At 46.5% G+C, this 144179-nt stretch overlaps 1 protein-coding gene across 1 annotated transcript; it reads right to left on the bottom strand.

Moving 5' to 3' along the window:
- Positions 1-24860: 24860 nt before the first annotated feature.
- LOC119402284 (uncharacterized) lies at positions 24861-132571 on the bottom strand. Its single transcript, XM_037669434.1, has 11 exons — positions 132492-132571; positions 116026-116209; positions 102331-102532; positions 94830-94933; positions 91362-91564; positions 86847-87015; positions 85923-86060; positions 78216-78344; positions 74268-74412; positions 69940-70194; positions 24861-25214 (listed from the first exon to the last, which is right to left on the bottom strand). The coding sequence occupies exons 2-11, from the start codon at positions 116152-116154 to the stop codon at positions 25072-25074; spliced, it is 1617 nt and encodes a 538-aa protein (XP_037525362.1). The 5' UTR covers positions 116155-116209; positions 132492-132571; the 3' UTR covers positions 24861-25071.
- Between the last annotated feature and the right edge of the window lie 11608 nt (positions 132572-144179).

Genomic DNA, 144179 nt, shown 5'->3' with positions numbered 1-144179 from the left:
CATCTGCTGACGGCCCGGAAAGTTAGCTGGAGAAGTACTACCGCGTAGCCATTTTTAACGAATGGACCGATGAAGACAAGTGAAGACAGGTCTACTCCGCCTTGGAGGACTCTGCCCGAACTTAGTTCGAGAAACCAGAGCGAAGCCTCACGACGTGGGACATTTTTCGCACATCATTCTTTGCCACATTCACGAGCGTCGTTCTCAAGGAGAGGGCCGAAGTGCTGCTGGAAACCCGTATGCAGCATCCAAACGACAACGTGGTGCTGTACGCGGAACATATGAGCAGACTGTTCCGACACGCTGACCCAGCCATGCCCGAGGACAAGAAAGTCCGCTTCCTTATGCGAGGGATAAATAAAGAGCTCTTCGCTGGGCTTATGCGGAACCCACCCTCGACAGTCCAAAAATTCATCTCAGAAGCGACGACGATTGAGAAGACGCTGGAAATGCGCAACCGCTAGTATAATCGCCAATCGATTCAAAACAGCCCAGCTGTTCATGCCGTCGGCTCCGACGACCTGCGCGAAAAGATCCGAGCGCTCGTGCGCGATGAACTACGCAAGCTGTTACCCTCATCTTCGGAAACAGCGCGAGCACACGGGACAAGAAAGACAGACAGGACTTTGCGCAACAAGCTCAAGTTGACACCCTCCTAATGTTACCCTCACCACAGCCTGAGGTTGCGTCGATCGCTGACATCGTCCGAGAGGAAATCCAGCAGTTTCTGAGCACCATTGAGTCAGCACAGCCGCAGCTGCAAGCAGTGACTTATGCTGCTGCATCCCGACGCAACGCCCCCCCTCCTCACCCAAGTTAAGACGCCGCGCCGCCCCAGCAGTTCCGCCGCCAGGCACCACCGCCGCCGCCACCGGCGTCATACCGCCCGCCAGCCGGCCAACGATACACGCCGAGGAAGACCGACGTTTGGCGCGCCCCCGACCACCGCACACTCTGCTACCATTGCGGAGAAGCTGGCCACAATTACCGCCGCTGCCAGTACCGACAGATGGCACTGCGTGGGTTCGCCATCGACGCGCCGCGTCCACAGCGAGGGGAAAGACCACGTGACATCGCCGACTACCTTGCGGGAACGCAATGGACGCCCCGACACTTTCCCGTTCGCCGTTTCCAAGCCGCTACATCTCTCCCCAACGCCGATCATACACTGGCCCAACTCCAAGCCGGTCACTTAGCCCGTATACGGAAAACTAAGGGCAGCAACCGATGGAGGTGCAGTCGCTGTACGACGAAATACTGAAGATCCTGCGCCGTCGACGACGACGCCGCGACGAAGTCCCGAGCCCCCGCCGCACGCCGAACGACGTCCTGAACACGAAACTTTGCGACCGGAAGAAGACCTGACTACGCAACGCGGAAGCAGCGGTGCCAACCGACGTAGCCGTCACCCGACGCCGCGACGTAACCGCAACGCAAGACGGCGGACTAGCGACCTCGACGTACTATTCGACGGACACAACGTTACCGCTCTCGTCGACACTGGGGCCGACTATGCCGTCGTCAGTGGGTCATTCGCCGCGAAGTTGAAGGAAGTTAAGAATGCTTAGGAAGGACCTGAAACCCGCACCGATGTAGGTCATTTGATAACGCCGGCTGGAGTCTGCACAGAAAGAATCAACATCAGTGACCAAACTCACCCTTCGAGCTTTCTTATCCTGCAGCAATGTTCCAGGAACGTGATACTTGGGATGGACTTCCTAAGTGAACACGGTGCCGTAATAAGCCTGAGATCAGACTCCATAACGCTATCCTCAGAAGAAGCACCGCCACCCCCCACGACGCCAAGAAACCACGCCTTAAGTGTGCTCGACGAGCAGGTCACCATACCCCCTCTCTCGAGCGTCACAACTTCCGTCTGCACCGAAAGATCCACCGACTTGGAAGACGCCATCGAGGGTAACCATCACTTGTTGGTAAATCAAGACGTTTGCGTCGCAAGGGGTATAGCCGAGCTTCGTGGAGGAAAAACAAACGTCATGCTCACGAATTTTGTCTACGAATAAAAGCACGTGAACAAGGGTACGACAGTCGCCTTCAATGAAGAAATTGTGGAAGCCAGCAATGCCTTCACCCTCACAGATTTAACCGAAGCTTCCGCAAAAGCGCCAGGGCCGGAACCTGCTTTTGACGTCAACCGAAGTCTTCCCCAGCGCAAGACAGAACAGATCAAATCCCTGCTCCAACGATACAAGGACTGCTTCTCATCGTCGTCAAGAATTGGACAAAGCCCGGTGGCGAAACACTGAATTACATCGGAGGAAAGTGCGAGGCCCCTTCGTCAGAGCCCCTACAGAGTTTCGACTCGAGAGCGCGACGCGATAAAGAAACAACTCGACGAGATGCTACGCGACAACATCATCAAGCCGTCCAAGAGTCGTGGGTGTCACCCGTGGTGTTAGTGAAGAAGAAAGACGGGACACTGCGCTTCTGCGTTGATTATCGGCGCCTGAATAAAATCACGAAGAAGGACGTTTACCCCCTCCCACGGATAGACGACATCCTGGATCGACTTCACAACGTTACGTACTTTTCGTCGATGGACCTAAACACCGGCTATTGGAAGATGTAAGTAGACGAAAGAGACCGAGGAAAGACCGCTTTTATAACATTCGACGGCCTTTTTGAGTTCAAGGTCATGCCTTGCGGTCTTTGCTCGGCACCTGCGACGTTCCAGCGCGTAAATGACATCGTGCAGGCCGGATTGAAGTGGCAGACGTGCCTTGTGTGTTTGGATGACGTCGTCGTGCTTTCCTCGACCTTCGACGAGCATCTCCTGTGGCTTGAGGCAGTACTTCAGGCAATCAAAGCCTCTGGACTGACCCTGAAGCAGGAAAAGTGCCAATTCGCGTACGACGAGCTCTTGTTTCTGGGTCATCTGATCAGCAAGTCTAGAGTGTGCCCAGAGCCGCGGAAAACAGCTGCCATCGCCGACTTCGCGCCACCCACTGACAAGAAGGCCCTGCGCGGATTTCTTGGCTTATGCGCCTATTACAGACGCTTCGTCAAAAACTTTTCACGGAATGGCCGAACCACTGACGCTTCTCACGAACACTAACGCGGAATTCGGGTGGGAAACGGCGCAAGTCCAAGCATTTCAAGAACTTAAACGACAGCTGCAGACACCACTCATACTTGCGCATTTCGACGATTGCGCCGATACGGAAATACACACCGACGCAAGCAGCGTAGGACTCGGTGCCGTCCTTGTACAAAAGACTGACGGGCTTGAAAGGGTTATCAGTTATGCTAGCCGATCACTAACGAAGGCAAAAGCCTACTATTACACAACACAAAAGGAATGTCTTGCCAACATCTGGGCTAGGTCAAAGTTTCGCCCCTACCTCTGTGACATGCCCTTCAGGGGCGTAGCCAGAAATTTTTTTCGGGGGGGGTTCAACCATACTTTATGTATGTTCGTGCGTGCGTTTGTATGTGTGCGTGCCTATATACGCAAGCAAAACTGAAAAATTTCGGGGGGGGGGGGTTGAACCCCCCAACCCCCCCCCCCTTGGCTACGCCCCTGATGCCCTTCAAAGTTGTCAGTGACCATAATGCCTTATGTTGGCTAGCTAACTTGAAGGACCCTTCAGGTCGTCTTGCACGATGAAACAAGTCAACGAGATGCTATGCGACAACATCATCCAGCCGTCCAAGAGTCGTGGGCGTTACCCGTGGTGTTAGCGAAGAAGAAAGACGGGACACTGCGCTTCTGCGTTGATTAACGGCGCCTGAACAAAATCACGAAGAAGGACGTGTACCCCCTCCCACTGATAGACGACATCCTGGATCGACTTCACAACGTGACGTATTTTTCGTCGATGGACCTCACGCCCGGCTATTGGCAGATGGAAGTAGACGAAAGAGACCGGGCAAAGACCGCTTTTATAATACCCGACGGCCTCTTTGAGTTCAGGGTCGTGCCTTGCGCTCTGACGCCGACTGCCTGTCTCGTGCCCCCGTCGACACGCCGCCGCAAGACGATGACGATGACTGCTTCCTCGGAACTATAAGTGCCGACGACTTCGCCGAAAGGCAACGAGCCGATGCGCAACTGGGGGGCCTTATGGAGTAGCTCGAGGGCAAGACCTGCGTAGTTCCGAAGGTATTCAAGCGAGGACTGCCGTCTTTTTCTTACGGAACGGCGTTCTCCTGAAAAAGAACTTCTCGCCCCTTGGAATCGTCTACCTTCTTGTCGTGCCCTCATCATTGCGACCAGAAGTCCTCCAGGCCCTACACGACGATCCGACGGCTGGACACCTCGGTGTTTCTCGCACGCTCACCAGAATACAGCAAAAATACTACTGGCCACACCTTGCTGCCGACGTCGCACACTACGTTAAGACTTGCCGAGATTTCCAGCGACGGAAGACACCGCCGACTAGGCCAGCGGGACTTCTGCAGCCAATCCAACCACCTCACCGGCCATTCCGGGATGGACCTACTAGGGCCGTTCCCGACGTCGACTTCCGGCAACAAATGGATCGTCGTGGAAACTGTCTACCTCACCCGGTACGCATGACAAAGGTCCTGCCCAATGGGAATGGCGCCGAGGTAGCCAAGTTCTTCGTGGAGAACCTCGTCTTGCGTCATGGCGCGCCAGAGTTCCTCATCACAGACAGAGGTACCGCCTTTACTGCGGACCTAAGTCAGCCGATCTTCAAATAACGCGAGACGAGCCACCGCCGCACCACCGCCTACCACCCGCAGACCAATGGCCTCACCGACCGTCTAAATAAGACCATCGCCGACATGCTGACCATGTACGTCGACGTTGAGCACAAGACATGGGACGCCGTTCTTCCGTACGTGACGTTCGCTTCCAACACGGCCGTCCAAGAAACGACGCAGATGACGCCGTACAAGTTGGTCTACGGAAGGGGCCCGGCGACGACGCTCGACGCCATGCTACCTAACGTCACCGATGAAGAAAATCTCGACGCCGCCGATTACTTGCAACGTGCCGAAGAAGCTCGACAGCTCGCACTCCTGCGCATCAAGACCAAGCAGCACACCGACAGCCGTCGCTACAATCTTTGACGAAGCTTCGTGGAGTACCAGCCCGGCGACCGTGTCTGAGTCTGGACGCCAATACGACGGCGTGGACTGAGCCAGAAGCTTCTTCGGCGATACTTCGGACCGTACAGGGCACTTCGACGTCTCGGTGCACTCGACTACGAGGTTGTCCCCGACGGCATCACTAGCTCTCAGAGGCGCCGGGCTCGGCCCGAGGTCGTGCTTGTGGTGCGTCTTAAACCGTACTATGCTCGCTAACGCAGCTGAGAAATCTAAAGTTTGCTTGCTTTATTAGTTTTCTTCAGTATTGCATGAATCCATGTTATGTTTTTAAGCATCGCGACGATGCTTTTTCAGAGGGGGGCATTGCCACGTTCGTTTCTTATTATCTCTTTTGCTGTATTTGGTTTTCGCCCACAAAGACTGTCAGCAACTCTCAGCGCAAGCCGCGCCTCATTTTTCTAGATGCTTCGCGACTGTTGTAGATCGTTTCGTTATGATTGCACGCAGGCCGCGAACAGCCTACATTATTCTAGAGCTTGCACAACCACCAGTGATGAGACTGGAATATTCGACGTCACATGTATAAATGCCGACGAACTTCACCATTTGTAGTTGATCGATGGTCGACGCTCTGTTCGCCGCTATCACTGCATACCGTGTGTATTGCTGTAAATTACCTATCCGTTTCTCGGCCACAAGTTCGGCCAAATAAAGAGTTTCATCTTGAACACCTCGCTTGCAGTCTTCGTCGACGTCACGATCACGTGACAATAAACACAAGCCCATGAGCCTCTTAGAAACAACACAATAAATCACCATGCTGACGGTATGTAATAAGTAAGAGGTTATAAAAAAATTTGGTTCCTCCTGCGGTCGTCCTTTTCATCTTCCGCCGTCTTGCTTTAACCCGTGCAGGGTGCTCATGAATGCGATCACAATAAAATTGCTACCCATTCTGGTGCAGCGTTAATGCGAGTACCCTAAAATTTTCATGTGATTTCTGAGTAATGTTCAATTTTAGAGCAATTTTCCTTCGTCTGCTTTTTGTAAGAGGCCAAGGCCGAACAGGTAAAACACTCTCAGACATAAGACGACTCGAATGCGAAAGCCATTTTGCTTTTAAATGTGAAGCATTTCTTAGCGAACCTTTGGCACTTTGAGCCTTTCTATCTACGTATCTATCTGTCTATCTACCTAGCCGCCTACGTCTGGGTGTTCTTCTCATGATCGCCTCCTTAGCTTGGTGTCGACTAAAATTGGCATGGGAGGGTAAGAATATTTGACGAATATGACTGTCGGGTGATGACATGAATAACATGAAAATCTGCTCGCGTACGTCGTCATACACTTTCCACCACACACGTGTGGTACATACCCGTTTACCACGGGCCGCGGTGTACGGGTATGCGCCACAGGTGATTGACAGTTTATATCTACCCAGGAACGGCGAGAACAGACATTGTTAACTTAAATGCGACAGCCTTAAGAAAGACTGACATCGGCAGCGTTGACCCGACGAATGGAAAGAATGAAATTATTATCCCAGCAGGAATCGAACCCAAGCATTCTGCGTGGCAATCAGGTATTCTACCACAGAGCTACGCCAGGTTTACAAACTGGTTTGGAAAAACAGCCTATGCAGGCGTAATGTCGGTGCAACGTCAACTGTGGTTGTGGTGCTAGCTAACTGATTTTGCAAGAAAGCAATAAACACTATACAGGCGTCATATCAGATTATTGTTGGTGGTTCCAGTGTTGGCCCCGCTTTTATTGCAGTCTAATAAACATTGCATTTGTATTCCTATGATAAAGCAAGCTATATTGAAGCATTGCTAGACCCCGGAGGACTACATTAACGAAAGTTACGTATGATATTCACATCAGCGCACCATAAAGTGCACTTAGTCCGCCAGAACGACGCAGTGTCCTCTTCAATTCTTATGAGGCTGGGCGATGGCCTCATGCTAACCGAGGATGATGCCAGATTGACAACCGCTTTGTGGACTAGGCTACGTAGGCCACATACGCCCAGGTAGTCTACGAATAAGACAAGCGCCATCCACTGATGCTGTTCTACGTAGCACTATCCAGGCCTTCCAGCCTCGATGGCCTATATCGACAGAAAATTTGTCGATGAAATGACCGAGGTATCTACGATTCCAACAGCTGTACTATACCTCATACTTTACTACACATGGACCACTCGTCACCGCGATCACGACCGGATCCTATAGCAAGCCATGGCCAGCTGCTGGTGCTCACTGACCACGGTGATGTTGACCTTGTTCAAGAACTGTCAAGAACCTCTTCCACACATGCACTCGGGTTCGTGAAACGTGCGTGCGCTCTCCATCACAAGGGACAACTATAAGAACTACATATCAATTTACTGCTTACGGTGTTGCTGATACGCACCTTACTGTTGGCAGCGTTACCCAACTGTAAATAACTGGTTATATAACACATATGCGGCTCTTCAACATATATGTGTACGTATAAAATTTACACAAATCTTTAGTGTCATTTTCTAACGTTTCGCTCAGTAAACAAAATTACGCCACAGTCCTTCGCGCCGCATGCTTCGCATAACATCGAACCCATATCACATAGGATCTGCCGAATTTTTTTCTTCTCAGTCGACGCAACCTGGTTTTCTACTGCCTTCGTGACCACAGGCATTGTAAACATTCTGCTTCTCACTTGGGATTGCCCTGCCTCCATGATCGAACCATCTTTGACCAAGTGACAATGCCGCCTAATGAATACAGCCACTGGGAAATACTCCACGTCTGTTGGCAAGGGTAGGTTGCTATAGTCGATAAATTAAACCACGAATGCGAACTAAATCATTTCTTAATAATGCGGATTTTAATAGCATAACTTATAACATAAATTAGAAACAGGAAACAAAATTGAACCCCTTTTAAATACAAGGCCGAACGTGTTATTAAGATGGTTGCGTTTTGTGATTTCTGCTGATGTGACTCATGTCTTCACTAACTGAACCATCTTTATTTGTAGAAATATTACCTAGACCGAACTTACCAATCTGTTTTGCAAGTCGTAGTCAAACGTCTTGACGTGATCTATCACAATTACATTACTTCGAGTAAGTTGTAGAAATTAATGATAAAGAATCGCAAGTATTTGAGAGGTGCGTGTCGGCGGGACAGCTATAATAAAATACGTCTCGAGGAGAAAGAAATACTTGTTGTTATAAATGTGATTTGGAATTTGTAGTTACGCCCTTTAGGCGCTTTGTTGCTTACCAGTTAATATGTCTCATTACCATTTCGAATTATAGACATGCATGCGAGTTTTCTGTATCAGGGATGTAATGAGCCATATTTGGACTACCAGCATCAAAGAGAATATGTGAGTAATGACTAATGCTTACGTTTATTTAATGGTATGGTTGTTATGTCGTAATAATTTGTGTTCGAGTGCGTCAAAAACCGTTGTAAGGCGTTACAACACAATCAGATTGTACTCGTACTGTTGGAGATATAATATGATGTGCAGCTTCGGCATTAGCTCATAGCGTTAATGAGTATTCTTGTAAATCACACTTCAAACGAAATTACTCGTATTAATTCCTTGCGAGAGTTCAATAGCATCGAATGAAGTGCTATTTCGTGAACATGAAATGCGCAAAAGGATTACAAGCAGTAAGGGAGCAACCTTCCCCAATTTCTCGAAGGTTTATTTTAGAAACACCTGAATTCAATATGACGGACTTGATCACCGGCTTCTTTATTGTCATAATAGCATACGACTGTGTACATTGTGTGAAACTACGACAAAAGAGAGATATACACACTCGCTGAGTATTTTAACGCTTGGGCATTCCTTTTTTGTATCGTGCCGTTCTTTCACCCGGTGTGCGCTGTCATATCCTGTAACAATCAGCCGTCTAGCCCACCAATACCTTTTAAGTGATTTCTTGATTGTCTCTTGCAGAGTTAGGAATATTTTGTATGGGAAGAAAAATCTCGTAGCAAGTCACTTCACACAAAGTTGAAGTGCATGGTCTTATATATGTATATAGCTTCATCTCTTCCAACAATCATGTATGGTTGTCGTATGTACTTTTGTGGTTTATTTGATAAACGTTTCTGTATAGTTTTTCTAAAATTTACGCGCTTCTCAGAGGCACAGAGCTTTTCATATAAATGCATTAAGTAGAATGACATATTTTTTGTGTTCTAGTTACCCAAATCAGTTTTAAATGTTGTTCTTATGCGAGTTATCAGGCTTCGTATCGCGTACTAAAACCAGAGAATAAATAATATGAGTAATGACTCGTCATTTCAATTAGGACTGCAATATTTCGGTTATCTAATGTTGGCATTGCCAACCAACGTTAAAGAGGGATGCGTTTCGTATTTTCAAGTGGTTCAGAAACGATGTATACCGAGGGGCACTTCATTATCGCAAAATTATTACACACGCGTGGCATGTGTGGACAATAGTCTCCGGTTAACGTAATTGAACAGTTAATGTGATTACTTCGTGCCTATTTGGGAACAACGTTTAGTGCATCAACGACACACACTGAACTGTCACATATTTAGAAACACCAATCTCTAGCTCTGTGGTTCGTGAATAACGAGTACATCACGCTGTTTATAGGAAGCATATTACAATAGTTTTGACAGGCAGAAGAACAAGATGTTAACTGAAGCGAAAGGAGTACAGGTCGGTCTGGAAGCGGGTTTCTAGCCTGCTACGCCTCATGGGGGTAAGGGAAAGAGGGAGAGAACAGAGAGGTACGATGACAGGTGACGATGGTATAGTACAATGAGTCACTGTAGGCACACTGTCCTGCGCGGAGACGCGTACTGCACGCGAAATACTACGCGCGTTGGGCGTGATGTACAGTGTTCACGCAATTGTCGTTTGGATGTCTCCTGCTTCAAAATTTTTGCGATAGCTCACAGAAAGAACTTCAAACTTCATGTTCCCTGCTAGCAGCAGCAGCTGTTGGGCACGTGTACGTGTAGGAATGCAGGAAAGATGGCTATGCGATAGAATAACACTCGACATTTCGGAAGTTGACAGAGCACGTACCTCCAAATCTACAAAAAGCAAACAAAGTCAGCAGCAGAAAACAAGTTTTGCGGGTACGACAATGTATACGAGGATACGTTGGGAAATAGTCAATGTTAAGTAAAGATAAGATGTGAATAAGTCAAGCAGAACTATTCTGCGCAAAGGTGCTGAAGCGTACTTACCGCACAAAGTGTTTTCAATCGTCGACGATCTGCGCACAAGTTCTGACTGTGCTCTGCAAATAGCTTTTGTGCGGATTCGCAGCTGCCTGCTTTCAGACAGATCCTTTTTTTGTAGAGTAAATAAGAGAGAGTGAGCGTAAGCTGAGCGCACGTACGTTTTGATTACTCGCTCACAGCCGCGGAGGGTTTTTATTGCCATACTGCATTTCGTGTCAGTCACCAGCTCTCCAAGGGGACCTGGAACGAAGACTGCTAAGGTTTACACCTTATAATATTCATTATCAGATAATCAAGGGGCAATGATTATCGGTTTCCGCTTGGGTGTTACCCACTGCGCTTCTTTGTTCATTTGCAACTGTACCAGCTTGATAAAGAGTGAAACGATACTGCGGCTGTAGCTCGTGCTTATCACCATCATAACACTTTGCTCGATTTGCGTATGGCATATGGTAGTTAAACATTTGGATTAATATTCGATTTCCGCTGGCTGTCAAGTAGAAACTGTTGTTGCAGTTGTGCCACGTGACACAAATAGTGGCTAAGCGGTAATTGCGCTGAGAGAAATATTGAGCAAAATATCACGCCATAAATTAATTGAACAAGCAAACGTCCTATACATTTAACACAATTACCTCCTGTGATGCCGTTGTAATGAGCTTGGTGCATATGGACGGCTCTGGTGCGCATATGTCCAATGATAAGCTACCTAAGGAGCGGTGCATTATTAGTGTATACTAAAGCACTATCTATAGGTAAACTTAGTGCTTCGTTACAGACGCCTATAGTAGTCTAATGAGTTGGACAGGGCAGCACTAATCTTAGTGGTCATCATTGTTGTTGAGTATCTGACAAGTACAGCAGCCTAAAGGTAAACATGAAACTTTCTATTGAACGCAGTTATGCTCAACAAGACATAACACTTACAACACAGCCACAGCTGTGCGCCCTCGGCTGCTAACAATAAAGGCGTTGGTTCGATCCCTGCAGCGGCGGTCCTATTTTGCTGGAGCCTAAACGCAGGAGGACGTCGGGTGCACCTTAAAGAAGCCTAGGTTGTTTAGATTGCCAGATTACCTCCTTTACTGCGGGCCTGAAAACCATGTCGCCGTATAAAGCAGGAATAGTGTGCTATGTGTTTGTTTGCGTCTATCTCTGTTGCGCGCTGTTTCCATCGAAATAACACATACCAACTGGCCCTTCTAGATACCCTCGTGCAATATTTATTGACTGTGGTGCACATATTTGGAAGACGCCGAACTATAAATGTTCGGGGAATCGCTTCGACCTTCTTACATGCGTCATCGTAGATTGCACCGTAATCTGTACTACGCACGTAAATTCTGGAATATTCATAGCCGTCTTTGTCGACGCACCGCAGTAAGGGGACAGGAGAATGTTCACGTTGTCGGTTATAGACAGGCGGGAAGAGCTTCGCTCCTCCGCCTCGGTAAGGGCGGCCACCCCGGCTATAGCGGAGCAAATCGTGATAGCACTGGTCTTGTCTGACCCAAAGCGTTCGTACATTTACACCGACTCGAGGGCGACAATCAGAGCTCTCGAATCGGGCAACCTCGCTCGAAAAGCTGCCTCCATTCTTGAGAAAAGGGCTTGTCCCGGCTCTCATTTCATCACTTGGTTCCCCGTACCCATGGGGAAGAACGTTCTCAAAAAGTTCCCAAACCTCAACGAGCTGGCCCACGATCGTGCGCGAGAACTCACGCGCCGCGACGGTCTGGAAGCTCCCGAGAGGCAGGAAGGGACTAAGCAGAACGATCCACTTCTGGCATTTAATTAAGTCACTAAATTAGCAACATGGCAGGAGTCTATCCTCTTCCTCACCCGAAGCTCAGCAGAGCTCAGTCAGCTACTCTGATAATGTCGCAGACGGGCTCTTTCCCGTCGCGGGGCATCCTCAGTAAGATGTACTCGGACGTTGACCCTCGTTGCCCCGAATGCAGTTAAACCTTTTGTTCCATGGCTCACATGCTCTGGCGATGTCCCGTGTTGCCTAAAACCTTCTCTCCAGCGAAGCAGAATGGGAGGAAACCATGAGAAGCACGACACTCCGAAAGCAAACCCAGGCTATCCAGGGGGCCCAGGAAAGGGCGTAGCGTCACGGCGTTCTGCACACGTGGCAGCGGCCAGCGGTTACAACGACTTCCCTTAGGGGGTCAGTAACTCCTCAACCCAATAAAGCTCGTTGTCTGTCTGTCTGTCTGTCTGTCTGTCTGTCTGTCTGTCTGTCTGTCTGTCTGTCTGTCTGTCTGTCTGTCTGTCTGTCTGTCTGTCTGTCTGTCTGTCTGTCTGTCGGTGTTGCGTCGGCGAACTGATAACATTCTGAGAACTAATAATGTGATTAGGGAACTGATAACATTCGAGCGCTCCCACAACATGAAGGGGCAGCTTGCGCCAAGTGACACCACGTTTAACCATTCCAACCGTTGAAATCTGCCGGGGCGGTCGCACTTCGATGGAGGCGAAATGCTAGAGGTCCGTGTACATATATTTGGCTACACGTTAAAGAGCACCAGATGGTCAGTCAAAATTTCCGGAGCGCCACTATGGGGTTGCGGATAATCATACCGTGGTTTTAGGGCGTAAATGGCCAACAATTATTGGTATTAACATCTGGAATTCGTTCACCTGGAACAAGAAGAAACAAGTACGCGTGCCAATATCATTGTGAGCTTTTTCCCTGAAATACTACGCAAATATTTTCTATTTCTTTTGTTATGGACAATCATCGAAAACGGAGGTAATTAGCCAGTCACGCACGTTTCTACGTTTTGTGAAGCGAAAGAAGTAGAATGGAAACTCTCTGTGGTAGAAGGTTCAGGTGGTGCATATAGGAATTATTTAAATTCAATAGTTTAATACACAACTGAGAGCACTAGCTATCACTAGAAGTGATCAGCCATGACTAACCAATATTACCCATTTTTTAGTCACTAAAAGCCCGCAAAATTGTGTGCCAACGGACAATAAAGTCATCATTTAGAATTATTAGTCAGGACAAGCCAATCAGCCCGCGATTACACTACCACTAGTGTTAATATTAGTGATATGGTGGCTAGTGTTACCCAAATCAAGCCTCCATAATCCTTTCATGGGCAATATTATATTCATTATTCGTCACTAGCCGGCATTAGCCTAGCATTTATCAACGCTAACCAATATTACGGATGATTTAGACAATGAATTCTAACATTACCCATGATTCAGCTAACAATAACAATTGTCAGCTAACAATGATTGCTTGTGTTTGCAGCGTCTACGTCGAAGCACAATGTCAATAGGACTCCCTGCTTTCTTATAGGTTTGCACTATCACCGTTCTATACAAAGTATGTCTATGCGATTGAGACATCAGATTGTTGCAATTCGTTCTCACCATGATGGTCCGCACTAGTAAATGATCACCGGCTTCCTTGATACTACCACCGATGACCATGCAAATACTTGCAAATTTTCTTTTTGACATACGCTTACACGTATAACAGTCTCGCAAAAATCGCGTCACACGTTTATCGGAGTTATGATCGCGTCATGGCGCATATTCTGAGAAATTTGCAATCTGTCCGAATACATAAAGGCGCTTGCTGATTGGTCATTACCTTCACAGACAGCATTCTCTGAGAAAGAAATAGTAAGCGCCGCAGAGCTTCCGACGTGTCGCTGACCTCCCTTCGTAGCTTGCCGTGAGCACAGTGAAATGTATGGAGGATAAGGGGGATTCACTATTTTAGCACTGTTAATAATGACTTAAGAGGAAATGTGGTGAATCGACAGGCACATTCAAAGTGGACATGGGAACGGCCGGCCATATGCAGGTTGCTGGTGGAGATAAAAAAATCACAGCATATCCACGTGGTGAATGATGATGAGTGGGGCGAAGCGAACTCGCGCTGCAGCACGGCGATGGCATTGGCGCGAGCGTGGTCCTTCATGATGGAAGGTATTGTGACTAGATTGTTTGAGAACCACAATCTGTTGCACACACCGCAACTATGGCCGAAACTGTTATCAAGGAAGTCCCGCTGGAAGCGCGCGTCGGCGCCTTCGGGCAGAGCCCGCCTGATGCGTTTTGCAGCCACTTCACGTGCTCGCACAGCCTCGGGCTCTGCCTGCCGGTACGCGCGCTTTCTCGCCGCTTCACGGTCCTTCACATTTTGAAGATCCAATTCGCGCCGCAGCCGTGCAGCTTCGGCCTGGCGGGCTCGAACGGCGGGGTCTTCGCGCCGCAGCCGTGCAGCTTGTCGAGCAGCTTCGGCCTCGCGGGCTCTAACGGCGGGGTCTTCGCGCCGCAGCCGTGCAGCTTGTCGAGCAGCTTCGGCCTCGCGGGCTCGAACGGCGAGGTCTTCTCGCCGCAGCCCTGCAGCTTGTCGAGCAGCTTCGGCCTCGCGGGCTCGAACGGCGGGGTCTTCTCGCCGAAGCCGTGCAGCTTGTCGAGCAGCTTCGGCTTCGCGGGCTCGAATGGCGGAATCTGCTTCGCGGCGTCGACGTGCAGCTTCGGCGTCACGGGCTCTCACCTCAGGATTCTGTCTGCGAATGCGCGCTGCCGCCGCCTTCCGTGCCCTCCATTCTGCAGCCTTGTCTTCCATCTGGCAACTCCGAGCCAAAGAGAAAGCGTGCCAAGAGGAAGCCTCATGGCGCGTTACTTCTGAAATGTTGTCTGCGGGTGTCGTTGAAAACACGAGACGTAGTAAAGAAGAAAGAACGGCACACAGGCGAACACGCAAAACGAGAGTGTTACTCATCAACGTCGTCTTCTTCTTCTACTGTATACCAGAACGCGCGCAGTAAAGAAGAAAGAATGCCACACAGGCGAACACGCACGAGAGTCTCACTCGTCAACGTCGTCTTCTTCTACTTCATACCAGAATGCGCGCTTCCCAAGAGCTAGAGGTGGCTACTACAACGCTACAAACAAACGGAGGATGGACAGACCCACGGCATAAGGAGCTTCGCCCCTAAAAGCTTTGATGTTTTTTGGTAGCGGGCAAAGCACAACGCTAAAGTGGTTTCCCAGAATGTGTATCGTATATTCTCAAGAGGTTGATACGAAAAAGTGAGGTTATGTACGGGCAATGCCTCAATATTATGAGTGTATTGACGAGACAGACCTAGAATCGATAGTTGATCGCAGCGCAAGTCGGGTAACAACCAGTAAATAACATTGCTCAGGTGCACTTAGAAACTTGAAAGTTGTATCTATTAGGGGAAAGCTATTGAATGCTAAGGTGAAGCACTTTTCTACCAGTATCAATAATTCAGCTGCATCAGACCAGCTTGAATATTAAGAAAAAAACAGTTTTTTATTTGCATGTGGTAGATAAGTTACGGAGCAAAGTGAATTGATTTATTTGCTGCATATTGATGTGACTACGTGCAATTGTGTACGATGTTTCGTGCCCTCCAGCAATACAACACATAGTAACAGGCATCCATTCAGAGCTATATATTGAAAGTCGCAATAAAACAAATACTGCTTCCTGTAAAAGAAATGAACCCGCAAAAAAAAATGCCACCCGTTAAACTGTTTCATATGTTATATTGGTGCAGGTGCTTCTCAAATAGAGACGCCTGTGATATGGCTTTCCCTAATGCTGCTGTTGTGATCTTTCGTATGAAGTCAACGTACGCGTTTTTATCGCGCAAAGGGCATACTATTCTGTTTGCTCGGCAGAATACAGTCGAGTTGGCGTGGAAAAGTAGAGTGAAATGTACTCCTATGTGCGTGCGTTGCTTTGTAAATATGAAGTGAAAGGAATACATTAAAAATTGCAGCGTCCGTTATGCATTCGCATAAGACGACTCTAAGGAGAAAACAATGTTTTCCGTATCAATCTATTGACCCTCCCCAACCCCACTCCGAAAGCTTCCTGCACCTAACGCGGTTTCACTCTGCCTCGAAGATAGCAGGCATTGCAAGCTTTCTGCACGTAGCCGGTCTTGCACTGCCTCCATCATAGGCTCACCTTTGAGCAAGTGACAGTGACATGTGATGGCGCCATCAAGAGAGGTCACGTTATATGACGTCGTGAAGACGTCACAAATTTCGGCTATCTATAGCGTCATATGACATCACATCGCTGACGTCATCACGCAATGACTTTTCTATCACTCTTGTCGACGCCGACGCTGCTTCTGCATCCCGCCGACGCAGCGGGATGCAGACGCCGGTGGTCAATTTTCTCGTTTGATGAGAGATGTAAGGCTCTGGCCCTTAATGAAATTCAAGGGTGTCAACAAAGCATAGTTCGTCTTGCTGCTTTTTTATTATGAAGGTAAAAGGCGAATAAAAGTTGGGTAGGCGGCAGATATGTTGCTGAGGTGATTTTTTGAGTAGAGGGTGGGAGGAGGTACAGATACTAGGATGACACAGCAGAAGCAGTACGAGGTGAAAGAAAGTGGAGGAGGTTGAAGAGGGTCAGTTCAGCTTGCGTTACATGCTTTATAATCAGCCCACCCGTAGCAACTGCCTTATTTATTCGAGATGGTGTTTATCACGTGAGGATCGCGTCGGTGAACACTCGCGTTCAAAAAGTTAATATTTTATATGCTTAGTTCGATGTGTGACACGGTGTTGAGGTTTTTAACTGCAGATTTCCTGCACTGTTCGAGGTCAACAACTTCAGCTTTCGCTTTTACAAAAGTATAGAACATTGCTATCGGTGTTATTGTTTCGCCTTTATGGGGAAACACTGCAATCCTAGTACTAAGCATCTCCTAGTTAGCCGCATTTTCATGGCATCATTTACTCAGCGCAAAATTCGCAGCAGAAATTATGGTGGTTAGTCTTAGTCCGTGAAGAGAAATGAAGCTCACTCAGACTCACTGAAGAAATGTATTTTTTGGTTATCGGTTGCTCGGACTCAGACCAGCCAGAAGTTTCCTCAAATTGGTTCACTTAGGCCTAGACTCACCTAAACATTCCTTAATCGGCGAACGCCAACTCATACATACGAGATGTTTTCTGAACCGGCCTGCGTATGACTAATATCCGCCAAAATTCACTCACACGAACTGGCTGGGACTCAGACTCACCAGCATTTTCGTCAACTGGAATCGATGGCACTGAAATTCGCAAAACTATTTGTCATCCAGGCTCAATGGGACTCAGAATGACCAAATATTTGGCCCAAACTGACTAGTCACACTCAGGCTCAGCGCAATATTTTTCAACCAGGCTGACTCGGACTCAGATTGTTTAAGAATTTCCTCAGCCGGATTCCTTCAGACTCATGCTCACCAAAGTTTTTCTCGACCAAACTCACTTGTACGGACAATCAGCAATATTCGATCTGGGAGGGTTGACCGACAACCCACCAAACCCCTGTTGAACCGGGCTCACCCTGGCTCAGACTCCCTAAACTGCTTAACTGGGCATACTGTAACTTGCTGACCAGAATCCGAGAAATCAAACTATCAGATGGTACACGTTGTGGATCAGTGGGGCTTTATAATATTCTGAATGAATTCAGTATCATAGCAATGTCACAAAATGCTTCTGTCTGAAAACACGTGCGACAGGACAGATATATATATATATATATATATATATATATATATATATAGTGTCATGAACGATGAGCGGCAGCCTATCTTGGGCCCTCGTGCTTGATTAGCACGAGGAAGAGAAGGACGAAGGCCAGAGAATAGAACAGGCGGCCCACGAACGGGCGTGGTCTCCTGTTTCTCTCTTTACAATGGCGCAGTCTACGACCATCGAACCGTAAGCGTACCCGCTCCTTCGTCCGTGGCATCCGCCAACGTACGGCCGCAGTAAGCGCGGGTTGAGGACGGCGTCCAGGCCTGACGTCGGACGCCGGTCCTGCACTCCGCTGCTGGTCACCGCTTCTGCGCTGGTACGCGACATCTTAACATCACTGAGAGAGGCCGAGATCACTCCTCGTTCAGCACAGTTGGAGGAGCCGGCCCCAGATTCGCCTTCGCTGCGGCACATACAGACACCCGCTCCTGTCGTGCTTGACACACCTACAGTGCAGGGCCCGGAAGAGGCCAAGGTATTCATCACTGTGCTAGACGACGGATTTCATGAGGGACCCAACCTCGGCGCTGAAGACACTCGCAGCATCCTCTCCAGCGAGAGCAACGCAGAAGGTCGCGGGGCAGACATCGACACCGGCCGCGAGCAGAATTTTACGCCGAGTATCTCGAATTCTGCGACGTTGCCAGAGACCACGACCACGACAAGGACTTGAAGACATTTACCTGGATGCGTAGGATTTGCTAGCCATGTCAAAGCGAACACCTTGCTGGACCCATATAATGTGGAATGAAGATCTGAGCCTAAGCGGCGACATACAGGCCGTCTGGAATGGGGTTTTCGAAATGCGACACCACTGCAAGAACCCACAGACTAGCGAATGCAAGGAGCCCAATTTGTCGGGAAACGAGTTGATGCAAACGCGTCTTTCATAATCATGTAGTGCTTTTGGGAAGGTAGACCCCAACAATTATTATTAGAAGCAAACACGGCTCTTGTGGCTCCTCCCGTCTATACCGCCACGGTACGAACGGTGTGCAGCGTGCATCTGGACATTATGAGCCTACTGCGCTGCTGCTCACGCCAACGGCGCTAAGACGAAATGGGCGATGTCCACGGTCAGCTGGCGCCTTCAGGTGCACCTGGCTTGCTCATTTTAGAGACGACAGTCTATCTTGGGGAACTTAAACGGAGAAATTTTGCTATGTCTGTCTGCCTGTCACACGAGCTTTATATCGTTATGATATTTATATTATCCCTCAATATTTTTGTAAGAGCCGGTGGAGTTAGGGTGGAGCCGGGGTAGTAAATAAAAATCATACAAAAAGATAAAAAATCATAACAGCTAACCTGTATTCAATAAAATCCTGTTCAGTCACTTGTCAATTTGATGAGTTTTTACAGTAAGCCTCGAAAGGACATACTGGAGGACAAGTTCAACACGGACTCATCTCTCGAACAGCGGGACCCAACAAAGAGATGAATGGAAAGACACACAAGAGAGACAAAAGGAAAAGAAAAGATTGGAAGACTTGTTAGTCAAGACGAGCTCATCGGAGGTCCACTGTATATAAACATTTGTAAGTCAAGATGAAGAGAAAGCGTAGTATGTAATGTAAATAATATTTCCCTTGAAGGTCGTTTCGCTAGGTGGTGGGATCAAATTTTTACTTTTTCATTTTCTATTTTCTCTTTTTAATCGAAATTTTTGTAGATTTTGTTATTTTATCTAATTTATTGAAGTTGGCCTGCGATACTTAGGTGGTGCAGGCACGGCATAGTTTTTTTTAATTTACATTGCATTTATTTTCGCCCAACTACACTTTAATGAAATGCCTGTCACACGATTCAGCCACCCGGCCAAAGTTTGGGCACTTGCTGAATGCCAAGCCATCTTGAACTGGTAGCGGTGTTCATACTCGTCAAGATTGTCGATCAAAAAGCAAATATTACGGATATCTTAGGTGCAACTTCAATACGCCAGTGTCAGCTGATGCGTTCCTTTACTAGAAAATACATAGATACGTAATTCAAAAGATCCTAGTGTCTCCTAGGTTGCGCTAAAAATGCTAGTGTTTCTTAAGCTGCGCTGAAAAGGCAACGCTATGAGCCAGATGCGGCGATTCAACATAGAGGACGAGGACTCATGTAGTACGGCCTGCATAATACTATTGTCTTTTGAAGACATTTGCAACAAAGCATGCAGATACGCAGCCAACTTCTTTTTTTGCATTGAACCGCATTTTCTAAACTTCAGACGACCTTTTAAGATAGGAAAGGTAGGCATGTAATAAAATATATGATATTGGTAAGCATAAATGAAGGAATGAATAAACTTAATTAAAAGTCCGCAGTTTCCTTCGGGAGAGACGCGGGGAAGAGGGGATTAACCCCTGTCCCGTCCCACCCTCCGTTAATCATGATGGTGTCAGGTGACGGCTCGAAGTCCTTGGACCTCGGCGGTATCTTCGGCTTGCCGGACGGCCCAAAGTTGGCCGGTCAGCTTGTCGCTGGTGAGTGCCGCCTCCCAGCGGCAGCGACGCCGACGCAGCCGATCCGCAGCAGTGACCACAGCCGCAACGGCGGCCGGCCCCTGCCCTCGCGTGGTGGTAGCAGCAACGATTGCTCTCGGAGTTCGTCCCTGCCTGACATGCGTCGCGAAGTGAGCGGTGGCAGCGGCAGTCACTCTCCCGGCAGATTCCCAAAGCATGTGCGGCAGTGTCGCTCTTTCCCCTCGCGTTTTATACGCGTCCGTTGGGTATATCCTCGGATAACAGCGGTGTAGGATCGCCGGGCTGAGGTGTTTTTACTAACCTCCAAATTACGGCCTGTCTTTTGTTTAATTTGTGTGTCGTGTTGGGTATTTACGTCTGTTTAGTCTGTAATGTTGTCTTATGTCACTGAATGTGGTCAGGCGATCGCCCCACGCCCATTGCCGTTGCTGTTGTGTTCTGAATGATGTCGTCATCGCCGCACTCTCGGAGGTGGAGGCGGCCACCGAATCAGCCGCGGCTCGGTGAGTGAGACCTCGAGCCGCGGTGTGGGCCGCCTGGTTGCCTGCAAGGAGGGCGCTGGTGTGAGCCGGGGTCCCCAGGGGGAAGACCGTCGCATTTTCGGCTTTGAAATGTGAGGACGATGACGTCGAGGCCATCGCTCATCGATGGTCGTCGCCGTCCCTGCTGCCATAGCGAGTTTGAAGTATGCCGGCCGCCTGCCACGAGATGCGGCCACGCGCGAAGCCACGGGCGGCGGCCTGCGAGTCGCTGATTACGACTGCAGCTTCCGGTGCCACGACCGGCGCTAAAGCGATCGCCGCCTCTTCGGCCGCCTCAATATGTTCCGTATGTGTCGTGGCGCTAGCGATGCATTTGGCCGTGCGACAAATAAGTTATTTTTCTCGCATCTCACGGTAGAGCAACAATATAATCAAGATTTCACGAGATCGTAGCAGTGTCGAAAATGCTTTCGTTGGGGAAAGGGGCCTTAAAGGGCAATTAAACTTTCATCCGTGATAGTGTGTTCGTGAGTGAAGCCGAGTGAGCGATTTCATTTAAGGGGGCGAGCGCGTGCATGCGGTTTCGGCAGAAGGCACAAATATCTGTTTGAAATACCCGCTCCTTATATACCCACTCCCTCATGTACGTGGGATGTCCATTCGGTCCGTTGATTCAATCCATAATCATTCGTGTCTGGAAGTTCTTCGTCGTGCATCCTATGTGTCCGTTGTGAATCCTAAATATCAACGAATCACCTCCAAAGTCCTCGTTCGAGCGATGAATCGGACCTCTTTCTCTAACATCAAACACTTATTGAACACTCCGACATACTTTTTGTCTTCCACAGTGCGGGACAAACGGTAAGCTATGGAAACAATGATACCCACAAATTCGACAAAACATTGCCCAAGCTAGTCATACAACGTTTGCATCGTGTCAGGTCATGTCAGGGCAACGTTGCAGCGGCAGTTCATGAACAACCAAGTGGACGATACGCTCACTTAGGGTGCGACTCCACCACCCTACATCTCGTGATCGTCATCAATTTTGCTTGAAGGAAAAAAAATACCGCGCTGGAACGCCGTTAAAGCAAGTTTGTCGAGCAATAGCTCGGAATCGCTTCCTTCTGGAAATTTAAAAACAATTGGTTTGCAGGGATCGAACTTCACTGTGTGTCTTGGCAAGGGCGACGGCAAGCCTACACGCTTCGTATACACGCCTCGGCCAGGGAGCCAATGTATTGCACCACAAGATAACACACAGACGCTGTTCAGCGAACTTGGACACAGCCAGCGCCACAGGCTGTCGCAGCGCGAAACACTCACCTTGTGCCGATGTTCGTCTTCGCCTACGTGGTGAGCCGGCGTTTTGATGGAGTTATATTGCCAGCGTTGACCTTGGCTGAGCTTTAAGGTCCGAAACATCGGTCCCCTGCAGTGGGCGAGCGTGTCCGGCAGCCTATGGTACATCTAAGTATGCCGATGAAAAAGACTAATATGTATATTTATTGACTAATTTCGCATGCTGCTGCATGTATGGGGCTGGTTTGTCGATCTACGCACCTGCTGCTGTTGCACCTATTTAAGCCGCACTTTCAACAGAGTGCGTTAGTAGCCGAGCCAAAACATCTCAATGAGTTGCAGGCACGAAGCTGTGTAAGTTGTTTAGTGTTTAGTGCGGCACGGATACACCCGATTGTTTAGTTTTGAGTTGTGCGAGGTATTCTTGAGTATAGGCGTAATAATGGCAGCCTGTGAAGACCTCCGATTGACAGCTCCTGAAGACCTTTCTCGTGCTCGGCGAAGCGCTTTATTTTCTTTTATCAAGAGGCATCCTCCGACAAAAATAACTTATGGTACACCCTTCTGACTGTAGCTGTAACAAAACTTTCGCTTAAGGTCATTACAGACGCTCTGTATTTAAATATTTTAAATGCGAAGCATTTCTTAGCGAACTTCTGCGACTTTGACCGTATCTATCTATCTATCTATCTATCTATCTATCTATCTATCTATCTATCTATCTATCTATCTATCTATCTATCTATCTATCTAGCCGCCTACGACTTTGTGCTCTCCTGGTCGCTTGGTTAATCGAATGTGCACGAAAATTGGTATGGCGTAACATGACTGTATGACGAACATAAATGACAAGTCATAACATGAAAATCATGACATGAATGTCATGTACAGCATGATTTACATGCTACGCTCATGGTGCGCTGGCGGCCGTTTCGCTAGCTTGATATACACCAATATTGGTCTCTTCCGACGTGACCGTGTGACGAACATAAATACCACGAGTTATCATGAAAATCATGACACGCATGTCATGTACAGCATGACTTACGTGCCACGCTCATGGTGCGCTGGCGGCCGTTTCGCTAGCTTGATATACACCAATATTGGTCTCTTCCGACGTGACCGTGTGACGAACATAAATAACACGAGTTATCATGAAAATCATGACACGCATGTCATGTACAGCATGACTTACGTGCCACGCTCATGGGGCGCTGGCGGCCGTTTCGCTAGCTTGATATACACCAATATTGGTCTCTTCCGACGTGACCGTGTGACGAACATAAATAACACGAGTTATCATGAAAATCATGACACGCATGTCATGCTCATGGGGCGCTGGCGGCCGTTTCGCTAGATTGATATACACCAAAATTGGTATCTTGCGACGTGACCGTGTGACGAACATAAATAACACGAGTTATCATTAAAATCATGACACGCATGTCATGTACAGCATGACTTACGTGCCACGCTCATGGCGCGCTGGTGGCCGTTTCGCTAGCTTGATCTACCCCGGAATTGGTCTTGCGCGACGTGACTGTGTGACAAACATAAAAACACGAGTTAACATGAAAATCATGACACGCATGTCATGTACAGCATGACTTACGTACCACGCTCATGGTGCGCTGGCGACCGTTTCGCTAGCTTGATATACACCAATATTGGTCTCTTCCGAGGTGACCGCGTGACGAACATAAATAACACGAGTTAACATGAAAATCATGACACGCATGTCATGTACAGCATGACTTACGTGCCACGCTCATGGGGCGCTGGTGGCCGTTTCGCTAGATTGATATACACCAAAATTGGTATCTTGCGACGTGACCGTGTGACGAACGTAAATAACACGAGTTATCATGAAAATCATGACACGCATGTCATGTACAGCATGACTTACGTGCCACGCTCATGGTGCGCTGGCGGCCGTTTCGCTAGCTTGATATACACCAAAATTGGTATCTTGCGACGTGACTGTGTGACGAACATAAATAACACGAGTTAACATGAAAGTCATGACACACATGTCATGTACAGCATGACTTACGTGCCACGCTCATGGTGCGCTGGCGACCGTTTCTCTAGGTTGATTGACCCCCAAGTTGGTATTGCGCGACGTTACTGTGTGACGAACATAAATAATAGGAGTTAACATGAAAACCATGACACGCATTTTCCTCAATGACATACAAGACTATGTATGCAGCTCTTTGCTGGCTGCTTCGCATTACATCGATTCCCACTATGCGTGGGATCTGCCGGCTTTTTTTTTTTCTAATTCCTGTCGGAGGAATCAAATTTCCCTACAGAATGAAGGTTTGATAACTCAGGGTGTATATAAATTTCTACAAAGCTTTTAGTAGGGAATTTGCACTTGCTTTCGCATGATTGCATATTGTAAAATTAGTACGAACTTTAGCATATATTTAACATCCGCAATATTTTTCTGGTGTTGATAACGCTGTTATAAAAAACAACAAAGCAACCAATAGTGATATAATGCTGCAGTTGGCTTGGATCCATATGTAAACGTTCACCTGCGAGAACGCACGAAAATTTTAAGGACACGGTAAGTTATGAATCGTCTGCTCATTTTTCTACGTGCAGCTGCACCCTAATGTATTGTCAATTGAGAATTATAACTGCGCACAATGATTGTCGCAGAAGAAATGTTACCTAAGCGTTTTCTATCTGCAGAAATATAGAAACATGTGCAAGTCACATACCCATCGCACTACTGCAGTGTGAATTTCAAGTCCTGCACTACAAGCTACAATGGGTGGAAGAGTTTTATTTTCATACATATGGGAGGGTTTTAAGCACAGGCATCTGTGTTCTTTTGCCGTCAGAAATGTTAATTTGCTAGTGCTCGTCTTGGGTAGTCTCCCCTTCTTGGCTCGCCTCCTTAGCTCATTAAATATGAAATAACCTAGTGCATACTTGGTCCGTAGTGCTCTACCCCGCAGTGATGCCCCGTCGAAAGGTAGGTCAAGGCTCATAGCCTGCTTTACTCAGTTGACGCATGTGCGCTTGACGCAGCTCTCTCCGCAGGTATTTTCCGGTGTCCGTCTTCGGAATTTGATCCACAAAGATAACACCACCGTGCAGGTTCTTGTGAAAGGCGGTTTGATCTGCCATAATTAACCAAAGAAAATTGAATGTCAGCACCTTCAGGAATAGAAACGCAAAGATAAAGGCAAATAAAAGCAAAATGATAATGTCATATCTTACCAAAACAAGTTTGAGGTAGGTAAACCCAAATATCGTTTGCCCAATGTACGCAAGAGCGCTTGGCGCGTATGTGCCAGAGAAATAGTATGCACGTATGTGCCAGAGAACCGTGGTATTCGCTAAACAGCTTTAAGGCATTATGTGCACTTTGTTGATGCTGTAGCTGATGATGATGAAGAATTATAGCAGAGGCCTTTGTAATTGGTTGGAAGCATTCAACAACCCACTCGTTGCGCTATTCGCATTGCGTGACACCCGGTTACAGAATTCCCATGTGTGACGCCTGGTTGTTCTTGTACTCTTCTACCACACTACATTACATATGTTCATGTGGTTCCTTCCCGACATGAAGCCTGTATAGGGTCTTTTTGCCACGCAGTTGCAATCATCAGCATGGCTCTGAGGCACAACACTGGGCTCCCAGGTAGAGGGCCCAGGTTCGAACCTGGTTTCATCCTGGATTTTTTTCTTATTTGCTTTTTTTTTAATTTTGCGCGATAGCAGTTACGGACACCGGCGGCGGCGGCAGCGGCGGACAACTACGTCGCCAAAAACGGCCGTTGACATGATGTCATAACAGCTTTCGCTGTTAAAAAAGAGAAACGAAGAATGCCACTCAGCTCCGCACTTTCTTCAGGCTTGGCACCATTAGTGCGAAAAACCCTTAATTGTTTTCCTCGTCGCATCGTGGTGCTGTGTACTCTTCTTTCCGCCTTGCAACACCGGTGGAGGTGCTGGACTTCCACTCCTGATGCGGAGCGTTCCACCCCGCGGAGACGAACTGCCAGTCCGACCACTTAACCTGTTCCTGCAGTGGTTCCTCCTGTCCACCGCTGCCGTCGCCAATTTCGAGGCCTTAGTCCCGAGGCCAACCCCCTGGAACTTCTCTAGCTAAGCACTCCGTCTACAAAAATGGCAACTGCCGGTGCTTTGCCGGTGACTGTTGTGAAGTTTCGGATTCCGGAGACCTTTCATGGTGAATTTTAGGGACGTTTAGTATTGGCTCAAAAAGATTGAGCGATTCGCAAAGGCGAATCATTGGACCATAGAATAGACGCCCTCACTCGTGTACTTTGGCCTGGCGGAGAGTGCTCGTACGTGGAACGAAAAAAGGAGGAGCCACAATGTGTTCCTGAAATCAATTTTGGCATCAACTTCTTGAAACCTTCTCAAACAGCGGCCATCCCGATTCTGCTCAACAACTCATCGAGGCTCGTATGGAGAAGCCAAATGAGAGTGTCGCCAAGTTCGCGGAGGATATGACCCGCCTGTTTCGCCGAGCTGACCTCAGGATTCCTGAAGCTAAGAAATGGTGACATTATGTGAGAGGCGTCAGAAAACAATTGTTTTGCCGGTTTTCTTGGCAACCTGCCAGCAACCATAGCGGAATGCATCAGAGCTACGACCGTCGAGCGAACACTACAGCAGCCGTAACGCTACCGAGACCAACCAAAAAACGCCTCAATTAGCGCCTCTGCTCTGACTGCCGCAATGAGTGTCATCTGCGTGAAATCATTTGAGAGGTCAATCGTGAGGAGATCCGCAACCTCCTTGTGACTCCACAAGAAGCTGCAATGACTTATTTCGCAGACGTTTTGCGGCAAGAAATACGGCGGTCCGTGTCATTGCCCGAATCGCTATCAGACCAGCAGTCTACAATGAAAGCACCGGCCACCCGTCGTCCAGCTTCAGAGAAACACAAATTTTCAACACTGGCTGATCACAGCGTCACCACTGCGTCTTACATCGATGTAAAGACCCCAGTGTATAATCCTCTGTCGCCGACTCCACAGCTTTTGTGCTTACGGAAGCATCGTCGCAGTACACTTAACATGGTTGCAAAGGGTGCCCACCCGTCAACCATTCGCTCTTGAGATGTCCATTTCGCTTCCATTGAGCAGAAGCCGGCCATTTCTACCATACTTGCCCGTATCGGGACCACGGATATCAGACCTTTCCACCCACCTTCGCTCGGGTACGTTTTGATAATCCACGTGACAGCAATATATGCACGAACATACAGCCAGTGGCTCCGCCGTATGGTCAGCCCCGCCCTCTGTCACCAGCACAGCGCTCTTCGCTGCACCGCCGCAGTTACGCCGATGCGGTCTTTGGCATATTCTCTAGTCCTGCCCAAACCCGGCAAAAAGCCTACCCTAGACGCATTGAGACCAATATCGCTAACATCGCGCATGGGGAAGCTCTTTGAACGGGTAGTGCAAACAAGGTTACAAAATTACATTGAAGAAGAAAACCTCTTCCCTGCCACAATGCTGGGTTTCCGTTGCGGTCTGTCTACGCAGGACGCGTTCCTCCTCCTACAGGAAGAAGTGCTAAAGGGAATTCCTAAAGGCAGTGAACACCTAATCCTAGCATTAGATTTAAAAGGAGCTTTCGACAACATCTCTCACGACGCCATCCTCTCTGAACTGAATGACATTGGATGCGGCGAAAAAAACATTCAACTATATAAAGGCGTTCCTCACCGGAAGGAAGGCTACAATAAGCATTGGCCAAGTCAGATCCCAAACATTTCAGATGCCCAACAAGGGCACCCCCCAAGGGGCAATCATTTCCCCCTTGCTGTTTAATATTGTAATGCGAAGACTCGCCCGTGCTCTGGAGAAAGTCCCGCGACTGGGGTACACCTTATACGCGGACGACATTACTCTTTGGTCCACGCGAGGATCTTTGGCAGCGAAAGAGGAAACTCTTCAGGAAGCCGCCAAAGCTGTAGAAAAATTTGCCAGTGCCAGTGGACTTCACTGCGCCCCGGAGAAATCAGAAATCATCCGAATACACGGCAAACGATATAAAAGCGATGGAAACGTAGAAATTCAAGTGGAAGGGAATAACATTCGGGAGGTTACCATAGCACGAATCCTGGGATTCTGGATTCAAAGCAATGGTAGAGCAAGCCACACCATCACTACATTGAAAACCACAACAAAACAGATTGCAAGGATGATTCAAAGGATCACATTTCACCGGCAAGGCATGAAGGAAAAAGACACGTTACGACTGGTGCAGGCGCTAGTGATGAGCAGGATTACATACGGCCTGCCTTTCCACACGCTAAACAAGAGCGAAGAAGGGCAGGTCGACTCCATAATCCGAAGTGCTTATAAAGCGGCCTTGGGACTACCTGTAAATACGCCAACCAGTGAATTACTTGAGCTCGGCGTACACAATAAGTACGCCGAGCTAAAGGCGGCAGTTCTCATCTCCCAAAGAAACCGTCTAAGCAAAACACGGTCTGGCAGAGAGATCCTGACACGGCTAGGTATACCACCATACCCCCAACACTTAGACGAGGAACTGATAGGCGTGCCAGAAATCATCCGTCGCATGATCTCGGTCGCGCCTTTACCGAAAAATATGACGAGAGAGGAAAACACAAGAAGGAGGGAAGAACGAGTCAAGTGGCTTAAGAAACAATTAACAGCAAAGACAAACGTCATATACGTTGATGCGGCCAGATACAACTGGGCGAAATGCGTAGCCACAGCAGTTGACTGGGATTTTAAGACGGTCACGAGTGCCTCTCTATGCACTTCCTCAATTGTCAAGGCGGAGTCCTTTGCCGTAGCCTTGGCCATTAGAGAGCAAGAACATAGAGAGGAAGAACAATCAATCATCATCTCAGACTCCCAAGAGCCGTGCCGACTTTATATGAACGGACGCTTACCCGCAAACATAATTAAACTGATTGGACCTAACTTAACCAAGAGACACCGGCTAATCTGGTGCCCCGCACACGCTGGCCGAGAAGGGAATGAGAGAGCGGACGCTTTAGCTCGAGATTTGACGAACCGAGCGGAGCATCAGCCCCCCGCAATCGAGCCCCATTTAATGGCCCCAAAAGACATTCTCGCTTACCAGCGGAGCACACGGCAAAAATATAGTGCCCCCCATAAATCGCTTGAAGGGGAAGACGCTACGGATCTCCGCAAGGTGCAGACGGGAGTCTTTTCAAATTTATCGCGGCTCAGTAAAATACATCCCACGTTGTACCGTAACACTTGTCCGTGGTGCGGCGGTTTGCCAACTTTATACCATATCTCGTGGGAGTGTGACCGAAAGCCAGCGAATTTAAACTTATTTTTAGGCAGCAACATTGTAGGACGTTCGGAGCAGTGGGAGGCACAACTTGCCAGCTCGGACCCAGAGGTGCAATTAGCGCTTCTGAGTCAAGTTAGGCGAGCGGCGCAAGCCAGTGGGGCCCTGGACTGGTTGGGGGGGGCCCAGTGGGGCCCCCCCACCAACAGGCTCCTGAGTACCCCCTTTTCTACCCATTCCCTCAAAATAATGTTTTGCCCTTCTTCTTCTTCTCGTAAGGAAAACTAACAGCAGCGACCTTTGAGGCGGAGGTTACTGCCCAGGGGCGTAGCCAGGGGGGTTCAACCCCCCCCCGAAATTTTTCACTGTTGCTTGTGTATATACACACGCGCACATACAAACGCACGCACGAACGTACATAAAATATGGTTGAACCCCCCCCCCCCCTGAAACAAATTTCTGGCTACGCCGCTGTTGCCGCCCATCGAGAAGCTACAACACCCCCGGTCTTCAGTAGAGCAGGACGATACGACTGACGATGCGACGTCGCCTACACCAAAGGAAATCGTAAGCGCAAACTTAGATATTTGTATAGACGGATGTTCAGTGACAGTACTTGCAGATACCGGTTTGGAATTCTCTATTATTAGCGGGAAACTCGCCAACTGCCTAAAGAACGTAAACGATTTCTGGACAGGCACATCATAGAAACCGCGAGGGCTCAGTTGTTGACGCCGACAGTCAAATATACCGCTCGAATTAATATCAACAGTGAGAAATTTGTTGCTGCTTTCGTCAATTGACCAGAATTCTGCAAAAACCTGATCTTGGAAATTGATCGCCTGAGTGAACATGGCGGCGTTATAGACATTTCTGGCAGGTCGGTTAGGTTTTGGATGGCTGCAGGTCAGACTTTAAGTGGACCCTTACAGATCAGCGACGTAAACCTCTGCGTATGTTCGACGTCGACTTGACAATTCCCCCGCGATTAAGCGCAGTTGTCACTGTGACGTGTGACATGCCAAGAAACTCCGACAACATCGCCGAGCAATTTCAAACACTGCTATTGATCGATTATTGGTGCATTGCAAGAGGCGTCGTAAGCATAAACTGCGGACACACGCAAGTCCTGTTTACAACCTCCAGCTCTAACACGACACCTTACACGAGGCATATGGCAGTGGCGTAGTGGAAGAGCTCAATGAGGTGATACTGCGAGGCTGTCGAACAAGATGATTCAACTGACCTGCAACCCCTACCTCTATCCATTAATTTTGGCACAACTTTGCTGCGCACGCAGGAGCAAAGCGCTCTGGAGCTTACTAACGAGTTTCAGGACTGTTTCTTTTCGACGTCGAGAGTTCTTCAAACGCCGTTGAGAAAACGAACATCTCAATATTAAGGAAGAAACGAGCCCGTGATGGTTAGTTGCTTAAAGTCTAGACCGATTAGCTCCGCAGATACGTAAAGTCATCAAATGTCTGCTACAAAAGATGCTTCAAGATGATGTTATTGAGTCGTTGAAAAGCATTTGGGCATCGCCAGATATCTTAGTGAACAAAATTGCAGCACCTTACGTTTCTGTGTGGATCGCCACAACCCCAATCAGTTTACAGAAAGACGTTTATCGGCTACTGCGTACAGACGATTCACTGGATACACTACAGCATGCACTTTATTTCTCGTTGACAGATTTGGGGAGCGGATACTGGCAGATAGAAGTTGGTGAAAGAGACCGAGAATAAAAACAGCGTTTCTGACGCCTTATGGCCTGTATGAATTTGAGGTATTTCCCTTCGACTTGTCCGCAGCACCGTGGCTTTTCATTTCAGTGGCTAATGCACGCCACACTATCAGGCCTCAAGTGCCAGGCGTGCTTAGTGTGTTTGGACGACGTCATGTATTCTTCACGACACTTGACGAGCACAGGAAGAGACTACACGCAGCATTTTGAGCTATACGTTCGGATTGAATAAGGCTTAAGCGGAAAAAAAACGCCACATTGACTTCAATGAGCTTTCGTTATTGGGCCATCTTGTCAGCAGTGAAAGTGTGCAGCCTGACCCCGAAAAAAAAAGCTGCTGTTGCAAATTTTCCTGCGCCGTCTCACAGAAAGGCAGTCAGACATTGCTTACGGCTGTGCGCCTATTACCAACGCTTCGTTAAGATCACGCAATGCCCTGCCGTCGACACACCTCACCAGAGAATACATTGGAATCGTATGAGATGATGAACCGCAAAACGCGTTCACCGAGCTGCGGCAACACCGCCAAAAGCCGCGAGTTCTCAGGCACATTGACGACGACGCCCCGACAATGGTTCACACCGACGCCCGCAATGTCGGTTTAGGAGCTCCAATCGTAAGGCGGGAAATAGCGCTGAACGAGTAATCGATAAATGCGAAAGGAACTCTCTCCCGCGCGGAGGACAATTATTCTACCAAAGGGACAATGTGTCTTGCGGTGGTGTGGGCAGTTATAAAATTGCCCCCATATTTCCACGGCCACCCATTTAATGTTGTCAGTGACCATCCGTCCCTCTCTTGACTGATAAATTTAAAAGACCCATCATGATGATTGTCACGCTGGAGCCTTCAGCCTCAAGAATTCGACATGGCTATTGTGCATAGATTGGAGAAGCGAGATTCGGATGCCTTTCGCGCACCCCGTACGAACCTACAAATGCAGTAGATGACGACGCAGGCTAATTCAGAGTTGTAAACATTAGTACAGTCGCACAGCTGCAAAGCGAATCTTCATCCGGCATTCGTTCGTTTTTAACACGAAAGTATTTTATGCCGGGGTCCACCAAGACTTAAGTGACGTATTTCTGTCACGGAAAAGACGGCGAAAAAATTTACACGATCAGATGGCCAAGAAAAAAGGTTCCGTACAGGGGCATCGAACCACGACCGCTCGGTCGGCAACAACAGATGCCGGGCACGCTATCCACTGCGCCACGGTCACAGACTCCAGAGGCTTCACAAACGCGCCTTTTATATCTACCACTCTCCCGGTCGGCGGGGTGGTGCTCCCCTCTGGAAGCGGTAAGGTAAAGTAATTCGTCATTACTTTGGCCTCCCCGACTCGCACCCGCAACGCGTCCTTCCCATTCAGTGCATTTTCAATAGAAGTTCAATTTTGTCAGCGCCTTAACACACCGCGAGGTGGCGACCTCAGCCCAAGCGTCATTGAAGCGTCGGCCTCGCTCGTAGCATCGCGCTAATATAAACCAAAAGTAGCTCTGCGACGCGCGCCTGCCTCACCTGGCTGCAACCCCGCGTTCCCCGCTCACGCGCTCGCCCCCAGAAAAATTGCGGCCGGGCTACCGGGGCGGCACGACGCGCTTTGCGTTTTCCGCAAGTCCGGCCGTGGTGTTCAATCGCATTTTAACATGCCGCGGGATGGCGACCAAGTTGCGCGTCCAATATGCGACGCTCTTCTAGCGATCACACCTGCGTATCTTTGATTACGCTTTCACCGTTAACTACTACAGCTACCAGAAGGGTTTGTTTAATCATTTAACATGGACGTTAGTCGTCGGGATGCAGATGTACCATCAAAGTGGGTGCATACACGTTAAACGGTGCCATTAGCTGCCAGACATCAATATACATATTGGAAACTCTCTTATATCAGCGTACAGTAAACATTCAGTTACTTCTGTAAGGGCAAGCTTTACATTCGTGTTATTCCGATTCCTATGACGGAGGGATCAAACATGCTTTTTGGAGGGTCCCTCTTTCGCTTTCCCGAAACAGTTTATGAAATGACTATCATGATTTTGCTTGCGCAGCGACGTCTTGAATACGGTAAACTTCGGAAAGGCTCCGTTGTTTACATCGCCGACTGTATATTATCGAGATTTTTCGTTGTGCTGCCGCGCTGCAACGTAAAAATGAGCATTATTTAGCAGCGGTAAAACAAAGTCAGTAATGCTATGACTTTTTAGATTGCAACTGACGCTTGATGGCATAACATAAATGTCTGTCCATTACCCTATAAGAAATTAACTATATGGCGCATTCCTGTAGCGTAATTCTTTAGCTAAAAGGAATGCTTGGTATGTTGGTACTTCTTTCTTTTCGTTTTGGACTGTGCAAGTATTGCGTGTTGTTAACGAATAAATCTCTGTCGTAAGTCAGCGATGTTGCTTGTATCTTCCTTTTTCTGGCGCTCCGTCTTTCTTGCGCTGTTTTCTTTCCGATAATTCTTCACTCTCACTTTTTTTAAGTCAGGAGGTGTCACTCTGTATCGCAGCCATCGTTACTTGCAATTATTGAGCGGTAAAATCGCCATGTGTGTACTGCACACCACAGTTTCAGTCCTGCTACAGAAAGAAAAATTGTATTTATTTTACGCACGCAGTGCAGTGAAACAAGTTTTCAGATATTGCATGTATAGTGTGATGCACACAAACGGCACAATTTCTTTACAATCACAAGCATTAAACCTTATCAAAACATCTCTAATTAAGTGTAAAAAGTTATTTACAGCACAATTTTTAGAATCACTCAAATCAAGGCTAGTTCGGGAATATCTTTGGGACGCATCCTTCGACGAGGCTCCTTTCCGCTGGCCATTTCAACCTTCATTCTTATCGTTTACCATGTGAGTGAAAGTCTTCAGGATGTCTTCCTCATGAAAGTGCATATCACATATACACGTTATGTGACGGACAGTTTCTTGTCCTCGCGAGGAATGGCGCGATCCCACGCCGCTCGCTGGTCAGACGCGGGGCACAAATAGGTTACCAACCGTCACAGATCTCGCGGGACTGTCCCGACTTTTCATACAGCGTCCCGAGCCGTCCCTTTCGGGGTATATATATATATGTCCCGGATTTCTTCCGGACCGTCCAGTTAGAAAATTTTAGGTTATCCAACGCACGCCCGCCAACGCGGGTCACGCTCCTGAACACGAAGTTCTCACGAATAGAACGCACGAAGCAACGTCGGTGGCTAGCGGTGGCTGCGAAGGACTTTAGTCACTTTGGCTGAACTTCTGTGCGAAACGCGACAATTTTTACGGGTGCATTCTCCAGCGAGAGGAAATGTTGCGAGCAGCACGTAGCCAGCTGAAGAGGCCCAAACAATAAGGAAATAACCCCCCCCCCCCCCGTCCCGACTCCCTTCATTGAAGAGTTGGTAACCCTAGGCGCAAAAGAAATGTGGCGGTGTCTCGGATTTCCTGTAACCTAGCAAAACGTTTTCTTAGGTTAATTGGTCCATGACATCTGTGGGAAAATTGTAGCGCAAAACAATTCGAGGACCAGCAAAGAACACGGGACTGGCGCCAACTTCCAACTGCAACGAGAAAGAACACGTCCCGTGTTTTTTGTCGGTCCTTGCGTTGTTTTGCGCTACAATTTTCTCACAGAATTCATGTAACCACTCGTACAGCCGGGAACAAAACATGACGGCATGGTAAAGACACGCAGCACATCCGAAGCACAATAGAAAGCGTAAAAATTGGGGGACCCTTAAGCTTCGCCTTTAAGAGTTGAACGCGATAGCGAAATCCGGCCCCTAGTGCGCACTTCAACCACTAAGTGCATACTTATTAATGTGTATTGTTACACACACACACGCACGCACGCGCGCGAATTTTACAGGCTTTCGATCTAAAGCAAGAGTCGCATGGCCTCCAAGATATACGCCGCGCGCCGGCCCTCTCGGAAGCCATGAAAAGGCGAGACATATTTCTCACAATGCCTCACAGATGGCAGCACATTATCTAGTGTTTGCTGCGTTGGCTTGATATGTTTTCCTCTAGATGGACATAGTTGTCCATTTTTAGAGCTGTTTGAAAGTTCGTGTGTGTATTTAGCGGCGATGGCTGCACTATCCCGGCGTTTTTCGACGTAGTTTGATGGCCTCGCGAATGCGCCTACCGTATGGGCTCGTTTTCGTCGTGACACCTGCCGAACAAAATGCGTCGAGAGTCCTTTCACTACATGACATTTATGTAGTGTTTTTGTCCGAAGCAGCTGCAAGCAACATCGTGGCTTTGTGGTAAGACACCTGCTTGCCACGCGAACGGCCCGGGTTCGATCCTCATTGGGACCGAAGATTTTATCGTTTATTTTATTTGCTACTTTCTCGATTTTTCGCTCACGGATGATTTTTCGCTCACAACCAACGGTGCCGACGCCGACAATGGAATTTCTGCGACACGAGCTCTCTAACGCTACCGCGTTAAAACTGTTCACGCAGAAAGCAGACTTCTCTGATACTGACGCACCGCAACGCCGGCTAAAGAGTGGAGTGAGTGAATCTTGTTGCGACAGCAGCGCCACATCTGTCGCTGATGGCGGCGGCGCCGCGCAACATCGCTCAGTTTTGCAAGTGACCTGGTTCTATAAACGTTGGTGGTGGCGGCGGCGGACAGCTACGGCGCCAAAAACGGCCGCTGAAATGATCTCATAACAGCTTTCGCTGTAAAAAGAAACGTGAATGGGCAGGGCATGTAGCGCGTAGGCAAGATAACCGCTGGTCGTTAAGAGTAACTGACTGGATTCCAAGAGATGGCAAACGAGTGAGGGGGAGACAGAAAGTTAGGTGGACAGACGAGATATAGAAGTCTGCGGATATAACGTGGCAGCAGCAAGCACAGGACCGGGTTGACTGGCGGAACATGGGAGGGGCCTTTGCCCTGCAGTGGGCGCAGTCATGCTGATGATGATGGTCCATAATAGTTGGTAGTGTGCGAGGAAACATGCCGTAGGTGTATTTCATAGGACAATCGGCCCACATGACGTCAAAGGGGTGCATGCAGCATTTTTTAAAGGCGAGTTTATTCTACCATACAGATCTCCGGAGTGCAGAGACGACTCTGGGCAAGTGTGAAGCTCAGAAAATGCTGATAAGATAATTTATTTTGATATTAACGTCAATTTTCTTAAGACACACCTACTGACATCGAAATTAGGTTGACGTCGGGCTACAGTACTAATGCTTGGGACTTCACGAAGGCTACAGTACTAATTCTTGTGACTTCACGAAGCCGTCTGGCTAGTTGTGACGGCATCAGGTACCACAATTTCCAAAATGGCCGCTTGTGCGTCACCAACGGAGCCCCGGTGCGGAGTGGCCGTAGAAACGTCGCGATATCTTGGGCCCATACCCTATTGTGACGTCAGGGTACAGTAGGAACCACAAGTATATCTTTTCAAAAACATACTGTGATTACCTATTCTGTGACACGAAAACTGAAAATTTTCGTGTCACTACCCCTTCGAAGCGGATGTAAAACACCCATGAAGGTATTGCAATCAAATTAACGAAAAACAGAATGTACTCTTCAAAAGTAAATATGCGCCCTAGACAAAACGGTGGGTGTGAACATAAAACGACAGATAGTATATATAGTTGGTGCGGATCCATGATAAAAGGAGTTGGCGTGCAGATACGCGTACACAAGAGAGTAGATCAGATCGGCGTCACGCGATATAGACGAAGTGAACGCGCAGCTCTCGCTTGGGAGGTCCCGTGGCATAGTGGCTGTAAAGTTTCGTGATCACGCGTGCTTGTATGTGTACGTGCATATACATATACTACGTACATACAAACATGCATAGAGTAAATATTTTGAAGGGGCGGGAGGTTTTAACCCCCAAACACCTGCTGTGGCTAGGCCAATGGCACGCCTCTATACGGTTTGTCACAACCTAAGCAATAAATATAAGCTCCGCCTTCAACCATCGCTGTTCCACGCAAGAAAAAAATTAGCAGGTGTTCCAATCAATTACCGTGTGTGCTCGCCAACTTCTAAGAGCAGGAGTCGTGTGGAGGTTGGACCCCTGGAGGTGCACCGTGTAGGGGAGCAACGACCACGGTTGTGTCCGATCCGAGTTGAGACTACACCGATATAGTGTAGTCGAAACGACCATCGGCCATTTTTCGGCTCGAATGGCTGGCATTCTCGCGAACACCCCTCGGGCTCTGTCCCTGAGCTATCCTTCGCCATATTGCAGGACAGCCTACACGCGGGAGCTCACACCGACTCCATCGGCGGTGGGCACGTTCCGACAATGGTACGACATCACCAGTCATCTGGGATTCGAACCCACTACGCCTTCCGTACACAGCAACGTCTGCAGCGCATCGTCACTGGTCTGGTGATGAGAGAAGGATAAATGTTACATATATGCCAGTGTATGCAGTGGGTGGATATGTTGGCACAGTGCAGTTAAGGTCAGGGCAGTAGCCGATTAAGGGTGTATGTATTTGTGGGAGCACGATACGGCTGAAGACCTTCTTCCGCAGCCAAAGAGTATTCGATGAACAAGTGACTATTTGGCCCAGGTTCATCTCCCATTGGTTAGGACACAAGACGTGCAATAGCATTATTGTAATTGCGCTTTCGTTGGTACTCCGCATACAATAGTCCAAAGGTGTTAATTTTTGGTGCGTGGTATAGCCGTCTTTGCACCGCTTGTCTATAGCGTGTTAAGATATACATCGGCTTTATAGTGTCACGTTCATCTCACGTATACTATACAAAAGACGTAGCGTGTTGCACTTGGGCAGGATACATACTGTAATGTACAATTTGACACGCGACCTTAGGCAGTTACGCAAGTAATTAGTGACCCTCTTATTTAGTTGTGCTAACAAATGAAATCTATACTAACATAAATATTCGCCAATTTACGCAAGGTGGCCGCTAGAAAAAGAGGGGGGTGCAGAGGTGTAGTTACAAATTTTTTTCGGAGGTGGGGGGATGGGTTGCTGGTGGGCGGTGGGTTTAATCACTCTTTATATTCGTGCGTGTGTATATACGTATATGTGTGTGTGTATACATATACACGCAAAATTTTAAAATTTCGGGGGTCTGCACCCCTCCCCCTATCAGCCCCTTCCCCCATACGCCAATGTAGGGCGGGGTTTTAAATGAGGTGAGGGAAAGGTATTTTAGGTGCAGGTACTAACATTCAAGGAAAAAAAAATATTAGAAAAGGAAAGACAGGGAGGTTAACCAGTTTAGGAAAATCGGTTTACTACCCTACACCGGGGAACAGGGTGGGGGATATTTAAAGTTGGAGAGGAAAGAGAGAGAGAGAGAGAAAGGTAGCACATGACACAGCACACACAGTCATTCGGTCACTCTTGCGTGGTACGCGACATTGCTGTCACAGCCGCTTGTCCAAGTTCGTCTCTCTTAAAAACCTCAGTAGTGCCTTTGTCGCCTTCAGCTGCGATGTCTTATGTTGACGACGTCCAAGAATTATTTCAACATACATTTGTCTACTGTGAAGGTGCGCTAGAACGGACATCGTATACTCATTGCTAGTACTAACATACGGGGCAGAAAACTGGGAGAATAAGGAAGAGAAACGCGAGAAGTTAACTAAGCAGCGTGCGACGCAACGGAAAATGACGGGCGCAACATGAAGAAAACAGAAAGTCTGTAGCCTGGGTCAGAGAAGAAACGGAGGCAGCCAATATCTTAGCATTAAGAGAAGAAAAGTGAACCTAAGTAAACCACGTAATGCGAAGGACTGATAACCGGTGGTCAGTTGAAGCGACGGATGAGATGAGTACCAAGAGACCGGAAACGCAGCCGATGACGCTAAAGGGTTAGGTGGGGCAATGAAAGAAAACAGGTTGGAGGGATAAGACGAAATCAGCTATAGTAAGATACAACTTAAGTCCGCAGAGGCCCCACCCAGACGACTGAAGCGCGGCAGCCGATCCCCTAGGCGACTAAAGGAATAGTCCCGTTCAGGCACTCGGCAATGTTCCCCGAAGGCGGGGTCACAGAACGCCCGGCTCGTGACATCAGTCTGGAAGGCGCGCCGATTGGTGCAGGATTGTATGCATCAGCGCTTGAGGAGGAAGTGCCCCGGACTTCTATAGTTGTATCCGACTACAGCGCAGGACAGGGGAAATCGGAGATTATTAGGAGATGGCTTCGTCCTGCAGCGCGTATCAAATAGGCTGACGATGATAATGATGACACTGAGTATTCGAAACACCGTTGCGATAGAGTTAGCCAGTCCCTCCATCCAAATGGTCTCTTCGAATGAAGAGCGTGTGACAAACACCAAAGCTCGCTGACGCCATGGACCTATACAGCGGAAATGACGGTATCCGTGCATTGAGCGCAAACCACAATTTTATATGAGGTGCACCCTTCTGTGTACGTTATTGCAAATGTTGTATGAACTGAACGGTGGCGGGGCGTCGTCAGGATTTTATACCATTTAGGCTCTGACTTCGCAGGAAATGCTCTGAAATATATTGATTGATTGACTGATCGATTTATTTATTTATTTATTTATTTATTTATTTATTTATTTATTTACTTATTTATTTATTTATTTATTTATTTATTTATTGAAAATAGTTGTGGTTTTACGCCCCAAAACAATGGTATGATTATGAAGGACTCCGTAGCTGAGGAATCCGGAAATTTCGACCACCTGACCGAAATTGAAATTTCGAACTAAATTGAATGAAGACGATGTCGCTGTTATAACAGCGGAAAGCGAATACCATGCGATATCATCCAACCTACACAAGGTCACATTATGCAACACCTAGCCGACATACTAGCAGGGTTAAGAAAATACGGTTGATGAATTCCGTCCCAATATAGGCTGCACGCTGTCAAAGCGGATGGAAGGCGCGCGTGAAAATAGTCATTGAAGTTAAAGGATGATGCATTGCTGAAAACCACTTCTGTACCATAGACAAAAAAACGGCGCGCGTGAACATAAGAATTCCCGCTTAAAAGCAGGAGTGGCGTGGAGGCTGGCCCCCTGCAGTACCCGTCACACAGCTCATCGCGGGGAAGCGAGTGCTGACGCGACGATTTCCGCAGGGGTGCAACGACCCCAGTTGCGTCCGACCAGAGTTCAGACTACATCGATCGTTGCTGTAGTCGAAGCAATTGGCGGACACTTTACCGGCTCGAGTGGCTGGCATTCGAGCGAGCAGCCCTCGGGCAGGCACGGGATCGCTCCTCTGGCCCCGGACCATCAACCGCCACTTCGCAGGACAGCGTGGGTGCTCACACCGACTCCATCGACGGTGGGTCACGTTCGGACGACGGTACGACGCAACCGTCTTCCGGGATTCGAACCCACAACGCCTTCCATACTCAACAACGAATAGGTCCGTGCCACGTAGGGCAGTTTTGACCTCATCGTCACTGGTCTGGTGGTAGTAGAGAGGTAAATGTGACATATATACCTATGAACACAGCGGGTAACTATGTTGGCACAGAATGCAATTAAGGCCAGGTTAGTAGCGAATCGAACGCATATGCTTTTGTGTGATATGGCTGAAGACAGTTCCGCAGCCGAAGTGTGTTAGATGAACGCATGACTCGATGGCCCGGGTTGGCCTCCCATTGGTCAGGGAATAAAACTCGCAAAATGAGTTCTTGGTTATAACTCCGCATATGAAACTCGTCAGATTGTGTAATTCTTGCTTCGCGATGGCCGTGCTTGAATTGCTTGTCTACCGTATTGCCATATATGCATAAGCTTCAGAGCCCGAGCCTGATGACACATATGCCATGCGAAACAGCGTGATGCATAATTTGACACACGAGCTGAATTACGCAAGGAATTAGCGGTGTGGTGGGATAAAGTAAACTCCTGCTGAATATTCAACGCACGATTGGTCACGCGTGGTCGTATCTCTTCTCGCGTGTTTCTTCGTTCCGCACGCTGCCCGTGTGTGTGTGCGTGTGTCCCAGAGAGAGTAACGTGGGGGAAGCCAGCACCACCTTGAAGTACAGTGGACCTAGAAAACATCTTTAAGCAGACACGATTGAATAGGGGAATTTTCCAAAGCGCATCTTACAAAATAATCAAATAAAAAAAATGTCTATGGGCTATGCAAGCAGAACGCTGTCAAAAGGACGGAAATGTTAAATGTTCGGCTGGTTCAATGTAACGAAGTTAAAAATAACAATTATCATTTCCCTTCCCCAAACATTTGAGGTAGTGAAGTATTAAAGGGGCCCTGCAAGAATTTAAGAAGCAACCATAAAATAGCGTAATTAAAGGAGCTTATTGCCTCAAAAATCGACTGCCGCAAAAATTTTTAGAGGCCGTCCAGTACGACCGGAGTTGCAGGTATTTGTCGCATGCTTTAAACAATTTCTCTCTCTCCTTTCCTACACCAGCTAGAGCACCGAAAGCTACGCAGGGTGGCATGGCAAGAGGACAAGAAGCTGTGTCCGTTCTTTAGAGAGCCTGATGACCAAGGTATATGTTAATCGATAGCGACACTTTCATAGGACCCCTTGTGTCAAGTATTTGGCGGCTCGTTGCCACCATCGCCATCTACGCGGGGATAACGAACAGCAAGTAAAACGAAATAAAAACATAAAATATGACGTCACAACCTACCGGTTGTGACGACGTGGCGCATTTGCACTACATGGCGCGATATTGAATTTTTTTATTTGCAGATTTTCTACATGCTTTTGATGACTACGCGATTGTATTGCGTCTTTATGGCTCGCCGATTGCGTGTGCGAGAGAAAAGGGAGCTCAAGAAGAAAGACTGGGGAAGCAAGCTTGTTTTATTAGCCAAATAGTGTACGTGCAATACACACCGAATAATAAAAGGCAACCAGGACAAAATAAAATATTTGAAAGTTTTTGCTTCCGTACGGAAGCCTTGTTCACGAAGCGTCGTTTCTTTTCAAACTTTTATTTGGTCGGTGGTTGCCTTTTATTCATCAAGTTCCGTGCCGACCAGATGGGCTTCCGTCGAACTCTGGATTTCACTTTAACGTACACCGAATTACTTTGCAAATGAAGAAATTGTACAATGGCTGACGAGCACAATAAGTGTAACTGTTAGGGTTTAACGTGGGACAACCACGATGTGATTATGAGAGACGCCGTAGCGGACGGCTCCGGAAATTTCGACCACTTGGGGTTTTGAATACACGGATCTCAAGCATTTCGACCTCCGTCGAAAAATGCGGCCGCCGCGGCCGGGATTCGAACCCGCAACCTGCGGATCAGCAGTCGAGCACCATAACCACTAGACCACATTGGCGGTTACGAGCATAATAGCAAATAGTTCGAAAACTCACGTTGCCCAATCGGGGAAAAACGCTGGAGCGAGACAACAGCCTCGAAAGTATCACTTTGGCAAGCTTAGAGTAGAGCGTTTCTTCTCTTAGCGTGCCGCATTCACCGTCACACGAAAGGCGAGGGCACGCCGGCCATGCCAGCGGCCATGCACGCGCCAATGCGCGTGCATGGCCGATGCCACGTTGTCCGTTGTCCATTGGCCATGCGCGCATGGCCAATGCGCGATGCCACGTTGTCCAGACAATGCGCCGAAATAAACACAAGCCCACATGGCAGACTGTGTGCATATACGCCCCCCATTCACGGCGCTCGGACAAAATTATGAGGCAGTCAACTATTTAGCCAAGTGCCAGATAAACCGTAAAGTGAATGTCTTGTTTACTTTGGCATATATAAAATTAAAAGTATTCGAAAGAAAATTCCGCTGTGTTTTTGGTTTTCATTATGTGTCCCCTCCTCACCTGTTCGCGCTTCAATCGTACGGCGTGCGTTGATGTCTGTGGCAATAGGGTTTCGACCACTTTTGGTCCCAAGTTTCACGACCGACATAATTTGACCTTGTCATAACCTTCAGCACACTATCCTCTTTTTACAGCGAAAGGTGTTATAAGATCACAACGGCATTGGGGTAGTTCTCCGCCACCGCCGCTGCCTCCGGTGTCCGTGATTACTATCACGGCAAATAAGGAAAAAAAGAAATAAATAAAAGTACCCTTGGCCGAAGCCCAGGCGGGATCAAGGCCAAACCCACCAATTCGCAGGGCAATCAATAAAGTTCATTGATCTAATCCTGGATCAAATGGGATTTGATCCCGGGCCCTGATTGTGGCAGTCGAGTATTCTACCACAATGCCACGGCGGTGCGTTTTACACTTTCTTCCAACGCGCGCCTCAATTTCAGTGTAATAATCGCAAGCGAGCGGCATCTCGCAGCGGCCGCGATAAATATGTAGCTCACGATGCTCAATTGAGCCAACGGCCGTGGACTTCGTGTTTATGGCAAGGTAATTTCGCTTCATGGCATCATTTGTCGAGAGAAGAGCAGCCGATTTATACCGACTTTGAGAATTAATTGTAAATTTCATTCCGCGTGGTGCGCTATGGCGTTCGGCTCATGTGTTCTAAGGAGCCTCGGCTACCGATCGGCCACGTTTTCTCACCGTGGTCAAGAACTGTTGGAGGGCCCCTTTAAGTTTTAAGGTAGCTTTATGATACTGCTACCGTAATGTTAAGGGGACACTAAAGAGCAAAACGATTTTTCTCATATTAGTAAAGTACTCTTTCACGATGCCAAAAACACGACGCTTGCTGCAAGAAGACGCTTAGAAAGCGAGAAAACGCGCAAAAAGAAAGTGTCGGTGGGCGATGCCACCTAGAAGTTTCCGCACCATTTGCCGTGACGTCACATATTTTGACGGCGCCTACTAGGGACTACGTAGTTCCTAATCGATAAAAATGAGGTGCATTGTCCTCTAAGGTAGCCATAGATTTAACATACCAAGTTTGGGGTAATTTTGTTGAGACAATGGCGCCAAAATACGATAAATACACTTTGAAATACGTGACGTCACGCGGGGAGATTTCGGCGCGAAACTTAAAATGAAACTTTGAACTTGATTTTCTCCTCTATTAATAAACCTATGATGGCGAAATTAACGACATTAGACTTGTCAGAGTAAAATTTATCGATCTAAACCAATTCATTGTTCCTCTTTCGTATCCCTTTAAGCTAATTACGTTAGTGTTAAAATAGTAGATAGTGCCCATGTAGGGATGTATTGAATGGGTACTGAAAAAAGATGGTTTATCCCTCCGTCATAGGAATCGGCATAACACAAAAGTAAAGCGTGCCCTTACAGAAGTAACTGAATGTTTACTGTAGATTGATATAAGAGAGTTTGCACAATGTATATTGATGTCTGGCAGCTATAGCACCGTTTAACGTGGATGCACCCACTTTGATGATTGGTGGTACTTCTCCGACCCGACGACTAACGTCCATGTTAAATGATTAAACAATCACTTGTGGTAGCTAAAGTAGTTAACGGTGAAAGCGTAATCAGAGAACGAGGTGTGATAGCCAGAAGAGCGACGCATATTGGACGCACAACTTGCTCGCCATCCCGCGGCTTGTTAAAATGTGACTGAACACCACAGCCAGAGGGAAACGCAGAGCGCGTCGCGGCGGTCCTGTAGCCCGGCCGCGATTTTTCTTGGGGCGAGCGCGTGAGCGGGGAACGCGGTGTTACAGCCAGGTTAGGCACGCGCGTCGCAGAGCTATTTTTGGTTTGGATTAGCGTGATGCTATGAGCGACGCCGACGCTTTTGCGACGCTTGGGCTAAGATTGCCACCTCGCGGTGTGTTAAGGCATTGACAAAAATGAACTTTAATTGAAAACGCGCCGAACTTAACGGACGTGTAACGCGTTGCAGCTGAGAATCGCGTAGTAATGAAGAATTACTTTACTTTACCGCTCCCAGAGGGCAACACCACCCTGCCGACCGGGAGAGTTGTAGATAGAAAAGGCGCGTTTGTAAAGCCTCTAGAGTCTGTGATCTTGGCGCAGTGGGTAGCGTGCCCGGCATCTGTTGTTGCGGACCGAGTGGTTGTGGGTTCGATGCCCTCTGACGGAACTTTTCTTCTTTGCCATCTGATCGTGTGAATTTTTTCGACGTCATTTCCGTGACGGAAATACGTCACTGAAATCTTGGTGGACCCCGGCATAAAACACTTTCGTGTTAAAAAACATATGGGCCTCGCGTTCATTTTTTTTTTGCTGCAATGTGTTAGTGGGGGTCCATTGTAATAATACAGAATAACTTTTGCTGCAGCGCGCGATATATAATTAATACAGGCTCCTCGTTGCCGACCAGTCTCAATTTCTGTTTCAGAGAGCTCCGAAAATGACAAGCCGCCGGGTGCAAGTATCACCACTTAGCGTGTGCAACGCTCGACCACGTCAGCACATAGTACTGCGTCGAACTGCCGCGCGGTCTGCAGCCCAGACAGCACAATGAAATTAAGGAAGTCCTTTCGGACAGGGAACGGGAAAGTACGCAGTTTCGCCAAACACAGACCTTCCAACGCGTGCCCTGCGGCTTGCTTGGAAAACTTTATTACGGGTATATTATAGGGAGGAAGTTTGAGGTGGCCCGAGGGGGCCACCCCTCACAATCACTAGGTGGACAACTCATTACAGGGGCCCATAGGCGACTGCCGCAACTTCGGGCTGGGTCACCAGGGTCTCCTGGCGCTGCAGTTCGGCGCAGCCGAGCAGGGCTGCCTGCCAGTACTCCCGGGGGGTGTTTGGTTTTGGGGCGAGGTTCGAGGTTGACTGGCATGCCCACACCATGTGGAAGATATCCCATGAATTTTCCGTACAGTGCGGGCATTTATTGCGATAGCAAATTTATGGACGGTCTCGATGGGTTTTTGCCGTCGCCGTCATGTACCTCCCGTATGAAGTCCTAATTGATAAGATCCACCCGCGAATCGTATGTTCTACCGCGGGCAAAAGCGCGCGAGCGGGGGCGACGAACGCGGCCGAAGGAGAGATCAAACGAGCCGGCCCATTTTCGTCGCTAGGAGGGTGCATGCGATAACATCACCCTGCTCGGAAGGCCTGCCATCCAAGCAGACAGGAAACGCCAGGCCTTCTTTAACGAGCATGAAAAGACGCATGCACCCTCCGTCGCTCGGAGGGTGCATGCGGGGGGAGGGGGGGGAGATGTCGCGTGAGCAACGCAACTTTGAACTTTGAATCTAAGACTTTCGTGACCGAGGAAAAATCGGTTGTTTTTGGCTAGTCCAGAGAATATTTATTTCCTGCCACAGAATATAATTGATGCTAAAGTGTAGGGTATCAAATGATTGAGGAAGAATTGGTCTTTCCAAGAGTATTAATTTAAAACAACGGATTTATATCGAATATAATAAAAAATTGTCAAACAATGAAAAATGCATCAAAACGAAAGAAAGATTCATAAAAACATCAATGCTACCCTGCAAAGGTTAAACATTAAAAACAATCGAAATATACCTTTTGAATACAAAACCCTCGTAGAACAATAGTACAAATAGAAGCTCTGTGAGTACAAAGAATATTTACATAAATACAAGAATATAGGCACTAGTGCCTATCATGCCACCGCGCGATGCAGGTTCTCGACGCGGTGAACCATAGGCTGGCTGCGCATGTTTCGGGAAAAAAACTTTTTCTGTTCAACTTTCCTAGCATAGTTTGTAGTTCTGGTGTTTATCAATTTTCCTGTGTATTTGTTGAAATGAACAGTGTAGCCTGCTCCAAATCTGCAAAAATTCATAATTGTACCCTCATTTGACCTCTTTTTCGCTCGAATAATGCCGAATACCATACCGACCTTCACATTTCACCATTTTCTCATCCACTGAAAGGTTCCGACGGGGTTAAAAAATAGCGTAGAAAAATCGTTCATATGTTGCAATAGAGAAGACACGTGGTGAAGATTCTCGTGGGATGCGACGGGCGTCTTCTTCTGATCAGACACACTCAAGAAGCCTCGCACCTTTTCCGTGGCATCAGTGACGGTGGGCGAAGGTCTGGAAATATGTGTCGTCGACACCAACACCAATGCAAGCGCGGGACTTCAACGATTACCACGTACACATGGAGTGAGACGAGCTTGCTCATCTTCTCTTCAGTAACCTCCCTCCATGGATCCGTCCCTCTCGCTGTGTGTGGGCTTTTCGAAAGTATGCATACACGCATACTTATCTGTGTGGTTGCATATCTCTCTCACGACTTCTGCGGTAAAAAAACAACACGAAGATGCCGCCGCGCAGCACACCAGAGCGTTGGGTCAAAGTCCGCTCCACGCCGTCTTCGCGAAGAGAACTGCGCTCTTTCTGCAGCAGGTGCCAAATGCTCCCGCCCGAATGAAGTTAACACCTTGAAGAAAAGAGCTGTTGTTTTTAGAACGCACCGGATACGTTTACATCGACGCGCGGCAGCGATAAAACGACCCGAGGAGAAGACGAAACTTACTGGCGGATAGCTGGTGATGTTCCGGGGTGGTTTGACGCACTTTCACCGTCTGCACTGAAGCCTGGCGAATCGAAGTCGTCTTCCGTGTCTGTGGCGCTACCATGATCCAGAGATTCCGCTCATATTAATCGGAATCCGTCGAAATTCACCGTTCTGTGGAGCACCCGCGAGCGGCGTCGACGTGAAGTCTGAAACAACGAGCGCTCACCTACCCGACTGCGAACGAGCTTTAAATATCTCCCCGCGGTGGAAAAAACAAACTCGCAAACAAAACTGATAAAAACATGGTATTTTATGCTTTGTATTGCATTAGCTGTCCAGAACCGCTCAGAGAGTGCCAAAACTTGATCATGAGGTCATCGATAACATACAATCGATGGGAATAGATGCGGTCACGAAAGTGCTAAGGGCGCGGTCGCGATCGCTGGCGCGCGCGCTCTCTCGACAGCCATCATAGCGGGCGGCTGCTATATCATTCTACGTGCTGCGCTCTCAACGCGATGTGACTATGCGGAGAACATCTCTCCCTGGAGCGGCCGTATTCTCTTACAGCAGCATTTTGTAGTTGCGCGAAAACACTATTGTAGTGTTGTAACACTTCTTATAACACTACAATTTGTTGCTTTCGCATTCATTGCTTCGCCCTTGCGATGAAACTGTGACTTTTTATTGCGATAGCAATTATATGGACAGTCTCGGCTGAATTTTGCCGTCGCCGTCGCCGTCATGCACCGTATATGTATAAGTATGTATATATATATAAAAGCCCCGAGGAAGAAAAATGCTTCCGAGGCGCGGAATCGAACCAGGGACCTCTTCCTCCGCAGCGAGTGGCGCTAGCCACTACGCCACGAAACGCAGATCCTCCACGTAGGTAACGGCGAGCGTTATATACACACCCTTTAGCGCTGGACGGACTCAGAGACGGCTGCGCTTATAAGCGTTTCTTCATTACCAGCGAGATGGCGTTAGGAGTACGACAGGCGCATTTAAAAGTCGTCAGCTCGCGCGCTCGCTTCTTCTTATACTTGCGCAGGGAGAACCTTGCCCTTCCGCTGTCTGCTCGCGGGGTTTTCTTGTGCTGAGGGGAAGAGGAGTGTTTCACGCTTTCACCGCGATGTCCGCGCTCATGTTACGCAGTGTACGAAAGCCACTCGAGCTCAAGGGACGCCGCTAAACGAACAAACAGAAGATGAGCGCGAACTATCAAGTGTCACAGCTCGACACTTGAAGCACGCTAGTTGCTTTCGCTGCTTCGGCCACCTTTGCAACAGGAGCGCTGTTCAAACTTAGAGTATCCATTGGCGAGCCTCGCTTCATATAGCATTAGTTTCTTGCTCTCGCATTCATTGCTTCGCCCTTGCGGCGAAACTGTGACTTTTTTTTCTGTACAGGCAGGATCAAAGTGTTTTGAAACTGCCGTGTACAGCAGTGTTTTGGTGTAAAGGCGGAGGAGTGTGCGTTCATCCACCTTTGTACGGCCCTTACAGGGTTTAGGACACATTGCGTGGCCGAATTGGTAGATATTGAGATATTCCTCGTAAAGTGAAGGCTGGATTGGGTTCGGTATCCATTTCGAAAGGGTCTGAAGGCATTGCCCGGAGAGTGAGCACGCGGGCTGCGGCGCCTGCCGTCTCGTTGCCTTTGCCACGGACTCGCCAGCAGCCGCCAAAACGTCTGCTGGCGCAACCGCGGAAAAAGAGAAATGGCGCCTATGGCGTCATCATAACTTGTCGTTTCGGCTTCAGCGTGGGGACGTTGGAGAAGTAGAGGGGTCGCCTTCGAGTCACTTTCAACGGTGCCAACGTTGCGAGGTGTGGCGTATAGCTCTGGATTGCGCACGCGAACTTCAACATTCATATAAAATACCCTCCAACCTATACGCGCTGTTATTTTGCATATGATTTACGCATGTTCACAAGAATCCATCCTGCAGGCTATCTCGGCTGCGAAATTGTGTGTCAGTGCCCCTTTAAGGGAGTCTTGGTAGCCTGATATTCAATGTGCGAGGCAAAATTGTGCGTATGCGTGTTGTATGTGAGTGTGTGTGTGTGTCCGTGTGTGTGCGTGAGCGTGCTCGAGTGTGTTCGTGCGTGTCGGTGCATGGGGTACTCCACGAAAAAAAAATGCTTCACACCGGCCCCGTCTTTGTACTATTGTATAAAAATAATCATGAACCATAGACAAAAAAAAGGTGTGCGCGAAAACAAAAATTCCCGCTTAAAAGCAGCAGTGGTGTGGAGGCTGGCCCCCAGCAGGTCCCGCCGCACAGCATCTCGCGGGGAAGCGAGCGCTGACGCGGCGTTTTCCGCAGGGGTGCAACGACCTCGTTTGTGTCCGACCAGAGGACAGACTGCATCGATCGTTGCTGTAGTCGACACAACGGTCGGGCACTTTACCGGGTCGAGTGGCTGGCATTCGAGCGAGCAGCCCTCGGCCAGGCACGGGATCGCTCCTCTGGCCCCGGACCATCAACCGCCACTTCGCAGGACAGCGTGGGCGCTCACACCGACTCCGTCGGCTGTGGGTCACGTTCGGACGACGGTATACGACGCAACCGTCTCCCGGGATTCGAACCCACAACGCCTTCCATACTCGACAACGAATAAGTCCTTGACACGTGGGGCAGTCCTGACTGCATCGTCACAAGTCTGGTGGTAATAGAGAGATAAAGGTTCCATATATACCTGTGCATGCAGCGGGTAACTATGCTGGCGCAGAATGCAATGAAGGTCAGGATAGTAGCCAGTCGAACGCATATAATTATATGGCTGAAAAAATAGTTCCGCTGTCGAAGTACACTCGACGAACGGATGACTCGATGGCCCAGGTTGGCCTCCCATTGGTCAGGGAACAAAACGCGCAATAGGAGCTTTGCGATTGCGCATTCGGTATAACTCCGCATATGGCAATGGTCAAATTGTGTAATTTCTGCTGCCTGGCAAAGCCGTTCTTACACTGCGTGTCTAACGGATTGCAATATATTGATTTGTACGCCCTCCCAATTGTTTGTGGCATACGTGCGAAACATAGTAAAGGTGTGGCGGAGAGCGCGTGCCTGCATGACCCAGAACATAATAGCTGCATGCGACCAACGCGGGATACAACCAAATGAAGAGAAGAAGAGGTGTAGTTTAGAGCTGAAAGAGGACTGTTCTCCAGAGCTGCTCGGGAACACGTTTTAGTTATGTCCTGCTTCCTTCTCGGGCACAAGTTCGCCCAACTCACAATAGTTCTTTAAAGTGTGTTCTTTGAACTATTTGTTACAGTATGCTTAAGCTACAAAGCTTGCGGTTAACCACAAAGGTGTATACGAAAAAGCAGGATGCATAATTTTACACAGACCTTGGGCAACTACGCAATTAATTAGTAACCTGATTCGATTAGTAACCTAAATTATAATTCGAATTTAGAATTAGAAGTCTATACACGATTGGTCCCGTTGTCGTACCTTTTTTATCATTTTTGTTCTCAGCTTTGGACTTTCTGTGTGGGTGTACGTGCATGCGTGTCTGTGCAAATGAATCGCGAATGAATGATAACGTAAGAGCGCGCGAACCGAAGCGTGGTAGTAAGAAGCGTGCGAAAGCAGACAAGAGCTAACGGGAGCTGCGGTCGCGAGTTCGGAGACAGTTTATTTGCCATCGAGGAAGAAAGCGCTGAAGAAAACAAAGAGACAGGAATGGTGTCTGGGGGTCCGTGGTGATGCTGCGGAGACCAAAAGAAGCCCGAAGCGCTAACACCTTGTGCTACTGCTCTCTCCTCTGAGGTTTGTAGCACAACCGAAGAAGCCACGCTCGGCGGCCCTCACGTTATCACCGCTGTTTACTCTCCGCTTCGTCTTGCAATTTGAAAGCATAATAAACATCTTGCAATTTGAAAGCATAATAAAGTCACACGTTCTCTTATATATTGGCCAAGGACGGCCCGAAGGCGAAAGCCATCGTCTTCTTCTTTCTCTTCTTTCTATTCGCAGACGACAGTATGGTCGCGACTTCAGGTGCCTACTAGTCCTAAGCTCGGAGTTCACAACCCTTACGGCTCCTATCATCATGGTAGCTCCTACAATATCGGCGTATCTCCTTTCGTCACAGATAGCTCTTCCTTTCCAGTTGACTCTTATACGGAACATGACGGCGACGACAAGAAAAGTCCTTGTGTGTCACTATAATTGATATCGCGAGAAAAAAAAGGTAGAGAGCTCAAATGTTGTACCGAAATTGAATGAAGACGATGTACTTGCTATAACTGCGGATAGCCAACGTTATTCCACGTTATCCGACTTTAGACATCGTCCAGCCAGCACTAGATAACATCATCAGATACTTAGCCATCATTCGAGGGTTCTGGTAGTGTGCGAGGAAATATGCGGTAGATGCACTCCCTCGGCGAATAGGACAAACCCCTTTAAAACTGGGTACAAGGTGTTCTTGATGATACTGTCATCGAAAAAAGAAACGGAGGAAAGAAATGCAGTGTTGAAAAGTAGGTATGAGCCCTCCATAGAACCGAGTGTGTGAACATGAAACGACCGCTAGCGCAGCTAGTTGGTTGCGCATGCACGATAAAAAAGGTTAGCGTGTACATATATATACGCGTACACGTGGAGAGGAGCGCAGCTCGCGCTTGAGAGGTTGCGTGGTGTTGTCTGTACAGTTTCTTCATAACGCCGGATATATCGTCCAATCAGGTATACGACGTTTTCGCCTTGAAATACACAGGACTTGCGTCATCATCTGCACTTCATGTTTCTTGCAGACGCGTTAGGGGCGTAGCCAGAAAGTTATTTTAGGTAGGGGGAGTCGTCTGATTTCCCTCACATATGTCTGGGCGCATGCTTGCATATGTGCGTGTTTATACATATATCACAAAGATATGATAAATATTACGAAGGAGCGGAAGGTTTGAACCCTCAAACGCCAATGGCAATTGTCTATACAGTTTATTACAGACTAAGATGTAAATATAAGCTCCGCCTACTATAGGCCGGCAAAAAGTGTGGAGGTCACTGAGACACACACATGAAATGTATTTTGTCCTTTGGGACACTGGACTCAGACTCACCAAAATTTTCCTCAACCGGATTCACTCGGACTCAGACTCACTAAAATTTTTCTTGACTTGGCTCGCTCGGACTCACTCTCACGGCTCGATCTGAGTCCGAGTGAGCCGACTGATGAGTGAGTTTGCCGACCTATGCCGCCAACAACCATCGCGTCCCACGCAAGGAAAAAAAAAACGCAGATGTCCCAACCAGTTGCCGTGTCTGCACGCCAACTTCTTCTGTCGGGAGCATAAAAGTCCCCACTGAGAGCACGAGTGGTGTGGAGGTTGGACCCCTTCAGGTGCACCGTGCTGAGGTGCAACAACCCCGGTTGTGTCCGATCCGAGTTGAGACTACGCGGATAGTGTGTAGTCGAAACAGCCATCGGCCATATTCCGGTTCGAATGGCTGGCATTCTAGCGAACACCCCTCGGGCTCTGTCCCTTAGCTATCCTTCGCCACATTACAGGACAGCCTGAGCGCTCACATCGACTCGATCGGCGGTGGGTCACGTTCCGACAACGTTATGAAATCACCCGTCATTCGAGATTCGAAACCACCACGCCTTCCGTACTCAGCAACGTGTGCATCGCATCGTCACTAGTGTGGATGAGATAGGGATAAAGGCTGTATATATACCAGTGCATGGAGCGCGTATTTATGTAATTATGGGTAATTATGTTGGGTAATTATGATGAGTATGGGTAATTATGATGGGTATGGGTAATTATGTTGGCACAGTTCAATTAAGTTCGGGGCAGTAGCCGATGAAGGCTATATGCATTTGTTGGAGCAGGATACGGCTGAAGGCATTGTTCCGCAGTCGAAGTGTATTCGATGAACAAGTACTAGTCTGCCCAGGTTGATCTCCCATTGGTTATAGGACACAAAGAGTGCATTAGCAGTTTTGTGGTTGCGCTGTCGTTGTTACTACGCATATGACAGCATTCCAAAGGTGTGAATTTTTGCTTCGTAGTATAGCAGTGTTTGCACCGCTTTTCTAGCGGGCTACGATATTATGCACAGGCTTCAATGATTGACGTAAATCACACATATACTATACGAAGGACGTAGCGAGTTGCACTTGGGCAGGATATTTTTTTGCATGCAATGCACAATTTGACACGAGACCTTAGGCAGTTACGCAAGTAATTAGTAATCCTCTTACTTAGTTTCGCTAACAAATAAAATCTATACAAACAGAAATATTCGGCAATTGCTCAAGGTGGTTGCAAGGAGGGGGGGGGGCAGGGGCGTAGCTACAAATTTTTTTCCGTGGTAATGAGGGGAGGCGCTGGGGATTAACCACTCTTTATGTTCCTGCGCGTGTGTGTGTATGTGTGCATGCATATATACGCATGCAAAATTTAAAAAGTTCGGGGTGTCTGCACCCCACCCCCACCCACCCCCTTCCCTTACTAGCTACGCCAATGAAGGACGGGGGTTCTAAATGAGGTGAGGAAGAAGTACTTAAACTGCAAGTACTAATACTTAAGCAGCTAATACTAACATAAAAGGCAGAAAACTGTGAGAATAGCAATAAAACTCGAGAAGTTAGGAATTACGTTGTGCGCGATACAGCGGCGAATGACAGGCGTAACAATAAGAAAGAGGCATACAGCAGAGTATATCAGAGAAGAAACGAAGGTAGCCGATATCCTAGCAAACGTAAAGAGAAAAATGCGGGCCTAAGCAGGTCACGTAGTGCGGAGGACAGGTAACCGATGGTCAGTTATAGAGATGGACGTGATATATACCAAGAGACCTGAAACGCAGCCGATGACGTTAAAGGGTTAGGTGGGGTAACGAAATAAAACAGTCTGGAGGCATAAGATCAAATCAGCTATAGTCGGACAAAACTTAAAGGGGTGGTGCCACCAAATTTGTGGCTTGCGCGTTCTTTGCTCTACGCGTTTCGTTTAGCTCCAGGAAGCATGATGCACGAACTAAGATTCGTGTATTCTCGCTAAATAATTTAATATCGTATTTTGATGTGGATAACTTTCGGTTTCGATTTCTGGGCGCCGAGGTTGGGCAGTGACGCAGAAGTGTAGGAGGCTTGGTCACGTGACCACACAAGGCTGTGACGCACTTAGCCAGGAAGCGATCGAAACTCGGCGAGTGATGTAGCAGCCGATGCTTTGCCGGTACTATAGTGAACTGGAATATATGCAGCCGGTACGTACGTTGCGTAGGTGGCGGAGAGGTCCGGAGGTCACTCACGTCACCACAGCAGATCTGGTGTGACGTCACTACAACTTTAGTTGCCCCTCCTATAGATCTACGTCATAGTTGGCGCACTGGCGATGGGTTTTGATCGAGAGAATGGGCATTTAGGTACACGTTAGAAGTGAATAAAATATAATCTAAACGTTTGCTGTGTCGATGCCTTCGTGTGGAGTGTCCTTGCATACAGAGGAAACTCACAACAGTCTTGTTATAGCTTCGAAATTTGATGGCACCACCCCTTTAAGGTGTGCGGAGACGCCCCGCCCAGACGACCGAAGCGCGGCAGCCGATCGCCTACGCGACTAAAAAAGTAGTCCCGCTCAGGCACTGGGCAACGTACCCGGAAGGCGGGGTCACCGGCCGCCCCGCTAGTGACGTCAGTCTGGAGAGCGCGCCAATTGGTGCAGGATTGTGTGCATCCGCCTTTGAGCAGGAAGCGCCGCGGACTTCTGTAGTTGTATCCGACTATAGCGCAGGACAGTACAAATTGGAGATGACTTCATCCTGCAGCGAATATAAAATAGGCTGACGATGATGATGATGACCTTGAGTATTCGAAACACTGCTGCGATAGAGTTAGCCAGTACCTCCGTCCAAATAGTATCTTCAAACGAAGAGCGTTTGATGAACACCAAAGCTCGCCGACGCCAGGCCTATAAAGCGAAAATGACGGTATCCGCGCACTGAGCGCAAACCACAATTTCATTTATTGCGCACCCTTGTGTACGTTATTGCAAGTCAGGATATTGTAGCACTTAGGCTCTGTCTTCGCAGGAAATGCTCTGAAATAGATTGATTGATTGATTGATTAATTGATTGGTTGATAATTGTAGAAGTCTTACGCCCCAAAACAATGGTGTGATCACGAAGGACTCCGTAGTGGAGGACTCCGGAAATTTCGACCACCTGACCGAAATTGACATTTCGACCGAAATTGAAAGAAGACGATGTCGCTGTTGTAGCAGCGGAAAGCGAATACTATCCGATATTTGCCGGCAATAAACATCATCCAACCTACACAAGGTGACATTATGCAACACCTAGCCGACATACAGCAGGGTTGAGAAAATATGGTTGATGAATTCCGTCACAATATCGGCTGCACCCTGTCAAAGCGGATGGAAGGCGCGCGTGAATATAGTCCTTGAAGTTAAAGGACGAAAAAAACAATGCATTGCTGACAACCAAATCTGGAGCGTAGACAAAAAACGGCGTGCGTGAGCGTAAGAATTCTCGCTTAAAAGCAAGAGTGGTGTGGAGGCTGGCCCCCTGCAGGTCCCGTCACGTCACATCTCGCTGGAAAGCGAGTGCTGATGCGACGATTTCTGCAGGGGTGCAACGACCCCGGTTGTGTCCGACCAGAGCATCGATCGTTGCCGTAGTCGACACAACTGGCGGGCACTTCACCGGCTCTAATGGCTGGCATTCGAGTGAGCAGCCCTCCGGCAGGCACGGAATCGCTCCTCTGGCCCCGGACCATCAACCGCCACTTCGCAGGACAGCGTGGGCGCTCACACCGACTCCATCGGCGGTGTGAGCGTTCCGACGACGGTATATGACGCAACCGTATCCGGAATTCGAAACCACAACGCCCTCCATACTCAACAACGATTAGGTCCTTGCCGCATAGGGCAATGCTGACCTCATCGTCATTGGTCTTGTGGTAATAGAGAGATAAAGGTGGTATATATACCTGTGCATACAGCGGGTAACAATGTTGGCACAGAATGCAATTAAGGTCAGTGTACTAGCCAATCGAACGTACATACTTTTGTGTGATATGGTTGAAGACAGTTCCGCAGCCGAAGTGTGTTCGATGGACAAATGACTCGAAGCCCAGGTTGGTCTCCCATCGGTCACGGAATAAAACGCGCAATAGGAGCGTTGTCGTCGGTATAACTCAGCATACGAAACTCTTCAGGTGGTGTAGTTTTTGCTGCGTAATGGCCGTGTTTGTACCGCGTGTCTACCGGACTGCAATACATGCATAAGCTTGATGACTCATAAGCCACGCGAAGCAGGGTGATGCATAATTTGATGCACGAGCTCATTTACTCAAGTAATTAGCAGTGTGGTGGAGTAAAGTAAACTCTGTTGAACAGTCAAAACACGATTTGTCACGCGTGGTCGTATCTCTTCTCGCGTGCATCTTCTTTCCGCAGGCTGTCCGTGTGTGTGCGTGTGCCCCAGAGAGAAAGGCAGATCAAAGTAACGTGGGGGCAGCCAGCAGCACCTTGAAGTACAGTGGACCAATAATCCAACATTAACTTACAAAATAGGCAACTAAAAAAATATCTACGGGCTATGCAAGCAGAACGCTGTCGAAAGGACGTAAATGTTAAATGTTCGGCTGATTCAATGCAAGAAGTTAAAAATAACAATTATCATTTCACTTCCCCAAATAGTTCATGTAGTGAAGTATTAAAGGGGCCCTGCAACAACTTAACAAGCAACCAGAAAATGGCGTAATTAAAGGAGTTAATTGCCTGAAAAGTCGACTGCCACAAAACTTTTTGGAGGCCAGCCAGTACGAGCGGAGTTACAGGTATTTGTCGCATGCTTTAAGCAATTTCTCTTTCTCCTTTCCTACACCAGCGAGAGTGCCGAAATATACGCAGGGAGGCATGACAAGAGGACAAGAAGCTGTGTCCGTTCTTTAGCGCGCCTGATGACCAAGGTATATGTAAATTGATAACGACACTTTCATAGAACCCCTTGTGTCAAGTAGCTGGCGGCTCGTTGCCGCCATCGCCATCTACGTGGGGACAATGAATATATCGCGGGGACAACGAACAGCAAGCAAAAAAATAAAAACATAAAATATGACGTGACAACCGGTAACGGCGTTGCGCATTTGCACTACATAGCGCGAAATTAAAACTTCGTTTAATTCCTGACTTTCTACATGCTTTTGATAGCTACGCGATTTTATTGCGTCTTTATGGCTTGCCGATTGCGTGTGCGAGAGAAAAAGAAGCCGAAGAAGAAAGACTGGGGAAGCAATCTTGTTTTATTAGCCAAATAGTGTACTTGCAATATACAACAAAGCAGAACCTGCGCTGTGGTTTGTGTGCGTCGGGATTATCTTAGATACTGCGTATGGATTTGGGTAGGACAGCGTCTGCAGGCGACGCCACACTAACTGCGCCTCCTTACTGAGGTCTGGCCCCGGAGGCGGAAGTTTCAATCTTTTAAGTCTTTAGTGTTGTAAAATTTTTATATATGTAAGAAGCAGGTCCATACGCATAGCCGAGGGTGGGTGCGATATGCCGGGGTCGGAGGTCCGGAAGACTAATTCTCGGGCCGAGGCGTGGGCGAGCTCATTGCCTCTAACTCCGCAGTGGCCGGGTATCCATATCAGCTGTTTCCATTCGCCTTCTGAGCGTGGGGAGGATAGCTGTGTGAGAATCCGGTGTGCAATAGGGCCAATGTGGCCTTTGCAGAAATTTCGGTAGGCTGCTTGTGAATCTGTCAGAACGAAGGTGGACCTAGGATTTCATAGAGCAAGGGCAATTTCTGTTTCTTCCATGCTAGTTGCGTCTGTGTCCCGGGCTGATATACAATCGATCTGTCTTCCTTGATGAACGACGCTTGCCGTGTATTTGCCGTTCAGCGAGCGAGCGCGCAGGCAGCTCGCGGCATCTCGCGGCGGCCGCTATAAGTATGCAGCTCACGATGATCAATTCAGCCAAATGGCCGATGACGTCGTGTTTATGGCGCGGTAATTTGGGTTCAAGGCATTATTTGTCGAGAGACGAGCAAGCAATTTCTACCTGATTTTGAGAATTATTTGTAATCTTCAGGCCGCGTGCTGCGCTATAATGTTTGGCTCACATGTTCAAAGGAGCCTCGGCTACTCATCGGCACTGTTTTCTGACCGTGCTCAGATGCTGTTGCAGGGCCTCTTTATGTTTTAAGGTAGCGTTAAGATACTGTTAAGGTAATGTTAAGCGAATTACGTTAGTGTTAAAATATATAGTGCCAATGTAGTGTTGTATTAAGGGGTACTCCCAAAGAAATTTTTGCCCTCGCGTTTTTTTTTTTTTGTTGCAGTGTGTTACTGGGGGTCACGTTTCGGGTGGTCCATTAGTCATAACACAGCACAGCTTTTCCTGCAGCGCGTGACATATAATTACTTACAGGCTGCTCGTTGCCGACCAGTCTCAGTTTCGGTTTGAGAGAGCTCCGGAAATGACAAGCCGCTCACCACCTAGCGTGTACAACGCTTGATTACGTCACCACACAGAACTGTGTCGCACTTCCGCTTGGCCCGCAGCCAAGACAGTACGAGGAAATCAAGAAAGTCCTTTTGAACAGGGATCGGGAAAGCATGGAGCGTCGCCAAACACAGAACTTTCAACGCGTGCGATGCGGCTTGCTTGAAAATCTTTATTATGTGTATATTATAGGGAGGAAGTTTGAAGTTGCCCGGAGAGGGCCACTCCTCACAATCACTGCGTGGGCTTCTCATTACAGGATCCCATTGGCGACCGCCGCGACTCCAGGCTGGGTCGACCAGGGCCTTCTGGCTCTGCAGGTCGGCCGAGGGGTGTCCTCCCGAGGGGTGTTTAGTTTTGGGGAGAGGTTCGAGGTTGACTGACATGCCCACACCATGTGGGAGATGACCGAATAGTTATCCGCGCATAGCGGGCATTTTCCTGTAGAGGAAGGAACAAAACGTTTTAAAACTGCCTGGCACAGCAGTGTTTTGGTGCAAAGGCGGAGGAGTGTGCGTTCCACTGCCTTTGTAAGGCACACACAGGATTTAGAATGCATTGCGTGGCTGAATCGGTAGATATTGAGAAATTTTTCGTAAAGTAAAGGCTGGATTTGGTTCGGGATCCATTTCGGAAGGCTGGGAAGGCGTTGCCTGGAGAGTCAGCACGCGGGAAGCGGCGTCGGCCGTCTCGTTGCCTTTGCCACGGACTCGCGAGGAGCCGTCGAAAAGCAGTCTGCTGGCACAAGCACGGCAAAATGGATATGGCGACTGGAACGTCATCATAATTTGTACCGGCTTCAGCGTGGTGACGTCTCGAGAAGTTGGAGGGTCGCCTTCGAGTCACTTTCAAGGGTGTCAACTTTGCGAGGTGAGGCGTATAGCGCTGGATCGCGCACGCGAACTTCAACGTTCATACAAAATACCTTCTGGGCTATATTCGCTGTTGATATTTTCCAGATGATATACGCATGTTCACGGGAATCGATCCTGCAAGCTCTCTCGGCCGCGAAATTTTATGTCAGTGCCCCTTCAAGGTAGTCTTGGTAGCCTGATATTCAATTTGCGAGCCAAAATTGTGCGTGTGCGTGTTGTATGTGAGTGTGTGTGCGCGTCAGTGTGTGTGCGTGCGTGTGTATGTGTGTCCTCATGCATGTGCGTGCCCGTGTGTCTACGTGCGCCTGTGTGCATGGTATGCCTCAAGAAAAATATTCTTGAGACCAGTCCCGTCTTTGTGGCATTGTATAAAACTAATCATGAACCATAGACAAAAAAATTCGGCAGATCCCACGTACCGTGGGAATCGATGTTACGCGAAGGACGCGCGGGATGGTAACTGTAGGCATAATTTTTCATGTTGAGCGAAACATTACGGAATGATGCTAAACAAATGTGGAAGTGGTATAAACACACTCATATGCCTGAGGTGTCACATATGTATTACTTAACCAGGTGTTTACGGTTGCGTAACGATACTAACAGCAACATGGTTGTTACCATCACCAGACGCGGTAAGCTGATATGTAGTCATTATATTCTTCAATACTGGATAGCGCGAATCCGAACAGCACAAAGAAGAAACACAAATGCACAGGACAGGTGTTACTCGCAACTAAGCTTCATTCAGCAAAGTTCCCCTGGATATATACACAGCCGAGTGGCACACGGAGGCGCACTGCACGTACGTTACAGTGACAGTTGCAGTTGTTACAGTTGCGTTACAGTAGTTATGCTTATACTTATCTGTTATGACGGAAACGGACGCACGTTTCATGAACCCGTGTGTATGTGTAGAAAGGGTTCTTGACAGTTCTTGAACAAGGTCATCATCACCACAGGCGTGCGCAGGGTTCCCCTTCGGGCGGGGGGGGGCGAAGGTTCGTCGCAGCCCCCCCCTGATTATGCCAGTGTATGGCGCCGACATTGCGCCCCTCGTGTCACAGCGCCTCCCTCCATATTATGTCAATGTGTGGGCTGACTTTGCCCGCCGCCTCTCTTAGGTGATTAGGAGGGGCCGAGCCGGATCCGTTCGTGATCGCGGCTACGAGGGGTCTAAGTGTAGTGAAGTGTGAGGTATAGCCCAACTGGTGGAAATCTTGGACGGCTCTTACGATGAAATGATCTATGACGCCTCGTATCCTGCACGTGGCAGCGAGGTCTTTTGACGCCCTGCCCACATTCAAGCCGTTTTTCACGCAGTATGAAGACCAGGCGTTGTTGGGCCTTGACAAATCAATGTTGAAGTCACTGGTAATGATGAGAGGCCTGGTTCTCTCGGCAGATTTATTGTAAGAAACACTGACCCCTATTTTTGCGTGATCGACGTGGTTCACGTTGCGGACCACGTGAACGAGTGCATGGTAGTTGAGCGTCTTCCAGGGGTGTTCTGTCTTCAGCTTCCTCACTTGCCTTGTGTCCGCCACAATGGTGTAGCGGTTACGGTGCTCGGCTGCCGAACCGAAGGTCGCGTGTTCGGCCCCAGCCGCGGCAGTCGCATTTGGATGGATGCAAAATACTAAATGACCATGTACTGTGCGATCTCGGTGCACGCAAAAGAATACCAGATGGTCAAAATTAAACCTCCAAAAATGATTATTATTATCACTTTCCTTGCGTGTCATGGTGTGTTAGCGTTTACTGTGTTGGTTGAGACTTTGTATCACCTGTGGCACATACCCACAGAACAAACCCCTGCGGGTATGTGCCACACGTGACTGAGAGAAAGGGTTTTATGACGCACGCGACAGGTATTTTGCCTTATTCATGTCATGACCTACATCGTGTTCACCATATGCCGATCCTTTGCTATGCCAATTTCGGTATATTAGAAGTTATGGAGACGACCAGGAGAGCGCCCGACGTAGGCGGCAAGATAGATAGATAGATACGTAGATAGCAACGCCCAATGTGCCTGAGGTTCGCTAAGGAATGCTTCGCATTTAAAACGGTCTGCGCGAGAATAAAAATTCCGGCTAAAAAGCAGGAGCGGTGTTGAAGCTGGCCCCCTGCAGGTCCCGTCACAAAGCTCATCGCGGGGAAGCGAGTGCTGACGCGACGATTTCCGCAGGGGTGCAACGACCCCGGTTGTGACGGACCAGAGTTCAGACTACACCGATCGTTGCTGTAGTCGACACAACAGTCAGACACTTTACCGGATCGAGTGGCTGGCATTCGAGCGAGCAGCCCTCAGACAGGCACGGGATCGCTCCTCTGGCCCCGGACCATCAACCACCACTTCGCAGGACAGCGTGGGCGCTCACACCGACTCCCTCGGCGGTGGGTCACCTTCCGACGACGGTACGGCGCAACCGTCTTCCTGGATTCAAACCCACAACGCCTTCCATACTCAACAACGAATAGGTCCGTGCCACGTAGGGCAGTTCTGACCTCATCGTCACTGGTCTGGTGATAGTAGATAGGTAAAAGTGATATATATACCAGTGCATACGGCGGGTAATTATGTTGGCGCAGAATGCAAATAAAGTTAGGGTAGTAGCCAATCGAATGTATTGAAATAGGGCTGCTGTGCGTCAAGAAAGGGTCAGACGTTGCTTTGCGAAAGCCTCTTCATCAGACAGGTCTGGCTACTGGCGAGCGCGTGCGCGAGCGACAACCACGGCCACCGATCGTCGTCGTCGTCTTCCGTAACAGCGTAGCGGCTGTCATTCAGATTCAGTACAAATATTTCCCGCGAAAGGGAGCCATAGGGAGCCATCCTGGCGACCTAGGGACCAGTAAACACGGGAGATTCGTAGCACTGCTTGAGTCTGGACACGTGGACAATTTCCTGGCCATGGCGACGACGGTCAGAAGATGGTTCTATTGGATCGATGAGGTAGTTCACCGGTGATGTTTTTTGGAGTATACGATGTGGGCCATGGTACTTAGGGACCAACTTGGTGGAAAGGCCAGGAGTAGCAGAAGGGGCACGCAGCCAGACGAGCGAGCCTGGATCGTAAGAAGGAGCGCTAGTGGATGCGTCATGATGGTGCTTCTGGCGCCCTTGGTCTTGTGTTGTGAATGACCGTGCCAGTTGGCGGTATTCTTCAATGTATGTAGCGGTTTAGGATAAAGTCATTGACTCGCAGGCGTCAGGTCTGTACAAAAGAATGGTGTCCATAGTTTAGAAAGTTTCGCGTCCGTAAATGAGAAAAAAAGGGGAGAACCCAGTAGTGATCTGAATGGCGGTGTTATACGCGAAGGTAATAAACGGTAGTACTTGGTCCCAATTTGAGTGGTCTGACGAGATGTACATAGATAGCATGTCACCAAGGGCGTTCTGTCATTCCATTGGTTTGGGGATGATAGGTGCTTGTGGTACGGTGGAAGACGCGGCACTCACGCAGCAATGTTGTGATGACGTCGGAGAGGAACACGCGACCACAATCACTTAGCAGCTCTCGAGGTGCTCCATGACGAAGGACTAGATTGTGCAGAATGAAACTGGCAACAACTTTTGCTGTAGATGAAGGAAGAGGTGAAGAATCGACGTACCGCGTGAGGTGGTCGACGGCAACGATGATCCAACGGTTACCGTCTGCAGTGCTCCGAAGGGGACTGTAGATGTCGAGGCCGACGCTGTCGAACGGCCGGGAGGGGCACGGCAAATGTAATAAGGTACCGCCGGTGTGTTGATGGGGAGTCTTACGTCTCTGGCATGTGGAACAAGCCCGAACGTACTGTTGTGTAAAACGGTACATACCACGCCAGCAATATCGGAACCTGATCCGAGAATACGCCTTTAGGAAACCTGCGTGTGCCACATTGGGGGTCATCATGGAACGTGGAACAGATTTCGGACCGCAGGTGACGTGGAATGACGAGTAGCCACTGACGGCCACCGGGTGTGTAGTTTCGTCGGAAAGCACGTCATCGCGAGTGGTGAAGTGCTCGACTTGACGACGCAACGTGCGAGCAGAGGGAAAAGCGGTCGGACAGGTCAGCATGTCCAGAATAGATGCAAGCCGTGGGTCTTTGCGCTGCTCGGATGGCATGTCGGCGATGGTGAGGGCAGTGGTATCACAGAGAAGACTTCTGTAGCAGGCAGGGTCAGAAGAAAGAGGCGAACGGGAGAGGGCGTCTGCGTCCGAATGTTTGCGGCCGGAGCGATACACCACGCCGATATCGCACTCTTGTAGGCGTAATGCCCATCGGGCGAGGCGACCACTTGGATCCTTTAGTGACGACAACCAGCAAAGGGCGTAGTGGTCAGTCACGATGTCAAAAGGGCGTCCATACACGTAAGGCCGAAATTTCTCTATCACCCAAATAATGGCGAGGCACTCCTTTTCGGTAAAAGAATAGTCGCTTTCGGCTTTACTAAGACTGCGGCTTGCGTAGGCGACGACGTACTCTTGGAAACCGTCTTTCCTCGACGGAAGAATAGCGCCCAGCCCGACGCCGCTAACGTCTGTGTGGATCTCTGTGGGTGCACATGGGTCATAGTGTCGCAGAATATGCGCCGACGTGAGGAGGCCGCGCAGTTCGTTGAACGCATCGTGACAAGTGGGAGCCCATGCCGAAAGATCATTAGAGCCGGAGAGGAGCTTCGTCGAAGGAGCCATGATGGTCGCGACATTGCGAACTAAGCGCCGGAAATAGGAACAAAGATCAATGAAGCTTCGGAGCTGTTTCATGATAGTTGGTTTGGGAAACGCTGAAACGGCTGTAATTATGGCTGGGTCAGGGAGAATGCCGTCCTTCGAAACCACGTGGCCTAGGATCGTAAGCTTTCGAGGGGCGAAGTGGCACTTCTTCAAGTTCAGTTGCAGTCCCGCGGCGGAGAGGCAAGCGAGAACATGCTCGAGGCGGGTTAAATGGGTCGACAAGTCGGTTGAAAAGACGACTATGTTGTCTAAGTAACAAAGGCAAAAAAATTACACCATCTCCCGCTAAAGGGGACCATGAGGCGATGCGAAGCCGGAGCACTTGCACGATCGCGTTCCGTTGGCGATCGTTGGGCGTGCTACCGACCTCGCGTCGTGGAACGCGAAGAGGGACGCTACGCGCGTCGTATCTTCCATCTAACCTGGCCGTTAATTCTCACAGGGCGAGCGGGAAACGCGGTCGACAGGCGGGCGAGAGGGGGGCAGCGTAGGAGAGGAGAGAGAAGGGGAGGGGACGCGCATGCGCTCGAGCTCACTGCGGCATTGCGCAAGAGAGAATTTCGGCATGTCTAGCCCGCGTTTCAGAGGAAGAGTGGAAAGGGGGTGGGGAGATGGAAAGTGGAGGGGGAAAGGGGAGAGGGAACGTGGAGAGGGATGTCGAGAGGGGAAGAGGAGAGGGTGAGTAGAGAGGAGGTGTGTGGAGAGGGTATGCGCATGCGCAGTAAGGGTGGTCACGCCGCACACTACCACCACCGCATTGAGCTCCGCCTTAAGATACTTCGCATCTAATATTCCACTTCAGGCCTCGAAGGATCGGATCCATCATTGGCTCGAATGTAGCTGGCGCGTTGCACAGGCCAAAGGGCATGACTGAACTCGTAGAGCCCGTCGGGCGTGACGAAAGCTGTTTTTTCGCGATCGGCCTCCGCCATGGGTACCTGCCAGTATCCAGAGGGCAGATATAAGGAAGAGAAGAATTCTGCTCCCTGTAGGCAGTCTAAGGCATCATCGATGCGCGGCCGAGGATAGACATTCTTGCGAGTGATTCGGTTCAGACGTCGATAATCCACACAGAATCTGATGGATCCGTCCTTCTTCTTCAGCAGCCCAACTGGAGAGGCCCAGTGAGTGCTGGATGGTTGGACTATGCCCCGTTTGGACATGTCATCGACCTGGTCACTGATCACTAGGCGTTCGACAGTTGACACACGGTATGGACGCTGTCGCAATGGCGCCTGTTGACCGGTATCAATACGGTGAACAACAGCTGACGCTCGACCTAAGGAACGCTGGTCGTGGTCGAAGAGGCTCGAAAACGCTGGAGGAGCTTGACCAGCTGTTCCTGCTGCCCAAGCGTTAGGTGGGAGTCGATAGACTTGCGGAACACGTCCATAAGAACTTCGGTGCCATTTGCAGGTGTAATGGCACAAGTAGGTAGTGATGGCATGTCTGGAAGTATTGGGTCTTCGAAAATGCGATCGAAGGTCTCAAGGGTCCCCAGACACTCGCCACGTAGTAGGATATACGGGCAAGCCGAGACGTTGCACGCGTGAAGTGCCGCGGAACCATTGGAAATGTCCATTATGGCAAATGGGAGGAGGAAGGTTCGGTGGCGCGCACTAGCTATAGATAGTTGAAACAATGGGGTCGAGTTAGTGGCCGCAGGCGAAAACACAGGCACTAGAACGGCGGACAAAGGTGCGATGTGGACGTCGGCTGCGGCAAAGACTTTAGGCGCACTGCGGTCGTCGAGGTCAGGGCACGGAGTCGTCAATGTCAGTTCAGCACGAGCGCAGTCGACGAGAGCCTGATGGATAGAAAGGAAATCCCATCCTAGTATGATGTCGTAAAATGAGCGGGGAGGAACGACAAACTTGACGGCATACCAAACATCTTGAATAACAACGCGAGCTGTGCACTGAGCCGTCGGTGCTATGTATTTCAACGTCGTCGTAGGCAGGGCAAGATTGGTAAGCGGCGTTGTGACTTTTCTCAAATTGCGGCACAGTTTTTCACTAATTACAGAAACGACAGCGCCTGTGTCGACAAGTGCACGTACGGCGACACCTTCTGCTTTTATATCGATTGCATAGGGCGGATAAAGAGGAGGTCTTGAAGAGTTCGACGACAACGCAGTTCTTGCCTCCGGAACTGCGGCTGCAGTTTTCCTCCCGTGCAGGGCTAGGTCGGCGATGCATCGGGGAAATGGATCGACGACGGGGCAGTGACGACCGGCGTGGGTCGAAAGGGCGTCGTGGGGGAAACGAGTCGGCGAGAGGAGAAGGTCGTGGGGGAAACTGAGCAGCTTGATTTGTGGAATTCCCACCGTCCTGATACTGGACGTTGCGACGGCGACAGTAGCGTGCTATATGCCCCACAAAACCGCACGCAAGACATATGGGCCGATTATCGAAGGTACGCCATGAGCTAACGGCAGAAGGTCCGGTGGGCGATGTTTAATGGGGTACCATGCGGGTGGGCGGCGTCGTAGTGTAGAAGGACCCCGTGTTCCGGTAGGTGCCAGAAATAGTTGGGGTGGGTGGCCTGGAACCAACGGCAGCGTACGTCAGCGGTGTAGTGGTAGGCGGCGATGGCGGTAGTGCCTGCGCTACTTGTGTCTCAGTGGCCTGGCGTAGACGTGGGTCTAATGATGCCACTGGCTCAGCGGTTCGGATGACAAGGGAAAGTTGTCGTGCAACTTCCTCACGGATAAACTGTTAATTTTAAGGGTTCGTTTTTCTTTGTTATACACAACATTAATGAGCACTAACAGACAATAATGGCAAGGAAAGTATAGGGGACGTTATTAGTAGTAAATGTAACCAGTGTAAATGTAACCAGTAGCCAGTGTGGAACACTCTTTTTTTATGCCTGTTGGCGTCACGTAGCACGTGAACTTAATACGAGCTGGCAGCTGGCTAACAATTCCTCGCATACCACCTGAAAGCATCAACTAGAAATTAATGAAGGAAAGAAGTGTTAATTTTAAGGGCTCGTTTTTCTTTGTTATACACGATATGATTGAGCACTAACAGACAATATTGCCAAGGAAAGTATAGGGGATGTTATCAGTAGTAAATGTACGGTAAATTGCTGTACATTCAGCTGTACCCAAGAATTTCCTGAATTGAGAATCGGGTCCGCGGGAAATTTATATCGCACAAAAAACTGCTTAAGCCTTTTATATGTGCAAGCATATTTATGTGTGCATAAAGACTACGCCAATCGCGCTGTTGCTCTGTGAATTTGCGGCTATGCGCAAGACGTCATAAGGCGAACTACAATTTTATTTGTATAGTTATCTGTAGGACTTATACATGACATTGTGCGTCCTTTCGCAGTCTGATGTGTTCAACGTTTAGTCTGTGGTCGTGTCAAGCGGTCTGTCCTTCTTATTTCGCCTTCTGCGCTCTTTAAATATGCAACAATCTCGTGCATATATCGTCCATATTGCCCTACCACGCAGTTATGTCTCGTAGACAGATAGCTCAAAGCTCATAGCCTGCTTTACTCAGATGATGCATGTACGCTTGGCGTAGCTTCCTCCGCAGGTATTTTCCCGTGTCCGTCTTCGGTATCTCATCCACAAAGATAACACCGCCGTGCAAGTTCTTGTGAATGGCTGTTTGATCTGTCATAATTAACGAAAGAAAATAGCAGGGCACCACCTTCAGTGATTGCGAGCCGAAAATAAAGGAAAACAAATGTAAAAAAAAGAAAGCAAGCTTAGCGTTGTTTTCTGCAGACACCAGAGCTTATTTAACGAAAGATGCGTCCGCTTGTTAGACATCTTTCGTTCACACAACTTTAATCTAGTTCAGTCAGTTAAGGTGGGCAGATGGGCTTGTTCTTATCGAACATTATAATGCATGACTGCATGCGTAACGCGACACGGACATGAAAAGGGAACAAAGAACCCCGCTTGGATCTAGCGTCTTCCCCTCCATCCCGCATTACGCAAGTATTCATGTCAATTTGTTGTTGAATGAAGATGCTTGGTGTTGTTGGAACCAAGATTACCTTTTAAGACGAGAACTTCAGCGCTAGTTCAGGCGGACCACATAGACTAGAAAGACAGGCACTGGCGCTTACCAACAACTGCTATGTAACAATTGCTATGTCACTAAGAACGCTTACTAATAATGCTATGTAACAACTAGGCTCAACAAACGCTTTACTGAAGATTAGCTTGTTTTGTTGAGCGTTGCACATCGTCCAGAATAAATATTGCATTTGGAATGCTAGAAATTTTACTGGGTATTGTGGTAAATATGATGGTAATGAAAATCCTAGTGCACCGTGGTGTAAAATAAGTGGGCCGTGGTGTAATGCTTGCTGTGTTTGGTGGAAGGATGATGATGTGAGTAATAAAAGACATGATTACACAATAAGAGGGGCAGTGTATTGATAATTGTTCAGAAATGTCTTGACCAGTATCACACAAAGAGCGCATAGTTTAAGCACGTACATACATACTCGCGAAGGGAAGATGTATAAGAAATGTGTAGCAAGGATATGATTACAAATATGCTAGTTAGTTGCTCTTGTAATGCGCTCGCTATAGGTCGTTATACTTTGTTACAAGTTTGCAAAATTATGCTCCATCTTGAATCCAAAGTGTCGTGCAATATGGTGAGGATGTAACAATGCTGAGTAAAGCGAGTGCAAACCACGAAGTATGCGGTGTGAGGGAGCTCTATACGGTAGTTCGACAGTCCGCATTCTATACGATAAGCAACCACTCGCACGAAATCTATCAACGACGTCATTCGCACGACAATCACGAATAGCTATTTTGGCGCAACAAAACATGATATGCTGTGAGAGGGCGCCGCATTTTACGCACGCCGCAAACCTCCGACATCTCAGCAGCACAAGCTTGAGAGTCGGTACATCCGGCTGACGGTACCAGGCGTCTGAGCAATTTCGCACTCCTATTGCTGTGGTTGCCAGATGGTTGCGTTACTATTGACGACATTTGTTTCCGTACTTCTTAGGAGACAGGTGCAGTTAAAAGTTACCATTGTGCTGTTATACGTTTCAATCCCTATGGTTCCCAGCTATTTAGGCTTCAGAATACGCTACCACAAAGAACGACCTAGGCACCGCTAACACACAGCCGAACCCGATCACTTTGTCGATCGAACACAACCGCGAAGTAGGGAGGGGGAGGGGCACTTCGGGGTGAGTACGAGTGTTGTGTTCGCGGTGAGTGTTAGTGAGTTTTCGACACAGCGCCGAACACTCACCCGGGTGAGTATTCGGCACTGTGTCGACGGCGAATCTGCTAAAACTGACGGCTTACTTCACCTTGAACTTTTGTTTTATATAACAATTACCAGCTTCCTGGTAAGAGAAAGCAAACTGGACCATTTCACGAACCTGAAACAAGTCGAACTAGCTCCTCCTCGCTGACGCGTCCTCTGGCGGAAGGCTTGATAACCACGAAAGCGGTTGGCGCCTCTCCGAGCTCTAGGTGATCAATGCCAACGACAGCGGCCTCCAAAACAAGCGGGTGCTGGGTCAGCAAACTCTCTATTTCTGCGGGAGCCACTTGCTGATCCATGCATTTGATCATGTCCTTCAAACGCTCCACTACATGCAGCTGGCCGGAGCGGTCGTAGTACCCGGCGTCACCTGCACGAGTATGGCGTTAAATAGCACAGTTCGCTGATCTGAAGACTGACGCAGGAAAGTGAAGTTGTCGAGCTGTTATGAATACATGCTATTGCACGGCTTAAAAGAAGCTGACGAATATACGACACATCACGTACTCTGAGTATCATGAAGATTGCTTTGGAAGACCGCGTGATATACACAATCTTCACGCGGGACCACACCTACAAAGAAAAGTTCAGCGCATCGGATACACCTCCTGTAGATACACGTGAAAACAAAGGAAAAGCAAATGCAGCCGCGTAGTTCCGCCAATGAGAGAACAGCGATCTTCAGAGTGCGTGCGCACCACTGTCACAAATGACGTTAAAAGTATTCGTATTTGGCCTCCAACAAATGCAGCGATGGGTGGTTACACTACGTGTCACTCTCTGTCGTAATGCAATGCGCCTCAACACACAGCCAGTTATGTGTGTTTTGATATGTGCGCCGATTTTCTTTGCACTGATTTATATTGTAGACGCGCAAATGCCTACAATGTGAGAGCGTTTTAAATTGTAGAAAATGCGACAGAAAATGTTGTTGAGATATTGCATAGTTGTCAGTGGCGCGCCACACACACACACAAACACACACACACACATATATATATATATATATATATATATATATATATATATATATATATATATATATATATATATATATATATATATATATATATATATAACCAATGAAGTGCTAACATGGGACACGCAAGTAAAAGTTCGAAAAAATCAAGCACGAAGTCAAAAATTGGTCCGTAAAGGACTGACGTTTCGGCCGCGGGACCGGCCATCGTCGGAGTGATGCAAACATGCGACGCTAACGTAATATAAAATGACCAATGGCGTATCCTAGCGCTGGTAATGGCTGGCACGCGGTTGTTAAAAGCACATGGGGAAACAGTGCACGTGATAGGACAAGGAAAACGAGAACACATTCATGCTCATTTGCGCAAGACAAAACGAATAAAAGAGTACAAAATGATAAATAATGAGTAAAAAGTGATCAAGCCACGTAACATATGTGTCACCGGCACACACATCAATAACACGTCATAGGTACAACTACGAGCAAGTTATTGGTAAACATAAAGGCGGGCGTAATATCCTGTCATGATCCGACAACAAAGCTGAAACAAGGATTGTTTTCACCGCGAAAAACAAGGTGGGCGCCATTTGTCCAAGACTGCAGAGTCGCATGCGCTGTAAGGACCACAAGAAGGCTAGGTGTACCATTAGGCACGGTATGCGTTTTCTTACTTGCAATTGCAATGTTATTTATTGCATCCCTTTTTCATGAGGACGTAAATATTTCGGTCAGACCGGCAGATGTTTGAACATTTGGCTAAGAGAGATTTTCAGCTCTGTCAAAGGTTCATCATACTCGCATCTCGCTGTGCATTGTCAGCAGTGCCATTGTGAACCGCTGGTAACTAACTCAACAGTGTTGTACCGGAACCGTAATAAGGTGTCCGGAGAGCTTGTGGAAGCTTTTTTGATTAAAAGAAACGATCTCGAGTGTGTCAGTCAGCCTTCCCTGAGCGTACACCCTGTGATATAGTTCTCCTTACAGCTAACCTGGCACCCACGCTTTCCGCGTCAAAAAAAAATTGGCCGCGTATCTGCGTGCTTCGCTGCAAATGTCGTCTAAAGACGATAGAAGAGGCGCTGCGTGAGATATGGACGCCATCTGGCAATACGTCGGGAAACACGAGTGCTGTGTTGCGTGCTGGTAGTCCCGGCTCAGCGGCAGGCGAAGACCGGCGGTGACCAACGCGACCGGTGGGGACGCCGGCCAGCCCGAACAGGCTGTTTGGCGCGATGCGCCTTAAGCAGAAGAAACGTCCGCACTCAACTAGTACTCTCCACAAACTCTCTTACTTACACGTCACCTGGGTAAAACAGGAATGCCAGAGCAGCGCCCCCTGTCATTCGTACAATGCAATACCGAACCGAAACCGAAACACAACATGAGCTTGTGCAGAGGGCACGGAGGAAGACAAGTTTCAGCGCAGTCGCATTTTCAGCGCACCTTAAGAAACTAGGGTTGTAACATTGTAGGGCGAGTAGGGCCAGAAGGACCGTCACGACGAAAACCTGCCTCCTCAGTCGTATTCGCCTGGAACGTTGGTGTGGCTTCGCGTTCCCTCCTCCGCTCCTGGCCTTTCCACAAAGCTACTGCCTAAGTACGAAGGCTCCTACCGCGTCCTACGTCAAGCATCCCCAGTTAACTATATGATTGAGCATGTTCAATCATCTACGGACTGCCGTCGTCGCGGCCGCGAGACTGTTCACATCGATCGACTGAAGCCGCATTATGACCCACCAGTTGTACCTGTTCCTTAGGTCGCCAGGACGGCTCCTTTTCCGCGGGGGAGTGATTTGTAACATGGTAGGGCGCAGACAAGAACGCCTGAGAAAGAAGAAGACGAAGACGGTTGTTGTTGGCGCTCGCGCTTGCTCGGCTTGGACCGCTGATCGCTTCAGCTGTGGCAGTCTTTTAATAAACGCGTTACTGTCTCAGCGTTAAACGCATACCATCAAGGTCTTTAAAATTGCGTATCTATGTATTTTCTGTTAAAGGAACACACCACCTAATACTTACCTAGTGATGTTGCGCCTCAGATATGCGTAATGTTTGCTTTTTGATCAACAATGTATACAAGTATGAACCTAGTCAGCCGTTCACGATGGCTGGCCCTTGGGCAAGTGGTTCAACTTTGGCCGAGTGGCTGAATCGAGGGACGTGCCGACAAACAGAAACACAGACAGAAAGACAGACAGAAGGACAGACAGAAAGACAGACCAAAATTTCTGCGTTTAAGTTCCCCAAGAAAGACTATCGTCTTTAAAAGTCTGTCCACTGAGCGCGCGTTCGGTAATAGCTCACGTTCAGTTTTCAGCTCATCTTGACAGCGTTGCCTTTTGCTTGTATCATTTTAGGGGCGAAGCTCCTTAAGGCGGCACCCGTTCGTCCCTCGTAGTCGTAGTCGTAGTAGTAGTGCGTAACAAGTCTTACGCTTTGACCTCCAAGGTGGTGCCGGTGGGAGATTTTTCCTGTGCGTTGTTGAACAATAAAAAATTCGCAGCGTGCGCGTTAACTAAAAGCCGAATTCTTCTGTCTCTCATTCCCCATTAGCAGCCATTGGCATGTTCCAGTAGGAAACGTTAGTAGAAGTAGAAGTGTAAGTGTTAGCTAAAAGCCGACTTCTGTCTCTCATTCCCATTAGCAGCCGTTGTTTACCTCCAAGGTAGTGCCTGGTGAGATTTCTCCTGTGCGTGATTAAACAATAAAAATTTTGTTCAAAACGCCGTTGATTGATGAAATAAACCAAAGAAAGACGCCAGGTGTTTTGTAAAAGCAAAACGAAAGAACGCCAGATGTTTCTAAAGCAAAGCGAAAAGACGCCAGCTGCTTAACGAAAGACGCCACATGTTTTCTAAAGCAATGGTTTTCTAAACAATGAAAATTCACAGCGTACATGTAAAATTAAAGTGAGCTGCAAGTCGTCATAACTCATCGAACCTTTAGTATAAACGCGCCCGATCTCACGTCGGTGATGATGTACTGGGCAGAATTCACGGAAGATTCACGGTTTACCGATGAACCTCCGCAGCTTCGCCCACTCATCATCATTCACTCCGTGGATAGGCTGTGATTTTTTGTTGTACAAGCCGATCAAAATGTTGCTATTCACTGTGGGATGAGATATAGTTTATTGGGTGATGAAGTGGTGTTTTGATCTTAGCAGGTGATAAAGAGGCGTGGATTGTGAGAATAAATTTTATTCTAAAAAGACAGGGCGTGGAAACACGGACACAAGCAAGAAGTCAGGACACAAAGTTGTGTCCGTGTTTGCACGCCGTGTCTTTTTAGAATGAATACTTACCAACTAGCTCAGCTCTCTGTTAATCTAAAAATAAATTTTAGTTTGAAGTTAGCGCTCGTCTAGTGTTTATGTTCCTTGATTTTGTGTACGTATTTTTGCGCTACCTGCTTTATGATGCGTTTACACGGCATTCAGCAGATGACCGATGGCACGTACTAACCACTTCGGAACCATTGCTGCTCATTGAGTACTTGGGAAGTCGCTTCTGGTCGTTTGTAGTAGCCCCTCATGACGTGCGGTCCTCGGAACGTTATCTCGCCCACTTCACAAGGACCAAGCTGTCGACCACTGGCATTGTCGACAATCTGCATATTGGTGAACCAGATATGACAACTGAATACAAAATTATCACAGTTTACTCCATAGATGCCGCCATCACATGAATTTGCCTCACCGCCATTTTTATAAGGCACATGCAATGAATAAAAAATACATCAACAGTGCATCATTAACATCAATGCATCATTTAGCTTATATAAGTATCGATGGTACAAAATAAGGTGTGTGGAATCTCATACTAGAGGTTACAAATGTGTATCCGACGTGCACACTGTTGAGATTACGCAACTGGTCTGACACATCGTCACCTGTAGCATATCGCCGCTTCTTCCATGAATTCAACAAGCGGCATTGCTCTTGAAACAAGTTATAAATGACATTATATAGTGAATATTAATGAGAACGAACAGATCATAACGCCAAGGAAAGTCCAGGGGGTGTTATCTGTAGTATTTACAATTAAATGTGTAGAAAGTAATATGGACGAAAAGATGACTTGCCGCCGGCAGGGACCGAACTTGCGACCTTCGAATAACGCGTCCGATGCTCTACCACTGAGCTACGGCGGCGGTCATCCTCCCGTCCACTTTCTGGGGTATATATGTTGATTTAAACCTAGGAGTGTTAGTCAGCGCCAATCGCAGCCATGGCGGCGAGTGTGGAACACTCCTTTTTGCCTGTTGGCGTCACGTAGCACGTGATCTTTTTACGAGCTGGCAGCTGACGAATAATCCCTCGCATACTACCTGAAGGCATTAAGTCTGCCAGGACGAGACCCTCGCTATGAATGAAGGAAAGCAGATGATTTTTCAAGGGCTCGTTTATCTTTGTTAGACACAATATTAATGAGAACTAACAGACAAAGCGCACCTGTCATACCAGCAAATAATATGCGAATGTCGATGGGACAATTATGAAAGGTCGATCACTCTATCGCTAAGACAACTCGGACTTAGAGGCGATGCATTAAAGACCGAAACTTCACGTCCGAATCTGACGAGCCGTTTGGCTCTTTGAAACTGACGTGACGCCCAGACAACACTTGCCCATTTAACTTCTTTCATTTCCTCTTGCAGTTTCAGGTGCATGTTCATATATGCTGAGGATCTGCAGTAAAGCCTTAGTTGAAAGAAAGTACTTCTACTGCCTGTATCTTATCCCGTGCTCGAAAGTGCGCTATGGTTTCTGAAGTGCTATTGAATCAAAACGCGTGTAAACACCCTGCCTTATGTTGTTACCCCCCCCCCCCTCCATGCAAGAAATTTATTATTCTTGCGATAGCAATTATATGAACACTCTCGGCGGATTTTCGCTATCGCCGTCATGCACCGTATATATATATATATATGTATGTATATATATATATATATATATAAAATTCATAACAAAAAACGGCGCGAAACTGTGTAGAAATTGATAAATAAAAGTCAAAATAAAAATAATTCACAAGAAAAAAAAATTCCGAAGCGCGCAGCCGCGGATTCGAACCGGCGACCTCTCCCTCGGCAGCGCACTGCCTTAGACAATTACGCCGTGCGTGACTTTTCTTTTTCTTTCATGGTATTTATCACACTTAGTATTACAGTGCACAATAATAGCACAAATAAAGCAAGCAAAAGTACAATCACATAGCGACAATATGCGCTCAAGCGTTACTAAGTGCACACTCGATGGCTAACACAACGTGCAGTAGAACGGTGAGAGTTCTTCACATCGTGTTATACTGGAAAGGTGGTGAGGCCGAGCACCTCACCAAGAGGGGGTACCAGTCCGATCTAAAGTCCAGGTCGTCATAAATGTCCTTTAGCTGAATAGTCATGCGAATGAAGTGCATGCTTGAAGAAATGGTGGTTTCTGCGTCACGATCCTGCATACGTGTCTTCCATAAGCTATGCATACCCATGAGGAAAAACATATCATATGGCACTTCATCAAGCGATGTTGGTATAAGATAACGTATGGTGTGAGTCGTTCGGCAGAATGGTAACGGCAACATGCAAACCCAACTCGGCGTTGGGTGAAACTCACAAAAATTACGCGAGACGTGGGCCACGCTGCATCGTTACTGGCGCTGCGTTTACTTCGTGTCAACTGGTGACCCACGTTATTTTTTTCATTTTGGGGTTGTCGCACAGCACCACTCGTGGCCAATTGGCCTGGAAAAAGATCATCCCGTGGCTGGTGGTGGCGCGAGCTAGTTGGAACGCTTTGACTCTTGTATGTTTATGCCACAGGAGGGACAGAATGAGACGGCTCGACCAGAATCGCAGTGTATATCTTACAACATAACCAGAATCCTGAGGCTGAAATTACCGTGGAAATGCAGACGACACCCACGAAGTAATTAAACATACGACAACTGCATTACTTTATTCTTTCGCACCCCAGGGAATATATAAGCCCAAGACAACCTTACCGTATTTCAGCACACAACAATAGCTCAAAACCAAAACGTGTAACACGGATGATAATGTATTAGACAAGCGAAGACACGAAACCACATCCAGATGCCTTTAAAGGACAAATAAGTAAAGAAGAAATGTGTTTGCGCTGTAATTGTAGCCTCAGGAATATGTACCAACTCGCCCTAAATAACGTTTTATTTCAGTGACCAGAACCGACACCCGCACGGAACGCGAGCCGTGGCTTCACGTACAACTGCGAAGCGTCGTCGTTATTTTCTTCTCTTGAGGTCCCGCGCTCTCCGGTTTTGTTCACCGCGGAAAGAAAGGCGCTGTAGGGTTTTGGGCCGGCTCGAGCGCAAGAGTTCGAGAGCGGCTTGCATTAAGGCGACCTGGCGTCTCGCAAATTTCTTCGGTCTCCAATTATAAATCTCTCTAGAGTATCACCGGAGTTCGGATGCGGACCTCCGACTTCTACTTGGACATACGGGGCATTATCTTGTGAAGGGGAGGTTAGGACGTCTTGTGCTTTGACAGCAATATTTGTGTTGACCACACGAAGGTAACTTTGCTCGTGCAGTGGCCGCGTTTGTGAAAGGAGTGAGCTGCTAGTTATAAGAGCAAAAGTATGGGCTTTTTAAAGTAGCAACTGGCAGAGTTCGCGCTCGTCCTATATATACCTGTGCGTTCTTTGCGTGCGTCCTTATTTGTGTTTGAGCAGCGCGCTGCAAGTGTCGATCTGTGGCCGTTGTTCGCGCTCGCCTTGTGCGTTGTCTTTTCCTGCGCCCTTAGTGATTCAGCGGCGCGTAGCAATTTCTAGCTACTTTCCGTTCTTCATGTGACATTCCAATTTCTTGCTATCGCATTCATTGCTTCGCCCTTGAGGCGAAACTGTGACTTTCAAACAGATGCTGTAGGCAATAGTTGAAAGTCCTTCGAATATAAATAAAAGGGGCGTAATACAAAATGCCTTTTCGCCGGTATGAAATACTTTTTTATTCATAAGCAGATTTTGTAAAGAGTACATGCACTATATTTGATGGTTGAAAGCAATTTAACTGCGGAAATCACTGAAGCTGAAGGCACGATGTTGAAATATACAAACATTGCGTAAGTCAGCTGAATATACACTAAACGAGTCTGTGAATGAACATACTGGTAAGATTTCATGGCTGCAAACAACGCGAAAAAGGAAGACATAGGAAAAACAGACAGGAAAAAGCACTTGGTCCTGTGTGTACTTCTGATGTCCTCCTTTTTCGCGCTGCTTTGAAGTTATGATAGCTGAATATCAATATCAATAAATCCTTTGGAAACTACGGTAGTCAAAGCCGTGGTCAATAATTCCTGGCGACCGAGGCTTTGCAATCAGAGAAGTGTGTGTTATTACACCATGTGCGCTATTTGATTTCATATCTATGGCATACCTTGCATTCCACCATCGGCAGCGGGTGACCGACGCTGCGATATTCGATAGCATTCGCCGATGTGATGCAGATAAAACCGATGGCTTCGGTCAAACCATACCCATTCCTTAAGCTCTCTAACTGGAATACCTAGGTGAACAAATGACGGTTCATAATCAAAAGTTGCACGCCTTGTAAAGCACACAGCGCAAGAGGCCATCATGTTGATTTTGTGGTCTACGAACATAAAACTATCATTATCATGAAACGGCACACGCTATCTCCGTCATTGCCTACATCTGCTGCTTCGCTCCCAGAGCACGTGCGCTCATTTTTTTTCTCGGCGTGGGATGAAATAACTCCGATGGGTGAGCGAGAGAGAAAAAGAAAGCGAGAAATTCATCGCGAAAAAATTTCCACAGGAGGTGGGATTCGAACCCGCGAATTCACAACCCGCATGTGAACATCTTAACCACTTGGCAATCCAGGTATGCTAGCAGAGCATCTCTAGCCTTGTACAGTATAGCATAGGAAAGGAAAGTGAGAATGCGGAGGAGAGAAAAGAGGAAGGGAGAGAGTATAGAATAGAAAGAAAGAGAGAACAAGAGAGAAAAAAAGGGAAGAAAAACAGAGAGAGAAATAAAGACAGAAATAGAGTGAGAATCAAGAAAACACATAAATATGTAGGCTGAAAGAGAATAAAAAGAATACCGATAGTGAGGGAAAAAAGAGAAATAGTGAGGGAAGAAAGAGAAGTACAGATAGAGGGAGCGAAAAATAGAAAGCAGTATATTAAGACAGAGAGAAATATAAATAAACAGAGAAGAAAAGACAGGAGAAATAGAGACAGCAGAGTAACACAAACAAGAGATGAAGAAAAACAGAGAAAAAAAAGAGAAACAAAGCAGGTCGCCCAGTTCAGCACTTCTTTCAGACTTGGCACCGCTATTGCGGAGCTTACAATTTTTTTCGTTACTACTCGTTCTTTTCTGTCCACTAAGCCTGTTTTTCTTCGAGGACACCGTGAGTTCCAAACAGCACGGTGCTCACGCATTGAGATGCGACATTTAGGGAACGGCACTGTACTGCTTTCATTTTCTTCCGTGTTCCCTTCGTTTTATATAGGCATAGTTTCGACGGCAACATTGAAATTAGAGCAAACATTACCTTTCGCAGTGTGGCTTTATGGCCAATTGGTAGATGACGACGAAATGGAAGCTTCCTGCACGTTACTAGGCGAGCACAAGAAGAGAGACCTCAGAGGACAAAGCCTTTCTCCTGTGCGTATCTCTTCTTTTGCTCGCGTAGTAACATGCTTGAAATAAATAATAGAGTCGTACAATTCTTTTTCGATGAATACCGATGAATCGTTGTTGCATAGGCCTGAACTGCAAATATCCCCTGTCGGATTTTATTTGAACCTATTCTGTATGTTTGAAACTAAAAGACGTTAGATATTTACCTAAATTTATGATAATACCATCAAATGTTTGTCAATGGTGTGTATTTTGTAACTTACTTCGTACAGGAGAAATCTAACGATTATTATTAATCTATAAAAATAGAACTAGATGAGGCTGTGCAAAAGTGCCTGATTCTTCATTCGGAGATAGCGATCAGACCAGGAGAGAAATTCTGCATCCCTGAGTTTTAAAGCCACATATTGATATATATTATCCCTAGTATTTTGAATTTGCAGCCGTAAACATTATAAATAACACTACACATTGGGTACTGGGATGAATGCATGTAGTGCTTGCAATATTCTCTTTTAGGTGACCTAATTTCAAGCGTCTATGCCCTATATGCTTTTGTGCTAAAGGGTTAGGTAGGCAAAGGCTGTAACGCTATAAATCAAGATCCTGACATCGTACTACACTCATATTTCAAGCACTACGCTAGGACGATCTATTCGTAGACGTAATGCACAAAGCACCGACATAGCTACGACGCGTCCACTGGTCTAATGAATACCATGGGTCTCAAGGACGTGCTTACGAGATTAAGATGTATTCTGAATGTCCACCCGTCCCCTCCCAAGAACATGAAACTCGAACCTATATCAATGCAACTTCCAACCATTGTGAACGAAAAAAAATTGGGGCAGCTATGCTCTAATGGTGCTAACGCTGCGGTAAAGGCGAAGCTGGTGGCCCTCCCTCCTTCTAACCCTCTCATCATTCTTTCTCAACTTCACCCGCCATTTCCATCCCCTTACAATGCTATACTAGTCATGACTGTGCTATGTTTAACCCTCTTCTATCCTCCTTTTCGTACTCCTCGCCCTCTCTACACTGTTTCCTTATTTCTTCAGTTCTTTCTTTATCTCTTTCTTTCTTTCTTTCTTTCTTTCTTTCTTTCTTTCTTTCTTTCTTTCTTTCTTTGTTTACATTGCAAATATTCTTAAACAATGCAGGGGCTAAGATAAAAGCTGCTATAGGCAGCTTGAGAAGCTCTTAGCCCCCGGAGCTATATGGCGGCAGCAGTTGGCGGAGATGGCATAGGTGTCGCGATTGAGTTTTAAGAATCAGGATTTCATCCACAGTGAGCAAAATGAATTACACAATACAAACAAAAATTACAAAATAAAGTAAAATACGTAGTTATAAGTGCAGGTAAGGAAGAAGTCGACTATCGGACAATGTGATTTGACAGCATGATCACACATTTCTTACAGTACACACTTCTTACAGGCTGCGGTAATTTCGAACATCAGGAAATGCGTTCAACAAAAAATGTCCGACATTTCAACAGAAGTGCTCATCAAACATGTTCAACAAATGTTCAACAGAAATTATCCAACAAAAAAAACTATATAAGTGATTGAATAACCGAGACCAGTTGAGACCGTCTTATGTTTGAGGTTAGAAAGCCAACATTTTCTAGTGCATTTAGCAATCTCGGTAATCTTTTTTATCATTTTCGTGCCATAATTTGTTCTTGATATGGGTACAAACCATAGTTCACCGTAACGGGTAGTATAGGTAGCTGTGTTTTTATGTAGACAGGCTCTTTCGTTGAACACGCTATTTTCTGAGTTAATGTCGGAGTGCCATACGTGAAGCAGGAAACGATTGTATAGGGAATACATACTGAGGATGTTCTACTGCACGCAGAGGTACTCAGTGGGATGTTGGTATGATATATTTGCTATAATACCTACTATCTTCTTCTGTAATAGATATATTTTTAAAGACGATAGTCTTTCTTGGGGAACTTAGACGTAGAAAGTTTGGTCTGTCTGTCTTTCTGTATGTCTGTCTGTCACCCGATTCAGCGACCCGGCCAATGTTTAACCACTTTCTGAACGCCCAGCCATCTTGCACTGGTATCGCCATTCATATTTGTGAACATTGTCGATCAAAAAGCAAATGTGCGCATACCTGAGGCGCAACATCAATACGTAAGTATTAGGTGGTGTGCTCTTTTACTCGAAAATATATAGATACGTAATTCTAAAGAACCTAGTGTTTCTTGCGCTGCGCTGAAAATGCTAGTGTTTTTGGGCTGCGCTGCAAATGCGACGCTAGGAGGCAGATGCTGCGATTCAACATAGATGAGGAGGACTCATGTAATACGGCCCGCAGAAGACTATCGTCTTTCGACGACATTTGCAGCGAAGCACGCAGATGCGCGGTCAATTTTTTTCGGTTAGTTTCAGGTGTGCTGCAGCGCACGAGGTGTGCAAAGTTGATGTGAGTTGCAGATAGCGATGATGATAATGGCGATGACGCAAACTTTATTTGGGCCCAGAGAAGACTCAGGGGAGACCCCACGCCACCCGGCTAGTCCCACGTAGGGACCGCCAACATGAGCTTGGCGGCCAGTTCGCGGGCAATCAGGGGTTTGGTCATGGATTTAGGGGCTGCGCAAGAGCGCTGCCCACCTGTCCTCGCTGAAGGCGGAGCCGATGGCTTCACATTCCCATAACAAGTAGCGAGCGATAGGTTATTACTTTTACGGATGTTGGTAGACGATACCTATTCCTATTAACCATTCCTATGATACGGCTAAGTTTTTTTTGTAAAAATGCATGTGTCCATCCCAGTTTATGCGCTGCAAAAATATGTTCCTAATGCTTTGATTTCATTAACTATTTCTATGTTTCTGTTGTCATCAGGAAGGTGTGATTGTGTGGAAATTTTGCTCTTTTGGCGTGAAAAATTAGCGCTTTAGTTATATCACAATTTATTTTTAGGTGATTTTTGTTCGCCAAGTCAACATGTTGCGGAGACACTCCTTGGCGTTCTTCATTAGTGTAGTGTAACATGGAAATGAAACGAAGACACTCGTGTCGTCTGCATATATGATATATTTATGATTGTTGTAAATTAGGACAACGTGATTTATATAGGAATTGAAGAGCAGGGGACCTAGGATGCTACCTTGAGGAACGCCCCTTATGTTACCAGTTGATGACTTGACGTTATTTATTCGTACATATTGCCTTCTTTGGTGTAAATAGGACCTAATGAACTGTAATGGAATACCCCTAATGCCGTAGGCCGCGAGCATTTCTAAATATATATTGTGGCTGATATGATCGAAGGCCTGAGTATAGTCAACAAATATACAAATTGTGAGCAGCTTCTTTTCAAAGTTACTCAGTAACGAAATGTGCTAATTTCGCGGACTTGTTTTCTTGAAATCCATATTAAGCTTTTGTGGTGATACGATGCTTTCACAAAATGGTGACATTTGAGATAAAATGATTTTTTCGAGACTTTTGGAAACACGCGGCAAAATTAATATAGGGCAATAGTGTTGAATGATGAGCCTGCTTTTTATATATTGGTGTGTCTTTGGCAGTCTCCATTTTCGTTGGGAAGATACTTGCAGTAATAGCTGTGTTGTAGATGTGTATTAAAACAGGCGGTGTGTCATGAATAACATGTTGAATTGGACGGATCTGTAGGCCACCGGAATCGCACCTTTTAGAATTTGTCATTGCCATGAATACTGCGCAGATCTCATCAACGTTAGTTGGGTGAAAAAGTATTGTAGTTGGGTGAAAAAGTATTGAGGACAAAGAGGGGTTGGTTCTAGGGCTCATGTGCGGTTGTGTTTCTCTGTTAAGGAAGAAATCGTTCAACGCCTTCACCATATCAGTACCGGATAAAAGTGACTGTCTACGTCATTTTTTCTATAGCTTCTACTATTTGGGTACGCTCCATTATACTATTAAGGTTCCTTCAGACTTTTGCTGAGTTCCCTTCACAAAATGAAAAGGATTTCAGAAAGTAGTTCTCTCGTTTCTCTTATCTCCTTGTTTAATCTATTCCTGTACTCCTTGAATTCCTTACGGTCAGCAAGTTCACGAGTTTTCTTGAAACTAGAAAAAAACTTTTCGCGTTTTAAAATTTTTTTTTTTTCAATAGCTCTCTTGTTATCGATGGTTTACTGAACGATTACGACTGGTGCTGTTTTTTTGTGAAATGTTTCTGGGTGTGATTCTGGGTGTGATTCTGGGTGTGGGTATGTTACAAGGAACTTATCAATAAAGGTATCTTATGTTTTGTCGTCATCACTTTCCTTAAATACGTTCTGCCAACTTAATTTTTGTAACTCTTTTTGGAAAGCCGCCATAGTATGTTCATGATGTCCCGCAACACGATTGTTGTGTTTTTCTTAAGGTTTTGTAATACGTGGTCAATGAATATGCATAATGGGGTGTGATCTCCAATTTGATCATTCGGGAAAGCGCTCTTAACAAGTGAAGGATCATAATTTGTGATGAATAGGTGTAATGTAGTTTCAGAGGGGAAGTGTGTGATTCTAGTGCTTGATTCTACAACAATTATACATCCGTTAGAAGCGATTGTGTTCAATAAATGGTGTTGTCTAGTGTTACGTGCGCACTTACAGGTATTTAAGTCACCACCGACGATCACTTTGGCGGTTTTCACGTGCGTATGCTAACAGCCGGTCTGCAAAAGTAAGAAACTCCTCAACGATACCGTCAGGTGGCAGGTAGCCCACAGTAAATATAAATCCGTCGGCCTGGATACAGAATGGCTCCACATTAAGGGGAATTGCCGTAAATTGTTGTAACAGATCACATGCTATGGTATTCTTTACCAACAAAGAGACGCCACTCTTCCTCACCTTCACCCGCCTTTTTCGCCCCCTTCCTATGTTATACAATTCATGGTTGTTCATAGGTAAAACAGTTCAAACGAAACAACAATACGCAAAGAAAACACGGGACAGAGCGCTGACTTCAGCTAACGCTATACTACTTGAAGTTTAGTTAAAGTCAGCAATATGTCTCATGTTTTTCATTGTGTATTGTTGTTACGTTTGTACTCTTTTACCTATGAACTAGATGCATCACAAAATAGCATGCCAGCAAATCTTATTCACGGCTGTGCTGTGCTTTACACTCTCCTTTCCTCGTTTCTCTCCTTCTCATCCTCACTTCTTTTTCCCATTCCCTTGCTGCACTTACCATACATGGCTATGCATGCATTCCTTGTCTCTCTTCATATTTCTTCCTACATCTTTCTCTCTTGGTCTATTTCCTTATTTTCCATTCTATGTTTCTTTTTTCTCTTCCTTTCTTTCTGTCCTTCTTTCCGTTTCTTTCTATCGTTTCTTCTTTATCTCGCCCCAGCAAGGCAATCACACATTTCCCAGTTTCCATAAATGCTTGCTCTAATACCGCGCCTCGATAGCCGAGATATTACCGCGCTCGCCTTCGGAACATGCGTACACGCTTTCGAATCACGTCTCGCAAAGAAATTTTGTTTTGTATTATTTATTTGTTCTTCTCCTCCTTTCCTTCGTCCGACACGTTGCTAGGTGACCCATGCAGACATAATCGCTCGGCGAAATTTTTCTGTGAACACCTAAGGGCCTAACCGTCGAATTAAACAACCTCACTGTTAAAGGAAAGCCTTTGCGTTAAAATGCGAATGAATGCGACCTGATAGGTCCAGTGGATCTATCAGGTGGCGTACATTCTCGCTGCAAGCCGCTCAGTGCAAGCCGTGCAAGCGCTATTAAGCGGAAAGGCTGTCATATGATACGCCGTACTGCGTCAAAAATGACAGCAGCACGTGCGCTTCCAGGGATATCCCTCGTGCTGAATAGAGACAACGGGAAGCGACGCGTCCATTCTTGGGTCGAACCCAATGCTACTAAATGAACACAGCAGTCCGCACTCAATTGCCAACGTTCTGAAGCTTCGCAAACCAACAGTCCCTAAAGCAAATATACGTTGGATTATTTTCCTTTCTTCTTGCTAATGTTACTCTTTCATTTTTTAATAAATCTTTCTTATCGCACCTGCATTATTTTCATAACATCTTCCATCTTACGTGCTAACACTGGATCCTAAAATCTTAGCGATGCATGGAAATATGCACATATACTGCGCTTAATGAACCCTGGGCTCATTAAAATAGGCCCTGGGCTCATCAAGGTATTGTAATACCTTGATGAGCCCAGGGCCGTAGCCTCGGAGATAGTGACCAGCTGGACGACTTAAAGTTGGCACGCGGGCAGTGAGATGAGAATTCTGAGTTTTACTGCGCTAAGCCAAGGATCAAATGACTGTCCTGCTCCGTGAGTCATGGTGCTCTTTGATTCGCGCACCAGCCGCCTGTCACGGACGCTGGCCGATGATTATAGCGGCCGCGCTTCACCACACTTTTTAGGTAGGCGTAAAATATGGGATATCGCTAACTACATGCGCTTGAATCAAATGCGTGGTATTAAGGAGCTCACCTGAAGAACTCTATGGTACAGGTCTTCGGTTGAGCCTGTGCCACATACAATGATCCATTTCACCGATGGGAAAAGGCCTTCGTCCAACTCAAATACCAGCTTTCTGAATGCCGTTGGAAATGCACAAAAGCTGGTAACCTGGAAGTGAAAAGCAGTATTAGAGTACTGTCAGCCTGTATGCTAAAGTTACACAACCGTTATTGAATCGAGCTCACAATGATGTTAAGGAAGGTGTCGGGGACGTTATTTGTAGTTTTTAATTGCATCGCCCTAATTATGGTATAAATTCAAAGAGATTAAAGTGAACGAAATAAAAACTAGAGCATCGGGCGTGTTATCTCAAGCTTGCAGGCTCGGTCCCCGCCGGTGGCAAGTTGTCTTTTCGTGAGGCACGCCGTAACTGGGGAGTCCAAAATAAGTTTGACCACCTGCGATTTATTAACGCTCCCCTAAAGGATTTAACGGCATTTATTTCCACTTAAACGCGGCCGCCGGGGCGAACAATTAAACGGCTTTACTTTTTAGCGGTATAGTCGCTCCATTACATTAGAATTAAGGCGCAAAATTACGCTCAACATGAATTTGGACAACGTTTAAAACCTCCGGCGTCGTTGGTTTTGCAAGCGTCACGTGTAGCCTCGTTTGTGTTCCTGATGCCACCTTGCCCGCTGAGAATGTCATCTGTTTACACAACGCCGCGAAACTATAAACACACGCTGCAGTACAGGAATGTCAAGACTTGGCCAGCAACGGCATGTAGTTGAGGGGTGGCGTTGCGGCGGTATTGCGGCAACAGCGCGCTTCTTGGTTGCATGAATTAGTTTTTAAGTGACTGCCGATGGATAAGCAACGGTTCCACATGCCGTTGAACCTTGTTGAACGGCGCTACCTCGTTGAGTACTGTGCAATCGTTAAAAAATTTACCTTATGTTTCTTAACGATCTCAACGAAGTCCTTTGAAGACAGTCCTGCCCGTGCCGGCACCACCATGGCTCCCGAGATGAAGGCAATCATCGGCACGATGAATCCGGATGCATGCGTCACAGGATTCCATCCCAGGACCACGTCTCTGTCCTTGAAAAACTCACTCGCCCTAAGGAACGCACAAGCAATGTATGGATGTTTGTTTTCCGACATCACTTCCACAATTACATAATCTGAGCCTTGACACATCGGCCACGGTGGCCTTGTCGTTATGGTGCTCGAATACTAACCCGAAGGTGGCGGGGTGGAATCCTACCCATGGCGGCCGCATTTGCGATGGACGTGAGAATGCTTGAGGACGGTGTACCTAAATTTAGATGCACATATAAAGAACCCTACGTGGTCGAAATTTCCGCAGCACCCCACTTAGTTGTCCCTCAAAATCATATCATGGTGTTGTGAAACCCCTGCAATTATTAAGGCGCTTCTGGTGTTTGAATTTCTGAGGATGTTGTTTCTATCGCCACGTGGTTGGGACGGTAAAGAACGCCGCAGTAAGACTGGTAAATTCGGGACTCTATAAAATTGTGTCCAGGAACTGAAAACTCGAAGTACAAGAAACGTACGCCGCACCCTGATAGCGGTGATCACAGTCGTCGGCCCGTCAGTAATTGTATCTTTGGCGGAGCATGTCGTCCTTTACACGCGAATGATTGAAAATTCCAATGCTATCGCAGGGTCTCGCGTTAGCTCCAGAAAAAACTTACTACTTCTGTCGTGTGTACACAATCTTCTTAAGATAGTCTAAAGGTTTCCAAAGTTTCAGGCGGAAAATTTCCCAAACATTGATGCTCGGAGCGATGGTAACAGTTTTGTGGGTGTAACCCGATCGCGTCATGATAAACAACTCAGTGCGCTTAGGAATATGGCTCGCTCTCTCATTCTGACGCTTACCGCAAATAATGCCAGATGGTATACCTTCTTTTGAGTGAACCCCTTGTTTCCTCCATCACTGATGTGCAACGCAGAAAAACGAATATCCTCTTAAAACACCACTAAGGATAGACACCAAATCAAGCATTCCTCATGGTATATTGCATCCAACGACGGTTTCGTTTGAAGGAATAAATTCAAGACATTCCTTGCAAATAAATTTAATCACCCTTACTTAGTGTCACTTGTTTAATCCCGTTATGTGAAAAACATTTTTGTGAACAGTCAAACCTGCATATATCGAACTAGCAAAAAGCTCAAATTACTTCGCTGTATCATATATTTCAATAAGAAATATAATAAAAATGCAGTGATTTGTAATAATTTACTGCACTTTCGGTGGGCAAGTTGGCTTTACAGCATCGGTTCACGATATTTCAAGGAAGATCGCTTCACAGGAGTACTCGGGGTTTTATTTTTTTTTTTTCAAGCTTTTATACTTCTGCTATTTGTAGTTAGGGGTGTAGCTTGGGCATAGCGTGAAAAATAGTGTACGATCGTCTTATGTTTTCTTTTTTTTTCACGAAGCAGATGGCGACCGCTCACGACATGCTGACGGGCGCGACCACGTGATTCTAGAAAGGACGTGATGGCAAGCGGTGATTTCTACTAGCTCTGCGCAGCGCCCTATATTCGAACCGCTTGCTCTCCAAAATGCATAAGCGAAAGCACCCTACTAAGAGAAAAGGCCATCTTCTTTTGAGGGTAGGCCAACTACTTGAGACGTTTCCGGCTGCTCAATCTTAGATGTGTTAAGCGTAGCGGCTATTCTTCTCCTATGTCGCTTTGTGTTAGGCTTTTAATTGACATTAAAGCATTGTCACGTTCGAAGAATAGTTGGATATAAATGGTAATTCGATTTTCCAGAGTTTCGTATATTCAGATTTGACTGTAGCTATTGCACTTTCAATATCTCCTCCTCCGTAGCGGTAGAGCAGAGGCTATGGTACTCGGCTGCTGACACGAAGGTCGCGGGTTCGATCCCGGCCGCGGCAGTCGCATTTCGATGGAGGCAAAATGCGACAGGCCCGTGCACTGTGCGATGTCATAGCACGTGAAAGAACACCAATTGGTCAAAATTTCCGGAGCCCTCCACAATTCATATTCATATCGTGGGTTTAGCACGTATAAGCCTAATATCCTCCTCACCATCACTTTGTTGATAGGTGATGTTTATTAACCATGAAACTTGAAGCGATGGCCGTTATTCTGTTCAAACTGAAGTAACAAATAATACTGCGGCAAGGAACGTCGGAAACCCCTCAAAATTGTGCATGGTTTTTTTTTAACTAAAGAAGCACCCGCCACAGTGGTCTAGTGCTTAATGCGCTCGTCTTCTGTCATGACGGTCGCGGCGTTTAACTCTGGTCGTATTTTCGCTGGAGACAAAATGCTTGAGGCACATGTACCTACATATAGGTGTTCGTTTATGAACTGAGGTGGTTCATTATTTCTGAACCCCCCCCCCGCCCCCTACGCAAGGAAGGAAGGAAGAAAAACGGGAGAGATGAAAGACAGGGATGTTAACCAGTTTGGCATAACCGGTATGCTACCCTGCACAGGGGCAAGAGATGGAGGAGATTGAAAGAAGAGTAAAGAAAGAGAGAAAGAGAGAGGAACACACACGCACACACATAACTTCACAGCGCAGAGCGGTAGTCTTGTGCGGTATGCGGCATCGTTAAATGTCTACAGCCGCTCGTGTAAGTCTGTTGTCCTTAGGAATTTGAGAAATGCCTTGGTTGCTTGAATTCTCGATGCCTTATCAGGATGACATTGGAGAATTGTTTCTAGTTTCATCGTTCTGTTATGAAGACGAGCGAGAGCGAATTTAGGGATCGTCTCTGCACAGCGTTGCGAGTCGCAGAAGATATGCTGGAAGGTCTCCTCGGTGCAGTAGGCGTCACAAAGAGCGTTGTCGGCCATCCTTAATCCAAGCGAATATGACTTCGTGAAAGCGACTCTTAGCCATAGGCGGCATAGCAGAGTGGCCTCTCTTCGGCGGAGTACATATGGTGTTTGAAGTCGCCACAACTCGTTTGCCTGCGGCGTGGACCATACGAACAACTGGTATTCGAGATTAGACACATCATTCATACGTCGTTCGAAAAGGGACACCAAATGTCATTTCAATGGTTGCCAGGTCACTGCGGCGCGCTTGGCAACGAACGTGCCGATAATGCTGCTCGGTCAGCTTTGCAAGGCGACAAGGAAGAGGCTATACCCCTTTCAAGGTCTGATGCTGCTGCCATACTTCAAAGGATCGCACAGAATATTTCGCACTGAACACTGTACACCTCATGAAGCCAAAACTATCGGCAACACCTCCCTACGGCGTCCCTCATATACATATAGTGGTGTTGGTACGTTAAATCGAAAGAAATTATATTTAAGTGAGGAAACGCTGTAGAACCCATTCGCTTTGTTGCATTAAATTATGTGCGAACATACAATCTGTTTATCAAAAAAGCAGTGTTTCAAAATTGTGCATAAAAGTAAGGGGTCTTCATCTTTTGCGCTGTAAATCGCACCCGTGTGGAAAGCTGACACAAACGACACAATCAGGACTGCAAACTTGGCCTTCATACAATTTATTACGAAAAGAAAGGCATCCTAATATTGTGTCAATAGCATTCGCGAGATCTGTAGTTATAGAGAGATAACAGAAGAACGAATGGTCTTTAGACTACGTTTATTATTACGGCTTCTTGAGTGAGTTGTTTCTTTTTACAACTAGAGGTCTGAAATACAGGCGCACCTGCGTGGACCTCACAAAGAATGGGTGACTCAGCACAGTAATACGCCTTCCTGAATTTGTTCTGTTTATATTTGGTTTAGGTGGGGAGCACCTTACGGGCCCGGCTTCATGTCCATCCATGCATCTCAAGTGTAGTTATCACGCTCACAGTAAAGCGCTCAATACAGCAATGCTCAAAACTAGGTTAAACTGAACTCACAAGATTTAAAATAATTTAATTAACATAAATAACCAAGTAATCGCAATGATCACCTTAAAACAGCTAAAAACTCTGCAGAAACGTGTGCCTGACTCCCGTGCCGAGCATGAGGTGACGCCACCGCCTCGCCAAAAGCAGGCGAGCTCTTTCCACCGGCGTCCTCCAGCACATTGTAGCTGAAACAGCCTGACGGAAATCGCTCGAAGCGACACGTATCTCAACTGCCGTAAGAAGGAGGAATTTTATAACATACAGCAAAAAGTAGCACTCATGTCGCATACCGAATTTGCGAACCTCCCTAACAAGATTCCACTCAGGCTGGGAAAATCCTACATGCTTACCCCAAACACTAGCTTCATGGACGCTTTCGTAAACGGAGCAGTGGGAATGTACGAACGGGAATCGCTGGGTGGCTGCCATACGTTTTTAGTGCTGTTTTGAGCATATAAGATCTAACTCAAAACTATCGATACCCTACGGTTATTTTTTTACGCACTACACAATTATGCTTCATAGCTTGTACCAGATTACCGTATTCAGAAGGACGTGTTTATAATGTTCTCACCTGCTCAACTCCACCGACGCAATAAACGCATACATGCTGATCTCCACTCCTTTCGGAAGACCTGTGGTGCCCGACGTGTACAGATAGACCATGATGTGGTTTTGGGGTTCTTCAATACGTGGCGCTTGAAACTGGCTATCATCTACAAATTCGTAGTCTTGAATGCATACGAAGTCAGAAGTGCGATCTACGGAAAACAGTGCCTGCAAGGTATATTGCAAAAGTTCGACACCATATTTAGGCGTACGTACAACTGAGATATAATACTTGCAGGCCAACTCAATATCATGTGCCGTGTGCATATGTAAGCAAACTAAGGACAATTTTCCTATCCTGCAGGAGGCACTGGAACATCAGAAATCAGTTGCAGCAGACAACTACAATGAAATAAAAATGAAACATAGGAAGCGGCGCGATTTTATTCTCGACTGATGCAGCAATTTTTTACTGCAGACTTCGGTTATGCCAGTCATAGAACTTATTTCATAGGGATTACACATCCATTCATATTTATCAAAACACAGAGACAAAAGCTACGCTATGGAACAACTTATCGACTGGGAAGCATCTATACTATATTATGGCTATTTTATTGACAGAGATCTATCACAGGAAATTAGAAGATTGGTGGTTGGGTGACATAGGCCACCAGATGAAACAAATTATTTATCTTAGCAGTTATAATATACACAAGGTGAAAGTATAAGCTCACATAAAACCGCCATGCTGTTAAAAAACTAAATAAGTAACATAAAAATTTCATGTTGCAAAACATATTTTTTTTTTATTCCTGCTGAAAAACAATAGTTCAGTCATACCACCAGCGTAACAGCTTCGATGTCAGCATTTGAGATACACGAAAATTAAACGTCGATTGGAATTCAGCACGGTACTTCCTAAGTATATAGTGCCGTCAAATCATGAAGAACAATTTCTTTTAAGAAGTGAGAAATTAGGGAACGTCACATTCTCCTTGGCCGAGAGATATCCGACTGTAACTGTAGTCACTCTTTCGGGTTGTTTACTCATTAGCAGATTACCGCAATGCGATTGCCGCATTTAGTGGAACTCGCAAAAGACCTAATTTTTCGATGTGTAAAAGTCAGATAGGCATGCTTCGTTAAATGGGCGGCATTTCCTAAACTTTCCTGCATACTAAAAGGTCAGACATGTGCTGCCGAGGAGACATCACAGTGTTTTCACCATACTTACGCATGGGCTCTTGAGATAAAGCAGCACTGTTTCCAAATATTAAGAAAACGGTTACACGTGCATGCCACACTGTTGTTAATTGCGCTGTACTATGCAGTGGTGCAATGCTCAAGTTCTAAACCTTGTGTGGTGGCGTTGCATGTATGTGATCCTCACTTCTAGGATTGCGCTTTGCAGGATGTCTTTTCCGGATCGTCGCAGACAAGAACCTTTGCCAACAGTCAACGTTAAGGGCATGGCGAGCAAAATACATTCAAGAAGATGTCATATAAAAAATCTCCCGCATTCAGTGAAAGCCCGTAGAGTTAGCGGACTACAACGCTAACCATGGCGCTAACGTTAGTCCTCTGACACGCCCAGGAAAACGTCTAAGGGGCACCGCAGGGGATCTTTATGCGCGACACAATCTAAGAAAAAAAAAAGTGTCCTTTGAGTCCTTTTTTTAGTCGTGGCTTGACACGTCAGGGGTGTAGCCAAGTGCGGGGGGGGGGGGGGAGTTCGAACCCCCCTCCGAAAATTTTCAATTTTGCTTGCGTATATAGAGACACACATACAAATGCACGCACGAACATACATAAAGTATGGTGCAACCCCCCCTCTCCCCCGAAAAAAAAATTTCTGGCAACGCCCGTGTGAAATGTCTACGACTCTCTTGGTACTCTCGGTACTCTCGGCGGTAGTGATTTGATCATAGTGCACAGGTCGAAGAGTCATTGAATCTACAAGAAAGTTAAGGTGTATCTTTAAAGACAGTAATATGCGTAGCAAGGCAGCGATCACCTAAATGAGTAACGCGTACACTTTGTTTTCTTAGAGTTTAAGGATTGGGAGACAAGTCGTAGGAGTAGACTATGAATTAAGTTTGATCACCTGGGAATCATTATTTTGCGCCTAATCTAACTACACGGGTGATGTTTCATTTCGTCCCCATCGAAATGAGAATGCCATGACCGTGTATAGAAACACTTTCCTTAAGCTTAGGAGTAAAACACCTTAGTCTTTAAGCTACTGCAATGCGTTGAAGCAAATTGTCATGGTCAGGACAAGAATTCAGATACTAAAACATAGGGCGTGCATACACGGGCGCAAGAAGGAAGTTAAGACACCACAAACGCCGCCTAACAATTGAAGAGGCGCACTATGGCGGAAAAGAATGAAGGCACGAAAACTTATCTGCGCATGCTCATGGAATAGGTGGCCCTATCAATCAGGCACGCGTGGAGAAAAATTTATAGTGGACACTTACCAACTAGCTCAGCTCTCTGTTATTCTAAGGAAATAAATCTAAAACTCAAGAACAACTTGACGTGCAAACAAATGAACGAAGGCAATTTTGAGGGCTAGTTTGTTTCTTTGACACAACCGTAACGAAAATCAGCAGGTTCGGTCCCTGCCAGCGGTAAGTTGTCTTTTTATGCTCTTTAATGTCTTGACATGTGTATCCCAATTAGAACAATGTACTTAAAACAGTACAGTTAACGTTCCCTATACTTTCTGTGGCATTATCTGCAAGTTTTTATTGATGTATGAACAACTTGCTGTGCAGTGCAGTGCACCTCAATTGTGCATTGAAGACGACGAGAGCTGACTAATTTCTACAACTTCTTCAATATGATATAATTACATCAATATCGAAATCTTCCATTAGCAGGAACGTAACCCTACAATGTTCAGTTGAGGTCTTCTAAGTTTGCAGATCTCATTCTATGAGGTGTGAAAATTTAACAACAGTCTACGATTCGGCTGGCAGTATGTTCGATGCTGGTATGGCATACGTACCTCTAGAGCAGCTCTCTCGGAATTATTATAAATAAATAATATCAAAACATGGCGGATCCCTCGTCTAAGCTCCATAAAAGACTACTTTCCTTACCTTATTTCGTGTCTCACACGACGCGACGAAGGGTGCTCTCTTTCAGACGTTACACATAACAATTCAAGGACGTACGTGCTCCCACTAAATCGGGGAACTATAGATTAGATGGGATTAATCATATATCTAAAAACAGTCCAAGCATGCAGGAAATGACCCGTAAAGCTACACATCTTCGGTCCTCCGCGATGTTTCCTTTTCAATACGTTCTAGCGCGTGAAACCTATGTCCATTTCCTCTCATTTGAAGCATCGATTTTTCGTCATATACTATTACACAAGTCTCTTTACAAAGGTATATTCAGACTCGGTAAGTCAAAGTCAGCTTCATTTGTTTGCGCGATTTATTATTAGTGCATTAAAAGAAAACACGAAAGCGATTACCTTGAATTGGCATTTCCTGTGTATGTTCCTAATTTTTTCAGAATTCTCCTTTTCAGTCAAGATGAAGCTAACATCACTGTCTTTTACTTGATACAACACATCGCCTGAAAAGAATCAGAAAGCTATAATTGAAGTGTATATTAAAAACACACACACGCTATTATCGACAAACAAAAGAAAGTTTTATTAATTTTCATATCTGACTGAGAAAGAGCGTATTCGGCGCGTGATCCAAGAATGACGCAATGGAACGAATAGCGCGCGAGTTAAAGAATCAGATCTCATTATGTTAAAAAGAGCGGTCTTGTGTTGCGGCGTCATTCTTAAATTGCAGTGGCATGATTCCCAGTCTCAAGATGCCACGCAGCCAAGATTTTATAAGTTGTCTAGCCTGCGAGAAATTCACCATTCCTGGAAATACATCGCGTTTCGTAAAAAAACACGTAAAAGGAATTCCAGCATAATCGTAATTGTGGTCATTGCCGTCAGTTGTAGTTCACACGGCGAACATTTAGAAGCCCGGATGTATTTATTGCATTGTAAAAATATTCTAATAAACACTTCGAACATGGCAAATCATTTCATGGGCTGTTCAGAGCGAGAACTACAGGACAAGCACTTCAGAGCGAGGGCATTTAAAACTTTCCTCGGCAGACGACTACGCATGTTGAGACTTCTGCCAACAACACTTGTAACTTCTCACATTCTGCTTATAGTCTCTTTGAGAGCTACGGTAAATACTCATACCCAAGGATATTACCTCCCCGTGCGTACTATGGGTGTACAAGAAAGTAAGACATTAAGCAACTAGTCCTCGAATACTCATGCCTCTTCTCTGCTTGAGCAATAAATTAAGTCACGCTTCTCAGCCACCATTCAGTAGGCCGAACACTTTTGATGATGAATTAACTTTATTGATTGCCCTGCGAATTGGTGGGATGGGCCTGGATCCCGCCTAGGCTTCGGCCAAGGGTTGCTGGCCCTTGGCGGCTTCCTCGGCTCGCTGGACGGCCCAGAGTTGTTGCTCCAGGTCCGAGCTGAGCAACGCAGACTCCCAGCGCGCGCGGAGGCTGTCGCTGTTTAAACTTTTGGCTTGTATTTAATATCAGTGACAACTCATTCGGACCCTCCATTCTCATTGTGACAAGGAAGTGAACAGCGCTCATCTCTCTTTAAGCTACCATTTATATAGGAGCAATGCCGTATGATCAACTCAAAAAACGCCAGGCCTGCGCGGAAAGCACAGCACGGTCACAGCGAAAGCAGGAAGAGCGGCACTTCTAGAGCTCGTTGTAAACTCTCTTTGGGCTACTAATACAAGTACACTAGCAAGGTACCCACTACGCCATAAATAACATTATTTGTGAAATTGGGAAGCACCTACAACGCCATTATTCGTCATTCTGCGCAGAAACGAGGTACCAGCTACACATCTGTAAGGCATTATGTACACTTTGTTGACGTGACGACTGATGAATATGAAGAATTGTTGCTCAGCCCTTTGTAATGGGTTGCACGCATTAAACAGCTCACCAGTTACGTAATTCGCATTGTGTGATGGCCGGTCGCTATTTCGCTCTCTCACCATGCAATATACCATACGTTGACGTGAGAAAGAGAGAGAGCGAGAGGGGGGAAGAACATATTGAGACCCTGAGGAAATGAATCATGGGTTTATGGCCTTCCTTGGCAACCAATACAAGTGCACTTGCGAGAAACCCACTACGCTGTAACTCATCATAATTTCTGTGAATGTAGGGAAGCATCCATAATGCAATTTTTCGTCACTCAACGGAGAGCCGTGGTACCCGCTAAAACTTGTATGGCGTTATGCGCACTTTGTTGATGTTGTGCCTGATGACGATGACGAATTATGGCAGAGCCCTTTGTAATAGGTTGGAAGCATCCAACAACCTACTCGTTGCGCAATTCGCATTGTGTGAGGCCCGGTTACTGAATTCACGCCGTGTGACGCCTGCTTCTTATTTCACTCTTCTATCACGCTATATAACATACAGTAGTGTGGTTCCTTCCGGACATGAAGCCTGTATAGCGTCTTTTTGCATGGCAGTTTCAAGGACCGGCATGGCTCTGAGGGAGAACACTGGGTTCCCACGCAGAGGGCCCAGGTTCGAACCCCGTTCTATCCTGGAAATCTTTTTTCTACTTTCGTTTTTTTTCTTATGTCGCGTGATAGTGGTTACGGACACCGGCGGGGCGCCGGCCGCGGCGGACAACGACGACGCCAAAAACGGCCGTCGAAATTATCTGATAACAGCTTTCGCTGTAAAATGAAGTAGTTCACTCTTATACTGCGTGCCGTTTTGTATGCGTCCAGACCCAGACATAATCGCCTGTCTGGAATTCTACATGGCGCCTTCAATGATTGTGCAACTTGAGTGAAGTAAATAAAAGTCAAATACTTCAGGCTTCTATTGAGTGCAATTTTGTGCTTATGTAACACGAACAGCGGATGATGGCCCCAGTTGAATTTCGGCGGCTTTTGCACAGTCTGCAGAAACGGCGATAATACAGATGGCGCTCATCCTGTGCATAGTGCGCACCAAAGAGGCCTCAGGCTGGAGTCAGCATAGTGAGCATCACTTTAGTCACGTGGTCAAAGCCTGGTTTTTTATTGTTTTATTTATGATGGGTTTTAATTTTTAGTCTCACTTGTTATGGCTTGATTGTTTTCAATTTATTCCTAAAACTAGCTTCAGTTGCTGCGTATTGCTACACAATGTAACGTAAATGTGAAGTCTCGTTTCGGGTCTCGTTTCGCAAAAATCTCGAAGGCGATATTCTAGGTTTTGTCAAATGACGGGTGATGGCGCTGGAAATAATTACGCTCAGTGTCAAATTTATTCTGTTTCGCTTAACATTCCACGCTCGTTTTTGCAGCAATACGTAGCAACTGGAGCTAGTTCTAAGAAAGAAATGAAAACCAGGTCTGCCTTGCAGCATGGCCCGAGTTTGACGAAACTCGGGATCTTTCCGAGCTCTGGCGACAACCCCTTTTGAACGAGCTAACAGTACGCGAAGGTGAAATCCATCCCTCAGCGCGCGCTCCGTTCCATTGGTTACGATGGAACGCGGCGTCACGTCAAGGGCGGTCGAGAAGGTTGGGTGGTGTCTTCAAACTAAAGGCACCTTATTTCACGTGTTGATCGTTGCACTGAGCGCAGAAGTGCACCCATGCAAGAAAAGTGAGAGAAAGTTCTACTAACTATGTTATTTATGTGTTCGTGGGCCGTTTGAATCTATTTTCAATCGTTTAATGTCTGCACTAAGTATCCTTCAGAATAATCAGCACCATGGCCTCCGAGATTAGTGCCGACCGAGCGCCTTACAACCATAGAGTTTCCTAAAATGACCTAGAGGGAACTCTGGCGCTGCGATCGTTCAGCCACCATGGGAATGATGGGTAGTACACGGATTTGCCTAGTCTTCGTGCTTGTGGGCTTCGAACGCACTTGTGGCTTTGTTTATTGCTATGTTTTGGTTTTCTTTCGGATAAAAGAATGGATCGTTGTGAACTTCGTGACCAGATTTGAATCGGTGAGCCTAAAGAAGTTAAAGTGGTGAAGTGAAACTGCTGATTTCTGCTGAACTTCGTTTTGCGACAAAGCGGATGCAGGCGACGCGGAGCCAAACGGAGCCAAAAGAACGAAGTTTAGACAAACCCGTGTACTACCCATGATTCCCATGCTGGCTGAAGTGCGATGCATTGCAGCTCCCATAGACACTAGCGCCAGAGTTCCCTCTAGTAAGTATTGTAGGATACTCTATGCTTACAACACCACGGCTAGAGCTAATCGCCGAGGCCACGTGTACAATCACCGTGGTCGACCAGTACATTCTAGCGCGTTGCTCGGCCGGCGCGAGCCCTCTTCGTCCTCTTATTAAACGTCTGCTCGCTCCTTGAGTAGGTGCGGCCGGCTGAAAAGCTAATTGTCTGGACGGTATACTTAGCTAAGTCAGGACATGCTATGACGAAGCTGATTCAGCCAAATCATGCTAAGGCCGAGCTAATTAAGCAACGTCTTACTAAGAGCTTGCAAATGAGCCGTGTAAAGCTAAGAGCAAACAAATTAGGGTTATGTTAATTAACACGATGCTAATTAGGAGCGTGTAATTACAACCAAGATAATCAAGATCTTCCTCACAGATATCGTGTTAATCTATTTAGTGCTAATTAGAATTATGCTAATTACCCCGGTAATATTCAGGACCTTGCGAATTAAACCTGAGTTATTATTGTCGTGGTACTTAAAACATTAACAATCAATACAGGACTATTCAGTATCATGTTGGTTAAGACTGAGCTAATTAGGACCATGCTAATTAACACACTCTAATTAGACACACGCTAATTCAAACCAAGCTAATTATAGAACTTCCTCGCAAAGTACGCGGTGATTGTGATCACTCCAATGAGCGTTATCGTAAGTACATTCGTGCTAATGAGGACCTTGATAATGAAACCTGATTAATTAATGTCGCGATAATTAAAAACATTACGAATTAAGACAACTATTCACTGTCATGTTGATTAAGGCCTAGCTAACCAAACCACGAATATTGAGACCGAACTGACATGGTCATTACTCTGAAGCAGGCGAAGGATACGGAGTAGACGAGCTGGGAAAAGCTAGGTCATCACAAGCTCCTCCGATGGCCCCAGCCTTGCACAAGTAGTGCAAGCTGACCAAATTTTTTTATACGCAAGGAAGCTGCTGAGTAGCGTCCACTGCATGAAACACTTGACAGGCACACCGGCACTATGACAGTCCCGAGTTGAACTGGGTTCTTTTCCGAAGCAACGAGTTTGTGCCCGAGTTCGCACGTCAATCAGTTTGATTGACAGACGCACGCGGCGAAGATCGGGTCCGCCCACCGTGTTTGCTATTGCGGAGGAGCAGTGCTCACGGCGTCACGCCAGCGAGCGGCACGATTAATCTATCAGCTCAATCGCACAGACTATGCACATTAGCACGAAGAACTAAAAGTTATATCATCACGTGGATACGATGTATCGCATTCAATTTCACCGCGCTCACGACGTACCACTCACAGCCACGAAGCAAGCGCCCCTGGTGGGATTTGCGGCGAGAAATGTTATTATTTACTTGTTTGTGGAGACATTGTTTCTACCAATTTGTTACTACAGAAAAAATCTTCAGACGTGTAATTTAAGTATAGCAGTAACCTGTCCATTTATTTATCTGTAATATTCCAGAGAAGCGAAACGAGCTGCACCAGGGTGCTGCGTGTGCGCCCTTGTTGCCTTCGAGAGTGGAAATGTCCATGCTGCAGGTGGAACGAAAGAATTCTCCGAAACAGGAAAAACGCCCACGAACACGCCTATGGGAGGCGCAATGATCAGTTGACAAAAAGATAGCGCGACAACCGCGCTGACGTCGCTACACTGTCAAAATTTTGACTGAGTGGCGGCACTAACGCGTTCGCACGCGGCGTTCCTTTGAAAACCACCGCAAATGCCGGCGTGCGTATGTGTCGCCATGCTCGTTTTTGTAGCCGTTTTATTCAACGCCGCTATCGCGTGATCCGCACTGTCTTCCTGTCATGACCGCCGTAATGCGAGCTCGCAGCAAACTCGCGTGGCCGAGAAGCTCGGGCCATCCTGCATAGCACCCCAGTACAGATTTAACAAGTGGCACAAAAATAAAAACCCATCATCTACAGCTGTGAATCGTAACTCGGGCCTTTTGAGTGAGAAGCGGGCATTCTACCACTGCAGCACTGCATTAAACGACGACACATGGCAGGCTAAAGATGGTAGCGCCACAAGAGACTTGACCCTGTTCGGGCTTCACTTTTCGAAGCTCGTTCTGAGCACTACCCTCTTCTAGTACACTCTAATTAAAAGTGTGACTTATATTTTCTACTGAAGAGTAAAATCATGCTGCGATAAACACAATAAGCGACAAGTGTGTGAACGCGCGTGCGCGCGCGTATTTGTGTGCGTGCGTGTCTGTGTGTGTGTGGGCGTATGTGGGCGTGTGTACGTGGGTTGTGGGTGGGTGTGTGTGCGTATGTGCCTGCGCGCTCGCGTGTGTTTCGGTGTGTGATTTTCTAGTCCGCATTAAAGAGAAACCTGCCTCCTGCTTCTGCCAACATTAATGAACTACAAATTAACGACATACATTATTGAACCCACAATTACGTGACACAAACGAGACATATATTAGTGAAACCCAAAATCAGTGACGTCAGTTGGAACCAAATTAACGAAAGCAACAGTCAATTAAGGGAGGAAAACTATACGGGCCATTATTTGTCCTTTTAAATTGGAGGGGGTTACGCCCACCGTCACCGCTCAATAGGTACAGCATAGCATCCGCAATTGGATGGTGTGCGCTCGGCCCCTCCCCCCCCCCCCCCCCGACGTCATTTTAATTAGGTCATAACTACTTCAATACCGTTAAAAACAACAAACTACGTCCCCAATGCTCTCCTTGGCTTTATTGTGTGTTGGATTTATGAGCTTGCTTCTACACGACGCCGCTGTAGCGTGCAAGTGCCCTGCAGCTTTGGAATTTTTCACATGTTCTGTAGAAACACATGTGCGTACGTATTTACAATACACAAAAAAGTGCGAAATAAAGAACGATACACTGAGAACAGACATGAGCAAGTGCTGTCCTCTCTTTCTGTGTCTCGTATAATTTTTGCTACGTTTCTAGTAATGAAGCTATGCCAACAATCTCAAGCAGGGACACGTGCATACACTTAGCGACAAAGGAAAACGCTACATTAAGGCTAAGCGAAGTGTTCAGTTAAAACTTGTACAAAATATTTGGGCCATCTGGTGGAGAAGCCTATAAATGTCTGTAAATACGGAACATATGTAATAATCCGACTGCATCTTCACTATTTATCAAAACATTCTAGTGGGTTCATGATATGTAGTTGCAGTACATAGTTAAATGATATGTAGACAACTCTGTGCTGCATCACAACTTCGTGCTTGCTTAGCTTGTAAGTGAAGTCTTTTGCTCACACTCTTTTACAGTTTTACCAGTCAAAATTGTTTTAATATTTTTTTTATTACTGATCTTCCAACGCGCGATGTTCCAATGCGTTGATTAAGCTTAAATTTTGAGTGCTCGTTGATATGGTTAAAAAACGAAAGATACTGCAGCTTGAACCAATGTTTACCTCAAGAAATGTGTTTCAAAAGCGATCAAAATTAGCCTGCCATTGAATGGCCACGAGAGGCTAATGACTCCTTTGAGATTCACTAATGTCTCCCATAAACTATAATGAACTATAGCATTTTTGTAAAATTGCTTGTCGTAGCTCTCTCTTCCGGATACATCCAAGCCACTGGTGAAATTCGAGAGAGCTACGTCAACATATTCATTGCGAAGTTATAAACGAAGCGCTCATGTTACGTAGCAATGTGAACTGTGAAGTATAAAAAAATAGGAATGTGGTCGAAAACCGGGGCTGCGGTGCAGAACTGAATGTCCCTTACGTTCTGGTAGCGTTGGCTTGACCAAGACCACAGCGGCGCCGAGGCAGCAGAGTGAGTAGGCAGCGATGAACGATTCAGCCGAGTTCGACACGCTAACGCATATCCTGCTCCCGGAGGATACACCAAACCGCTGGAATCCAACGGCGTACCGCTCCATGAGAGACAAAACGTCTGCGAAGCTCAGGGCTTCGCCATTCCGTTCCTGCGTTTCGATGAAAAAATCTCAATGAGCAAAATAACTTTGCCACCTTTTCTTTACTGCCATAGGCGACTTCGGTTAATAGCTGAAAATTACATACATAACATTAGGAAGCGGCCCAGAAAAGAAAAAAAAAGTCACAGTTTCGCCGCAAGGGCGAAGCAATGAATGCGATAGCAAGAAACTAATGCTATACGAAGTGGATACTCTCAGAATGGATACTCTCAGTTTAAACAGCGCTCATGTTGCAAAGGCGGCCGAAGCAGCGAAGGAAACTAGCGTGCTTCAAGTGTCGAGCTGTGACACTTGATAGTTCACGCTCATCTTCTGTTTGTTCGTTTAGCGGCGTCCCTTGAGCTCGAGTGGCTTTCGTACGCTCCGTAACATGAGCGCGGACACCACGGTGAAAGTTTGAAACATTACTCTTCCCCTCACCACGAGAAAACCGCGCGAGCACACAGCGGAAGGGCGAGGTTCTCCCTGCGCAAATATAAGAAGGAGCGAGCGAGCTCGCCGACGACTTTTAAATGCGCCCGTCGCGCTCCTAGCGCCATCTCGCTGGTAATGAAGAAACGCTTATTATCGCCTGCCGTCTCTGAGTCCGCACAGCGGTAAAGGGTGCGTATATAACGCTCGCCGTTAGCTACGTGGGGGATCTGCGTTGCGTGGCGTAGTGGATAGCGCCACTCGCTGCGGAGCTAGAGGTCCCTGATTCGATTCCGCGCTTCGGAAGCGTTTTTGTGAATTATTTTTCTTTGGGGCTTTTATATATATATATATATATATATATATATATATATATATATATATACACTTATATATATATACACTTATACATATTATACGGTGCATGACGGCGGCGACGGCGACGGCAAAATCCAGCCGAGACTGTCCATAGAATTGCTATCGCAATAATAAGTAAGGTGGTCGCACGCACTGTGACAATCGTGAGATGCGGATCAGTGAGAGAGGAGCAGCATACACCGCACTGGTTGGATTTGAGACGAATCAACGCATTCGTGCCATGACATGTTGTTCACCATCGCATATATTTCGTGAATGCATCCACGTGCATTCCAATGTGCACTACGCTAACGAAACGGATAGTCTGATTATATCAGACGTGCTCCGACCTGCGATTTGCATCGAACATGCGCTGTTGTTGGGCACCACAAAAGATCAATTGCCAAAAGCTTCGCTAAATAAAACCTTTTGATAGTCTAGGATATGTCCTTATTGTTATCTCTATTGTTGTGTTGCTCAGCGCCCTCTTGATGGAATATATTAATTATTCTGTTTGTTTATTTCTGGTAGGTCTTATCTCCTCCACGGACATCCATCGAAAATATGAGCATTGATGCATTCATCACCACTCGAAGCTTGCAAAGAGAGTTCAATTTTAATTGAGGGCGACGCAGCGACCAATGGAAAGGAAAACGATAGGTTTAAACTTAAGGGACAAGAACGTAGTACAAAGGGTCAGAGACCATAAGGATGGTAAGGGCATCTTAGTCGAAATCAAGAACACGTGGGCATGGGCCGGACATGTAAAGCGTAGGCAAGATAACCGGTGGCCATTAAGAGTAACAGACTGGATTCCAAGATAAGGCAAACGCGCGAGGGGGAGACAGAATGTTAGTTGGGCGGATGGTGTTAAGAAGCGATATTTAGCGCAAAGTAACACGAAAACGAGAAGTGAGGAGACAAAACGTGCGCCAGCTTTCTACAAAATGGTGTATTGCAACCGAAGCACGAATGTATAGAGTTGCAGTGCTCACACGCTGCACCCAGATGTCAGGCGCCGAGAAGTGAATTTTTTCTGTGATACATATTATTTAGAAGACACGCGAAACAAATCACTAACTATTGCGTGTTCGAAACAACATAGGTCTTTATCCGACAGGAACAGGGACGGCGTGCTGATGCAATCACTGACGCAATCACTTACCCAACTTTGCTACTTTGGCGGCTTCTCCTATTAATATAGTTAATTAATCACAGTTGGTCTTACCAAGAACGCCGAATGTCTCCCCTTGTGCAGTTCATTTCTAGTACAAACGACCCTTTTATGTGTCATTGTCAAACCCCCATTTCTCTCACTACGCTCATCGCTGTGATCACTTGCCGTGCGTGGACTTATGCCTTTTGTGCCCACAATCGACTTCTTCCAGAAGGTGTCGTGGTGCTATTCGGTTGATGCAACACGTCTTTTGGACATAGTATGAGGATCACAACAATTCTTAAATTAGAGTGCCACGGGCTGACCCGCTTGCTCCGACAGATGTTGACGACGGCCCTCTACGAGGGCACAAAGGATACCCTAGTCAGACGAAGTCTCGGGCACTTCCTTCTCATCGCCAAGTGGGGTTCATGTGGTCCCGCCAATTGCCCAGGTTGCGCTCCCGGTCATTGAAGAAGCTTCCAGCGGCTCGAAACTCAATCCACTCGCCTTAGTCTTAGGTGCTACTAGATTACGTTAGGAGTGTGTTAACCTTGTTTCCCAAGTTCCCCGTCGAGCCCATGCACTCTCCCCCAGAGCTTATGTCGTTTGTACGTCGTGTGTCCCGCCAGGCTCCGGAACATGAGGATAAGAGGTGTGTGTGTGTGAGGGCGTCGACGTCCTGTCCAGATGCAACTAGCCGCCGTCCAAATTACCACTCAAGTGTGTATTCGCCTACCTGAAAGAAGACTTCCTGCGCGTGCTCCCGGCCGACAAAAAGGTTGAATTTGCTGTTGTCACCCGTGAGCTGTACAGTTCAAAAGACTGTGAGGCAGCTTCTACAGTCTTCGAGCATCGTGTGAATAATTCAATGACGAAAGTTATGGGCTGCGCTAAGGATCTGTGCGAAAGACAAACTTTCTAGCCTCACAACTAGATTTTCTAAAAGCAAAAAAAAAAACATTTTGTCGAATTGTTTTTTAGCGCCAAGACGCATAAGCCGGAGGTTCCTTTACGCGTAAACGTTTCTGAGAATGATACGTGGCAAAAGTCAGTGGCTCTGTTCATACAGGATAAGCTGAAGCTGTTGCAAATCGATGGCCCCTTTTAGTGAAGAATTGCGATGGCGTGCTCAAAGCTATCAGCCCCGTTTGTGACGAATGTCTTTATGCATTCTCCATTGACATAAAGGACCTGTACTACTCCTTGCCTCATGACGAACTGCTAACGTGTATTACTGAGAGTATTAAAAGCTTTGGGTGCATTGACATGAAGGATGCATCAGGAGTGTCGTCAAGAGGCTTCTTAGAACGTTTATCGTTTTTTCTAAAGTCAACGTGCACCCTCTGGGACGATAAGCCTTTTTTTTCAAAAACAAGGAGTCTGTATTGCGTCATTGGTTGCTCCGCTTTGAGTGACGTATTTTTAGCCAAGCTTCACAAGAGGCTACTTAGCTTCTCCTCCGACGTAGGTATATGGTGAACCTTTTGATACGTTGAAGATTACCTAATCATTCTCAAACATGACCAAGTTCCCTCAGCACGGCCAATAGCTAACGTACTATACTTGTTTTGACAGTGCCTAGACCCCTTGTCACTAACGCATAAATTGCCTACTATTGAAGGAAAGCTTTGCTTTCTTGATATCAAATTGACGTTCTCTGATAACCGAACTTGTTGGCAGTATGAACCACGCGGCAACAAGCAGTTCTTGCTATTCAGCTTAGCCCACACCAAACTCATTAAAACAAGTATCATTAGACACTACCTAAATAATCTAGAAAACGCTATTAGCAAACCATGTGAGCACTGTGTGTTCGACAGTCTCTGGAAGCAGTCCTTCCGCCTATCGGATGCAGGCTACCCCTTGCACGTCCAAGTGTCAGTCGTCGAGGGCTTGATCAAGAAATACCACCACGTTGATCAAGGTCGTCGTTACGAAACTGATGTCGCTCTAAAAAGGATAGCTGTCATGCCGTGCCTGCACGAAATCTCGAGCAACATAAAACAGGTGGCGTCTCGTGTTAACGTGCAGGTTCTTTTCTCCGCCCCATGCAAGCTGAGTTCAATTTGCAGACTCAATAGTCAAGCACGATAGAATGCTTCTGCTTGCAAGTTAAGGCATAGGACTCTGTTCGTGGACTGTAGAGAGGCAGTGGTGTACCAGATTCCTATCTCATGCGGAAAGCAATACGTCGGACAGACAGGGCGCTGTCTCAGTGACAGGTTACGAGAGCACTGCAACCTCGTAAAGAAGGGCACCGACGGGTGGCTGACGATGCATTGCAAAGCTTTTGGGTGCTCCCCGTTTTTTTAGGACATCAATGTGTTATCGGCCAACCCTGATGAATTCACTAGATTGATAGTAGAAGCCACCGAAATCGCAAAGTCGGGTAGTGATTCTCTAAGCACGCCGTCCCTGTCCCTGTCGGATAACGAATTGTTTTTTTGAACACGCAGTAGCTAGTGATTTGTTTCCCATGTCTTGTTAAAACACGTATCACAGAAAAAATTGACCGCGTATCTGCGTGCTTCGCTGCAAATGTCGTCTAAAGACGATAGAAGAGGCGCTGCGTGAGATATGGATGCCATCTGGCAATATGTCGGGAAACATGAGTGCTGTGTTGCGGGCTGGTAGTCCCGGCGCAGCAGCAGGCGAAGACCGGCGGTGACCAACGCGACCGGCGGGGACGCCGACCAGCCCGAACACGCGGTTTGGCGCGAAGCGCCGAAGGAGAAGAAACGTACGCATTGAACGAGTACTCTCCACACACTCTTTATGTACACGTCGCTTGGGTAAAACAGCAATGCCAGAGCGGCGCCCTCTGGCAATCGTACAGTGCAATAAACAACCGAAACCGAAACACAACAATGAGCTTGTGCAGAGGGCACGGAGGAAGGCAAGTTTCAGCGCAGTCGCATTTTCAGCGCAGCTTAAGAATATAGGGTGTTTAGAATTATGTATCTATGTATTTTCTATTAAAGGAACGCACCACCTAATACTTACCTAATGATGTCGCGCCTCAGGTATGCCTAATATTTACTTTTTAATCGACAACGTTCACAAGTATGAACAGCCGTACCAGTTCAAGAAGGGTGGGCGGTAAGCAAGTGGTTCAACAGCAAGTGGCCGGGTGGCTGAATCGGGTGACAGACAGACAAACAGACAGACCAAAATTTCTTCGTTTAAGCTCCCCAAGAAAGACTATCGTCTTTAAAAAATGAACTGCTCTGCGCAATACATCTGGGTGCAGCGTGTGAGCACCACCACTGTATATATGCGTGCTTTGGTTGCAATAAACCACTTTGTTGAAATTTAGTGCCCGTGTTGTCTCCTCCCTTCTCGTCGTCGTGTTACTTTGCGCTAAATGTCACTTCATGTCTTACCAACCGAATTTCTCCCCTTGTGAGATTAGGAACTTCGCCGGTATAACATGATCGCAGCAAGCACAGGACCAGGTTGATTCGCGAAACATGGCCGACCCCTCTGCCTTGCAGTTGGCGTAGTCAGTCTGATGATGATGACGATAATAATGATGATGAACCACCCGAATCCATTGTTTTAACGCTGCTTACTGGTTTTATCGGGATAGCGTTGTGTCACCAAAAATTTCAATGTCCGCGTCGGCTTCGCTGGCGTTGGCGATGTCTGTTGGCGATATCCGCGGCGATGTCTCTGAGCGGAAAATCACAATATACGCAAAAGAAAAAGACACCTATTCCAGCAGGAATCCATCCCGGGCAACCTGCGTGGCAGTCGAGTGTTGCTTCAGAGCCAAGCAAATGCTTTTAATTCCTTCGAAAAAAATACCCTAAAAGAGGCGTCGTGTAGCGCTGGGAGAAGTGTTAACCGATGTAATACTACGTGACGTAAGAGCACAATCGCACCAAGTGCCTCGCAATGTGAATTGCACAGTGGGCAGGTGGTTTAACGTTCCATTCATTGCAGAACGCTCATCCTTTATTAATCATCATCAGCCACACTAGCAACAAACTATGCAGCTGCGTATGTGTGCGTGTTACCTTATGGACGCATTGTGAGTACTCTGCTATTTCGCAAAATGGCGAATTCTTGCTTAGTAGGCACATCACCATTCCACTGGCAATAGGCATTCTAGGAGAGCTTAAAACGCCCTATGTAATGCGCTCAGACGTTCCGTCCCTCCCAGCACAATTGAGGCGTCCACCGAGAGGCGAAGCGTGGCAGGTGAATGAGACGGTGACGTGAAAGCAGCCGATTACGCTATCACGTTCCACTCCTGAAGGTGAATTTAAAGCGCCTTCAAGTTTTTCACGGTGTCTTACTTCGCTTAATTCCTTGCGTGTCTTAGTAGGCGTCATCCTTATACACCACCTTTGGTTGTAGTGAAGGAATAAACATGAATTTTGTGCATACCAACAAATTGGTCGCAACAACTGAAGAATTCTCACAGAGAAACCCCCAGAAAGACTGGGAGCTTACAGTTCAAACTTTGTGGCCAAATAATACCCCGGTCACACTGGCAAATTTAGTGTCATTTTGAGCAAGTGCACTTACGCTCACAGAGTGTCACTTTGTCGGCGTGCTTCTACACGAGAAAGAGAAGTGTGTTTTGCAAATGATGGCAGTGGCAATTGGTGGTTTAGTAGCACGACATATATTTGTTATTTTTGGCAATGCTCGCTGTTTAATAGCGTATATAGGCATGAACATAATTTACAATAAACTTTGCGCGCAAATGAAGTAAATATTGCAACCGCATAACATCACTGGTCACCGCGAGCCGAGACAAGACAGTGTCATATCAAAGACGAATTGAAAACAAAAATGGCGGACTCCGGTGCAGAAGGAAAGCGTAGTGGTGACGGGCGTTTGGAGAGTGTTTTGGCAGCTCTCATTTGCTCCTCCCAAAGGCGTATGAGCACCCACGTCTCTGCGTTGGACCACGTTGTCTTCGTGGAAGTGGCACCCGTGGCACACGCCGCCGCAACTGACTAAAGAATGACTGACTTACACATGTGCAAGGAAGTAAACAACGCGATGGACGCGGCCATTGCAGGGCATGTGCTCCCGCATCCCCCTAGCGGACGTGACCGCAAACTACCTGAGGGCGAAAGTAGCGAGGTTTTTTGTTGTAGTATGGATTGTTTGAATACATGGCGGTATTCCTAATAACGAGAACCTATGTTTAAAAATACCATGATCGCCGCGTTTTGCATTAGCGTATTCATTTGCAATTCGCTGCTACCGAGGCTACACACTCCGTCGCAGCGAAGTGAGTTTGGCGAACGCACTTGCCGGCAAGTGTACTTGGCAGCGAGTGTCACTAAGCGTTCCTGTGTGACAGTGGGCAAATGACATTAGCGGCTAAGTGTACTCCCTCAAAGTGCGCATAAGTTGCCCTGTGTGACAGCGGTATAAGTTTTCTTCTCATGAACCTCGCTGCACCTTCCGGGCTGGACCTGCAATGTGTCGAAAATGAGGGCTTCATCTAATTGTTATTTTTGCTCGGGTGTTCGAATTGCTTTTCCTTTCTCGGAAGCCGACTCTGTGAGAGCGACATGTCCCTACCTTGTACGTTTCAAACAATGGAAATGCGGTCACACCCCTTTATTCCTCCCTCGTTTCTCCATTCCGCGTTTTCCATGTTATATTCTCCACTGACTTCACCTATCAGCTTCTTCTACTGCTCCTCCCTTCTGCAGATTGAGATAGACGGAGCAGCGCGCATCATGAACCATTGCAACTTACACCAGTTGCTGACTGGGTGAAATAATATTGCTCCTGTTGAGACATTACTTTCAGTAAAAAAAAATGTTATATCACTGTTAATACAACTTACCAACTCTTTTCACCAACCGACTGTTGCTTTAACCTATAAGCTACTTACGATGAAGCTTTCAACGCACGCAAGTTATGTCACACGCTGAAAATGTGTTCCTGTCATTGAATTTACGGCAATTTTCATACAGTTCTGACCGTCAGACTGGAATACTTAGCCTGAATGGTCGGAAAAGTTTGTGTGTACCAATGACCTTAGCAATGCATTTCTAATAATTTGTTTTCACGTGTCCGAACGACCAGAAGGCAGACATGCTTCTGTTGCGGCCGTTTAACTCAGATAGGCATACATGTAAATCGCTTCCGTCGTCATCGATATCGCGTGACGTCGGCGTCTGTTTCGTAAGTTTTCATTTAACAGACCAATAGGCATAAGGTCCTTGGATTATCTGTATGATTATCAAACACTGAACTATCCCTCTACATTTTACAATGACCGTTTGATTAGAAAGATAAAATATATATTCGGCATTGTTATTTATTATGTTTAACAGGTGTTCCGCGTCATTTTAATTCGACGGTTCTAAGGTTGAATGTATTTTCTTTACTGCGTTATTCAGGTAAACTGCTGTAGTAGGCGGTTGTTAGGAATAGGGCTTATTTTGAGAATGATCTTATCTTTATTGCAATAATACATTTCCTACTATTTCCGCGGACATAGCATGTCAGAGCGAATTCAAGCAGATGACAGGGCGCACATGTTCGTATAGCAGAAATATTTAGAGAGGTGTCAAGGCTAAAACATGACAACAAAATTTCTACCAAAATGCATTTTGCACAAGAGAAATGATTTCAAAAGGCATGGCTTCTAAACAATCGGATATCCAAAAAAACGAAGGACATGATAAAATATTTTGGAAAGAGATTTCGCGAACGTTGTGCCCCGCTTCTCAATTTCTTCTAATCGGGCACGACCTTCGTATTCCTCTCTAGCAATGGTGCGAGTAGATGGCACATAAGAGAGTTCTTTCAACGGAGTTAGGCCCTCTCGCGCAATTATGAAAATAATATTCGATATTTTTATTAAAACGGTGTCGGATAGCCACGCGACTATGTAATCTAAAAAAAAAAGAGTAATTAGACACTTTTTTGTCAGTCCTGGCATGCCACTTACGAAAGTATTTAAAGAAATACTAGAACTCGTTTTGAATGTCATTGTACTGTCGTCTGAGATTCGTGGGGCCCATGAGAGTGTTAAGCCTGCCCCTTTAGAAGGGGTCATATACGTGGCAATTAAGGGCTAACCGAAACAAGCAGCACATACTGTATTTTCTTCTTATAGTGTACAACAGAAATGGTGTTTTACCCACCCAATAATAGAATAATGTGCATTAAGAGCAACACATGACTGAATGTGCTGCTCACACCTCATGAAGTGAACTGCAAGTATGTAGCCTACAACTGATACATAGCAAGTATGTGGTACTAAGGGACGAAGTTGTTGCGTAGATTGCCGTTGCGGATTGTTTCATTATCCTTCGAGTACGTCACCCGGTATTACAAAACAATGATTAATGAATAAATGCCCGCGATAGAACCTCCGCGTTCTGCATCAGCAAAATTAAACGCGGCAATCATTCAATGTGGCGCTCATTTCGCGGAGCACCTGCAGTTCTTTGGGTCGGTTAGGCAAGCGCTATTTTCATGAAAGCATCACCCAGAACATCTGCCTTTTGGAATAACTACTGAAAAGCAGTTGGGCACAATTTCGCGTCTGAGGCACGTGGTTTCCGTTGCAGTCATCGAGTTTTGCAATAGGTGACGCACAAGTGTGTATTCTTTGTAAATAGGTCATTCCCGAATGAGTTATCGCAACATGTGTTCGCTCATATTTTTTCCTTTGCGATACACCAGGCGAAAGTGTGCGATTATGAAATTTAAAAACAACGGGCTTTTGTCGGACGCACAATAAGGGTGGGTCTATTGCAGAACTTCAATGAATTTGCGTTACGTTTGATTCCACTAACTTAGCTGCTGGGATCAACCTCACAAAAACATTGATTGAGAAATCAGTAAAGCCTGCCCATGCTCTGACATCAATGTTTGATGATGTTGCCGGACACCGCGAAAATATATTAACACGAATGATTTGATGGTTTACCTTGAACCGATACTTTAGTGTAACAGCCCGAAGGCAATTCACTAATGTATTTCGCGCCGCGCACACCTCACCCACTGTGGTCGTTCGACTAAGTTCACACATGGACTTCATCCTGTGCTTTGGACTTCATGGTATCTCTGTTCACTTGCGAAAACCAGCTAATAGTTTATTAAGGTGAAAGCCTTAAATGCCACGTCATACGCGAAAAGCGACTGTCTGTCAGCATGAATTGTTGGAAAAATGAAAGAAAAATGACAAAAAAACGCACAACGTACACCCGATTCTTCCATACGACCCACAATATGCATAACATTCACTAAAACATTGCGCTGTGAAAAGTGATTGAGAGCATTTCGGAAGTAATTGAGTGTAAAGACCAGTAACTGTCAGTAGTTATGATGTTATTCAAAGTAACTGTCAGTAATCTAAGGCAACTCGTGGTTATTCAAAACACGTGAGAAGAGTTAAAATAAATGAGAGTGATGTGGAGTTTTTTGAAGCGCCGTCGAATTAGTAGGGGCGTTAAAATAGTTCGGACGTAATGGCGTTTGCTGTCAAATTGCCTTAGCATACCTTAAGATAGCATGAGAGTTTTTGTGCGCTGTCTTTTAGCTCCCTACAATGCTTTAATGTGCGTGCGGTTAACGTTAGCCAAAATAACGCATTTAACATTAAAAAAAAGCGCAAGGAGAAGTTCTCGTGCTGCGCGCTATCGAGTTTAACATCAACAGCGCTAGTTAGCTCCCGTGGAGGCGTATAACCTATGTTTGTGCGTCGTGCGGTGGGCGAAAGTACGACAGGTTACTTTGTACAGGGATGCCCACTACATTTTATTCAAACCAAGAGAGAGAAAAAGGCAGATCTTTATTTACGGGAAGGCAGACAGAGGTCAGCTTGAGCGATATCATTCTCTGGCCTACTACTGTACACCGGGGGAGGACAAAGAGTAACGAAAGACGGAGGCAAGTTAGGGAGGTAAGTATACACACTACCATCAAGTTCGCGCAATGCTACAGCCGCGCATCCAGTCCATTGGCTTGTTGTAAGACTGTGACCACTCTTACCATCAGTGTTGGCGTCATGCCAAGGGCTCAACACAGCCTCATCATTGAATGGCCTATGATGAAACCGTTCAGACGAGGAAATCAATTTCTCTCGTCCAGGCGTGTATACTAGGCAGGTACAAAGTATACACACAAGGTGTTTTTGGCACTTGACAAAATTATTAGGCTGATGTGCTGGTTGCTAAGTTATGACAGTATATGGCAGAACACATCGAAGCACGAATAACACTCAACTATTTCCCTGTTCTTCGGCGATGTTCATGCCTCGATGTACGCTGTCATATTCCACCAAAGAACTGCTCTGTTGTCTAGTTCATATAATCTTCGCACGCTTTGCGTAAGCGGCATCCATCACCTTTCACTACGAAACGTTTTATTTTCCTGTTGGGTAGATTTGCTGAATAGCCAAACTCGCAACAATGTTAAACTTCAGTGGACTGCTCGGACGAACACAGCCAACATATAATATTGAAAAGAGGGCATGCAGATTTGCGGAAGACACATTTGTATCCTTCTTTTTGCGGCGTAGTCTGTATTCTAGAACATGCGCGGCTGCTCGTAGTCTTCGCAGGAACACAATTTTATGAGGTGTATAGGGAATTGTCCCTTGGTTGATTGAACTCTAATGTCGTATTAATTCTGTTAGCAATTACTTTTGAAAATAGCTTGTAGACAACGGACAGTAGGCTGATGGGCCTGTAATTTTTCAGGTCCTTGACGTCCCCTTTCTTATGGATCAAGATGATGTTGGCATTCTTCCAAGATTCTGGTATCCTCCCCGACGAGAGACCAAGGAACCAGGTAGGATTTCGTACAGGCTTCTCAACAATAGACCATATTCATACTGTCAATCAGGTGATAGAGAAATGTGCAGAATACAACCAACCCCTATACATAGCCTTCATAGATTACGAGAAGGCATTTGATTCGGTGGAGGCATCAGCAGTCATGCAGGCACTGCGGGATCAGGGCATTGACGAAACGTTTATAAACATAATGGAATAAATCTACAGCGGATCCACACCCACTATAGTCCTCCATAAAGAAAGCGACAGAATCCCAATAAAGAAGGCGCACGGCAGGGAGACACGATCACTCCAATGCTATTCACCGCGTGTTTACAGGAGGTTTTCAGGGCCCTAGATTGGGAAGAACTAGGGATAAGAGTTAATGGAGAGTATCTAAGTAACCTGCGATTCGCTGATGACATTTCATTGATGAGTAACGCGGGAAACGAATTACAGCTCATGATTACTGAACTGGATACGAAACTAGAAGAGTAGGTCTGAAAATTAATACGCATAAAACTAAAGTAATGTGGAACAATCTTGGCAGAGAACAGCGCTTTGCGATACGTGGCGAGACGCTGGAAGTTCTAAAGGAGTACGTCTACTTAGGACAGGTAGCAACCGCGGAGCCGAACCATGAGAGTAAAATAACTAGAAGAATAATGATGGGATGGGGCTCATTCGGCAAGTATTATCAAATCATGAATGGCACTCTACCACTCTCTCTCAAGAGGAAGGCATATAACAGCTGCATCTTACCGGTACTTACCTACGGAGCAGAAACCTGGAGACTTAAAAAGAGGGTTCAACTTAAATTGAGGACGACGCAGCGAGCGATGGAAAGGAAAACGATAGGTGTAACCTTAATAGACAGGAAGAGAGCAGAGTGGGTCAGGGAACAACGGGGGTTAAGGACATCATAGTTGAAATCAAGAAGAAGAAATGGATATGGGCCGGGCACGTAGCACGTCGGCAGGATAACCGGTGGTCGTTAATGGTAACTGACTGGATTCTAAGAGATGGTAAACGCGTGAGGGGGAAACAAAAAATTAGGTGGGTAGATGAGATTATGAAGTTTGTAGGTATAACGTGGCAGCAGAAAGGACAGGACCGGGTTGATTGGCGGAACATGGGAGAGGCATTTGCCCTGCACTGGGCGTAGACAGGCTGATGATGATGATGATGATGATAGGGAATTGTGATACATATACATGCCTAATGAAACTCCACATAAAGGCACGTGTTAGGTGATGATAATCGTAGCCTCGTGTAATACTCAGAGACCGTCGTTTAAAACGTACTTCACAGGGAGAGTTTTTTCGCCTTTAAACGTAGTCTACGAGCTGCCCATTGATAGATATAGAAGAAAAGTTGTGCATGTTTTAAACTAATAAATGTAAAGTGCCATAATTTATATCTAAACCCATAGCGAAACGAATTATTACAAGGAAGACAACCCGCACCTCCCCCTCCCACCCCCTTTTCTATTTATATAGGACATAAGTGCATTTTCAGGGAAACGACATTCACCAGTTGACAGTCTGTGGCCATGCGTTGTGACATTTATTGTCTTCCTTTTCCTTCACAGTGTGTTTTGCTGTGAATAAGTACTGTTCATATTCACACCTTCATTATTGAACGCAAGTTATTCACACTGAATTAATAATGAACGCCACAGATGGAGCTATGTTCTGTTATTTGCTCTGGAGCAAAAATATCGGGCAAATTGTTCATAGAACTGATACCCAATGGTCATGCTACGCACGAATGCAGCCAATACGTACCAGTGCCGGTTTATCACTCTGCTCTAAGAATCGCCTCTTGAAGTGTTGGTAGAATGACTTGTCTTGGGGCAGTTCTGCAACTGGGTAAGCCGATGATACCACTCCATCCTTTATGGGCACCATCATCATCTCCGCACTCGGCGTGCTTCTTTCGCGGAGTTGACTGCTATTGGGCTTGCCTATTCTGGAAAGCGCAATCATTACAATCATAGGTATAAATGTAAATATATTCACAACACCAAACCTTATTTCAATCATACCGAGGTATACTTTATAGTCGCGGCGTGTCCTTAATTTGAGGGACAAATTAGATAACAAGAGGACAGGTTAAGTTATTCATTCACTGGAATGGACATCATCAAAGTATAGTCGGTCTTCTTCAACAGTAATTGTTTTTATATGCTCATATGAACATGTGTAAGGTTTTGTTTAGTTAGCTTTAGACAAGGCTCCCTTATGCGACAACGATGGGTTTTGTTTTCTGAAGGGGCCCTGCAGCACTTTTCCAGCATGGTCAGAAACAGCTGCCGATCGCTAATGGAGGCTCCTGAAAATACGCGAGCCAAATATTATAGCAAAGCAAATTAATTTTCAAATTTAGCTAGGAATTGTTCTCCCCTCTTTCTGCAATTGATGCCATATACACGAATGGCCGTGCTATATACCGACATTCACAGCCATTGGCAGATTTGGGCATCGTGAGCTGTATAGTTGTATAGGCCACCGCGGGAGGCCTCCACGTGCTCGCTCACGCGCTCGCGATTACACTTAATGTAAGCTGCACGTTCGAAGGAAAAAATACAAAAAAAAATAATCGCAGCATATCCACGGAGTGAATGATGATGAGTGGGCGAAGCTGCGGAGGTTCATCGGTAAACCGCGAATCGTCCGTGAATTCTGCCCAGTACATCATCAGCGACGTGAGATCGGGCGTGTTTATACTAAAGGTTCGATGAGTTATGACGACTTGCAGCTCACTTTAATTTTACATGTACGCTGTGAATCTTCATTGCTTAGAAAACCATTGCTTTAGAAAAATCTGGCGTCTTTCGTTAAGCAGCTGGCGTCTTTTCGTTTTGCTTTAGAAACATCTGGCGTTCTTTCGTTCTGCTTTTACAGAACATCTGGCGTCAGACGTTGGTTTATTTCATCAATCAACGGCGTTTTGAACAAAATTTTTATTGTTTAATCACGCACAGGAGAAATCTCACCAGGCACTACCTTGGAGGTAAACAATGGCTGCTAATGGAAATGAGAGACAGAAGAAGTCGGCTTTTAGCTAACACTTACAATTCTACTTCTACTAAAGTTTCCTACTGGAACATGCCAAAGGCTGCTAATGGGGAATGAGAGACAAAAGAATTCGGCTTTTAGTTAACGCGCACGCTGCGAATTTTTATTGTTCAACAACGCACAGGAAAAATCTCCCACCGGCACCACCTTGGAGGTCAAAGCGTAAGACTTGTTACGGACTACGACTACTACTACTACTACTACGACGACGACGACTACGAGGGACGAACGGGTGCCGCCTTAAGGAGCTTCGCGCCTAAAAGTGCTCAAGGTCATGACACGAGCGTCACGTGACTTCTTTCCCCGTGACGTCCCTCCCTGCTTTCCTTCCAGCGCGTTCGTCGGGACGAGAGAAGAGAGAAAGCAATTACAGCGTGCGACGAATCTCTAACTCCACTCGTACATGACGGATCCTGTTTTTGCGGTGGCCGATTCGTGAGGCAAGAAACTCCGTTATGAAGTCATTCCATGGTTACTTGGAATAGTGCTGCAGGCTCCCTTTAAGTTCCCGAAACATCTGGTTATGCGCAACATGATTTGCTCATTTAGTGTTCTACCATCCTACCAGTTTAATCGTTGAATGCTTCAACACAGGATGCCGTTTCGATTGGAGGGGCTAGTGTTTCGAGAAATAAGAAATTGCATACAGGAAGGATAAGAGAATTTTCGTCAGCAACAAATCTTTTGTTTCTCGAACACACGCAAATGTGCTTCCAGTCATAGTGAACTGTAAAATGGAAGACGAATGAATGTAAGCGTTATATATTTGCTAATGAAGAGATAGGCAACACTGTGAACCTAAAAAAATTGTAGACAAGTAAACAGCAGGATACCTGAGTTGTTCCAGTATCTCTATCTGCATTGCCAAACTTAATTTTGTAATTTTAAGGCTACTTCGTGCTCCCGGCGCGCTACCGATTCGCGAGTCCTGTCTTTCTCGGGATAGTTTAGATTGGTATGCAAATGGTATATAGGTTATACGCGGCAGGATAACTCAGTCATCTGTTATTGCTGTAATTCCTGAACTTGTAATGCCACATAATATACGTGCATTACAACTAGAATATTAAGTCGGTACCCTGAGGGACGGTAGATCCAATATAATGATAGGACGTTCGCGTGTTATCTATACCATGTCTACACCATTCATACATGTATTTACCAAACAGAACCATACCTTTTTTCTATTGACTAGTTTTCACATGTACTCATCTGTACACCACTCAGTCAAATGCCCCGACTTAAGGATGCAAACTGCGTCAGTTTCAACAAGGTGCTCAAAGATATTAGTAACAGTCGTACATATTTGAGAGACGCAAGTCACAGGAGCTACCACTCTGAACTGCGTGTCCACTGGAACCAGTTTTTGTTTTTACATATGCCGTTAAAATGCGTAAATACGTGATGTGGGTGTCACGTGCATAATCAGTTCCAAGTTTTGAGTGTTCTGAATGTTTTGTGCTGTAACTTGATTAGTGCAGTAACAATTCAAGTGTAAGAATCCACTTATGCTTACATATTACTAGTGTTGTGGGACCATAGCATCCGAGCTTGTGTTGTAGCGTGTTGGTAACAGCTGGAGACCGTTAGCCGCACCACAAAAAATTACTGTTGCTACCGTACTGTGATCTGCAGCTTGAATACGAGCTACCAACTTAATGAGTATTCTTCCTTAAGCCCACTCTAAACGAAACTACGGGCCATAATCTCATCATAGACTTCAATTTCATCAGATGTTGTGCAACTTGGTCATAATTACTATCTACAAGGGACAACCATCCCAAATTTCTCTGGATTCTATTGAGAGTTTTGTAATTATTAAGAAGGGCTTTATCACGGGAATCCTTATTTTCTTTTGAAGACTGGAAGATTTTATATGATCCGACAAATCTCCTTGCAAACCACTTCGCAGAGCTTTCGGTTACACCAATCCATTTTGAAAAAAAAATACCTTGGAAAAATTCACGCCACGCTTTAATGTGTAAGTGTTTTTTTAAGTATGTTGTTTAGCGAATTGTTTTATTATTTACCGAGGACATACGCTCTTTTTGAACACACCACACTTTTAAAAACATTTCAACGTCCATCAAAATGGTCACGTTCTGTATTCCAATTACTGTAATCAGCCCGAAAACAGTTACAATACGACTCATCCGGTTTGGTATAGTGAACTAAAAAAAAGCCAATAATTCGCTGGTCTCTGATATGTTCCACTGAGTCAAGAGTATTTGGTTGAGCTGGAGTCGTAAGCACTAGCTCTTGAATTGCTTCAGGAGGAGAAAATGAAAAACGTGTTTTGTCATCACATATGAGGCATGTATATTGACGACATATACATTATGGCAAAATAGTTGTATGAGGCTGTTATGCCGGGATAATTATAATCTCCAGCGACATAGTAGAGACGCTGACCCGCTTGTTTTGCGTATACTAGAACATTGTCTACTCTATCCACTACTCCCACAGAACTTACGTATGTTCACTAACACCGATCGCTATCCATGGGTTTGGTGAGTAACGTGAAAATCATGCAGCGTATTCGAAGTAATTGTAATAATTTCTAAACGAATGTGTTTTTAACGCCCACATTACGTGCTTCGGCTCTGCAGCCTCACTGGTTCTTCCAAACCTAACGTAAATTATTTTACACATCAAGTTCGCTGCTAGCAATATTAGCTGTTAGCAGGCCATTCTCTACGAATATACAATAACCAGGGTTACCTGGTAGCAAAAAGCTCGACTGCTTGAATTAGGGACGCCGGATTCATCTTAAAACGACAAAACGAAAATAATTAGTTGTAGAAAAGAAAATTCCGCCTGGTAAGAATAAGTCGCAAAATTATGAAGCAGACGTGATCTTATATGAGACCCCAGAAATCCACTTACCACATCAACGATTCTGAATCGTCGAGGATCTGCGCGCAAATTCTCACTGTTCTTCGCAATCAAACCGCTTTTATGTGCCTTCACAGCTGCGTGGATTTCAGCGAGATCCTTTTCACGGGACATTGAGCAATGACTCATGAATCGTTGCGACTGACACAAATCGTGAGAAATGACTATGTGCGCATACACATGTGCGCAGGGACATCAACTCTGCAAGCCCTCTTGCATAAGATATATACCAGCACAAGTACAGACATATATCAGCCTTACATTTAGGTGTAAAGGTTACCAAACTATCGCGATTGTTGTCAGGTGCAAAAGCTTGCCGATATAGAGGAAACTGTGGGCATTGCGTAAGGGCAACATATTGAAAGAACCAAGCAAAAGTAGACGGTAATCAACAACAAAAAAAAGAACTTACCCGATACATCATGATCACTAAGCGCAGCACCAAAAATGTTTCAGCTGTGTTCCCTACTGGATTGCATTTGACTCACCCGACAGGTGTCTGCTTACGGATGATTTCATGTTGTCTACGAGACTCATGCGTGAGACATGACCAATTCCATAAAAAAAATTCGAACGCTATTCTCGTTCACACGCACATATGCGTGTATAGTACACTAAAACTCCACTCTAATTAGTGCGATTTTAAAATAAATGACTGCGAGCATTGCCATCTTTCGGAGAGGTCATCCTGTTTGTTGATTGTAGGTAATGGTAAAATATTTGTTGAGGTTGCTATGCTATGCTCTGCCAGCGTGCCTGTATAGCCGAGTGGCTAGGACGCTCACTATTGTATCGAGGGTACTCGGGTTCGTATCCCCCATCGTGAAGAATTTTCTACGCCAAGAATTTCTGTCTTTTCCTTCTACTATTTTCCTTATTTATTTCTTCCTTTGTCTCTATCTGTACTCCTTCACTTACCATTCAGGGTTATTACACGCCACGCCGGAGAAATCGGCGCGCGTGTTCTGGTAGCGAAGCATAAGATGAAAAAGAGCACGCGACGAGTGGCGGTAACAGGTATATGTAGACAAAGCCTGATCACAGCAAAATAAAATGATTAAGCGCGCGTGGCAACATAACATTCCGAGATACATTTCTTCAGACGTTGCAGTGGCTGACATCTTGTATCGTTGTGCTGTTTTTATAGTGCCACAGTCATCGAATTACCTCAGAGATTTGCATGTATATAAGGCCGTTCGCGTGCGTATTGTGTGTGTGGCTTCCACTCCGCGGCTCATGGATTCATCGTTAAGCGAGGCGGACGATGCAGTGCTGGCCAAGTCGAATAATCGTCCAAATGGAAGAGTTACGCCGTCATTTGTATGCCAATAATGCACGACACTGGAAATGTGTCCCAGAGGAACATGATGATACATCCGTCCAAATTTGGTGCATGTTACTTTTGCTTGGCACAGCACATTGCAGAATAAAAAAAAAAAAACATGGTTGATCCCTCTGTCATAGGAATCGGAATAACACGAAAGTAAAACGTGCCCTAACAGAAGTAACTGAATGTTTACTGTACATTGATATAAGAGAGTTTGTACAATGTATATTCATGTCTGGCAGCTATAGCCCCGTTTAACGTGGATGCACCCACTTTGATGCTTGGTGGTACATCTCCCTCCCGACGACTAACGTCCATGTTGTAGTAGTTACGCTGTAGTAGTTAACGGTGAAAGCGTAATCAGAGATCAGTTGTGATAGCCACAAGAGCGTCGCATATTGGACGCAGGACTCGGTCGCCATCCTGCGGCATCTTAAAATGTGATTGAACACCGCGGCCGCACTCGAGGGAAACGCAAAGCGCGTCGTGCCGCCCCGGTAGCCCGGCCGCAGTTTTTCTCGGGGCGAGCGTGTAGGCGGGGAACGCGGTGTTACAGCCAGGTGAGGCAGGCGCGCGTCGCAGAGCTATTTTTGTTTTGATTAGCGTGATGCTATGCGAGGCAGACGCTTTTACAACGCTTGAGTTAAGGTCGCCACGTCGCGGTATGTTAAGGTATTGACAAAATTGCACTTCTACTGAAAACGCGCCGAATGCGACGAACGTGTAAATCGTTGCAGGTACTAATCGCGGAAGCTACAGTGATGATGGATTACTCTACTCTGCCGCTCCCAGAGGGCAACACCAATCCGCCGACCAGGAGAGTGGTATATATAAAAAATAACAGCATATGCACGGAGTGAATGATGATGAGTGGGCGAAGGTGCGGAGGTTCATCGGTAAACCGTGAATCTTCCGTGATTTCTGCCCAGTACATCATCACCGACGTGAGATCGGGCGTGTTTATACTAAAGGTTCGACGAGAGTTATGACGACTTGCAGCTCACTTTAATTTTACATGTACGCTGTGAATTTTCATTGTTTAGAAAACCATTACATTAGAAAACATCTGGCGTCTTTCCTTAAGCAGCTGGCGTCTTTTCGTTTTGCTTTAGAAACATCTGGCGTTCTTTCGTTTTGCTTTTAGTAAACATCTGGCGTCTTGCGTTGGTTTATTTCATCAATCAACGGCGTTTTGAACAAAATTTTTATTGTTTATTCACGCGCAGGAGAAATCTCACCAGGCACTACCTTGGAGGTAAACAATGGCTGCTAATGGGATGAGAGACAGAAGAAGTGGGCTTTTAGCTGACACTTAAACTTCTACTTCTACTGACGTTTCCTACTGGAACATGCCGATGGCTGCTAATGGGGAATGAGAGACAGAAGAATTTGGCTTTTAGTTAACGCGCACGCTGCGAATTTTTTATTGTTCAACAACGCACAGGAAAAATCTCCCACCGGCACCACCTTGGAGGTCAAGATCTGGTACTAGCGTTACGACTGGTTACGCACTACGACTACGATGGACGAACCGGTGCCGCTTTAAGGAGCTTCGCCCCTAAAAGCGCGTTTGTAATGGCTGTAGAGACTTTACTAGTTAAAACTTGTGTGGAAGATAAAGACAATTGAACACGTTTTCCTAGACTTCTGGAGTGGGGTGTTTTTTGGGACATATTACAAAGAACTCTAAAAAAGAAGTTACCGTTAAATTCACATGGAATCCGGTTTCTCTCGGTAGAAAATGAAGATGGCGTACCTTACGACCTTATTATGCTCCTGGGCCTGCATAGTATATGGCAAACCCGAATGGCCTTTCACAATGCCGATGTGGAAGTCAGACCTGTTCGCGATTACTTTCGCGAATGTGTCTCTCGTTTTCTCGAAATGCAGAAAGTGCAGATGGATGTACCGGAGTGGGTTCCCAGAGTGGAGTCGTTGTTACACATGCCAAAGTTTTAACGTGTAGTCAGATAACAGCTGGTGGTGCATCATTGTACTGTTCCCTGGCTTACCATTAGTGTATGAAAATACTTTGTGAGGCAATAAAGAAAAAAAAGTGACCGTGGCGCAGTGGATAGCGCGCCCGGCATCTGTTGTTGCGGACCGAGCGGTCGTGGATTCGATGCCCGTTGACGGAATTTTTTTTTCTTTGCCATCTGATCGTGTACATTTTTCCGGCGTCACTACCGTGACAGAAATACGTCACTGAAGTCTTGGTGGACCCCGGCATAAAACACTTTCGTGCTAAAATATGAGTCTCATTTACTGTGGTCACTGCCTCGGATCGGCTACGTCGGCGTCGCTGCCCCTGGGAGACGGCACACACCAGCGACAAGCTGACCGACCAACTTTGGGCCGTCCGGCAAGCCGAAGATGCCGCCCCGGTCCGAGGGCTTCAAGCTGTCACCTGACGCCATCATAAACAATGGAGAGTGGGTCGGGACAGGGGTTACTCCCCTCTTCCCCCCGCCTCGCCCGAACTTTTAGTATAGTTTATCCATGCATTCATTCATTCATTCATTTACTAAAGCACGCTACGCAAAGTTACTATCGCAAAATTACTTTTTGGCAGAGGATCAGTCCCACGCATTCCCCGCCATGTTATTGTTCAAATGAACCAGATACCAGACCCAATCTTGTTTTTTACATTTTGCATATGGAAGTAAATTATAAAGGTGAATTGGCAGCTATTGTAAAATGAAACTGGACTTTACTTTTCAGCGGCGCATCGGCAATATCGATTACTGCAACGAGCACTCATATGGCGGCAATTTTATTTTATAGAGGAATTAAAGAAGCATGCGTACTAATATTGAAAACGTATTTCCTAAAAATTTAATTAACGCTTTTTGCTATAACTTTAAGTTGCATTAGATATTATAAAAATGAATTATGCGTTTCTTTCAGTAGGTTTTTTGCGAAAACAATATTGCCTGTCTAACGTCTTTATTTTCTTTTACGAAATAAAGATTAGCTTTCCTCTACTTTGCGGCCCTTTCACTCTTTGGAATTTATTGCCAATCACCCACAGTGCATTAGGCAACTCCACGAAGAAAATACTGACCGACCGACCAAACACTTAACCAAAGCAGCAGGTTGTGGTGCATCTGCTGGAATTTTCCAGACGTTGATGACTTGCGGATGCGTTTTATTGCTCAGCTTTAAATAAATGCGGTTGCGTTTGCGCAGCTTCCGGCTTGTAAGTGGACGTTTTTTTTTGTCTGGAACGTTGATTTAGATTTATGGCCGTTCACTTGTAATGACCTCAAAAAGCTTACAAGGAACGCTTATCAATTCACTTTGCAGGATCTTTCTCTATCTCTCTGACACGCACATATGCGTGTATAGTACACGAGAAACTAAAGAATTTATGTGACTAGGCGGAAGCAGTGCGTGATGTATGAGTGCATCTGGCAGGTTACCTCTTTAGGATTATGCGACAACAATTCATGAAAGCAGAGCAGTGTGGATGTACATAACCATCTAAATAAAAAAGAACATCGACAAAAAGTGGTAGTGAGGAAATCACAAAAAAGTTATATGAGATTTTTTAATTCGTTGTGCGACAGTTGGACACATACGTCCCACTTTTCTGTCTGCAGGAAAAATTTTTTCCCACCTCACCCTTTGCAATTAGCGCCATGATAATTCATTCATATCTTACCCAAGTCTTCGTAATCCCGAGGAAAATTCTTTTACCAGGCTTTCAAAGGGCGGAAGTAGTGTTAAAATGGCGCTGAATTTCGGCAATTTTTTATGATAGGTTCTCAATTTTCCACTTCTTGAGTCAGAAAGAACCTACCAATCAAAATGCCAGATAATTAGCTTTTTGTCTGAGTTTTCAGAGGGGCAATTTTAGCTTCCAGTCATCGCTGAAATCTATCGAAACACAATCCCCTGGAAAATTGCCACGCTCATTCCTCAGCGCAATTGCGGATATTCGTGCGAGGAAATATTTTTCTTGATATCATACAACTCTTGAAAAGTAGGCACATACTCAGCAGGGGCGTAGCCAAGGGGGGGGGGGGGGTTGGAGGGTTCAAACCCCCCCGAACTTTTTCAGTTTTGCTTGCGTATATATACACGCACACATACAAACGCACGCACGAACATACATAAAGTATGGTTGAACCCCCCCCCCCCCCCGCAGCAAAAAATTTCTGGCTACGCCCCTGATACTCAGGGACAACTGCCGTACTCGAAAATTTCGGCAGCCCAAGCAAGGGCAAGCAAATAGACAAAAAATGATTGATGCATACGGTGAAGTAATATTTACAAGAAGAGACCATGGCGCCATGAATGCTCACAGGAGGCGGAGGGGCGGGTGGTGTTTTACTGCTGGAAATGAGGTCCGCACAACTTCCCTCAGCACAACTTCAAAAGTGATACCCTGTGCCACTAGCTGCGTCCATTTGCACCACAAATACCCATTGATGCAATGACGAGATGGTGCCTTCATGAGACAGTGGGACAATGTTTTCCTACTTTTTGAAAACAGTCTCATGAGTCAGTGGGACATATATGTCCCATTTTCTTTCAGTAAACGACCGGCTCGATTTTGATGAAATTTGTTTTATAATATTTGCTTGTTGTTTACAACAATATACCACGGTGGGTTTTTACGTCATCGTGTCAAAAATATAGGTAAATCTACCAGGGTTAAAAGAGAAGTTCCCTTTACCAAACTGCCAGATTGCACTGACCATGGCAGCTGCTACTACCCTTGAAGAATAGGTCCTTCAGACCAATCGAGAATTCTAAACTTTACCCCGCGTGCTCCAATGATAGTGACACTTCAAGTATGATATGGTATGATAAACTTCATTGAGTCTCAGGGGGTTGCTCTGAAAGATCAGACCGATGCGCTGAAGAGAATTTCGCGCACGCATTTCCGCGTTTGCGATTACTTCTGGCTTCCACTTTCGGTTTTCAGTCTAGCTCTTGTAAATGTCATGGGGTTGTAGTTTAGCTAAGAAAAGCCTGTAAAAATTCGATCACAAATCATCCTCGACATCAAGACCACCGTACCTCTTCGTAGAAATTGGCTGGATGCGACCGAGAGAAACAAGTAAATTTTGCTCCATCACAGCGTTTCGGTGAAACACAAATATAGCAATGCTAAGTTGTATGTGTACTTGAATACCTTAGCATTGCAAAATTTAAGCAGGTATTTCTTCAGCCGTTATATTGAACGATCGCTTGTCTGGTTGTACTGTTTTGACAGTGCAAAAGTCGTCCATTGCCTAAACAAATTGTATACGCATATGGCCGATAACACACATATTTTCCGTGTAGCTTGGACGTAAGGCCCTGCGGGCGCAGTTCTAATCGCGCGGGCGGACACACAGTTGGGAGGGTTATGACACTCACGAGAGCTAAAGAGAGCACAGAATTTTTGCATTCGAAACAACCATAATAAATACAGTGAAACCTCGGTGATACGATCACAGCTACTACGATTTTCGGGGTGATCCGAATTTTTCATTGGCCCCGGCCAGGGCCCATTGGCCTGCAATGTAATGGAGTACGGTTGTTGTAAACCGCTTTTCATGCAGCGACGTTTCATACGAACGTACGCTACCGCCCAGGTATGAATGAAGAGGTGTTGTCCGCGTTGTCGCGGAAGACGCGCCGAGCACGTGCGAGCGCGGGAACGCAAGCGTGAGCACGGCCTCCGAGATTGTGTGCGCGAATCTTTGAGGCTGTTATGTGCCTCCGTGTGCCTTCGCGTTTAGATTACAGAGGACATTAGCGACATCTTTATTTTTTTCTAACGCGTCGACGCGGGCTGCTGTCATTGTATTGTGTTTACACGTGCCTGCCTCGTGCATCAGACATCCTATGAAAGGTGGACGAGGACCGAAAGAAGGCGAGGACGGTCTTGGCGAAGGAGTCAGGCCTCACAACGCCAACATGCACAACCGTTCATGTCGCACTTGTGTGGGCACCGCCGTAAATCTCCCAAAAAACATCCCCAACATCTACGCCATAACAAAATCATAACACAGGACCGTGGTTCTGTAATTTTGTGGCCTTGATCCATTGCGTCAAAGCGCTTTTTTTTGTTACTTTCGCTGCAGTACTCCAGTGTCATGTCAAAACGCATACGAAAATTTGGAATGGGCTACTGCTGTCGCGGGTCACAACGCACATGGTTCATTAATTAGGTGCGAGTGTACGGGTCGTATATTTACGAGTGCTGGTATGATTGCCGACATCTAAAAACATAACTGACAATCATTCGGGGTTCTTCCTGCCGTTGCTGCGGACCTCAAGAACAATAAACGAAAATGTAGCCCACCTTTCTTTCGTAGCCTGCTAATTTTCCATGCTTTCTGGTGATATGAATTTCGGATGATACGAATATTTTTCCTGGTCCCATGAGATTCGTATCACCGAGGTTTCACTGTATTACTTTTTAGACCACAAAAATGTTCAGCACCATAGATTTCCTTGGAGAAGTATGTGATAGGTTGCACAAAAATGTCTGAAGTCTCATTAACAAAACTGTATTGCCGAAAGAAAATCAACACAATTTTGTCACCGGTCTAGTTCCACGCTTTCTATTCTGCGCTATTATTGTAATCAAAGAGAGACCATTCAACTCGTTTTTGTAGACTTCCCTGATTTGGAAGTGAATGGAAAGTGTCTACCACTGAAAAACCCTCGCAGACTGGGGAGCCGCACCTCAGCTTTAAAACATCACTTTCCAATGGCGCGTCAGAACTATTGGTAACTACAAACATGCAGCACGAGATTGATATATTGCCGCGCGCGTTCTCTTTTTGTATTTCTATGTAACCAGCCCATTACATCTATAACCACTCCCTTTCGCATAACGTTCCTGAATGTCGGGTAACCTCCCTTATTTCTTTAGAATCTTCTGATAGGCTTGATCGCGCAAACACGAACGGTTCTGTTTCTTCAGGAACTAGCTCACCTACCAGCTGTAAGGCTCGAATGTTCGATGCCGCATGTATAAACGCTGACGCGCCCAACTGCAGATCAGATTATCGTTGGCCGACGCTCTGTTCACCGCCATCACTGTACAGTGTTCATTGTTTGTATTTATTGCTTTTGTCTATTTGCTATCTCTTGCAGTGTCAATTGCTTGACTTTTTGTTTCCCCTGGCAGAAATTTTACTAAATAAGAGCTTCGTCTTGAACACGCCGACTGCTCCGTTCGTCAAAGTCACGACCGCTTGACAATTGGTTAAGGTGCTGGTTGTTTGATGTTCCAGACGCCGTCGAAAAGCGGTGATCAAAGCGCAAGCCAACAAGACACCAACGGCATCGCGGATTATCAATCCTCCTCGTAGACCCTTTCAGCAGATCGGGCTAAACTTGCTAGGGCAATTTCCGACGTCGACGTCCCGCGAAGAGCGGAATGTATTAGCCACGGACTACCTCACCCGCTACCCCGAAACCAGTGTCCTGCCTGAAGGGAGGGCCGACAAGGTAGCCAATTTCTTCGTTCATGGCACCTTACTATGCCACGACGCGCCAGAAGTCCTTATGACCGACATGGGCACCGCTTTACGGCTGACCTAACCAAGCGATCTTGAAATACAGCCAGTAAAGCCACCGCCAAACCCAAGCTACCACCCATAGACAACCGGTCACACCGAGCGTCAAAATTAGACCGTCGCGGGCATGGTGGCCATGGACGTTGACGTCGAACACAAGACATGGGACGCCATCCTTCCGTACATAACATTCGCTATAAACACGGCAGTGCAAGAAACAACGCACACTACGCCATTCAATCTAGTTGACGGAAGGAGGCCCTCGACTACACTTGAAGCCATGCGGCCGAACGTCAACGACGAGGACAGCCTGGACGTTGCGCTCTGCCTTCAGCGCGTCGAAGATGCCCAACAGCTTGCCCGCCAACGCGATACTTCGGCCCACACAAGGTGAACAAAGAGAAAATATACAAACACCCGTTTGTAGCATGAAGCCACAAGGAAATCCATACGGATTTCTCCGAAATAAAGCATCATAGTTGCCGAAAAATTCGTCCTGGTCCGGGGTTCGAACCCGGGACGAACGCCTTTTCGGGGCGGTAGCTCTACCAATTGAGCTTACCAGGGCGCTAACAATTGGCAGCGCGAGGGCGAATTCATCGACAATTCGAAGCAACTGGACGCATATTGCAAATCAGTTCTGCGGAATCCCGCAAGGTGGCGAAAGGGTTAAGAAAGGGAAAGTAGACAACCACCCGTCTAGCAAGGTTTCGGTAAGTGCTAGTTGGTATTCAACACTAAACTTGCCAACAGCGCAGGATAAGACGAAGCGATGAAGGGACAAATCGTCTATGTCAGTTCTTTGTCTCTTCGCCTATTCCCGCGCTGTACGCAAGGTCAATTTAAAGAGTGGGATACGCTCGCGTTGCTTGCCCATCACTACCGCTACTCTCTTTGTGAATAAGTTACGTGCTCGTAGATCACTAATCCAGAATTCGAACTTCTGTTTCACTTCGCGATAGTGCTGGCATGTAATGTCTAATTTCTGGTGTAACAATCGCAACAGACAATGAAGGCAAGAAAAGCATAGTGGGTAATTTTTGTTATTTTTAACTGTTGTGAAGGAATTATGGCATAGAGGGAAAGTAATTAAAAGGAAAAAAACTAACTTGCCTCAGCATGGACCGACCTGACAGTCTTCGATATACGTAAGTGGAATAATTGCATAAATGGCTTACATCGAATTCCGTCGGCTCAACATAAACAAATTATCTAAGATTAAGACGTCGTTCTCAACTAAGCGTACTGTAGTTATGCTTTGTTTTAATGTACTCTAACATCCACAGGAAATGCCTAAAATAAATTAAACTTTTTCGCATCCCATTTGCATAGAAAACACCATAATGCAATATGTACAAATTTATTTTTAGTTTTCTTCTTTCTCTCGTTCGAACTGTCACCTGATTCATCGCCACATGTCGCATTGGAATGAGACTCGCAACGAGGTTGACGCCGAGTAGACAATCAACCATGTACTAAGTAACCAGCCCGACAGAGTGAGTTGCATCTACTGGAATTTCCCAGCGAAAGATGTCATGAGATCACAAGAGCCGATTTCGGCGGCGTACATTTCCACCCCGCTGCGCCGCTGCCGCCGCCGGCGTCCGTAACAGCTGTCGCGCACAATAAGGACAAAGTATTTAGGATAGGGTGGGATTTGAACCCAGCCCCTCTGCGTGCCAGTGGAGTATGCTACCGCACACGCACGCACATGCTCTAAACTCATGCGTGATTCGCAAAAATGGCCTATAGAGTCGTCATGTCGGGCAAGCAATTGCGTTAACAGTTGTATTATGGCAAGGTAGAAGAGTAAAATAACGACCAGCCGTGACAGAATGGGAATTGCGTACCAAGTGGAGTTGTTAATAGTGTGACGTGATTTGGGTGGAAAATTTCACGCGACTAATTTTACGTGATTTTATATCGCCTGACGTAAAATCATGTAAGATTAGTCACGTGGCCATGTGCCCACCAAAATCACGTCACGTGGCTGGTTTTACGCGATTTTGGCAGGATAATTCCTTTCTTTGCATTTCCACTTTTTTCTGTTTCTTCCCTTTCTTTCTCTCTCTTTCTCTCTTTATATACTTCTGCATATCTCCCTCTGTACTCGTTCTTTCGCCTTTTGTCTTTGTATTTCTTTATTCCATTTCATTCTCTATATTTATCTCTTTCTCTGTTATTATATATTTCTTTTTGCTCACTCTCTCTCTCATCAGAGTAATTGCCTCCCACGCCAAATTGGCGGACATGTTCTAGGAGTGAAGCAGAAGATCGAGACGAGGATGAAGAGAGTGTGTGCCGGTCCACAGACGTCAGGCTAGCGAAGGGCACAGGTGCCTTGCGCCTGGCCTTTTGCTAGCGGAAGCGAGTAGGTTAAGTGGTTTCCCCCTTTCGGTTCGCGCCACGTGGCGGTTCTAAAACCTTATATAGCTCCACTGTTTAAAACCCAGGTCTGCGTGGAACACGCAGCACAGTCACAGTGAAGGCTTGAGGAGCGGAATATCTGGAACCCGTTGAAAACACCCTTGGCGTGACTGCTGCAAGTACACAGTTTAAAGACGCCCACTGCACATTAAAACATTATAGCTTTGTGAAGCCGGGTATTACCAACTAATCCGTTACGTAAAACCACGTACCACTAGTAACGTGACGCGTTCCCAACAAAGTCACATAACACTGGTCATGTGACAGAAGACTATCATCATAATGAACCGGCACGTGCTCTCTTTGTCCTCTTTCAGTGAACTAGAAGGGAGGTAGTGGGATCACTGGCACTGATGTGCACAATGTGTCGCGACCGCCGTGTCGACCTGAAGTGTTGGTCGAGATCAATGCAGCGTATGTGACCAAGGATTGCTGGCGAGGAAGAAATAAGAGAAAACTTGCGAAACTAAGGAAAAGAGCAACAACTAGGGCTATCTAGCTGCCGATCAGCTCCGCTGTATGTTTATAACTACGCCTCCAGTGCAAGGTACACAATTTTGTTACTAGTTCACGCATGAGCTAGTTATTGTTACGTTGTTAGCACATCCGTTTGTGTACCTCGCCGGCTAGCAGCTTCTCTGCCTTGTTGATGTCTTCTTGCCTGTTTGTTTGTCTGGAACGTTGATTTAGAATCATGATCTTTCAACTTTGATCGCCTCAAGTACATCAAGGAATACCTATCGATTCTATATATGGGATCTCTGTCGCATCACAACAGACGCACGCGCGGGCGCATGCGCGTACGTGGAAGCTACACATCATTTCTATGATTTGAAGCTACATAAGCTTTACACGTACTACCAAAAACTACCATTTAACCGTTCAGGCGAATTATGCAGCTGGGTAAAAGAAGAGAAAGTGCGGACATTGCCTAGAGAAAACGCTTCGGAAATACCAAGCAAAACTGCACGTGAAACGACCGCTAAAAATGGACTTACGAGATCAACTGGCCTCCATTGTCGAAGGTCTGCACACGTTCCCTTCCCGAAGCGGCCGCGCTTGCATGACTTGACAGTTGACCATCTGTGAGTGTATCAATTTGTATGGAACAGTGGCAGATGGCTCATTACAGGTGGAACTTGAACGGAATGCTTGCAAACTCTATGAGGGCAACACCTGCGTCAAAATTCTGTTTCTCTGATGTTCGTTTACGCGGACTGACTAAAGGCATACCCCCCCACATATATATATATAGTAGTGGGAAAAGAATCAAGCGGACCCCGATGGAATCAGGAATGAAGAAACAAACTACGACTTTCGTTGGTTTGCCACTGTATAATTTCACTAACGTTTCGTCTGGTGGACCAGACTGACAAAGTCTGGTTCACCAAACCAACGGAAGTTGTAGTTTCTTTCTGCATTCCTTATATATATATATATATATATATATATATATATATATATATATATATAGCTGAACCCTCTTTGTAAGTCTCCAGGTTTCTGCTCCGTAGGTAAGTGCCGGTAAGCTGCAGGCTGTTATATACTTTCCTCTTGAGGGATATTGGTAGACTACCATTCATGATTTTATAATGCTTGCCGAATGAGCTCCATCCCATCCTTATTCTTCTAGTTATTTCACTCTCACGGTTCGGCTCTGCGGTTACTACCTGTCCTAAGTAGACGTACTCCTTTACAGCTTCCAGTGTCTCGCCTCCTACCGCAAAGCGCTGTTCTCTGCCTAGATTTCTCCACATTCGTTTTATGCATATCAATTCTCACCGGAGACGAATTACAGCTTATGGTTACTGAACTGGATACGGAAAGTAGAAGAGTAGGCCTGGAAAAAAAAAAAAAAAATATATATATATATATATATATATATATATTATATATAGTCAAGTAGATCCTCCGTGAGAAGTCACAGTGTTGTTTATTTCGACGTTTCAGCCAGAGTCTGGCTGAAACGTCGAAATAAACAACGTTGTGACTTGTCACGGAGGATCTACTTGACTACTTGCAACGCTACGGCCACTCCACCACCATGCCTATATATATATATATATATATATATATATATATATATATATATATATATATATATATATATATATATATATATATATATATATACAATAATAATGAGAACTAACAGACAATAATGCCAAGAAAAGTATAGGGGAGGTTTTATTAGTAAATGTAAAGTAATTGTGAAGAAAGAAAAGTGGACGGAAAGATAGCTTGCCGCGGGCAGGGACCGAACCTGCGACCTTCGAATAACGCGTCCAATGCTCTACCAACTGAGCTACCGCGGCGGCCATCTCCCCGTCCACTTTATAGAGTATATATGTGAATTTTAATGTGGGAGCGTCAGTCAGCGCCGCCAGTTGCCATGACGGCGAGTGTGGAACACTCTTGACGAGCCCTTGAAATTAACACTTCTTTCCTTTATATATAAAGACAGGAAAAACACGTAGAAGAAATAGAGGAGAGAAACGGAAAGAAATAGATCGAGAAGGACACAGAAATATAAACCAAAACAAAGAAGGCCACTTAGCCTCTTCATTTTCCTTTATTTGTCGTCGCAACACCTCGCAGGGGCAAATTGTTGTGAATGAGTTTTTCTCTGCCCACTTTAGCATTTGTCATATTATACCACTGAGGTGTAACGATGATGACCTCTGATTAAAGCACTCATGTACTGTGGTCTTCATTTCTGAATGAGAACCTTGAAAGAGAACCTGAATGAGAACCTTCTAGGGGCATTTTCAACTGTTGCAGGTTCACAATCTTTAAAATAAGCAGAACAGCGCTTACGCTAGATAAGGGGGCATCAGCATAGGTGATCTCACAGCTCAAAAGACTCCTCCACTAGCAGAGGAAGGCATATTGTGAAAACGCTAAACATAACGTAGCACCGTCTACGCGGCGGCAAAGTTGGCATCCGAAGTTGCATAACAGACAAGATAAAAACAGCCCCAACACCAAAGAACGTGCACCCAGGGACGCAGAAAGGCCAGGGCCATAACACTGCTATGGATATACGAGAGTCACAAGCAGGCAAGATTCACAGGCGTAGCTGGCTACTAGGAAAGCTGATGATTTCCAGCGGCAGTCGTCAACGCCGATGTCAAAGTTTCGCACGCAGCCAGTATCAAAAGGAAACAAAGAAAAGTGGCCGAAAAGTTTCATTGCCCTTGCCAGGCTCGCCTGGAAACCCAAATTCTTCTGAGCGGTTCGCGCACAGCCGGCTGAAATTACACCAAGACAAGAATTTCACCGCAAGCTTTTCCTATTCTCCAAAGCACATCTGAAGCTTGGGAAACATCCCTCACTGTGATCTCGTTCTCGGCAAACATGGGAGCACTCTGTTCTAAAGTTGCCAACTTTAACAAGGCGACATACTTCATTGTAAGGGACGTAATCCGCCTTTTTCATTTTGCAGTGCTGCCTCTGCCGGGGCGTAGTGAAAACGGCGGATTGGCCGTTATGGAAGAGCCTTCGCGGTCGACGCAGGCAAGGGCAAGGTAAAGAGCTACAATGAAACTAATAAGGCTTTCAATCTAGCCCAACAGAGTATAACTCCGCCTAGTATAAAATTATGCAGATTCCAAGCTACCATCTCGCGGCAGCTGTAGACTGACGCTTATTCAAACCATCACGTCATAGATTGAACCCTGGGATCTATCGTGACAGTACCTACAAGGTCCGTGACATAGAACGCGCTACACTGAAACGCATGCTCTGGGAATGTGAGGAAAATAATAAAGATATTATTCCCGATGTTCTCTCGGTGAGGTGGGCCGATGCCCTGGCAAGGCATGGCATGGACTAGGCAAGGCATGGACATGCAGACGTGGGAGACCTGAGGCCGACTCGTCAAAATGCAGAACACTCAATAAACGTTTTTACGAACCAACCAGCGATGCTACCCTCAAATCGATCGCCTCTACTATATCATTACTCATATCACCTCTAAGACGGAGTTATGACTTATTATCCTGTTCCCTGCGCACAGGGCCCCCATACCAGTCTCAACGAGGATGTCTACCGCGTAACGCGAGGTCTCAGGTTCCGCGCCCTCGTAGAAATATCTCCGGGAGATGGAAATCTAACAGAGAGATGAACAGAGAGGGACAGAATTATCAGACACTGTGGCATTACAAAATTTCGTCAAAAATCTGGGGGTGGTTATCCACCCCCTTACGCCAAAACTCGACAGGGCCGAAGTCGTAGGCTGATTGCAGTTACGAACACTTTCTTCAACACCGTTCATTTCAGGAAGCTGTATCCACACATCTATCCAGACGATTACTCCAAGCTGTGCTGCTGCGCTCAATTATCTCTTAGGCACACTTCTCTATGCATGTGAGGTTATAGGCAGAGGAAATTTCGTCTCCCCACATGAATAGCGTGGTGGACGGCCGCGCGGCGCAGCTTATTGGCTATCCAGGAAGCCTGTAACAAGCTCGCTGATGATGCTGCCTGGTCTGCCCACGAGGATGTCCAGACAACCCCAACACCCTTGTCCAGTACAGACGCTGCAAGGGGTCTTCGCTCGTTCGCTGACGCAATATCGCAAACTTGGTTGAATGACTCCAGTGTCTGGAACCGTCGCCTACAAGAACTAGACCCATCGAGGAAGCTCCAAGTTCTATCGTACCTCTCCCGCCGTGATGCAACTTTACTGTGCCGCCTGTGGTTAGGAGTAGCTTTCACGAAGGCGTACGTTTTTCGCATAGGAATGGCAGACACCTCCAGATGCGACTCATGTAATAGCGACGAAACGATAGAGCATCTACTGTGTTTCTGTGAACGCTTTGTGAATGAACGCAACGTTCTGCGCAATCCGTTGAACAAGCTAGACGATAGACCGTTTTCCGAAGAGAAGATGCTCGGATCGTGACTCTACACATCACAGGCCAACAAAGCGATGCGAGCATTGCTACTATTTTTAAGATCGACTGGCTTAAGCGAATGCTTGTAGGCATTCAGTGGACAGGCGCATAAGTACCTTGGCAGTGCCTTTTCCCCTCTTCTTTCTTTCTTTTATTCCCTTTATCCCTGTCCCCATGTGTAGGGTTGCAAAAAACACGCGCGTCTGGTTAGCATTCCTGCCTTTCATTCATTTCCTTCCTCCTCCTCCTTCTCTTTATCCTCCTGTTGTGAGCTGGCTAGGAAACAAGTCCTTCGGACCTCCACGGCAGCAGCCTCAGCCCGTGCCACAAATTGGCTGCAGCGTTTATAGAAGCTGTCACCACCACCACCAACCAACGGGCGTAATTTTTGCCTATCCCCTGGAAAAATAATTTGCGTAATGTCCTCATGATATATGGTAATTGAATTCATGAAATATAAGTCTTGTGTATTGTTGTCACAGATGATTTCTGTTGCCTGTAGTGTGATAATTGTTCACGAAGTTCTGCTTCCGTCATATGCCAGACAAGTGGGTAAGATATGAAATAATTAATTTCATGCGAGCGAAATGCATTTCATTAGCGGGAATGACGTGATAGCTCAATTATACTAGGAAGTGTGATATTCACTGAAAATAATTATATCATGCGATGCAGTAATACAGCTTTGTGGGGCATGTGAATAACGCATACCTATTGAGTGATTTTTCCATCACTCACCAAGGACAAACATTGTTAGCGCATCAAAAGCAATATCGGGAGGAAAGAAAACAAGTGCGCCGCTAGACGGGCGCATGCTTTAGTTTGACGGACGGAGTGGTACAACCCTAATGCTTTTCATCGCAATTTCTTTAGTTAGACGGTGGCCTTTTTTAACGAGTGTAGACAACAATATCAAACAGCCCCCTGACAAGTCATTGACTACACCATGTACTTTGCTTGCTTGCAAGGAATGTTCTGGCGGATTTTTACATACAATAGACTAGGTAAAGCTAATTTATTTCAATTTCTATATCTAGAAATGAAAAACGGCTTATTTTCCAGACTTAGGCCTCGTTCGAGACGAACACAAGCGCTTGTGTAGCGCTTGTGTTCGTCTCGTTCTTCTTCTTTGTCCGTGTGTCTTCCCGCGCTATGCTAAATGCCAGTTTATGATGAACCAACAAGCCCACATTGGTACCCTTGTCGATTTTAGTTCACTATCAACGCTACATGCGTGTTACTTGTTAGCTATGTTATTTATCTATAGGCTACTCCACTTCGATAGCTTGTGGTCGTGTTGGCGTGTACCGTACGTATAATGAAACGCCACGCACTTTCCGCTTTTTCCGAGCCTCGACGAGCAGCTGCGCACTACGCAGCGGCTCCCCGACATGTTGGCCCGTAGTCGCTCCGATTGATCGCACTCGCGCTGTGGAGCACACGACAAATTAGTCGATGCGACACGATGAATCGCAAGCACGGATCGGGACAGGAAGGAGAGCCACTGGCTGGGAGTGAGAGCGTCGCCTCGTCGCCTGGTGTCGGCGCCACAATAAATACACTCAGATCGGCGACGTGACTGTTACTAGCGTATCGTCACTCAGCATGGTATTTGCGGAATGTATCACACCTTACACGTAGCACTAGTGTCGATGTCGCAGCGTGATCAGGCTTCCGTTGAGCTTTTGTACGCTGTTTGCCCTCGAAATAAAATTACTTCCACGCGACGCACGCCATTCGAATTTGGCCAAGAAGACCTATGCATACCGAGCAATCGTATGAATGGCACATCTCGTCTTTAAAATTTGATGTCAGTGCTCCTTAAGCCGCCTGGCACGGAGAATTCCTCCGCTTTCCGCTTTCCCGCTTGTCCACGTCATAGATCTAAAAAATTTGGGACATCCTCATGACGTGAAGTTCTGGCATGACGTCACGTGACGTAACATCACATGATGCCGCCACGACTTGACATTGTGGCTTCGTTAAAGAGGGGCCGATCACGAAGGCAATACAAAACCAGGTAAGTGCATGCGCTCCTGGAGGCAGTGCAGAAGCACGCTAGGTGCAAAGAGCGTTCGAAGGATGGCGGGCCAGGATCAGTAAATCGACTGAGAAGAAAAAAAAGCTTTCGCCTTTGAATCGTCGTAGGTGAATGCAAAAGAGACCCTTTAAAGCGGACTTGGCTCGCTTAGAGCGATACAAATGCCACAATGGACCGTTCCGTGAACCGCAGCACAGCGCTATCACATGTCGGGCGCGCAAGGCGCTGTCGACAAGTAATTATCGCAGCTTGCACTAACTCGCGCAAGAATGCGTCAGAGCAGAGCTGGTGGGCACCTAGCTGACCATGGCTTGGCGACGCGTTTGCCCTCTCACATCTAGCTTTTCCACCACTTACTATACCTCACCATACATAACTAAGCTTGTTCATTTTTCCACCTTTTTACAGCGAAAGCTGTTATGAGATCATTTCACCGGACGTTTTTGGCGCCGTAGTTGTCCGCCGCCGCCGCCGCCACCGCCGGCGACCGTAACCAGTATCGCTCGAAATAAGAAAAAAACGAAATAAGAAAAGAAATTCCAGAATGGAACGAGGTTCGAACCTGGGCCTTTTCGTGGGAGCCCAGTATTCAGCCTCTGAGCCATGCCGGTGCTTGAAACTGCTTTGCAAAGAGGTCCTATACAGGCTTCATGTCGGGAAGGAACCACATTAGCATATGCAATATAGCGTGGTAGAAGAGTAAAATAAGCACCAAGCGTCGCACAACGCGAATTCTGTAACCAGGCGTCACACAATGCGAATTGCGCAACGAGTATGTTGTTGAATGCTTCCAAACAAGGAGGTTTAAACCTCCTTGCTTCCAACCCATTACAGGGCTCTGCCATAATTCTTCGTCGTCATCAGGCACCGCATCAACAAAGTGCGCATTATGCCTTACATGCGTTTAGCAGGTACCACGGCTCTCTGCAGAATGACGAAAATAGCACAGTGCCGGCTGTCCTACTTCTCAAAAATTACAATGATTTATAGCCTAGTGGGTTCCTCGCAAGTGCACTTGTATTGGCAGCCAAGGAAGCCCATAAGCGCATGATCCATTTCCTCGGGGTCTCAGTAAAATTAATGATTTATAGCGTAGTGGGTTCCTCGCAAGTGCACTTGTATTGGTTGCCAAGGAAGCCCATAAGCGCATGATCCATTTCCTCGGGGTCTCAGTAAAGTTCTTCGCCCCCCCCCCCCGTCTCTTTCCCACGTCAACGTATGTTATACAGCATGACGGGAGAGGGAAATAGCGACGGGGCGCCACCCAATGCAAATTACATAACTGCTGGGTCGTTTAAGCTTCGAACCCATTACAAAGGGCTGAGCCATAATTCTTCATCGTCGTCAGTCGTCGCGTCAACAAAGTGCACATAATGGCCTTACAGACGTGTAGCTGGTGCATCGCTTCTCCGCAGAATGACAAATAATGGCTTAGTAGGTGCTTCCCAACTTCACAAAAATTGTGATTTATGGCGTAGTGGGTACCTTTCTAGCGTACTTGTATTGTAGCCCCAAGAGAGCTTACAACGGGCTCTAGAAACGCCGCTGTTCCAGCTTTCTCTGTGACTGTGCTGCGGTTTCAGCGCAGGCCTGGCGTCTTTTTTAGTCTGTTTGTTTCTATCTATATCTCTCTGCGTCTATTTCTTTCTCTGTCTTTTCCGTATTTTTTACGTTTCCATATTTCTCTCTTTGTCTTTCTTTGTACCTCTTTATTTATTTGTCCCTGTCCTCGTTATATCCTCCCTCTTTTCTTCCTCCTCGCCCTCACATCTGCCCTCCTCATCCTCACTTCTACTTTCAAACACCTTGCTTTATTATGCTATATAAGGATATGCCATGGTCTACTAGCATACCTGGATTACGTAGCGGTTATGACGCCAGCCTTCGGTTCGTAGGCACGAGTCGCGCCTTGTGAAAAAAACTTTTTTGGCCCAGAATTTCTCTCTTTCCCTATTTATATTTCTCTCTCTCTCTTTCTTTCCCTTTCTGTGTACTCGTTCTCTCACCCATCAGAGTTATTGCATCCCTCGCCGGACAAAGCGGCGCACGTGTTCTGTGGGCACAGAAGAAGGCAAAGAAGAGGAAGGCGATGAAGAAGGGGACTCAACCATTCTTTGCATTCACAAACTGCAGTAATGCTTCTAATATAGTAATATCTGGGGTTTAACGTCCCAAAACCACGATATGATTATGAGAAACACCCTAGTGGAGGGCTCCGGAAATTTGGACCACCTGAGGTTCTTTAACGTGCACCTAAATCTAAGTACACTGGCCTCAAAGATTTTCGCCTCCATCGAAAATGCAGCCACCGCAGCCGGGATTCGATCCCGCGAAGTTCGGGTCAGCAGTCGAGCGCCATGACCACTAGACCACCGTGGCGGGGCAGTAATACTTCTAGTTGGGCGAATTGGTAGGTGTTCATGGTTAAATTTGTGGCGAGCACAATTGACAGGGTCACAATGTTTGTCTTGACATGGTACAAAGTTGTAGTGCTCGTTTGTCTGTCTTCTTTGTGTGTCTGTCAACTGCGCACGTTACAAAGTTAACCATGAATCACAAACAGATTTGCAAAGTTGTTAACATGTTACTTGTATTTGAAGGCAATTCTTTCTACCATACAGACGTCGCCTCGAATATTGAGCATTTTGGTGATACATCACTTGCAGAGATCCGTTGCGGATCAGATGTCTTTTCTCATGACTTACTTTCCTGGTGAAAAAGCCCTCCATATCGCAACATGTGTAAGCGCACGTTTGTACATAAATAGGAAGATCTGACTGCCTGTTATCAATTACTATTATTCGCGAGGCTGTAGAAAAACATTTAAATAGTTCTATGTCTGATTCATTTACCTTCTGATTCTTTGAAACAGTGCGAACGAAACCTTCTGGGTTCATCAAGAATTATGAACCCAGAAGCCATTTGTACTGGGCTCTAAGATGCCTTGGTAGCTAGTTTTAGGCTCAAGCTTCGTCGTACATCTTTTTGCCTCATTCATGCTGTACCTGCAAACGTACTTGTGTAGGTGGAGAGTTAATGGGAAGTATATTCACACCTCGGTGACGGTCCTTATTTTCTTAACGCATTATATGAAAGCATAAAATTCTGTAAAAAAGGAGCCCATGCAGAAGACACACGCAGGACGCGCGTAAACAACATCCTCAAATCAATGCACTGAAATATTGTCATAAAGAATCCGTCTTCACACATCGCGAGTTAGAACAAATCGGTAGATTCCACGCATTGTCGGAAAAAGTTCCATGCGGAGCAGTCAGCGAGTGCTTCTGTGCTGTATTTTATGGCTTGCAGCCAAGCGTTACGAGGTGGATCGATGTGTTTTTGTAAACGTAGTGGATGTGTGCCCATCGTGGGCTTACCAGGCAATTCGACAACACTGACATTTAAAGGGTAACTTATGGTGCGACGTAACGTCAGCCCTCCCGTTAGAGTACATAGGTCAGTATTATCGAAACTAAGTGCAATCATGTGAATATCATACGTAACTTTCGTTAATTTAGTCCTGCAGGGTCGAATAATGCTTCAATATAGCTTGCTGAATCATAGGAATAAAAATGTAGTGTTTATTAGACATCTATAAATGCGGAACCAACACTGCAACCACAGACGTTAATCTGATATGTCGCCTCTATCGTAGACGCATATATGTAGTGTTTATTTTTTTTCTTGTAAAATTAGATAGCCAGCTCCACAACCACAATTGACGTTGCAGCGGCATTACACTTGCATATGCTGTTTTTCAAAACCAGTTTTTAGACCTGTCGTGGCTATGTGGCAGAATACCTGATTGCCACGCTAAATCCTTGGGTTCGATTCCAGCTGGGATCCTAATTTTTATTATTTCCATTGGTCAGGTCAACGCTGCCGATATCCATTTTTCTTAACGCCCTGACATTTACATTACCTTGGGTAGACATAAACCGTCAATCACCTGTGGCGCGTACCCGTACACCGCGGCCCGTGGTAAACGGGTATATGCCACACGCGTCTGGAGGAAAGGGTTTGATGACGTACGCGACCTGATTTTCACATTATTCATCTCATGACCCGACAGTCATATTCGTCAAATTCACTTACCCTCCCGAGCCAATTTTGATCTACACCAAGTTTAGGAGGCGATCATGACAGCACCCCGAAGTAGGCGTCTAGATAGATAGATACGTAGATAGAATCGCTCATAGTTCCAAAGCTTCGCTAAGACATGCTTCGCGTTTAAATAAAAGATAAATAATTTTTGGCATTTTCTTTAGTACCATGTTGTGATCTCGTAACAGCTGTCGCTGTAAAATGCAAAGAAGAAGAGGGAGTGGACACGGAAGGTAAACGGACAAGGACACGAAGGACGGCTGCTACTCTAGCAATCCTCTACGCAGGATATTTTGTCTGCTTTGAAAATTCTGCAGCCTGAAATTTGGTTGAACCATGTCTGCCTTCAGGGGTAGTAACATTGGCCTCGCGCAGTAAAAACGGAAAATGTCTCAACGGCTTTCTCCTGGCATATTTAGGGACCGTTTGAAGTAAAAAGACGTGCTACTTTCCGTCATATCACATATGTACAAAGTAGTTTTGAAAAGTATTTCGAAATAAATTAAACGCCCGATGGGCTATACTTTGTACTCGGTGTGATGTTTAAGCATAGCGATGAAATGAGGGTGAGCAGCGAAAGGCAGAGATGAGGTACGAGCACATGCCATTACAATTTCTTCCATAGTATAGAGTATTTGTGCCGGCGCTCCCAAGCGGCTCGCGTACACAAGCCTATGCGTTCTAATCTGCTCCTCTTGGGAGCGGCTAGCGAACAGAAGAAAGTGGTTAGTGCGCAAAAGAACGAAAGAACGCGGGGACCCAACGGCTAGGGTTTCCAGGCACTAAAACGCTCTGATACCACGCAAGTGCGGGGCGCGACAGGTGGTGGTGACTAGTATCTGCGAGAAAGTAACAATGCACGCTTCAAACGAGGTGCCCGCGAAGCGTAGTGAAAAATCCAGCAATTCAAACTCCGCTTTCGTTGGTCACGTATCACAGTAAAGAAGGGTCCTGAAGTAGGTACCACATTTTGTACTGAAATGCATGGCATTTATGTCCCTTGAGTTATTGCGTTACATCAAACCTGAAGCCAAGTGGGCGCACCACAACACATCTCGTAGAGGCATATACATATGGCTACAGGAAGCTATATGTATATATATATGTATATATATACATATGCTACAGGAAGCTATAACCACCGTTATGCATTCCGTTTAATGCATTTGAATAGAAACTGTGATACAAGGGAAAAAGAATAAAGCGTGCCGTTTTTTTCACTTTTTCATTATTACAATGTATAATATATTGCCGTACTCCGACAATGTAACTTAAGAGAAAACGTGGGCTACCAAACACACGCACACTACAGAGCTCTGTATGGCTGGGAGGATCTTTGGTGCGTGGTATTCTTCCAATACAGGCTCCCCAAGTATCGCAAAATACAAACGGGGTGAAAGCAACGCGCGTTTTCCCTTCTCTCCATTGCACTGCCGCTCGCTTCCGTGCACGCGCAGCGCTCTCGCGGTGCACTTGCGGCGCCTCACAATGTACCGCTTGCAGTGCGGCTTGAAAAGGATCGTCAAGCTTGACTGGCACATCCGAAAAGCGAATTTGATAAAAGGAGAAAGGCTCGTCAATCACTTTTGCGGTGAATAGCAGATGATCGACGACAACGAAGCGCGACTCAAATCGAAATGCAT

This window comes from Rhipicephalus sanguineus, chromosome 8 (genome assembly GCF_013339695.2).
Source record: "Rhipicephalus sanguineus isolate Rsan-2018 chromosome 8, BIME_Rsan_1.4, whole genome shotgun sequence".
NCBI classification, from domain to species: domain Eukaryota; kingdom Metazoa; phylum Arthropoda; class Arachnida; order Ixodida; family Ixodidae; genus Rhipicephalus; species Rhipicephalus sanguineus.
Note: the sequence above shows the minus strand (reverse complement) of the source record. Positions and strands in the feature narration are given on the sequence as shown.

What these genes read in the sequence shown, in the direction of transcription:
- LOC119402284 (XM_037669434.1), bottom strand. Translation starts at nt 116,154, where the DNA reads ATGATGATGGTGCCCATAAAGGATGGAGTGGTATCATCGGCTTACCCA. An exon ending in CAAGCCAACGCTACCAGAAC is followed by an intron (nt 94,934 to 102,330) that starts GTAAGGGACATT and finishes GATTCTTTTCAG; the next exon opens with GCGATGTGTTGTATCAAGTA. An exon ending in GCTAGTTCGACTTGTTTCAG is followed by an intron (nt 25,215 to 69,939) that starts GTTCGTGAAATG and finishes TAATTATGGCAG; the next exon opens with ATCAAACCGCCTTTCACAAG.